This window comes from Megascapheus bottae, chromosome 31 (assembly GCF_031878675.1).
Source record: "Megascapheus bottae isolate mThoBot1 chromosome 31, mThoBot2.hap1, whole genome shotgun sequence".
Classification (NCBI taxonomy): domain Eukaryota; kingdom Metazoa; phylum Chordata; class Mammalia; order Rodentia; family Geomyidae; genus Megascapheus; species Megascapheus bottae.
This window is the reverse complement of record NC_143539.1, coordinates 6,280,982-6,403,427: the sequence shown is the minus strand read 5'-3', so window position 1 is coordinate 6,403,427 and position 122,446 is coordinate 6,280,982. Positions and strand designations below refer to the sequence as shown.

Here is a 122,446-nt window from a genome sequence, read left to right as displayed (position 1 = left end):
AGGAGCCAGTGTTGGCTCCTATGTAGACCACATGTTGGGTGTCATTTTTGCCTTTAAAAAGCCTGTGTAAACCTTGATGGACGACTCCTCCCAGCCTTGCTGCCCAGTGCCTGCAGATGAGTTCCCTGCCTGGCTTGTATCCCGCAATAAACCTTGCTTTTGAATATCAGATGCTTGTATCTCGGTGGTCTTCCTTGGTTGACCCCTCCTCTGGGCACAACACAAGCACTCTACCACTAGGCCAAACCCCCAGTCCACCTTTCCTTCCTGACTTTCTTTTTTATGCAGCCGGGTGAGGGTTCATAGGGCTTGAACTTGGCCTGGGTGCTGTCCCTGAACTCTTCAGCTCAAGGCTATCATCTCCCTACCATTCAGCCAGGCCCACTTCCCATCTTCTAGAGGTTAATTGGAGAGAAGAGTCTCAGGTCCTTTTGTGCCCAGGCTGGCTTTGAACCTTGATCCTCAGTAGCTAGGATGACAGGCGAGAGCCACCATAGCCAGCTCTGCTTTCTTAATCTCGGCTTTCTCAGGGAGAGATTCCCAATCCACATATCCTGAGGACAGGATGTAAATCTAAGAATTTCACTTCTACTCTGGAGTCCCTAAATCCATCTCTGTGAGGCTCAGCTTCAGCAATGTTGCTTTCAAAATCTCCTCCCCACCAGGTCTGAATTCAGCTTGGATTCGGGAGCCTGAGATTATGGCAGCCCCATGTCTCTTCCTAGCCGTGGGTGTGATGGTCTACGGGGGAGGGGGATGAGATTGAGCAATGAAGTGACATGATTAAATAAATAGAAACAAAGGGCTCTCCTGCTATCCCCACAAAGCAGTGAACATGCACTGTCCCACCCATCGCCACCTGTCCCCTCCCTGACTGCCATGCTGGCCTCAGGCGTGCATCTGATCCTGGCATGCCTGAGCACCATAGCTTGAAGCAGTAGTTCTAGAGGAAGCTGCCTCCTGGCCCCAGCCCTGTGCCCCTCCCCCCCAGCTTGGGAGTCACTCTTCAGATGTTCAATGTCTTGATTTCAAAATCAGACTGAGTGGTGGCACTGCTCAGTTGAGCTCATGCCTGTCATCCTAGCAGCTCAAGAGACTGAGAGCTGAGGATCTCAGTTCAAAGCCACATTGATCAGAAAAGTCCAAAAAACTCTGGAAGTGGAGCTGTGGCTCAAGTGGTAGAGCATCAGCCTGCAGCAGAAAAGCTCAGAGACAGTGCCCAGTCTGCAAGTTCAAGGCCTAGGGCCTCTGGAAAGTGTGCAAGACCCAAGTTCAAGCCCCACGTCTGACTCACAACAAGAAAATGACACTACTGATATCAAGCTTTCTCTGCCACTGTAGTAATACTTAATGATACGTCCTTTATTTTGACCTTTCTGTGTGTGTGTGTGTGTGTGTGTGTGTGTGTGTGTGTGTGTTAAATCTGGGCTTGAACCTGGGTCTGGGCCCCATCTCTGTGCTTTTATTTTGTTTTGAAAGCTGTTGTTCCACCACTTGAGCCACAGCTCACTTCTGGCTGGATGGAGATAACAGTTTTTTATGAATTTTCATGTGTGGGCTGTCTCTGAACACATGTCAGTCTTCTGAGAAGCTTGGATTACAGACTGGAGCCTCTGATGTCCAGAGACTTTTATAAATCTTTCTTTTACTACTCAGGAGGCTGAGATCTGAGAATCAAGGTTCAAAGCCAGCCTGGGCACAAAAGCACCTGAGACTTTTATCTTCATTAACCTGTATAAAACGGGAAGTGAGGCTTGGCTCAATGGTAATGGTGGTAGCCTTGAGCTGACGAGTTCAGGGACAGCGCCCAGGCCAAGTTCCAGCCATATTACGATAAAAAAAAAAACCACTCTTTCTTTTTCTTTCCTTGCTTCCTTCCTTTCATTTGTCCTTTCTTTCCTTCTTTCTCTTTCTTTCTTCTTTCTTCCTTTCTTTCTTCCTTTCTTTCTTTCTCTTTTTCTCTTTCTTTTTTGTAGCACTAATAACAGAACTCGGGGCCTTGCACTTGCCAGGCATGTGCTCTTCTACTGAGCTAAAAACCCTAACCCATAAGATCTTAATTAACATTCTGGAATCTTCACTTTCAGATTTACAAGGAATCCACCAGCCCATCCCTCTCCCCCAGCTCCTCCACTAACAAGGACCACAGGAAATAAAGTAACAACAAAAAAAAAATAAAGCCTGTCATTGGTTTCATTTTATGCAGCAATCACTATGTGGAAAATGAATTACATAATTTGTAGGCAGGGACAGGAGGGAGGATTGGAGAAAGCAAAGAAGGGGTGACATTGTCCAAAAAAAACTAGTAGGTGCATTACCTTTCTTAGGAAAAAGAACCCACTCTACAACACCTTAATAATATCAACAAAATTATATTAAAATAGAAGCAGTTCTCCTTGCCCAACCCTTCCAGTGTCTATCTGATTTTTCTTCCCTACGCTCACAGGCATTTAGGAAAGTGGTGGGGGTGATTTTTGTTTTTGTTTTTTGGTGGGTCATGTTGCTTGAACTCAGCCTGGGTGCTGTCCCTGAGCTCTTCAGCTCAAGGCTATCACCCTACCCTTGAGCAATGGTCTCATTTCCCGTCTTCTAGAGGTTAATTGGACATAAGAGTCTCAAGTCCTATTGTGCTTGGAATGGCTTTCAACCTGATCCTCAGATCTCATCCCCCTGAGTAGCTAGGATGTTAGGCATTGAGCCACCATACCAGCCTGTGTTTGTTTTTTTTTAAATCATCTTTTTAAGATTTCTACTCAGAGTTTATTCAGGGCCATTTTCTGGTATTTCATGAAGGAAGACAAGGGAGGCTGGAGAATTGGGAGTATTCGAGAAGAACATGGAATGTAGCAGGCTACCAGTTCTTATGCCTGCATCCTCTCCTCAGGAGGCTGAGATCTGAGGATCCCACTTGAAAGACAAGCTAGGCAGAAAATTCAAGAGACCGAATGTGGTGTCTGACCACCACAACGCTGGTAGTGGATTTGAAGCTCAGTTGGCTGGGGGTTGGGGAGGAAGCTCAGGCTCAGTGCCCAGTCTCTGAGTTCAAGCTTATATACACTCAAAATAAAAAAAAATAAGCAGAGCCAGGTGCCAGAGCTCACGCCTGTGCTCATAGCTACTCAGGAGACTGAGATGTAAGGGTCATGATTTCACCTCTGCCTGGGCAGAAAAGTTCTCCTCCCTCCCCAATTTATCTCCAGTGAACCACTGACAAACTGGAAGGGACGCTGTGATAGAATGCTAGCCTGGAGCACAGAGAGCTCAGATGGGGCCCAGGCCCTCAGTATATGCCCCGTCAACAAATAAGTAAATGAATAAATCAATAATACAACAAAATAAAAGGAATTTTTATCAAATTCTTTTATATTTAGTATGTATCAACTCATATATACCTCACAATAACAGCCAAAGACTCACCTGTCTCCTTGGTACCATGAAGCGCAGCGAGCAAAGTCATCTCTTCCAGGGACATGACAGTGAAGAAGGAAGATTGCAGCCAGGCTCCAGTGCTCACGCCTGTTATCCTAGCTAGAAGCTCAGAGGTATGAGTCATAGTTCACAGCCACTGAAGACAGGATAAGAGACCATGAGACTCTTATCACCAATGAGTCACCGAATAACAAATAATCCCCAAAACAACACACACACACACACACACACACACACACACACACGCACTCCTTTCTCATATCTACTCTTCATCCTTGCTCTTGACCTCAGGGAAACTGAGGGTCAAGGATGGAGGATGTGGGGGGAGATATTTGATTGTGCATACCTTCACTTGCTCGTTTTGTCCTGAGTCACTATGGCTGACACGTGTATCCCCCACGGAGAGAAAACCTTGTTGTACCTTCCAGAAACAGGATGAGAACAAACAGGAGCAATCTGTATCCTTACGTCCTTCTCCTATTCGCCTACAGCAAGCTTGTACCATGGAAGAATCTCAGCTCCTGGGAGCCCATCTCGGCTCTCAGGCTACTTCTTGATGCCTCCTTCATGAAGCCCTAAGTTCTCCAAATGACTCTTATCCAAGTAGAAGAAGAGAAAAAAAACCTAAAACGCACAGAGTAGAAAGAGGCCTAAGCCAGGGACCAGCCCAGGTGTAGCTGGTCCCACTGATAGGGAGTATAAATGTCTGGCAGGCCCCCTCCAAAACCAACAAACACCTTTTCCAACTCTGAGCTTTGTTCTCTGCACTTTATGTACTCCACAAAGGACCCAGAGCACAGAAAACTAGAATAAGAAGAAACAAACTGCAAGTGACAGGCCAGGCTAGGGATGTCTGGGTCACCCTCCTTCCACCCATCGGATGTCCTGAAGAGGGCAGCCAAACTCTGCCGTGACAACAAAGTGTGTACAGAGACTGCCGAGGTCGATGACACAATCCATTCGCACGCAAACTCACCGGTTATCGGAGGTCATGTTCAAACCTTCCCAAGAAACTTTGGTGACCTTCCCCTGATTGGACTCTTTCTCCATATGAGGTGGCAAGCTCCAGGCCAACCTGGACCTAGTTGACCCTGACAGGACAACTGTACTGAGCACAGAACCCATGGAATACAGGGAGGGCTTGGCAAGCAATGGAGGGTGGAAGGGAGTGAGTTCCAGTGCCAGCTTCCTCACACTCTCCCTGGGTCACTTCAGTGGAGATGATGGGGCAGCATCTTCATCACCACCACAACCTAAAGATCATGCAGCCAGGCACCTGTGTGCATCTCGGCAGCTCAAGACTATGGGATCTAAGACCCTGGTTCAAAACCAGCCTAGGCTGGAAAGTCAGTGAGGTTTTATCTCCAAGGAACCACCAGAAAACCAGTAGTGGAGCAGTGGCTCAGAGTGGTGGAACACCAGCCCTGAGCAAAGAACCTCAGGGATAATGCCCAGGCCCTGAATTCAAGCCCCCCAACTCAAAAAGAGTCTTCCGTGTTTGTAATCCAGGAATAAAGACAGCTACTTTCAAAATAGGCAATAGTTAGGGCCAGGAGTGTGGCCTAGTGGTAGAGTGCTTCCCTAGCATGCACTAAGCCCCAGGATTGATTCCTCGGTACCATATACATGGAAAAAGTCAGAAGTGGTGCTATGGCTCAACTGGTAGAACTCTAGCTTTGAGAAAGACCAAGGACAGTGCTCAGGCCCTAAGTTCAAGCCCCCAGGCCTGGCAGGGGGAAAAGGGCAATAGTTATACATAACCATGACAATAGAAACTATCTAATAAATCCAGTGCACTTGCCTAGGGGGTGGAAATCCAGTCAGGATTCTTTGCCAGTCGAGGCACTTGGGATTTTCTGCCACATTGGTGGCTATCATTTCCTGAGCCTGGCCTGTCCCTCGGCCCACTGTGACCGTGGAATTCTGTCTTTAGGCTGTGTAGTGTTCTGCTAAAATGGGACTCTGGGGGTCAAAGGCGGGCACTGGTGGGTGCCGACTCTGTAGCCCCCAACATGACCTTCACATCAGGGTATCCAATACAGCACAGGGCTTGAATCACAGCAGGGCCGCACATGGGCTCAAGTGATCACCCTAAATTCCTGCATGACCGTCTCCCTCCTCAGTCACAGTTCTGGATCTATCTTAGCCCAGGCCCCTCCCTCCAATCCATCACCCAAGAACTCCCCAAAACTCACCTCATTGAAACACTGTAAGCCCATAAGCCCCTATATTCCACCAGTCATTGGAATAAAACCTACACCTCTCCTGAGACCCTAAAAAAATCCACCCATATTTTCAGGGTCCTTAGTCAGAGAGACCCTCTATATGAAGTTCAAAGAGAGTGACCCTTGATGTGGAAGGGAATGGGTCCACAGTCTTGGGGCACTTTCTCCTCTAGGGCCACCAGCCCAGCTCTTTCTCCTTAATTCTGAGGTCCTCCTGTCCCTGTCCCATTGGCTTCATCTCAAACTAAGGTGGGGTTCACAGGAGGGGAGAGAGGGAAAAGAAGTCACATGCAAGGAAAACAGACAGTGATGAAATCAAGGCCAAAGGCCAGGCTTCCATCCCACAGATATAAACACAGCAAGACACCAGACTCAGCCACCACCATCTGACTGGCACCCTGGCTGCCACCATGCTGGCCTCAGGCATGCTGCTGGTGGCTGTGCTCACCTGTCTGACTGTCCTGGTGGTGATGTCTGTCTGGCAGCAGAGGAAGCTCTCGGGAAAGCTGCCTCCAGGCCCCACGCCATTGCCTTTCATTGGAAACTATCTGCAACTGAACACGGAGCAGATGTACAACTCTCTCATGAAGGTGTGTGGGATGGGGGCTGGGACAGAAGAGCCCAGGGGCAGGGCACTGACCACAGATGGGGTGAGCCTCTATTTTAAATAGGGGATTTTGTTCTCAGACATGGGGGTGGGTGGGAATCTTTAGACTTCAGTTTCTATTCAGGTACTGTATTTACACCTGTCATCGGACACTGAGTATTGGGGTTCAAAACCAGTCCAGACAGGATAGTCTGTGAGACTTATCTCCTATGAACTACCAGGAAACTGACAGTGGCAGTGTGGCTCAAAGTGGTACAGTGCTAGGTTTGAGCAAAAGACCTCAGGGTCAGTGCCCAGGTCTTGAGTTCAAGCCCTCAGAAAGGCACAAAAACAAGTCTGTTTGTTTTTCTTTTTCTGAGCAGGAAAAGACCTCATGTAGGAATAGTCCATCTGTTGACTACCAGTGTTTGGGGAGAAATCAATACACACAATAACTGGAAGCTGGTTCCTCAGACTTTCCCATCCACTCTTCCCCCAGATGCGAGATCGCTATGGCCCCGTGTTCACGGTTTACCTGGGCCATCGCCGTGTCGTGGTTCTGTGTGGCCAGGATGCTGTGAAGGAGGCACTGGTGGACCAGGCCGACGAGTTCAGTGGACGAGGCGAGCTGGCCATTGTAGACTGGCTCTTCCAAGGCTATGGTGGGTAGGATGCGCATGGTGCCTCAGTTTCCCCAGCCTTTCTCTTCTGCATGTTTCAAGCTTCTGGCTCTCCTCAGATCGTCCCAATGTCTTCCCACTCTGCCTCTTGGGTCTCTGTGGACAGAAACCCTTCATTCTTTTGCTTTTGAAAATCCACTTCAAAGTCAGCTCCCCTCTTTATGGCTCCTACCTCTCCCCTTCTCCTCCTTTCCCCCTTAACTCCATAGGCCCGCTGCCTCTGTTCCTGGAAGGATGGGGCTTTGCTGTGTCCCCTTCTCTGTGCCCAGGGACCCTGTCTCCCTTGTCTGTCTCCTTCCCCATGATCTGCACACCTTTGGCTCTGAGTCTGAGCTTTTCCCTCCCAGCTCAGCAGCCCTCCCCCCTCTCCTGCCCCTAGGGCTTTCCTGCTGTCTCCTCTGGCTCTCTGCACAATGTGGCCTCTGGGCCTCTCCTGGCTCCCCCAGTGGCCCCAGGGGTGCTCTCTGCAGGTGGAGGGTCCCTGTCCCCTGTACCCCCTATACTCTGCTGGTCACCTGGTTTGATCCTCCCTGCTCCCCAGGCGTGATCTTCAGCAATGGCGAGCGAGCCAAGCAGCTGAGGCGCTTCTCCATCACCACGCTGCGTGACTTCGGAGTGGGCAAGCGTGGCATTGAGGAGCGCATCCAGGAGGAGGCAGGCTTCCTCATCCAGGCCCTGAGGGACACGAGAGGTGAGGAGGGAGAGCAGGGGGAGGGAATGGGACGGGGAGGAAGGAGGTCCTAGGGCCCAGGCAACCTCTCCCCAAAATCTTTCCTATCACACTGGCATCTGGTCACTTGGTTTGGTCCTTTTGCTCCAAGAAAGTTCTTTCTGGATCCCCCACTGTCTCCTGCTCTCCACCATGCAGACTCAAGGCTTCACCCCTGTACACCCTCACCCTCCATTTCTGCAAACCTCCTCTCAACCCCCCTGCAGACTTCCTCCCTCCACACTTGCAGACCCCCCCACCATGAACCCCTATATTACCCTCACTCTCCATCCCTGCAGACCCCCATTCTCCACTCCTGCAGACTCCTCATTGTCCACCTCTCCAGTCTCCATCCTTCACCCCTGCAGGCACTTTTATAAACCCCTCACCCTCCACCCTGCAGGCTCCTTCATAGATCCCACCTTCTACCTGAGCAGAACCGTCTGCAATGTGATCAGCTCCATTGTGTTCGGGGACCGCTTCGACTATGAGGACCAGGAGCTCCTGTCTCTCCTGAGAATGATGACAGGCAGCTTCCAGTTCACATCCACCTCCACCGGGCAGGTAACCTCCCCACACCCCTGCTCCAAGTCTCAGCAAAATCCAGGTCATGGACCTTACTTGAAAATAGCTGGCACTGGTGGCTCACACCTGCCTTCCTAGCTGCTCAGAAGGCTGAGATCTGAGATGTGTGGTTCAAAGACAGACTAGGACAAGAAAGGCTGTGAGACTTTTTTTGCCAGTCCTGGGCTTAAGATCAGGGCCTGAGCACTGTCCTTGGATTTTTCCCAAGGCTAGAGCTGTACCACTTGAGCCTCAGCACCACTTCCGGCTTTTTCTAAGCATGTGGTAGCAAGGAATCGAACCCGGTAGACTGCTAGGCAAGCACTCTACCACTAGGCCAAACTCCCGGCCCAAGGCTGTGAGACTTTTATCTCTGGTAAACCACCAGGATATCAGAAGTGGAATTGTGGCTCAATTGGTAGAGTGCAAGCCATGAGTAAAGAAGTTTAGGGACAGTGCCAAGGCCGTGAGTTCAAGCCTCACAACTCAGAAAACTAACCTAGCATGAAGGCCAGTGACTCAATTCTGTAATCCAGCTACTCAGGAGGCTGAGATCTGAGGATGGAGGTTTGAAGCCATCCTGAGTAGGAAAGTCTGTGAGATTCTTACCTTCAATTAAGTGGAGGCCTGGATCAAGTGGTAGAGCACCTGGGAGACGCAGCACAGTCCTCACCAGGACTGGCAGGGCGCATCTGTCAGAGGTTGTAAAGTTGCTTTGCTGCCACCTCGCAGCCCAGGAGCTGAGCAGGTGGTGTTGTTGGCACTCTTCCAGCAGCTCTGTTTTCAGCCCATGGTGGAAACGCCAGGGTGACCAGGAGAACTAGGCATTGCTCACTTGCTCTAGGTGCTGGTGTAAATTTCCAAGTGTACAACATGTCGAGGCTGGTTTTGAGGGAGCCTTGGAGGCAGGAGGATGTCAGATGGCCCCGTGGCCTGTGGGAGTGCACTGACAATTGGGGCAGGGGTGTGATTTTGCTTGCTGTTCTTCTGGAGATTGAGCCCAAGGCCTTGTGCATATGAGGCAATCACCCTGTCATGTGAACCACGTCGCCATTCCTTATTGTATTGTATTTATTCATTCATTTACGTCTGTGAGGCATGATTGCCTCAACCCTGAGGCTTTTCCTGACTCCATCTGCAGAGTAGCTGGGATTCCAGGTGTGTGTTATGCCACTTGTGAATGGAGGTCTTTGCTTTCTCCCCATGACCACCCTGTCCTCAGCTCTTTGAGATGTTCTATTCCATCATGAAGCACCTGCCAGGCCCACAGCAGCAGGCTCTTAAGGAGGTGCAGGGGCTGGAGGAGTTTGTGAGAAAGAAGGTGGAGCAGAACCAGCGCACCCTGGATCCCAACTCCCCACGGGACTTCATCGACTCGTTTCTCATCCGCATGCAGCAGGTAGGTCCAGCGCCTGGCGGTGGGCGGAGATCCCCTGCCAGGCAAAGGGACCTCAGATGGGGCTGGGGGGAGAACAAGGCACTCAGAGATTTATACACTTCATCCTCAGTAATCTACAGAGGGGGTCCTACTGAGCATGGGTGTTCCTCTACACAACCTCATCCGTGGAGACCATGCTGCAGCCAACTGCACTGCATTGCCTGTGCTACCCCTGCTTTTTCCTGTTGGTTGTGGGGCTTGAACTCAGGCCCTGGGCGCTGACCCCAAGCTCTCTCTCTCAAGGCTAGTGATCTACCACGTGAGCCACAGTGCCACGTCCAGCTTTTGAGTGATCAACTGGAGAGAAGAATCTCACAGGCCCTTGTCTGCACCAGCTAGCTGAGAACCCTGAGCCTCAGATCTCAGGCATCAGAGTAGCTGGGATGACAGGTGTGAGCCCCTGGCACCTGGCTATGCTACACAGTATTTAGTGCCCATCAGTGCCTTTTGTGTTCTTGGGTGTCCTGGAGGTTGAACTTAGTACCTGTCCTTGAACTTCTTTTGTTCAAGGCTAGCACTCTACCACTGGAACTGCAGCACTACTGTTGGTCTTTGTATGTGGTATCAAGGAATCAAACCCAGGACTTTGTGCATGGTAGGCAAGCAGTCTATCATTAGGTCACACTCCCACCCCAGGTTTTTTTTGGGGGGGCGGGGAGTTGCTTGTTACCTGGAGATAAGAGACTCACAGACATTTCTCCCAAGCTAGCTTCAAGCAACCAATCCTCTGGCTCGGATTACATACATTAGCCATAGGTACCTGGCCCATCTTAGCTGTTGAATGAAGTTATTTTATATTCACCACAAGGAATCAGAGGCCAGAGAGCGTCGGTGATCTGCCTGAGCTCACACAGCATGGAAAGCTGTGCCATCTAGCTTACTCCCGTCCTGTCTTGGATGCTCATTCCTTAAGTTATCATATCAAATGAAAGTGAGTGGTCTGGAGGTCCAGTCCTAGTACTGGCACACACACACACACACACACACACACACACACACACACCCTCAGATAATCAGCAGGGGCATGGAGGCCTGGTTCATTTGGTAGAGTGCCAGCCAGTGAGTGAAAGCATCAGGTACCAGATTGAATCCCAGTCTCCAATCATATATGGAAAAAAAAACAAGCTGGGTGATGCTATGCACATGGTATTGGAAATATAAACACAACTATATAGACATAATAATTTATGACTCTATAGACATCATGTTTTATTCCATAGATTAATATGTATCTATGCCATACAAACCCACAGCCTAATTTTAATTATGTTCTAAAATCTAAGTACCAGTGATTGTATATAGAGATTCCCTTCTTGAATACTTGTTTGTTAAACCCGTCATTTAAAATATGTTATACAAATCAATGTTAATAAATTCTTTAATAAGAAAAACAGTTGGGTGCAGGAGATTCACACCTGTAATCCAAGCTACTCAGGAGGTTGAGATCTGAGGATCAAAATTCAAAGCCAGGCTGGGCAGGAAACTCCGTAAAACTTTTATCTCCAATGAATCACCACAAAACTGGTAGTAGTGCAGTGGCTCAAAGTCATAGGGTGCTAGTGTTGTGCCTAGAGGAGGTGTCACTTCAAAGAAGACCATCGAGATAGAGGCGTCTGAAATGCAAAAGCAAGGTTTATTGGGGGATACAAGCCAGGCAGGGAATTCGTCCAAAGGTACTTGGAAGCGACACTGGGAGGAGTGGTTAATCAGGGTTTACACAGTCTTTTTAAAGGGAAAAATCACAGGATTACACCCATCAGGTGGTCGTGTGAGATAAGACAGGAATTAGGGAGCTTCCCAGGCTCTTGGAAAGTGATGGAAAATTCTCACGCCAGCTGGGTCCCATTCAACTGTGGGAAACAAATGCTAGTTCCTGGAGCTTGTGGAAGGGCTGAGTAGGGTTCAGAAGTTCCTGTTTGTGCAGCCTCTGGGTTTACTGAAGGAGTTGGGTCTGGGGGTCTCTACACTAGCCTTCAGAGAAAGAGCTCAGGGAAAGTTGCCAGGCCTTGAGTTCTTGCCCGATGACTCACGAAATCAATCAATCAATCAATCAATCACCCAGACAAAGGTGAGAAGTATATTTTCACCACAGTCAGAATCATGGGCATAATTCTGAAAAGTGGACAGAGTGGTGGCAGATTGATTTTCCACCTGGACCTCACAGAAGTACATCCCCAAGAGAATGTTCCAGAAGATGCTTCAACGGCATGAGAAGTGGGGTGGACTTGAACTCACCTCTTTCCCTGCAGGAGAAGAAGAACCCCAACACAGAATTCCACACGAAGAACCTGGTGTTCACCACACTGAACCTCTTCTTTGCGGGCACGGAGACTGTCAGTACCACCTTGCGCTATGGCTTCCTGCTGCTCATGAAGCACCCGGATGTGGAGGGTAAGGCCAGGAGGGGCGGGGACAGAGACTGGCGGGGTGGGAATGGGGGCGGCAGGTCATGAGAGCTCTGCTAAGTCAGCTTCAATGTCCTCATTTGTCCCAAGAACCTGGACACTTACACAGGCTTTGCCTTAATCAACAGAGCGGGGAGAGTAGCCTGTGGACTTGGCTATTCAAGTCGTAGCTATAAAATCACTGGAATCCAGGTGCTGTGGCTCAGGCTTGTTCCCCTAGTTACTCAGGGGGCTGAGATCTGAAGATCATGGTTCAAAGCCAGCATAGGCTGCTAAGCACAGGAGACTCTCATTTCTAATAAACCACCGGAAACCTAGAAGTGGATCTGTGACTCAAAGTGGTGGAGCACTAGCCTTGAGGGAAAAGGCTCAGGGACAGAACCTAGGAGCTGAGTTCAAGCCTCATGACTGCCAATATGTACATATATTATATATATACATCTATAATATTTCTATATACATGCTCCCTGAAAGGATTGGTAAATCACTGATCTAAACCATGAAAGACCTCACTGCCTGTTTTTCACAGCAGCGCCCCTAAGACTCTTTCTCCCCTCTTTTTTTTCATCAGTCTGGGCCAGGGCGCTGTTCCTGAGCTCTTCAATTACCTACCATGTTGAGCCATAGCTCCACTCTCCATTTTCTGGTGGATAATTGGAGCTAAGAATCTCATGGACTTTCGGGCCTGGACTAGGTTTGAACTGGGAACCTCAGATCTCAGCCTCCTGAGTAGCTAGGATGATAGGCTTGAGCCACTGTTGCCTCCCTTAATACCACCAAGAGAGTGAGCCAATGGACAACAGCTGTTGTGAATGAATAATGAGTTGTACGCCTGTCGTTCATTGTGTAAGGCCTGCCCCCAGTTTTGTCTTCCTTCCTCCCTCCCTTCCTTCCTTCCTTTATGTTGTGGGGCTTGAATGCAGGGCTTCGACGCTGTCCATGAGTTCTTTTGCTCAAGGTTATTTTGAACACAGCAGCACTTCTGATTTTCTAATGGTTCACTGGAGTTAAGAGTCTCAGGGTCTTTCCAGACTGGACTGGCTTTGAACTGGGATCCCCAGTCTTGGCCTCCTGAGTAGCTAAGATGACATGGCTGAGCTACCAGTGCTCTTTTTTATTTTTTTAAATTCTCATCCCCGCTTCACAGATTTCACATACCTAAACACATTTTCGGAGTTTTGGGAGGTTTTTTTTTTGGCCAGTCCTGGGGTTTGAACTTAAGGTCTGGGCACTGTCCTTGGACAGTTTTGCTCAAGGCTAGCACTCTGTCACTTGAGCCACAGTGCCACATCTGTGTATGTGGTACTGAGGACTTCCTGCATGCTAAGTGAGCACTCTACCACTAGGCCACGCTCCCAGCCCACATTTTCTCTTCTCTCCTCATCCCCAGCCAAAGTCCAGGAAGAGATCGATCGAGTCATTGGCAGAAACCGCCAGCCCAAGTTTGAGGACCGAATGAAGATGCCCTACACAGAGGCCGTGATCCACGAGATCCAGAGATTTGGAGACATGATTCCCATGGGGCTGACCCACAGAGTCACCAAGGACACCAAGTTCCGGGAGTTCTTTCTGCCCAAGGTGCCACTAGCCAGACCCTGGGACCCCAACTGTGTTACAGTCTCTCCACTCCCTGTCTTCCTTCTTAATCAAAGACTTCCTCCCCTGCCATGCCCTTTCTTTCCTACTCAGGGACTTTTCCCTCCTGACTCCCCTACCCCAGCTCCCCGCAGAAGTCCCTGGCTCAGGAGATCCAAGCCTTCACTTGAGTCTTCTTAAACCAAGAGATGCAAATCCAGCAGTGGTGACTCAGGCCTGTCATCACAGCTACTCAGGAGACTGAGGTCTGAGGGTTGAGGTTCAAAGCCAGCACCTGCAGGAAAGTTCGTGAGACTCTGTTTATTAACTTATTTATTTTTAAAGTTCCAGGCCTGAACTCATCATTGTCTTGGAGTTTCTTTTGTTTAAGCCTAGCACTCTACCCTTGGCACCACAGCAGCACTCCCTTGAGAATTTTATCTGCAGTTAACCACACACAAAAAGGCTGGAAGCAGAGCTGTGGGCTCAAAAGAGTAGGACAGCAGCCTGGAGCAAAACAAAGCTCAGAGACAATACCTTTGCCCTAAGTACAAGCCCCAGGTCTGGGACACATACAGACACTCAGATACCACACAGAGACACACATAGACACAGACCCACAGACACACATGCACACACGTGAGACAGACAGAGAGAGAGAGAGAGAGAGAGAGAGAGAGAGAGAGAGAGAGAGAGAGGAACCCCTTATTTACCCAGACCTGCTGTTTAACAACAAAAATCTCCAGACTGCAATAGATCCTTCTAGAGGCTCCTGAACTCACAGTTGTGCATATCTTCCTTCCACGTCTCTCCTCCTGCCCCCACCCCGCATCCCCATCCACTGCCTAGGGAGCCAGAGCTATAGATCTTCAACCTCCAGCCTCTGGAAGCCTCTACCCTGTTAACATCAACCATGTGGTGTCAGAGAACACAAACTTCTACTCACCCCCAGGGACCTGAACCTCATGGTCCTGAAGCCCCTTCCTCCACCCTCACCCCACCATTCCACATCCTTCCCCCTCCCACCCCTTCCTTGGAGTTTCAACCCCTTCATCTTTCCCTCTGCTTTCTCATGATCCCATTTTTTGTCTTCTTTTAAGGGTACTGAAGTGATCCCCATGCTGGGTTCTGTGCTGAGAGACCCCAAGTTCTTCTCCAACCCCCAAGCTTTCAACCCTCACCACTTCCTGGATGACAAGGGACAGTTTAAGAAAAGTGATGCTTTTGTCCCCTTTTCCATTGGTAAGTGACCTGTGTAGGCCACCAGGCCAAAGCTCATAGCAAAGGGCACAGCTGTGGGTGCCAGCCCCCTCTGGGCCACAGCCTCATTAATACCTTTCTCCAGGTTGGTGGTTCCCCTCAGATCTACTCTGTGATCAACCACATGTACCTGCCCCTCCCCCCACAATTCCCAAGCATCCTGTATGGGAGTCTAGGAAAGACAAAAAGGATAATCAGATGTCATTCAGAGATGAGGAAAATCAAGAACAGACTGCATTAGTCAGGTTGTTTGTGGCTCACATCTGTCTATCCTAACAGCTCAGTAGTTGAGATCTGAGGTTCATGGTTCAAATCCAGCTCAGGAAGGAAAGTCTGTTAGACTCTTATCTCCAATAAACCACTAGAAAACTAGAAGTGGCCCTGTGGCTCAAAGTGGTAGAGCACTTGCCTGAAGTGAAGAAGCTCAGGACAGCACCCAGGCCCTGAGTTCATGCTCCATGACTGACCACAAAAGATAATGTAAGTGTGGTGTGGCTCAAGTGCTAGAGCTCCAGCCTTGAGGGAAAAAGCTTAAGGACAATGCCTAGACCACTCACAGACTCAGTAAAGTGAGGCTTATGGGGGATGAGAGCCTTTATGAAAAGTCTCTCAGGAAAGAATTTTACAGCCCATACCCTCCCCACCCTCCTACCCCTGTCCTTTAGAGCACTCAACTCTGGACTTGGGGTTTGTGAGTGACATGTCAGGGAGAGCAGTTTCATCCCTACCCTCCCTCCTCTCCTCTCCTCTCCTCTCCTCTCCTCTCCTCTCCTCTGCAGGCAAGCGGTTCTGTTTGGGGGAAGGCCTGGCTAGAATGGAGCTCTTTCTCTTCCTCACCACCATCATGCAGAACTTCCGTTTCAAGTCCACGCAGGCGCCTGAAGACATCGACGTGACCCCTAAACACGTGGGCTTTGCCACAATCCCACCAACCTATACTATGAGCTTCCAGCCTCACTGAGCCTGGGGGCTGTGCTGGGGAGAGGGGGAGAGGAGGCTTGGGAGGGGTGAGGGGTGGAGACACTGGGAGGGGTGAGGAGCAGGGCAAAAAATGAGGGGGACGTGTGAGGATGGATAGATCAGATGGGAAAAAGAAACAATCCAGATGGCTACCCTTGCTGAAGAAAATGGGTGTTTCCACATTGGGATTTTTTTTCTGAAAGGGTATTTTAATACTGCAAAGAGTAATAAAAACGAAGCTATTGAAGGAAGCTTGCTGGTCAAGTTCATGTCATGTGCCTGCCTGCACAGCTGGTGCAAGGAGAGCTGGGCTCAGGTGACTTTTGCAGATGACCGTCAGACTAAGGCTTAGGCAGCTGAAGTTGTTGCTGTGTGCTGCCACGCTTGCCTGTCCTCCTAGCTTCTTAGGAGGCTGAGATCTGAGGATCTCAGTTTGAAGCCAGCCCAGGCAGGAAAAGTCCATCTCCAGTGAATCAGCAAAAAGATGGTAAAAGTGTGGCTCAAGTGGTAGAGTGTGAGCCTTGAGCAAGAGAGCTGAGGGACAGTCCATACACAGGCTTTGAGTTCAAGGTCCTTGACTGGTCTAAAAAGGAGTGGGGTCGGGGGAAGAATACCAGGAAAAAGTCTGAAAGCTTAGAGAAAACGAATTAAATCACCAGAAACTGTAATACTGGAGCAGATGTTTGATGTGAGTGAGTTACCATCTCCGATATCCCACAACCTCACTTTCAGTGGCTAATAGTGCAATCAACTCACTGCCACTCTCTCCACCTGGCAGGCAAGGCACGAGGGGAAATGTCTTGTCATTTGTAAAACCTATTAGGAGGTGTAGCTCAGGTAGCAAAGCATCAGCTACTGGGTTTGAGTCTGGGTATTATTGTGTTTGTGTATGTATGCATGTGTATGCCTGCATGTGATAGTCTTTGTTTTTTTGTTTTTGTTTTTGTTTTTTGAAGTTGTATAATGATGTTTATTTGTGAGTAAATCATGTTAGGGAGGGTGGAGAGCAGGGCTGCGATCCAGGTCTGTGTGCACGGATGCAAATATATTCCATGTTGTGATACCCAGAATTAAACTCCAAAAGTGAAAACCAAGTCATTGCATATGTGGGTTGAGGAGGGCTGGGCGAGGGGGGGGGGTCCTTGGTGAGGGAGAACTCCATTCTGCCCTGGCGGCAAAGTGATGTGGCCAGCCCGGGCCTTCCTGCTGCAGGCCAGTTGGGATTCCAGTGCCCAAACTCAGCTCTACAGCCCTATCAGTTCCCCCACGTCTGAACAGGTCACCCAGCCAACAGCTTTAAACCCCAATGTGGCGTCAGAGTCACGTGGGCCCTTCGAGGAGAGTCAGACCCTGCCAATGAGCACAGCGTCTCCAGGGCTGACTCTGACCTTGAGTTACCCTTGAAAGACCAGGGTGCCTCTCAGCTGAGTTAATCAAGATCCCAGCAAGCTTCCCCTAATGGGTTGGCCCTGCTAGCTGAGCCTGTCTGCCTGCTGTGTCTGTGACCTGTTCAGGCACAGGGAAAATGTCGGCCGACCCGCTAATCGCTGCGGTCACATAAGGGTATCAGGAGTCCCGTCGGGAATCAGGCATCCATCTGCACACTTCTGGGTCTGGCTTGAGTCTTGGGGTCACCAGTGGGACCATGCATAGCACTGTGTGGGTCACGCCAGCCCACATGGCACGGGTCTACCTGGCCTAAACCCACCTCTTCACGACAGCTGGAATGCCCTGTGCCACGGGTGGGCAAGAGTGATCTCAGGATCAGGGCTTGGTCTAGGGGCCCAGGAGACCATGGAGCAGATACCATGGCTGGTTCTGCTCTCAAAGACACCCTGGGGTGAGGGCAGCCAAGTAGGCAGATGAGGAGGGGGTCACAGCGAGGGCGAGGCTGTAACCACAGCCTGCCCAAGACCAGGCGTCAGTGTGGCTGGTACAGGGGGAGCAGGCTGCAGGTGGGGAGGTCACACAGGGGTGCATTCCATGAGGAACTCAGAAGACAGGGCAGGAGAAGAGCAACAGAGACCCGCGGAGCAGGGGCGGGCTTGATGCAGGCCGGATTCAGCAGTCAGTCTTCTTCTTGCTCTTCTTCAGGAAGGAGGGCATGCGGAACTTCTTTTTTTGGATGGAGACTTGCCTGGAGACCCATCACTGCCCAGGTCCCCCCTGGCCCCTCCTCTGTGGCAGGGGTGGCTGGGGCAGCTGCCTCCTCTGCCTCCAGGGCTGTGGTGTGCTCCGCACTGGCCTGGGCAGGGGCTGGCAGGGGCACTGGTCTGGGGGGGGGCCTCCTCCTCCACTGCAGGGAAGTTGAGTGCTCCTGTCCACTGATACACCACCTGGGACTGGGGGCCTGCCCTCTTTATGTCCTGCAAGTTCTTGAATCTTGTTCCTCATCTCCTGGACCTCTTTAGGGTTAGTGTTCAATGGAAGAAACAGGTTAGGGACAGCAGAGGTGGAAGTTCTATGTCCATCCTCTTTAGTCCAATGCAACAGTCCATGCAGAGGGCAGCAGGCCCGAGCATTCGGAAGCTTTGGGACAAAGCCAGGAACAATGCGGAGAGAGGAAGAGGGTTAGCAGAGAACAGGCCAGAGCCAGGAGGGAAAACTGCTTAAGAAAACACTAGACACAAAGAGGCTTTGGAGTTTGTGGCACCCAAGTATCAGGTTTACGACTGAACTGCTTTTCCCTGCACAAAGAGTTGTCAGACACAAGCTGACTCCAAGAGCTTGCCTGGGTTTAGGTCAGTACGAGTGGGTTCTTTAGTATCTTTGCTGTGCGTGCATTCAGGTCATGCTGAAATTATGGAAGCAGCAGAGTATCTTAAGCAGTTTCAGACACAGTAGTACTGGACTTTAGCTATGCAGTGACAAGGTCTTGGCTTGGAGGGGAAGCAAGACAGTGGGGGCTCATTAGGCACGGGGGTCCCAAAGCCTCCAAAGCTGCAGCTGCCACCTTGCTCTACGAAATCTAACTATGAACAGTAAGAAGGCACAGACCAAGCAGCTGGAAATACAGCTTGGCATGCAGACACCAGACGAGAGAGACTGCAGCAAGGGTTTCACATGACTGTGTGTAATATTCGTCCACAGTGCTACCACTCTGCCCTCCCTCAGATGCTTCATCACCCTGGCCAGAGCTCAGCCACCGTGTCTTCTCTCGCTGCTGCTTCTGAAAACTGAGAGGAGAGCAAGTGCCCAAGTCGCCATCACTAGTGAAGGAGCCACCCGTGACACCAGCAGGGTTCTTGGCGTCACTGTGCTTTTTAGACTTCTCTCTCAGAGCAGGATAGCCTAGATTGTCAAGCATCCGCATGAGGGCTTCAAATTCCTGCTCCCCAGTCAGCCACCTGGGCGATGACCCAGCGTCATCCCCTTCTGGAGAGCTCAGGGGACGGGACTTGGCCCTGTACTTCTCAGGATCCAACAGGACTAAGTTTTCTGGTCCTCCGGCACTGGCCAGAGTTTGAACCTGGATGTCACAGGCGACCACAAGGTTACGGATGTAATAGAAGGCCTCCTCAGCGCTCTCCCCCACCGACACGAGCCCATGATTCCAGAGAATGAGAACCTTGCTGTTAGGCCCAAGATTTTTCTGAACCAAAACTTTTTCCTCCTCATCAAGCAGGATGCCATGATAGTCATGATAAGCCACTTCCCCAAGGGAAAATGTCTCCGGGGAGATGGGCAAAAGTCCACATTTCAGTGCAGAGACCACCCCGCCTGCCGGCGTATGAATGTGCACGATACACTTCACCTCGGGGAATGGCTGCTTAGATGGGCAGAGTGCAGAGGGAAGCCCGCCTCGTTGACGCCCAGGTTAGTACTTCCACGATCCACGATATCACCCTGAAGGTTGATCTTAATCAAGCTCCATGGGGTCACTTCACTGTAGAGAAGCCCAAAAGGCCCAATGAGGATGTGTTCCTGCTCCAAGTTCACTTTGGTTGTGATATGATTATAGATAAGCTGAGACCACCCAAAGAGATCTGCCAGCCTATAAAATGCCACCCGCTTGCACCGCAGTGTTTTCTCCCCTTTGTCACAGGCGATAGAATCAGACCCCCTGATATCATTCACCGGCATTACCAATACCAAGACAGGACTCTGCAGAATCACGGACACCCTCTTGTGCTCCATCATATTGAGGTCCTGGCGAAGGTCTGGGGTCATATTCCTCTCCCGCAAATACTCTGGATTGTTCTCATCCCCTCTGTTGAAGTACCTCTCCTTGTGAGAGGCTGTGGTTGGAGGTGGTGAGGTCACCACTGAGGCCTGAGTGTCACCATTCATTGCACAAACTTTCTAGGCAACTCCACTCTGAATCCAGGGCAGCTCTCGACTCCCTGATCCGGTCCCAGTGATGTCGCCACCTCCCGGCTCACTCCCTCACGGTTGGGCTCAGGCCCTGGCCCCAGTCTTTGGTTTTGAACTCAGAACCTGGGCACTGTTTCTGATCTTTTGTGCTCAAGGCTACTGTTCTACCACTTGACTCACAGCTTTACTTCTGGCTTTAAAAAAAAAAGCCATTTAGGGGCCGGGAGTTTGGCCTAGTGGTTAAGGTGCTTGCCTAGCATGCATGGAGACCCGGGTTCGATTCCTCGGAACCACATACATAGAAAAAAGCCGGAAGTGGTGCTGAGGCTCAAGTGGTAGAGTGCTAGCCTTGAGAAAGTCCAAGGACAGTGCTCAGGCCCTGAGCTCAAGCCCAGGACTGGCAAAAAAAAAAAAGCCATTTAATTGGTAGTTAATCCTGCTTGGTCTGGATTTAAACCTCAGTCCTTAGGGCTCAGCCTCCTAAGTAGCTAGAAATCATAGGTCTGAGCCATTAGCACCCAGCTTCTATGGTAATTTTAACTTCCATCTAATTTATTCACTAAGTTAACAAGATTTAGTAAAAGAGTGAGAGAGACAAAGACAGGCACAGAGGCAGAGTATTGTTCTTAAATAGTTCATGATCTAAAAATCACTGAGAGATGATGTCTTCAATCTTATATTTCTATGCAAGTCAAAGATAAGCAAAGCAAGGGCCCAGGCCCAGGGCAGCCAAAGGTGGACAAGCTGCTGTCCACACCACAAAGCCTCTCCCTCTCTCCCTTTCCAAAACCAACAAGTAATTTGACTATTTTGTTGTCTGTTTTGTTCTCTGAACTTTGGCTGTCCATACTGAACCCAGAAAGTTAGCAGATGCTCCTTCCCCTCCTCCTCCTCCTTCTCCTCCTCCTCCTCCTTCTCCTTCTCCTCCTCCTCCTCCTCCTCCTCCTCCTCCTCCTCCTCCTCCTCCTCCTCCTCCTCCTCCTCCTTCTTCTTCTTCTTCTTCTTCTTCTTCTTCTTCTTCGGATGATTATAACCACAGCTAGCTATAATCTTAGCATACCCGACTCTGGGTCGGTGTACAGTCTAAGCCTTTTATTTTTTCCCTGCCAGTCCTGGGACCTGAACTCAGGGGTTGAGCACTACTCTTGGACTTTCTCAAAGCTAGAGCTCTACCACTTGAGCCACAGAATCACTTCCAGCTATGTATGTGGTACTGTGGAATTAAACCCAGGTCTTCGTGCATGCTAGGCAAGCACTCCAACACTACACCAAAGTCCTAGTCCCTGCCAAAGCTTTTTTTGCTCTAGGTTAGAACTCTAGCACTTCATATAATCCTGCACTCCCAATTTTCTTGTGGTTCTTTAGAGATCAGTGTCTCCTGCCTAGAATGTCTTTGAACCACAGCTTTCAGATTTCAGACTCCTAAATTGCTTGGATTACAGGTGTGTCACTGGTTCCTTATTTTTCCTGACTTTTTTTCTTTCTCTTTTCTTTTCGTTTTTTTTCTTTTTGAGTCCTGGGCTTGAGCTTAGGGGCTGAGCTCTGTCCTTGGTCTTTCTCAAGGCTAGAGCTTTACCACTTGAGCCATCGTGCCATTTGCAGGTTTTTCTATGTATGTGGTACCAAGGAATTGAACCAGGCTCTTCATGCATCCTAGGCAAGCACTCTACCACTAGGCCAAACCCCCAGCCCACTTTTCCTTCCTGACTTTGTTTTTGCGGTGGGGGGGGGTGACGGTTCATAGGACTTGAACTTGGCCTGGGCGCTGTCCCTGAGCTCTTCAGCTCAAGGCTATCATCTCCCTACCATTCAGCCAGGGCCACTTCCCGTCTTCTAGAGGTGAATTGGAGAGAAGAGTCTCAGGTCCTTTTGTGCCCAGGCTGGCTTTGAACCTTGGTCCTCAGTAGCTAGGATGACAGGCGAGAGCCACCGTGCCCAGCTCTGCTTTCTTAATCTCGGCTTTCTCAGGGAGAGATTCCCAACCTACACATCCTGAGGACAGGATGTAAATCTAAGAATTTCACTTCTACTGTGGAGCTCCTAAATCCATCTCTGTGAGGCTCAGCTTCAGCAACGCTGCTTTGAAAATGTCCTCCCCACCAGGTCTGGATTCAGCCTGTATTCGGGAGCCTGAGAGTATGGCAGTCCATGTGTCTTCTCATTCCTGGCTGTAGGTGTCATGGTCTATGGGAGAGGGGGATGAGATTGTGCAATGAAGTGACATGATTAAATAAACAGGAACAAAGGGCTCTCCTGCTATCCCCACGAAACAGTGAACATGCACTGTCCCACCCATCGCCACCTGTCCCCTCCCTGACTGCCATGCTGGCCTCAGGCGTGCATCTGATCCTGGCATGCCTGAGCACCATAGCTTGAAGCAGTAGTTCTAGAGGAAGCTGCCTCCTGGCCCCAGCCCTGTGCCCCTCCCCCCCAGCTTGGGAGTCACTCTTCAGATGTTCAATGTCTTGATTTCAAAATCAGACTGAGTGGTGGCACTGCTCAGTTGAGCTCATGCCTGTCATCCTAGCAGCTCAAGAGACTGAGAGCTGAGGAGTTCAAAGCCACATTGATCAGAAAAGTCCAAAAAACTCTGGAAGTGGAGCTGTGGCTCAAGTGGTAGAGCATCAGCCTGCAGCAGAAAAGCTCAGAGACAGTGCCCAGTCTGCAAGTTCAAGGCCTAGGGCCTCTGGAAAGTGTGCAAGACCCAAGTTCAAGCCCCACGTCTGACTCACAACAAGAAAATGACACTACCCATATCAAGCTTGCTCCTTCCCTGAGTAATACTTAAAGATATATCCTTTATTTTGACCTTTCTCTCTCTGTGTGTGTGTGTGTGTGTGTGTGTGTGTGTGTGTGTGTGTGTGTGTGTGTGTGTGATAAATCTGGACTTGAATCCGGGTCTGGGCACCATCTCTGCGCTTTTATTTTATGTTGAAGGCTGTTGTTCTACCACTTGAGCCACAGCTCTACTTCTGGCTGGATGGAGATAAGAGTCTTTACGAATTTGCATGTGTGGGCTGGCTCTGATCAGATCTCAGTCTTCTGAGAAGCTTGGATTACAGGCTGGAGCCTCTGATGCCCAGGGTAAAGAGACTTTTATAAATCTTTCTTTTACTAACTCAGGAGGCTGAGATCTGAGAATTAAGGTTCAAAGCCAGCCTGGGCACAAAAGGACCTGAGACTTTCATCTCCAATTAACCTCTATAAATCGGGAAGTGCGGCTTAGCTCAAAGGTAGATTGGTAGCCTTGAGCTGAAGAGCTCAGGGACAGCGCCCAGGCCAAGTTCAAGCCCTTTGACCACAAATAAAAATCTTTTTCCTTCCTTGCTTCCTGGGATTTTTCTTCCTTTCTTTTGTTCTTTCTTTCTTTCTTTCTTTCTTTCTTTCTTTCGTTTTTTCTCTTCTTCTCTTTCTTTTTTGCAGCACTAATAACAGAACTCGGGGCCTTGCACTTGCCAGGCATGTGCTCTTCCACTGAGCTAAAACCCTAACCCATAAGATCTTAATTAACATTCTGGAATCTTCACTTTCAGATTTACAAGGAATCCACCAGCCCATCCCTCCATCCCCCACCCCTCCACTAACAAGGACCACAGCAAATAAAGTAACAAATAAAAATAAAGCCTGTCATTGGTTTCATTTTATGCAGCAATCACTATGTGGAAAATGAATAATTCAAGTTGTGGACAGCGACAGGAGGGAGGACCAGGGAAAGCAAAGAAGGGTGACATTGTCCAGAATGACAAATAGGCTCATTATCTTACTTAGGAAAAGGAACCCCCAGCACAATACCTTAATAATATTGACAAAATTATATTGAAATAGAAGTTCTCTTCACCCAGTCCTTCCAGTATCTACCTGCTTTTTATTCGCTACTCTCACGGGCATTTAGGAAAGTAATGGGGGTGTTTTTCTGTAGGTCATGTTGCTTGAACTCAGCCTGGGCGCTGTCCCTGAGCTCTTCACCTCAAGGATATCACCCTACCCTTGAGCCACAGCCCCACTTCCCGTCTTCTGGAAGTTAATTAGAGATAAAATTATCAGGTCCTATTGTGCCTGCACTGGCTTTGAACCTTGATCCTCAAATCTCAGCCCCCCTGAGTAGCTTGGATATTAGGCATTGAGCCACCATACCCATCTGTGGTTATTCTTTTTTAATTACCTTTTTAAGATTTCTACTCAGAGATTATTCAGGGCCATTTTCTGGTATTTCACAAAGGAAGACAAGTGAGGCTGGATGATCAGGAGTGGTCGCTAAGAACATGGAATGTAGCAGGCTACCAGTCTTATGCCTGCATCCTCTCCTCAGGAGGGTGAGATCTGAGGATCCCACTTGAAAGACAAGCTGGGAAGAAACTTCAAGATACCGAATGTGGTGTCTGACCACCACAACACTGGAAGTGGAGTTGAAGCTCATTTGGCTGGGGGTTGGGGAGGCAGCTCAGGGTAAGCACCCAGGCTCTGAGTTCAAGCTTATACACTCAAAAAAATAAGCAGTGCCAGGTGCCAGGGACTCACTCTTGTATTCCTAGCTACTCAGAAGGCTGAGATGTAAGGTTCCACGACTGCCTGGGCTGAAAAGTTCTCCTCCCTCTCCAACTTATCTCCAGAGAACCACTGACAAACCGGAAGTGACACTGTGGCTCAGAGTGGTAGAATGCTAACCTGGAGCACAGAGAGCTCAGACAGTGCCCAGGCCCTCAGAATATGCCCCGTCACCAAATAAGTAAATAAATAAACCATTAATACAACAAAATAAAAGGAATTTTTATCAAATTCTTTCATATTAAGTACATATCAACTCATACATACCTCACCAAACAGCCAAAGACTCACCTGTCTCCTTGGTACCACGAAGCTCAGCCAGCAACGTCATCTCTTCCAGGAACATGACAGCGAAGAAGGAAGATTGCAGCCAGGCTCCAGTGCTCACGCCTGTTATCCTAGCTAGAAGCTCAGAGCTGTGGGTCATAGCTCAAAGCCACTGAGATAGGATGAGACACCATGAGACTCTTATCACCAATGAATCACTGAATAACAAAATAATCCCCAAACCAACACACACACACACACACACACACACACACACGCACACACACACACACACCTTTCTCTTATCTGTTCTTCATCCTTACTCTTGACCTCAGGGAAACTGAGAGTCAAGGATGGAGGATGCGGGCCAGGAGTTTGGCCTAGTGGTTAAAGTGCTTTCCTAGCATGCATGAAGACCTGGGTTCGATTCCTCGGTACCACATATAGAAAAAAAAAGCCGGAAGTGGTGCTGAGGCTCAAGTGGTAGAGCTCTAGCCTTGAGAAAGTCCAAGGACAGTGCTCAGGCCCTGAGCTCAAGCCCAGGACTGGCAAAAAAAAAACAAACAACAACAAAAAAAAGGATGGAGGATGCGGGGAGTGGGGGGGGGTGAAATACTTGGTTGTGCATATCTTCACTTGCTCATTTTGTCCTGAGTCACTATGGCTGACCCCTGTCTCTCCCACATGGAGAGAACCTTGCTGCACGTTCCAGAAAACAGCATGAGAACAAACACAAGCAAACTGTATCCTTCAGTCCTCCTATTTGCCTACAGCAAGCCTACACCTTGGGAGAATCTCAGCTCATGGGAGCCCATCTCAGCTCTCAGGCTACTTCTTGATGCATCTTTCATGAAGCACTCAGGTCTCCAAATGACTCTTATCCAAGTAGAAGAAGAGAAAAAACAACCCAAAACCCAGAGAGGAGATAGAGGCCTAAGCCAGGGACCAGCCCAGGTGTAGCTGGTCCCGCTGATAGGGAGTATAAATGTCTGGCAGGCCCCCTCCAAAACTAACAAACACCTTTTCCATCACTGGGCTTTGTTCTCTGCCCTTTATGCACTCCACAAAGGACCCAGAGCTCAGAAAACTAGAATAAGAAGAAACAAACTTAAGTGACAGGCCCTGCTAGGGGTGTCTGTCACCCTCCTTCCACCCATCGGATGTCCTGAAACAGGCAGCCAACAACAAAGTGTGTACAGAGACTGCCGAGGTCGATGACACAATCCATTCGCACGCAAACTGACCGGTTATCGGAGGTCATGTTCAAACCTTCCCATGACACTTTGGTGACCTTCCCCTGATTGGACTCTTTCTCCACATGAGGTGGCAAGCTCAAGGCCAACCTGGGCCTAGCTGACCCTGACAGGACAACTGTACTGAGCACAGAACCCATGGAATGCAGGGAGGGCTTGCTTGGCAAGCAATAGAGGGTGGAAAGGAGTGAGTTCCAATCCTGGCTTCCTCACACTCTACCTGTGTACCTCGGCAGCTCAAGACCATGGCATCTTAGACACTGGTTCAAAACCAGCCTAGGCTGGAAAGTCAGTGAGATTCTTATCTCCAAGGAACCACCAGAAAACCAGTAGTGAAGCAGTGACTCAGAGTGGTGGAGCACTAGCCTTGAGCAAAGAACCTCAGGGATAGTGCCCAGGCCCTGAGTTCAAGCCCACAACTGACAAAAGAGTCTTTCATGTTTGTAATCCAGGCATAAACTCTGGGTTGTATGTACTTTCAAATGTATGTCTACTTTCAAATAGGCAATAGGTAGGGCCAGGAGTGTGGCCTAGTGGTAGAGTGCACTAAGACACAGGTTTGATTCCTCAGTACCACATACATGGAAAAAGTCAGAAGTGGTGCTATGGCTCAAGTGGTAGAGCTCTAGCTTTGAGAAAGACCAAGGACAGTGCTTAGTGCTTAGGCCCTAAGTACAAGCCCCTCACCTGGTGGTGGTGGGTGGAGGAGGGGTTGGGAAGGCAATAGTTATACATAACCACGACAATAGAAGCTATCTAATAAATCCGGGGCACTTGCCTAGGGGGTGGAAATCCAGTCAGGATTCTTTGCCAGTCAAGGCCCTTGGGATTTTCTGCCACATTGGTGGCTATCATTTCCTGAGCCTGGCCTGTCCCTTGGCCCACTGTGACCATGGAATTCTGTCTTTAGGCTGCATAGTGTTCCACTGAAATGTGACTCTGGGGATTAACGGGGGAGGGGCACTGGTGGGTCCCAATTCTGTTGCCCCCAACATGACCTTCACATCGGGTATCAAGTACAGCACAGGGCTTGAATCACAGCAGGGCCTCACATAGGCTCAGGTGATCACTCTAGATTCCTGCCCGGCTGTCTTCCTCCACACTCACAGTTCTGGATCTTTCTTAGCCCAGACCCCTCCAATCCATCACCCGAGAACTCCCCAAAACTCACCTCATTGAAACACTGTAAACCCATAAGCCCCTATCTTCTACAAGTCATTGGAATAAAACCCACACCTCTTCTGAGACCCTAAAAAACATCCACCCATACTTGCAGGGTCCTCTATCTGAAGCTCAAAGAAAGTTACCCTGGATGTGGAAATGTAATGGGTCCACAGTCTTGGGGCCCTTTCTCCTGCAGGACCACCAGCCCAGCTGTTTCTCCTTAATTCTGAGGTCCTCCCGTCCCTGGCCCATTGGCTACATCTCAAACTAGGGCAGGGTTCACAGGAGGGGAGAGAGGGAAAACAAGTCATGTGTAAGGAAAACGAGACAGTTATGAAATCAAGGCCAAAGACCAGGCTTCCATCCCACAGATATAAACACAGCAAGATATCAGACTCAGCCACCACCATCTGACTGGCACCCTGGCTGCCACCATGCTGGCCTCAGGCATGCTGCTGGTGGCTGTGCTCACCTGTCTGACTGTCCTGGTGGTGATGTCTGTCTGGCGGCAGAGGAAGCTCTCGGGAAAGCTGCCTCCAGGCCCCACACCATTGCCTTTCATTGGAAACTGTCTGCAACTGAACACGGAGCAGATGTACAACTCTCTCATGAAGGTGTGTGGGATGGGGGCTGGGACAGGTGAGCCCGGATCCCAGGGGCAGGGCACTGACCACAGACGGGGTGAGCCTGAAGTTTAAATAGGGGATTTTTTTTTCTTCAGGGAAGGGATCACCCCTTAGAAGCCAGTCTGTATACTTGGCTTCTTCCTGTCATCTTATCTAGTCAGGATACTCATATCTGAGGATTATGGTTCAAAGCCAGCCAGGCAACTAAATTTGTGGCTCTTATCTCCCATGAATCTCTGGAAAACTGGCTCAAAGTAGTAGAGCATTACCTTTGAGCTAAAGATCTTATTGTCAGCGCCCAGGCCCTAAGTTTGAACCCCACGATAGGTACTAGGAAGAAATGTCTTTTTTTTTTTTTAAGAAGAAAGAGGGCAAATGTGGGAATATTCAGTTAGGTGACTTAGCCAGTATTTGGGGACAAGCCAATAGACCCAGTACCCGGAAGCTGGTTCCTCAGACTTTCCCATCCACTCTTCCTCCAGATGCGAGATCGCTATGGCCCTGTGTTCACCATTTACCTGGGCTCTCGTCGCATCGTGGTGCTGTGGGGCCAGGAGGCCGTGAAGGAGGCGCTGGTGGACCAGGCTGATGAGTTCAGTGGTCGTGGCGAGCAGGCCACCTTCGACTGGCTCTTCCAAGGCTATGGTGGGTAGGATGCGCATGGTGCCTCAGTTTCCCCAGCCTTCCTCTTCTGCATGTTTCAAGCTTCTGGCTCTCCTCAGATCGTCCCAGTGTCTTCCCACTCTGCCTCCTGGTTCTCTGTGTACAGAAACCCTTCACTCCTTTTGCTTTTAGAAAATTCACTTCAAAGTCAGCTCCACTCTTTCTGCCTCTGCCCTCTCCCCTCCTCTCCCTTCCCCCCTCTCCTCTATGGGCCCGCTGCCTCTGTGCCTGGAAGGGTAGGGGTTTGCTGTATCCCCTTCTCTGCGCCCTGGGGACCTTGTCTCCCTTGTCTGTCTCTTTCCCCATGATCTGCACACTTTGGCTCTGAGTCTGAGCTTTTCCCTCCCAGCTCAGCAGCCTCCCTCTCCTGCCCCTAGGGCTTTCCTGATGTCTCCTCTTGCTCTCTGCACAATGTGGCCTCTGGGCCTCTCCTGGCTCCACCAGCGGCTCCAGGGGTGCTCTCTGCAAGTGGAGGGTCCCACTCCCCTGTAGTCCCTATACTGTACTTATCACCTGGTTTGACCCTCCCTGCTCCCCAGGCATGGTCTTCAGCAATGGCGAGCGAGCCAAGCAGCTGAGGCGCTTCTCCATCACCACGCTGCGTGACTTCGGCATGGGCAAGCGTGGCATTGAGGAGCGCATCCAGGAGGAGGCAGGATTCCTCATCCAGGCCTTGAGGGACACACAAGGTGAGTAGGGAGAGCAGGGGCAGGAAAGGGGTGGGGGAGGAGGGCAGTCCTGGGGCTCAGCCGTCCCTCCCCTCACCAATCTTTTCCGAATCATCAGAATGGCACCAGGTCACTCAGGTTGCTTTCCAAGACAGATCTTTCCTGGTTTCCTCAATGCCCCCTGCTCTATACCCCTGCATACCCTCACCCTTCAGCCCTGCAGACCCTTATCCTCCATCCCTGTTCACCACAGCCAACCCTGCCCCTTCACCCCTGCAGACCTCAACCCCCGACACCTCTGGTGACCATAACCCTTTACCCCCACTGATCCCTCACCCTTTATTTCTACAGACTCAGCACCCTGCACCCATGCAGACACCCCACCCTTCACCCCTGTAGGCACCTTTATAAACCCCTCACTCTCCACCCTGCAGGCTCCTTCATTGATCCCACTTTCACCATGAGCAGAACTGTCTCTAATGTGATCAGCTCCATTGTGTTTGGGGACCGCTTCGACTACGAGGACCAGGAGTTCCTGTCTCTCCTGAGAATGATGACAGGCAGTTTTCAGTTTACAGCCACCTCCACTGGGCAGGTAATCCATACCCAAGCCTGCTCCAAGCCTGAGCAAAATGCAGGTCATGCATATAAGTTGAAAATAGCCCACCAACATAGCTCACATCTGACCTCCTAGCTGCTTAGGAGGCTGAGACCTCAGGCTCGTGATTCAAAGCCAGCGTAGGCAGGAAAGTCCATGGGACTCTTATCTCCAAGGAACCACCAGAAAACCAGAAGTAGCAGTGTGCAGGCCCAAGTTTAACCCCCACAGCTGACAAAATAAACTTGCAGGCTAGTGACTCAAGCCAGTAATCCCAGCTACTCAGGAGGCTGAGATCTGAGGATGGAGGTTTGAAGCCATCCTGAGTAGGAAAGTCTGTGAGATTCTTACCTTCAATTAAGTGAGGCATGGATCAAGTGGTAGAGCACCTGGGGAGACGCAGCACAGTCCTCACCAGGACTGGCAGGGCGCATCTGTCAGAGGCTGTAAAGTTGCTTTGCTGCCACCTCGCAGCCCAGGAGCTGAGCAGGGGGTGGTGTCGGCACTCTTCCAGCAGGCTCTGTTTTCAGCCCGTGGTGGAAATGGTGACCAGGAGAACTAGGGATTTCTCGCTTGTTCTAGGTTCTAGGGAAACTTTCCAGGTACAAAATGGGGGGTACAATGGGGGCAGGGGTGTGATTGTGCTTTCTGTTCTCCTGGAGATTGAGCCCAAGGCCTTGTGCATATGAGGCAATCACCTGTCATGTGAGCCACGTCGCCATTCCTTATTGCATTTATTCATTCATTTACGTCTGTGAGGCAGGGTTGCCTCAACCCTGAGGCTTTTCCTGACTCCATCTGCAGAATAGCTGGGATTCCAAGTGTGTGTTATGCCGCTTGTGAATGGAGGTCTTTGCTTTCTCCCCATGACCACCCTGTCCTCAGCTCTTTGAGATGTTCTATTCCATCATGAAGCACCTGCCAGGCCCACAGCAGCAGGCTCTTAAGGAGCTGCAGGGGCTGGAGGATTTCATCACCAGGAAGGTGGAGCAGAACCAGCGCACCCTGGATCCCAACTCCCCACGGGACTTCATCGACTCGTTTCTCATCCGCATGCAGCAGGTAGGTCCAGCCACCTGAGGGTGGGCGGAGATCCACAGCCAGGCAGAGGGGCCTCAGATGGGGCTGGGGGGAGAACACGGAGCTGGGTGAATTATACACCTCATCCTCAGTCATCTACAGAGCAGATCCTACTGAGCATGGGTGCTCCTCTACACAACCTCATCCGTGGAGACCATGCTGCAGCAACTGCACTGCATTGCCTGTGCTACCCCTGCTTTTTCCTGTTGGTTGTGGGGTTTGAACTCAGGCCCTGGGCGCTGACCCCAAGCTTTTTCTCTCAAGGCTAGTGATCTACCACGTGCGTCACAGTGCCATGTCCAGCTTTTGAGTGCTCAGTTGGGGATAAGAATCTCACAGGCACTTTTCTGCCCTGGTTGGCTTCACTGAAGCTTCTGACCTCAGCCTCTGGCGTAGCAGGAATTACAGATGTTAGCCACTGGTGCCTGGCCCACCATAGCTGTTGAAACATGTCATATTGGAATCACAATGCGAAATCACAGCTGAGAGGGTGTCAAAGATCTGCCTGAGCTCTCACAGCGTGGAAGCTGTGCCATCTAGAGGTCACTCCTGGTCTGTTTTTGAGGCTGACGCTTTCAGCTACCATACCAAATGAGAGTTAGTGGTTTACAGTTCAAGACCATACAGACACACACCGCGCGCACACACACACACACACACACACACACACACACACACACAAACACACACACACACACCACAAATCAGACGGCCAGCGTGGGGGAGGCCTGGCTCAGTTGGTAAAGTGCAAGCCAATGAGTGAAAGTATCACATTCCAAGATGGAGTCCCAGTCTTGAGCCTTATACAGAAAAAAGCTGGGCACCAGTTGTTTATGCCAGTGATTCTAACTACTCAGGAGACTGAGGTCTGAGGATCACAGTTCCAAGTCGGCCTGTGCAAGCAAGTCCATGAGACTCTTATCGCCAGTGACCCACCAGAAAACTGGAAGTGGTGCTATGGTTCAAAGTGGTAGAGTGGGCCAAGAGTTTGGCCTAGTGGTAGAGTGCTTACCTGGCATGCACGAAGACTCAGGTGCGATTTCTCTGTACCACATATATAGAAAAAGCCGGAAGTGGTGCAGTGTCTCAAGTGGTAGATTTATATCCTAGAGAAAGCCCAAGGACAGTGGTCAGGCTCAGAGTTCAAGACCCAGGACTGGCAAAAGAGCTCAAGGACAGCACCCAGGCCTTGAATTCAAGGCCCAGGACCAACAAAATCAATGAATGAGTGAATGAATCAATCAGTCACATAATCACTCAATCAATCAACCAGAGGATCAGCCAGGCCAAGGTGAGAGGTGTATTCTGGGCCAGAGTCAGTATCCTTGACCAAATCCTGGAAATGGAGCAGAAAGCCTGGTAGACTGATTTTCCATTTGGACCTCACAGAGGTAGATTCCCAAGAGAATGTTCCAGAAGTTGCTTCAAAGGCATGAGAGTGGGCTGGACTTGAACACGTCTCTCTCCCTGCAGGAGAAGAAGAAGAACCCCAACACAGAATTCTTCATGAAGAATCTGGTGCACACCACACTGAACCTCTTCTTTGCGGGCACAGAGACTGTCAGCACGACCATGCGCTATAGCTTCCTGCTGCTCATGAAGCACCCGGATGTGGAGGGTAAGGCCGGGAGGGGCGGGGACAGAGACTGGAGGAGTTGGGGAGGGGGGGTAGGGCAGGTCAAGAGCTCTGCTAAGTCAGCTACAATGTCTCACTTTGTCCCAAGAACCTGGAACCTCACACAGGCTTTGCTGCAACCAAGACAGGGGAGAGAGTAGCCTGTGGACTTGGCTATTTAAGTCTTAGCTGTAAAAACATTGAGATCTGGGCGCTGCGGCTCAGGCCTGTCATCCTAGCCACTCAGGTGGCTGAGATCGGAGAATGGTGGTTCAAAGCCAGCCCAGGCAGGAAAGTCCATGAGGCTGTTATTTCCATTCAGCTACCAGAAACCAGGAATGGGTGCTGTGCCTTAAAGTGGTGCAGCACTGGCCTTGAGCAGAATTGCTAAGGACTGGACCCTGACTCTGAGTTCAGGACCCACATCATCAAAAGTGTGTGTGTGTGTGTGTGTGTGTGTGTGTGTGTGTGTGTGTGTGTATGTGTGTTTCATGTATTACTGATCCCACATCCTTTTTCTCCAAGCCACACCTCTGAGACTCTTCCCTCAATTCCAACAGGACAGTGAGGCTAATGAACGACAGCTGTTGTGAATGAATGATAAGCTGAATGCCTGCCATTCATTGTTTCAAGGCTTGCACTCAGTTGTCTTTTTTCCTTCTCTCCTCCCTCCCTCCCCCTTTTCTTCCTTCCTTCCTTCCTTCCTTCCTTCTTTCCTCTCGCTCTGTCTCTGTCTCTCTTTCTTCCTCTCTTATGGTCAGTTTTGAGTCTTGAACTCAGAGCTTTGGTGCTGTCTCTCAGCTCTTTCACTCAAGGGTAGTGCACTACCACTTTTAGCCACAGTACAACTTTGGTTTTCCTGGTAATTCACTGGAGATGAGAGTTTCAAGGCCTTTCTTGGCCCAGCTGGCTTTGAAGTCTGATCATTAGATTTCAGCCTTCTGAGTAGCTCAGATGACAGGTGAGAGCCACCAACACAAGATCCCTTTTTTTCCCTCTTTGACCCTCATCCCTGATTTGATGGTTTCAGATATCTAAACACTTTTCCCCTTTCTTTCCCTACCCCAGCCAAAATCCACGAAGAGATCGATCAAGTCATTGGCAGAAACCGCCAGCCCAAGTATGAGGACCGAGTGAAGATGCCCTACACAGAGGCCGTGACCCACGAGATCCAGAGATTTGGAGACATAATTCCCTTGGGGCTGGCCCGCAGAGTCACCAAGGACACCAAGTTTCGGGAGTTCTTTCTGCCCAAGGTGCCATTAGCCAGACCCTGGGACCCCAACTGTGTTACACACTCTCTACTCCCTGTCTTCCTTCTGCTTCTCTTTTTTTTCTTTTTGTTGGTTGTGGGACTTGAACTCTGGGCCTAGGTGCTATTCCTGAGCTCTTCAGCTCAAGGTTACCACCCTACCCCTCGAGCCACAGCACCACTTCTTGTTTTCTAGTGGTTAATTGGAGAAAAGAGTCTCACAGTCTTTAGTGCCTGGGGTGGTTCTGAACCAAGATCCTCAGATCTCAGACTCCTGGGTAACTAGGATTACAGGCGTGAGCCACTGCGCCAAAGGCATTCCAACTCTTAAACTTGAACATTTTTTTTGCTCTAAGTCCTGGGTCTTGAAATCAGAGTCTGAGCACTGTCCTTGGACTTTCTCAAGGCCTAGTGCTCTGCCATTTGAGCCACAGCACCACTTCGGGCTTTTTTCTATGTATGTGGTACTGAGGAATCGAACCCAGGTCTTCATGCATGCTAGGCAAGCACTCCACCACTAGGCCAAACTCCTGGCCCTCCTGTCTTCCATCTTTTTTTTTTTGGCCCGTCCTGGAGACTGAGGATCGAGGTTCAAAGCCAGCCCTGTTAGGAAAGTCCATGAGAGTCTCAGGGATTTTTGTTGTTGTTTCGTTTTTTAGTTCTGGGACTTGAACTCAGGGCCTTGTCACTGTCCTTGAGTTCCTTTTTCTCAAGCCGCAGGACCATGAGATTTGTATATACAGTTAACCACTGAAAACCCTGGAAGTACAGCAGTGGGCTCAAAATGTTACAGATAGCCTTGAGCAAAAACAGCTCCGAGGCCTTGCCTTGACCATGAGTCCTGTCTGGATTAGATCAGTAATACCTGAAACACACACACACACACACTCTCTCTCTCTCTCTCTCTCTCTCTCTCACACACACACACACACACACACACACACACACACACACACACACACACACACACACACGAGACAGAAACAGAGACAGAGAGAAAGAGAGAGAGGATAATCTTATTTACCCAGACCTCTTGTTTAAGAAGTGGAATCCCCAGGCTATGATAGATCCTTCTAGAGAGTCCCATATATCAAGATATCATGGCTCTGGCACATCTACCCCTTACCCCCATTTCCACCTGCCTGGGGAGACAGCAGCTATAGATCTTCAATCTCCAGCCTCAGGAAGCCTCTACCCTGTGACCATCAGCCATCTGCTGTCAGAGAACACAAACTTCTACTCACCCATAGAGACCTGAACCTCATGGTCCTGAAGCCCCTTCCTCCAACCTCACTCCTCATTCCACATCCTTCCCCCTCCCACCCTTTCCTTGGGAGTTTCAGCCCGTTCATCTTTCCATCTGCCTTTCTCACTCTCCTTTTTTCCCCCTCTTCTTTTCAGGGTACTGAAGTGTTCCCCATACTGGGTTCTGTGCTGAAAGACCCCAAGTTTTTCTCCAACCCCCAAGATTTCAACCCTCAGCACTTCCTGGATGACAAGGGACAGTTTAAGAAGAGTGATGCTTTTGTCCCCTTTTCTATCGGTAAGTGACCAGTGTTGGCCGCCAGGCCAAAGCTCATAGCAAAGGGCAAATCTGTGGGTGCCAGCCCCCTCTTACCAATATCTTTCTCTTGGATCTACTCTGTAAGTTCTCTTGGATCTACTTTTCTCTTGGATCTTTCTCTTGGAATTTCCTCTTGGATCTATTCTGAGATCAACTCCATGCAAACACCCATAATTCCCAAAAAGCCTCTATGGGAGTCTAGGAAAGAAGACAACCAAATCTCATTCAGAGATGAGGAAAATCAAGAACAGACTGAGTCAGCCAGGTTGTCTGAGGCTCACACCTGTCCATCCTAGCTACTCAGGAGGCTGAGATCTGATGATCACAGTTCGAATCCAGCCCAGGGCAGACAAGTCCACAAGACTCTTAGCTCCAGTGAACCACCAGAAACTGGCAGTGGTGCTATGGCTCAAAGTGGTAGAGTACTTGCCTGAAGTGAAGAAGCTCAGGACAGCACCCAGGCCCTGAGTTCAAGCTGCATGACTGACCAAAAAAGATATTGTAAGTGGAGCTGTGACTCAACTGCTAGAGCCCCAGCCTTGACAGGAAAAGCTAAAGGACAATTCCCAGTCCCCTCATGGACTAGGGAAACTGAGGCTGAAAGAGGATGGGAGGCGTCTTGGAAAGTCTCTCAGGCACCACTCTGTTCCTCTTCCTTAGAGAACTCAGCTGAGGATTTGTTTGGGGGTAACAATTCAGAGATTGCTGGTTTCACCTAGCCCTCCCTCCTCTCCTCTCCTTTGCAGGCAAGCGGTACTGTTTGGGGGAAGGCCTGGCTAAAATGGAGCTCTTTCTCTTCCTCACCACCATCTTGCAGAACTTCAATCTCAAGTCCACGCAGGCGCCTGAAGACATTGAAGTGTCCCCCAAATACGCGGGCTTTGCCACAATCCCACCAACCTTTACTATGAGCTTCCAGCCTCGCTGAGCCTGGGGGCTGTATTGGGGGGAGGGGGAGAGGAGGGCACGGATGGCGGTGGGGGGGGAGAGAACGTGAGGGGCTGGAGCCATTGGGAGAGGTGGGGGGAAGGACAAAGCGAGGGTGGACTGGTGGGGCTGGATAAATCAGATGGGAAGAGGAAACAGGCCAGATGGCTGACCTTGCTGAAGAAGATGGACACTTCCAACGTGGAATATCAGAAAGGGAATTTTAATGTTGCAAAGAATACTACAAATAAATCCTAAGTCATTGGTGAGTTCTGCCTTGCATGTCTGTCCTAGCTACTCAGGAGGCTGAGATCTGAGCATCATGGTTCAAAACCAGCCTGGGCTGGAAAAGAAGTCCATAACATTTATCTCCAACGAACCAGCAAGAAGCTGGTAGTGGAGGGGAGGCTCAAGTGATAGAGTGCTGGCCTTGATCAAGAGAGCTGAAGGATAATCAAGCTGAAGGATGAGTTCAAGACCTATGTCCGGCCTAAAGAAGTGGGGGAGCATTGAGTATGAGTGTAGGAAGCCATCTGAGAACCACACAGAGACGGTACAGCAGGAGAATTAGAAGGTTTCATGGTGGGGCCATCTTCCACATAGGAGAGACAGGGAATTATGTCCTCTGTTCCCTCCCAGGTGGATCCTTGTAACACTGGGCCTTGGGGTGACAGGTACTCTGCTGGGTGTGGGTACAGAGCCGCAGTGCCCACCTGTCCAGAAGGGAAGAGGGCAGGGTGGCATTCAAGTCTGAGTGGGGAACCTTCCTCTGTTCCCCAGGAAATGTAATGGGTGGGGCCTGAGGTGGGGAGAATGGCAACAGGAAGAAAGCCAACACAAATTACGAAAGCTTAGGGGAAACATTAACTAAATCACCAGAAATTTCCATACCAGGGTGGATGTTTGGTGTGAGAGTGGCATCTCTGATGGCCTGCAACCTCACTTTCAATGGCCAGTAGTGGACGACACATATGGCCACTCTCTCCACCTGGCAGGTGCAAGATCAGGGTGTGCGGGGAGGGAAATTTCTGAAGGAAATGCCTCTGGGAAGCTGGCAGAACTACCACAGGAACCAGCCACGAATCCCCTGCACCCCTCCCTGGCCTGTCAGGGTATTTCCCAGCATGGAGGAATGCTTCACCTGACTTGTTTTTAAAAATGCCTGTCCTAGGGCTTGAACTGGAGGAGCCTGCACTACTGGAAGCTTTTATTTTTCTTCAAGGCTAGTAGTTTACCACTTTCACCAGTCCTACACTTCCAGTTTTCTGGTGGCCCATTAGAGATAAGTGTCTCCTGGACTTTCCTGCCCAAGCTGCCTTTGAAACATGATCCTTAGATAGCAGCCTCCAAAATTGCTTGGATTAGTGGCCTGTGTCACTGGCCACATGCCTTTCCTGACTTGATAAATCCTGTCTGTGTCAAGGAGAGGAGTGATTCCCAGGCCACGCTCCTGTCCTCATCCCAGATACCTAAGTTTTAGTGTGGATTCCCTAAATCCATACCTTTGAGACCGGTGTTCAAGTGGGGGTTCAGCCACCAGCCACCCAGCTTTGAAAATCTCATCAGCTGTGAATTCAGCCTGGAGTTCGGGTGCCTGGAAATGTGCCAACTGCAGTGTCCTGTCTCTCCTGGCTGTGGGTTTCACCGACTCTGGGGAGGGGGAGTGAGATTGTGCCATGAAGTAGCACAATTAAGTAAACAGGAACAAAGATATCTTCTATCTCCACCAAGCATGAACATGCACTGTCTCATCCAGCAAGGTCTGTCACCCCACTGCCACCTGGCTGACCTCATGCTTGCCTCTGGTCCTGGCTGGCCTGGCTGCCTTTCTGTTGATGTCTGACTAGAAGCAGAAGTTCTGGAAGAAGCTGCCTCCTGGTCTCACTCTGCTGCCACCATAGGGAATTAGCTCCAGCTGGACATAGGACACATGTACAAGGCCCTTATGAAGGCAGGGCCTGGCGAGGGATTGCGGGGTGCCCACTGGGGATAGAATTTGCCTGTTGATAAGGTCTCCCAACATCGGGTACACCAGCGGGTTAGCCAGAGTTTGGCAGTTCTCCTAGCTTTTTCCAAGCTGGGAACAACCAGATCTTCAGATGTTTAATGTCTTGATGATCAAAGTCAGACTGAGTGGTGGCACCGCTCAGCTGAGTTGATGCCTTTCATCCTAGCAGCTCAAGAGGCTGAGAGCTGAGGATCCTGGTTCAAAGCCACATGGATCAGAAAAGTCCACAAGAGTTTTATCTCCAATGAACCACCAAAAATGCTAGAAATGGAGCTGTGGGACAAGTGATAAAGCACCAGCTTTTATCACAAAAGCTCAGGGACAGTGCCCAGTCTGCAAGTTCAAGTCCTAGGACCTCTGAGACAGTGGGCAAGACCCAAGTTCAAGCCCCAGGTCACACACACACACACACACGAAAATGACACTGCCAGCATCAAGCTTGCTCCTCCAGTGTAGTAGTACTTAATGATATGTCCTTTCTCTCTCTCTCTCTCTCCCTCTCTCTCTCTCTCTCTCTCTCTCTCTCTCTCTCTCTCTCTCTCTCTCTCTGTGTGTGTGTGTGTGTGTGTGTGTGTGTGTGTGTGTGTGTGTGTGTGTGATAAATGTGGGCTTGAATCTGGGTCTGGGCACCATCTCTGGGCTTGTGTCTTGAAGGCTGGTGCTCTACCACTTGAGCCACAGCTCCACTTCTGGCTGTATGGAGATAAGGGTCTTTATGAATTTTCATGTGCGCTGGCTCTCATCAGATCTCAGTCTTCTGAGAAGCTTGGATTACAGGCTGGAGCCTCTGATGCCCAGGGTAAAGAGACTTTTAAAAATTTATCTATTTCTTCTTTCTTTCTGCAGCACTGAGAACAGAACTGAGGGCACTTTCCAGGCATGTGCTCCTTCAGTGAGATAAATCTTCAACCCTTAAGATCTTTTCTAACATTCTGGAATCTTCAGTTGCATGTTTACAGGGATTCTCCCAAATCCCACCGTCAGTCATTGGTTTCATTTTATGTAGCAATCACTATGTAGAAAATGAATTATGTAATTTGTGGGCAGGGACAGAGGGGGGATTGGGGAAAGCAAAGAAGGGGTGACATTGTCCAAAATAACAAATAGACTCATTATCTTACTTAGGAAAAGGAACCCCCAGTACAACACCTTAACAATATCAATAAAATTATATTAAAATAGAAGCAGTTCTCCTCGCCCAACCCTTCCAGTGTCTACCTGCTTTTTCTTCCCTACTCTAGCATGCGTTTAGGAAAATGGTAGGGGTGCTTTGCTTTTTTTTAATCACTTTTTTAAGATTTCTACTCAGAGTTTATTCATGGCCATTTTTCTGGTATTTCACGAAGGAAGACAAGGGAGGCTGGATGATTGGGAGTGGTCAATAAGGACATAGAATGTAGCAGGCTACCAGTGCTTATGCCTGCATCCTCTCCTCAGGAGGCTGAGATCTGAGGATCCCACTTGAAAGACAAGCTAGGCAGAAACTTCAAGAGACCAACTGTGGTGTCTGACCACCAAAACGCTGGAAGTGGAGTTGGAGCTCAGTTGGCTGGGGTTGGGGAGGCAGCTCAGGGTCAGCACCCAGGCTCTGAGGTCAATCTTACACACTCAAAATAAAAAAAAAAAAAAATAAGCGGTGCCAGGTGCCAGGGGCTCACTCCTGTGCTCCTAATCTACTCAGGAGGCTGAGACGCAAGGGTCATGGTTCCATGAATGCCTCGACAGAAAAGTTCTCCTCCCTCCCCACTCTTTTTTTTTGCTAGTCCTGGGCTTGAGCTCAGGGCCTGAGCGCTGTCCTTAGACTTTCTCAAGGCTAGAGCTCTACCACTTGAGCCTCAGCACCACTTCTGGCTTTTTTCTGTGTATGTGGTACCAAGGAATTGAACCCGGGCCTTTGCGCATGCTAGGCAAGCACTCTACCACTAGGCCAAACTCCCGGCCCCTCATTCCCCACTCTTCTCTCCAGTGAACCACTGACAAACTGGAAGTGATGCTGTTGCTCAGAGTGGTAGAATGCTAGCCTGGAGCACAGAGAGCTCAGAGACAGCATGCAAGCCCACTAGTTCAAGCGCTACTACCAAATACATAAAATAAAATAAAAGACCTTTTATCACATGTTTTTTTTTAAATTAAACATGGGGCTGGGAGTTTGGCCTAGTGGTAGATTGCTTTGCCTAGCATGCAAGAAGACCTGGTACCACGTATACATAGATTCCTCGGTACCACATATACATAGAAAAAGCCAGAAATGGTGCTGAGGCTCATGTGGTAGAGCTCTAGCCTTGAGAAAACCCAAGGACAGTGCTCAGGCCCTGAGTTCAAGGCCCAGGACTAGCAAAACAAAATAAATATGTATCAACTCATACATACCTCATCAAAAGAGCCTAAGAATTGCTAGTCTCCTTAGCTCCACAAAGCTCAAGGAACAAAGTCGTCTCCTCCAGGAACATGACAATGGAGAAGGAAGAAGACTGTAGCCAGGCACTGGTGCTCACTCCTGTCTTCCTAGCTAAAAGCTCACATGTGTAGATCATGGCTCAAATCCAGTGAGAGCAGGAAAGTCCAGGAGACTCCACAATGAACCACCAAACCAAACAAAAAACCACCAAAATAGAAGTATAGTGTGGCTCAAGTGGCAGAGTGGTAGTTTTGAGCACAGAAGTTCAGGGACAGCACACAGGCCCCAAATTCAAATCTCACAAGCAGCATACACACACACACACACACACACACACACACACACACACACACACACACACACGCACTGGGCATTCTAAAAACCATGATTTATCCTTGCTCTTAACCTCAGGGAACCTGAGGGCCAGGGAGTGGAGGAAGATATTTTGTTGTGTTCAGCTTCATTTGAACATTTTTTCCTGAATCACTATGACTGATATTTATCCCTCCCCTGTGATTCCAGACATTGATACCTCACTTCACCGTCCAGTATAAATCAATAAGATCAAACACAGGTGACCTCTAGACTAATTCCTTCTCCCATTTGCCTACACCAAACCCCTTCTAGGAGGCTCCTCAACTCTCAACTCTCAGACCACGTCCTTCATGCGCCCTTCATGAAGCACTAAGTTCTTTTCCACATGGCTTTTTCCCTGCTCTTTCTTTCTGTTCTTTCTTTTCTTTCTTTTTTAATTTTTACATGGCTCCTTTTCAAGAAGAAAATAACAAAAGGGGAGAAGAGAGGCTCAGGCCAGGGGACAGCTCAAGAGTTGCTGGTGACCCTAATCTGGGGAATAAATGTCCCCCAAGCCTTAACTAATCCCTTTCCCCACCTCTTCCTGTACCAAAATCAACAAACACTTTTCCCATCTCTCACCTTCATTCTCTGACCTTTATTCATTCCACAAAGGACTCAGAGTCCAGCACCCTAGAATGAGAGGAAGCAAACTGCAAGAGACAGGCCTGGCAGAAAGTGCCAGCGTTACCCACCTTCCACCCATCCCATTTCCTGCAGCAGGCAGCCAAGCTGGGCTGTGCCAACAATCAATGTGTATACAGAACCTACATAGGGCCTCTGCCAGGGGCTATGACACAACCCACTTACACCCAAACTCACAAGTCATATGGAGTCATCTCTTACCTTCCCCAAGAAACTTTCGTGACCCTCCTCTGACAATCTACTGTTTTCCACAAGGAGTGGCAGGTTCAAGGTCAACCTGACATCCCTCCACCTTTGGGTCTAGCTGACCCTAACAGGACAACTATGCCAGTCTCAGGACCCATGGAATGCAAGGAGGACTGGGGCAGGCTTCCTTACACTCCACCTGGGTCACTTCAGTGGAGATGAGGCAGCATCTTCATCACCACAACAACTAAAAACAAATCCTGCAGCCAGACACCTGTGTGCACCTCTGACTTCATAGCAGCACAGGAGGCTGAGATCTGAGGATTGTGGTGCAAAACCAGCCTGGGTAGAAAAGTCCATGAGACTCTTATCTCCAGTGTACCAGAAAAAACCCAGAAGTGGGGCTACGGCTCAAGTGGTAGTGTTCTAGCCTTGAGAAAGCTCAAGGACAGTGCTCAGGCCCTGAGCTCAAGCTCCAGGACTGGCATTTTTTAAAAAAAGAAACTATGTGGCTATTAAATCCAAAGAGTACAAGAGCGAGAACTCAATAACTGCATACCCAAAGCTATGGACATGGTAATGAAAATATAAACATAACTATTTAGACATAAAAAAGAAACATAAAACAGTTCAGGAGCTGGTAGCTTATGCCTACAATCTTAGCTGCTCAAGGAGCTGAGATCTCAGGATCTAGGTCCAAAGCCAGGCTAGGCTGGTAAGTCCATGAGACTCCTATCTCCAATGATCCACCAGAAAACCAGTAGTGGAGCAATGGTTCAAAGTGGTAGAGCTCTATCCTTTGGATAAAAAGCTTCAAGGATAGCATCTGTGTCCAAAGTTCAAGCCCAACAACCGACACAAAGGTCTCTCATGTTTGTATTCCAGGCATAATCTTTGGGTTCTTTGCACCAAGACACCTACATGTAAAATCATTACCAATCATAAATAACCATGATAATACAAGCCATTTAATAAAGTGAGTGTACTTGCCAAGGGGGTTGGAAATTCAGTGGAGATTCTTTGCAAGCCCTTGGTGGCTGGTGTTTTGTGCCATGTTTGTGGTTACTATTTCCCAAGCCTGGCCTGTCCCTCTGCCCACTGTGACTCTGGAATGTTGTCTCCAGGGCTGAGTAACATTCTACTAAAATGTGGCTCTGATGGCAAGTCATGGACAGTGGTGGATCCTCTACATGACCTCAAGTACAGCACCAGGCTTGAATCACAGCAGGCCCACTCCTGGGCTGGAGTGCTTACTGTAAATTCCTGCTGGGCTTTCTTCTTCCACACTCACAGTTCTGGATCTTTCTTAGCCCACACACCTCCAATCCATCATCCCAGAGCCTCCCTAAATGTGTCCTCATGAAACACTGTAAACCCATAACCACCTATCTTCTACCAATCATTTGAATGAAATGCACACTTCTCCTGAGATCCTCAAAAAAAATCCACCCATACCTTCAGGATCCTTGGTCTGAGAGACCCTCTTTCTGAAGCTCAAAAACTACTCAAGATGTGAAAGGTAATAGATCCACAAACCTGAGGTACTTCTTTCCCCAAGTGCAGCTAAGCCAGTTTGTTTCCCATTGATTTCTGAGGTCCTCCCCTCCCCAGCTCACTGGCTGTATCTTAAACTAGGATGGGGTTCATGATAGAGAAGGGAGGGTAAGAGATTGTATGCAAGGAAAACAAAACAGCTATCCATCAAGGCCAAAAGCCAGCCTTCTATCCGCAGAGTATAAAGGCAGCAAATCTGCTCAGCTACCACCATCTGACTGGCACCCTGGCTTCCACCATGCTGGCCTCAGGCATGCTGCTGGTGGCTGTGCTGACCTATCTGACTGGTGATGTCTGTCTGGCAGCAGAGGAAGCTCTCGGGAAAGCTGCCTCCAGGCCCCACGCCATTGCCTTTCATTGGAAACATTCTGCAACTGAACATGGGGCAGATGTACAACTCTCTCATGAAGGTGTGTGCGATGGGGGCTGGGACAGAAGAGCCCAGGGGCAGGGCACTGACCACAGACTGGGTGAGCCAGAGTCTTAATATGCCCATCTGTAACCTGGGACTGTGGCTTCTGCCTGTCATCCTAGCTACTCAGGAGACTGACATCTGAACAATGTAGTCCAAAGCCTGCCCAGGCAGGAAAGTCTGTTAAGACTCTTATGTCCAATGAACCACCAGAAAACTGGAAGTGAAGCTGTGTCTCAAAGTGGTCGTGGGTTAGCCTTGAGCAAAAGAGCTCAGGGATAGTGCCCCAGCCCCCAGTTCAAGCTCCAGGACAGGCACACAAAAAAGTAAAAATACATATTTTTTTAAAAATTTTTCTGAGCCCAAAGAGACCGTATGTGGGACTAGTCAATCTGTTCATTTTGTCAGAATTTGGGGAAAACCAATGCATCCTCTAAAGTTTGCTGGAAGGGAAAGGAAACCAGTCAGATGGTTCAGGCAGAAAAGAGTTCATTGGGGTGGGGTAGAGAAAACAGGGGCCTGCACCAGGTGGAGGCAGACAAAGGGGAAGGCAAAGCAGAAAAATAGAGACAGGGGAAGGGCTTATGTTGAGCTGGATTTTATAGGGAAAGGTGGGAGGTGGGAGCACAGCGGATGGGAAAGTGATCTCAGAGTCTGGGATCCTTTGCTATCTCACAGTGGAGTAGACAATCAGGTGATTCCTGGTTTGAGCCAGAAGAGGAAGAGGGGAGGGGCTCTTCTCCCTAGCAGACCAAACATTCCAGGCTTTTGGGTGATGAGGGCCAGGAGTTTGGCCTAGCATGTACGAAGACCCGGGTTCAAGTACCACAGACATAGAAAAAAGCTGGAAATTGTGCTGTGGTTCAAATGGTAGAGCTCTAGCCTTGAAAAAGCCCAAGGACAGTGCTTAGACCCTGAATTCAAGCCCCAGGCAAAAAAAAAGTACTATAAATGGGTGATGATTCTCTTTGGCTACTTCCTCTGGCAAGGGGCATTGACCTTGGAGGGTTGAAGGTGAGGTTGTTGTCAACAAGGAGAAGGCAGCAGGCAACAACTGTTTCTTGGAGATGTGCATGGTTATGTGTCATTGGATAAAATCTGAAAAAAATCTTACAAGCCAGGGGCTGAGCAATTAAAAAAAATTATTCTAGGGCACACACATGTCAGAAGGAAGGGTGCAGGGAAGAAAATTAAAAATTGGGCCTGGCACAGTGGCTCATGTCTGTAAGCCTAGCTACTCAGAAGGCTGAGATCTGAGGATCATGGTTCAAAGCCAGCCAGGGCACTACAAAGCCCAAGAGACTTTTATCTCCAATTAATCACCAGAAAACTGGGCATGGTGCTGTAGCTAAAGGGTATGGAAGTAGCCTTGAGCAGAAGAGCTCAGGGACAATGCCCAGGCCCAGAGTTCAAGTCTCAAGATGCACAAAAAAAATTGGGTGCCTTGGCTAATTCCTATCTCCTGTGTTCCAGGCGGTCCTGGAGTTGGTGGAAAATGTCCCTAACAGGCCGGGAATTTAGCCTAGTGCTAGAGTGCTTGCCTAGCATGCAAGAGACCCCGGTTCTGTTCCTCAGTACCACATACATAGAAAAGGCCAGAAGCGGTGCTGTGGCTCAAGTGGTAGAGTGCTAGCCTTGAGAAAGCCCAAGGACAGTGCTCAGGCCAGAGTGCATGCTCCAGTACTGGCCAAAACAAATTGTCCCTAGCTACTTCTGATATCTGACAACTGGGTAGGAAAGAGCGCGGTAGACTAGTTATTGTTGATATCCATGGTGGACTAGAGCCAGATTGGAGTGGTTAAGGGCCCAGTGGGAGACAGATGGATGGGTTGCAGAGTACATATGGGACACCCAGGAAACTGCTAAGGTCTAAGACTCCGTATATCAGGAGCATAGACAAGAATGTGAAGTCCTGGCCAGCTAGAAGGTAGTCAGGTATGGATGTTCGATAGGCAAGCATCTTAATTTCCTTCTCCTGACCTCTCAGCTCTAGTTCATTTTGAGAGGGCCAGCACAAACTGGCTCCATTTAGGAGGTGACATTAGCTCCTCTCACTGCTCTCCATGGTTCCTCGTTGCCAGGACTGGCCTCATCCTGGGGGTCCAGGTGCTTGTTGCATAGATAGCCCATCCCAGCTGGCATTTATTGGGTTGGGCAACTGTTCCTTGAGCACTTCTGAATGAGGCTAGCACTCAATCACTTTTGAGTCACAGCACCACTTTCCAGTATTCGGCTGGTTAATTAGAGATCAGAGTCTCTTGCTTGAGCCATGCTTCCATCCTGGCTCTTTCAATGGTTATTTGGCAACGCTCAGAAGGATTTTTTTTTCTTGCCCAGGCTGGTGTTGGACCACAGTCTTCACCACAAAAACCCTTTTTATTTCTAATTATAGCAACAAGGAGACCAATAGGAAGAATGAGTAGAGCTGATCCGTAACTTGACAAGAATTAACCCACAAATACCTGCCAGAGTTCTGCAATGAAAAAACTCAGTGTCGCTGCCCGCGGCAACGACACGTCACTTCGGAGGCATACTGGGAATGATCACAGACTCGAATCGCTGCGAGCAGAGGTCGTTTATTTCTCTCTGTCCTCTCTCCTGTCTCCTCTCTCTTCTCTGTCTTTTTCTCTTCTCCCTCCCTCTCCTCTCTCAAACCCCACAGTATTTATATCCCTAAGCAGCCAATCACAGTAAAGGTCATCTGCAAAGCAGCAAACAAACTTGGAAGAAATCTAGCGATCCACTCTATTCACAAGCATGGAAAAAACAAATCAACGAATGCAAAGAAACTTCGTGGTCAACAAGTACTGACTCATTAGCGAGCTGCCAGGTGCCAACTTATAATCTTACTTCCTCAGGAGGCTGAAAGCAATGGTCTCCAACATCTCCCCCTTTTTTTATTTTAGAAAAGAAAAGAAAAGAAAAAAAAGGAAAAAAGGAGAAGACCTAGGATATGTGGGGCTACCATCATATCAGATCGACTGTGCCTGTCTTAGGTTAGTCTTCTTACCCGTCATGGGATCACCAAGTACTCTTTACTTGGCTCCTGTCTTGGGTTGATAGGCTAACAACTGGGACTTACCCGTCTCTGACTACCAGCTGTAGGTAGCCAGTAAGTTGCAATTCGCCATTACAAGATGGCGCCGCTTCCGCACTTTTAGCTTGTTGATCCGTTACAAGGTTCACGTGCTTCCTGCGTGATCGGAAGTCTGCCTGCCGCCATGTTGGAGCCTGCCTATGTTGTGTACGTGTCAGACTGTGATTGGCTTAGTTGTTTAAGGAAGTTAATCTGATTGGTTAAGAGAGCTTTACGAGGCCGGAAGGAGAAGAACGGAAGGGGAGGAGAACCGGAGAGAGAGGGGAATGGAGAGAGAAGCGCAGGTGAACGGCGAGAGAAGAGGAAGCTCGCTGAATAAACGTGGCTTGAGAAGAAGTTGCTGCTGTTGCGTCTTCCTTACCGGCCGAAGGGGACGCGACAACCAGCCATCCATTTAAGCAAGCCAGACCTGAGGGAAAGCACCTGTTTCCATGGCAGCAAACATCTATCATGTCAGCATTTGCTGCCAATGTTGACTTTGCATTATTTTACACAAACAGTATTACAATTATAACACATAAAAACAACCCCAAGCCAATCAATCCTACCCACTTTTGACCAAATTCCAAAACAGTCTCAAATAAACATGACCAATCACCCAAGGTTGCAATATCAATTTGTGTCCAATTATTTGTGTACGTAGAGAGGCTGTCAAGTTATCAACTTGAGTATTTTATGTTATGTCCATGTTATGTCCAAGTTCAAACTCCAGAACAGGCAGCTACACAAGAGGTGCTCATCACCTGCTCTGCAATATTCAATTGTTCTTGCAATAAATCAACTCGTTGATTAAGCATAACAATTCCAGTCCTCAGTTGGATTTTGATCAAAGATGACTGAGTCACAAAATTAGCTCTTGAGGATCCTTGACATCCAGCTCAGGAGGGTGGCCAAGGTTGTTCAGGTTTCCAGAAGCGTGGTATTCATTCCAGGAACTGTACTCGTGCTAAGTAGAAGAGCCTTCATCTAGACCGACATATTTCTGAGGAGCCTCCACCATCTGACATATAAGTCTCTCCGGCACCCAAACGGGACTGTTAGCATCCTGTGGAAAAACACAAACACTTCCTCGCCCCCACATGAGAACAGGGTCTGGTCCTTTCCAGTTTCCAGAAAAACTATCTTTCCACAATACTCAAGGTTTATTACTTCTAGAAGGATTAAAATGTCTATCTCCTGCAGAACGTCCTTCAGCATCAAGAGTTAAAAAATTTAAAGTAAAAAGAGCTATAGCAAGCCTATCCTTGGGAGTCTTCCAATTCCCCCCTTTTTTGTTTTAAAAGCAATAATTTTAATGTCTGATATGCACGCTCTACTATCCCCTGTCCTTGAGGATTGTAAGGAATACCTGTTTTATGAACAATATTTAAAGTTGCACAAAATTGAATAAAGGAAGCAGATGTATATGCCGGACCATTGTCTGTCTTTATACTTTTAGGCATCCCCATAGCTGCACATGCACGCAGCACATGAGATATGACATCCTTAACCTTTTCTCCAGCATGCGAGGAAGCAAATATGAATCCAGAAAAAGTACCAATATGCCGGGGACAGCCGGCAGCAAACCAGGGTTCGCGGATTGGGATTCCTGAAATAGGGGCAAGGACTAGGAAAAAATAGAAGAGAGACAAACAGATGGAGTTCGGGAGGACTACAGCCCAAGTCAGCAGTCCAAGAAGACTGTGAGCTCCAGACTGCCGCCTAAGACTCTGTCTTGTTTATTTTAAGTTCCAACCTTAAATACTCTTCTTAAAACTAGGAACTGCCAGAGGCTACATTCATACAAATCACATATAGGATAAATGAGAAAGGATTAACATTGCTTAAAGTCATCATGATAAGAACTGATTGACATTGCTTAAAGTCATCCTGATAAGAACTGATTGACATTGCTTAAAGTCATCCTGATAAGAGTTACTTCCTTGTGTATACAGTTGTGTAGGTCCAAGGTCAGGTCCAAGGTCATTGACCCCACAGTCGGTCCCCAACACCAATAGATACATGCACATACTGCAGAGTACCAAAGCTAGGCACATGAGTAACATCCATTTGCCAAATATGATTGGGTTGTAAACCTCTTGGATTTATACCCAGACGAGCTACTGGAAGGTGTGGGGAGCCGGAGCGGCCGCCATTACAAGATGGCGCCTGTTCCCTGCCTCGCTCCTTGTAAACAACTTCTTAGTTCTCCTTATTTGGTATGTGAGTGCGGAGCCTTTGCTCGCTCCACTGAGTCTGCGCGTATGACGTCAGAGGCCTGACCAATCCCGAGTTTTAAAATGGCCCTGGCAACAGAGCAGCCAATGGCAAAAGCCCCGTGTTCCTTGATTGTATATAAGCAGCTGCATTTCCCTGCCCCGGGCCCCTCTGCTTCAGCTCTCCCTTCAATCAAGTTGCTCTTCAATAAAGCATGATATGAGAAGGATCCTCGGGTGGTGTCCGTTCTTCCCTGCTGGTCAGGGATGCCGGGCGCCGCAGGAAGGGAGGGAGCACACTTTTGACATTGTCTAACAATCATTCAGGCTTGCTCCTTTGTAATATTAAAGCCCTGTTTAAGGGTCATACTATTAACATGGAATTGAGAATGAAAATGAGTAGCCTGTTCCATTACTGAAAAAATGAAAATAGTTTTTGTGCCAAGTCAGCTAATTGATTTCCTTTACTTAACGGGCCTGGCAATCCCATGTGAGCTCGTACATGCCCAATAAAAACAGGATCACTACGTTTCCACAAAATTTTTTGAATCTGGAAAAACATAGAAAAGGCAGTAGTTTGTGGTGAAATAGGTCCAGCAGTTTCCAGAGAAGGAAAAAGCTGAACAATATACAAGCTATCAGAAAAAGTATTTAAAGGAACATAAGGATAGCGTTGTAAGGCTACAATGATAGCCTCCAATTCTACTAATTGAGCGGACTTATGAGGGGTAACATGTGTAAATACAGTATTTTTAGTAACCACAGCAGCAGTGCCAAGAGAAGATCCATCTGTAAATACTGTCTAAGCCTTTGGGATTCTTTTTAACTATAGTGGGAAATATAACGGGATGTTCTAAACAGAATGATAATAAACTAGATTTGGGAGGATGATTATCAAAGCAGGCTTGAGTAGAACATCATATAATGGCCCATTCATTGGTATTTCCGATTAAATATTCCAATTGTTGAAATGTATAAGGGGTAATAATTTTACAAGGATGAACTCCAAAAACCTTAAGGGACGTAGTAAGGGCTTGCATAATTAATTCAGCTATCATAGATGGATAAGGCATAATTACTTTCTTTGGGGAGGTTGAAAAATGGACCCACAAAAGAGGACCCTCTTGCCAGAAAACTCCGGTAGGTGTATAAGCAGAAGAAATTACAATAAACATGAGTTCTTTAGAAAAATCAATACGATCACAATGAGCTCTTTCTATAGCTTTTTCTACAAGAAGAAAGGCTTCTCTTCCTTCTGGAGTAAGCTCCCTAGGCGACGAGGGATCAGGATCCCCTCGTAATATCTCAAATAAGGGTTTAAGTTGTCCTGTAGATAGACCCAAGGAGGGACGTAGCCAATTAATATCCCCTAAGAGATGTTGAAAATCATTTAAAGTAATCAATTTATCTTTAGCAATTTGAATTTTTTGTGGCTTAATAATTTGATATCCCAAATAAAGAATGGAAGAACCTGATTGTACCTTTTCCTCAGCTATATGAAGTCCATGACTCTTTAACATATCTGACATCAGGCCAAATATTTGTAAAAGTAAATTTAAATTGGGGTGTGCTAATAAAACATCATCCATATAATGTATTACCATCACGTCAGGATAGCTTTCTCTTAATGGCTGCATCAACATACACCTGACACATTGTGGGGCTGTTAGCCATACCCTGAGGTAGGACTTTCCATTGAAATCTTTGACAAGGACCTTCACTGTTCATAGCGGGTACTGAAAAGGCAAACCTTGGAACATCCTCAGGATGTAATGGAGTAGAAAAAAGCAATCCTTAATATCAATAGCAATAATTTGATGTCCTTTTGGAATGGCTACAGGATTAGGGAGGCCAGGTTGCGAGGGACCCATAAGTTGCATAGAATTATTAATGACCCTCAGATCATGAAAAAGTCACCATTTTCCAGATTTCTTTTTTATTACAAAAATGGGGGAATTCCAAGGAGAAGTAGAAGGCTCAATGTGGCCAGCCTGTAATTGCTCTTGTACTAACTTTTGGGCCGCTTGGAGTTTCTCCTTTGATAAGGGCCACTGAGGGACCCAAATAGGATTATTAGATTTCCAGGTTATTTTTAATGGTGATTTCACAGTGGCCCTTAATGAAAAGGATAACCAACTCCACAGCGGTCATTTTTCTTGGTTATGGGTAGAGGATGAGGATTTCCTTGAAGAAGTTTTACTAGACCTTTCCCTTCCAGGTAACCCTGCTTGCGCATCATTGTCCAGTCTCTCTTACCTGGTATATGTCCTGATTCAGGTTTTGCCATCCAGGATTCTTTGTCTTCCTTGACAGGTTCTGTAGTCAGATGTACTCCCATTTCCTGCAATACATCTCTGCCCCACAACGTGATAGGCAATGATGCTAACACATAAGGTGGAAAAGTACCTTTATGTCCCTCCCCATCCTGCCAGGATAAAACTTGAGCACTCCGATCAGGACTTTGCAAAAATCCTAGCCCCCTCAGTATGCAATCAGCCTTCTGAAGAGGCCATTGCTTAGGCCAATGTTGAGCATTAATAATGGATATGTCTGCCCCAGTATCAAGGAGACCCTCAATGGTCATTCCTTGCACAAGTAATTTGAGCAGAGGCCTTTTTGAACAATCCTGCACCCAATAAACCATTTGTTCTTTTCCAGTTGACCCGAATCCCCTGGATTCCCTATTTTGAGGCATACTCTTAAAATTTCTATGCATACTTGGAAGTAAGGTTAATTGGGCTATTCTATCTCCTGGACTGATGACTGAGATACCACGGGGAGAACTTACCATAATTTTAATTTCACCTGTATAATCACAATCTATAACCCCTGGAAGGATATGAAGGCTGGAAAGAGTAAGTGAACTACAACCAAGAAGTAAGCCTACTGAATTTGGAGGGAGAGGCCCTGACACCCCTGAAGGAATTAGTTGGACTCCCATCTCAGGTGTTAATATGAGTCGGGAGGTGGAGCAGAGGTCCAATCCTGCACTGCCTGAGGTTCCTCGGACGAGGGAGTCAATGGAAAGAAGGGGTCCTGATGAGGAATGGTCTGGATTGTACCTGGAGTATGGTGCACTGGCATTTCCATAGCCCCGTACATTTGTGGGCCCAAGGCAAAGGGCCCCGCCTTCCGTTTTTTGACCCCAGTCCATTCCCCGGGCTCCTGTCAAACTCAGTGGCAGATCTACACTCATTAGCCCAATGTTTACCTCTTCTACACTTTGGACAGATCCCTGGCACTGAGGACTTTTCTGTCTTTACCACTGAAGCTCGTTGGAGCCCTTTACTAGGACATTGATTCTTAAAATGTCCCGGTTGGCCGCAGTGAAAACAAGTTCTTTGTCTAGCTCCCCGTGCTGGGTCTAAGGGAGGCACACCCCTCATGGCTGATGCAATCACCTGTCCTGTGACCACTGCATCATTAATGTCCCTACAGACTTTTATGTAAACTGATAAATCCTTCTTCCCTTTCCATGGTCTTATGGCAGCTTGACACCATTTGTTTGCATTTTCAAATGCCAGCTGAAGTATTAATGGCATTGCAGTGTCAGCGTCGCCAAAGACGCGAGTGGCTGTTTGAATGAGTCTATCTACAAAATCTGCATAAGGCTTGTTAGGTCCCTGAAGAACCTTTGAGAGATTACCTTGTAAATCACCAGAAGCTTGTAAGGTCTTCCATGCTCTGGTAGCTGCAGTAGCAATCTGTGCATGTGTTCCTGGTTCATACTGGAGCTGTGCCTCTAACGCGGCATACTGACCCTCACCTGTGAGCATCTCAGTATTTCTTTGTGTGAAACCGGCCGCAGCATTTCTAAAGATAACTCCTGCCAGCCAGTCTTCCAAATCAAATATTGTCCTCCACTCAGCACTGCCTTACATAATTTTTTCCAGTCATCGGGAACCAAATTTAAATTTGCCAATGTGTCTAACATACTGATAGTGAAAGGCGCTTGGGGTCCATAAGCCATAACGGATTCCTTTAGCTGCTTAACGGTTTTAAAGTCTATCGGTTGGTGAAATCTTGCCTGATTTTGATCCTCAAACACTGGAAAACCCCACTCATCCCCCATTTCTAGCGCTTCCACTCTTAGCTAACTTGCTGACAGATGGGAGGAGGCCGGCTGTTGGCTCCTCCCACTGAGGCACAGGCTGCTGAACTACGGGCGGTGCCCCCCCCTGTCGTGCAATTCCTCCCCCAAGCACAGGCTTTCAAAATCACTACCACTTCCCTTTCCTGTTTACTCGATTCTCTCTCATCCATCTCTCCAAGCGTCTCTGCACCTCCTGCCACCTGTTGTCTACCTCTTTGTTTGGAGGAAAGCAAGCACTCCCGGATAAGTTGCCACATAGTAATGTAAATCCCACTGTGGTACATGAAGAAATCCTTCATCCAAAACCCAGGGACTTACCTTCGCTATCGTATCCACATGAGCCTTCACCGTGGATTCCTTTCCGACAGTACCGTTAACTTTAAGTAAATCTCCGAGGACTCTAACCATCTGGTCCTTGGAGACTTCCGAACCCATTATTCACATTTATCAACTGCACAAAAGCTTTTCTTTGACTACAACATCCGGTTTTTGGAATCTACTGAACCCTTTATTCCCGGTTCTTTACCGAACCCTTTATTGCCTCGCCCTTTCCACTCTGGCCAGAGACTTCCACGAGGTTCCTCAGTTTCCCCACCATGCCGAAGTGACCTGCGCTTCGGAGGTGGACTGGGAATGACTATTGCCTCGCCCCCCGCGAGGTTCCTCAGTTTCCCCACCGTGCCGAAATACGCTTCGGAGGTGGACTGGGAATGATTGTTGCCTCGCCCCCCCGCGAGGCTCCTCAGTACTTACCCACCGTGCTGAAAAAATGATCCCCGTCGGAGCTGTCAGTTGTCACTGCCCGTGGCAACGACACGTCACTTCGGAGGCGTACTGGGAATGATCACAGACTCGAATCGCTGCAAGCAGAGGTCGTTTATTTCTCTCTGTCCTCTCTCCTGTCTCCTCTCTCTTCTCTGTCTTTTTCTCTTCTCCCTCCCTCTCCTCTCTCAAACCCCACAGTATTTATATCCCTAAGCAGCCAATCACAGTAAAGGTCATCTGCAAAGCAGCAAACAAACTTGGAAGAAATCTAGCAATCCACTCTATTCACAAGCACGGAAAAAACAAATCAACGAATGCAAAGAAACTCCCTGGTCAACAAGTACTGACTCATTAGCGAGCTGCCAGGTGCCAACTTATAATCTTACTTCCTCAGGAGGCTGAAAACAATGGTCTCCAACACTCAATAGGTAGGAGAGTTTTAGCACAGATATAATATAGCCGTGGCTGCTTGGAAAACCTGATTTCTGGTGATGCTAGCAATGCTTAAGTTAACCAAGCCTCTTTAACCAAAGTTCACAAGAGGATCTCCTGGCCTAACGGTCCTTTCACTAGCATCACAGCCCTTTCCGGGTCAGGTTGGGTAAGAGTTGCAAATCTGTATACTACGGGAAGAATGTCAGAAAAGAGTCTTTGTGTCTGCAAATCCAAAGCAGTCTTTCGCCAGGAATCAGATGCATGTGATGGAGTTGAGCAGATATCCAGTCTACTTGTGGAAGATTTCAGGATGGTCTAGGCAGGAGGGAGGCCATCTTCCGGGTTAGAAGAGATGGACAGGAACTGGACTGGGCTGCATCTCTTGGATGGACTGCAGCATCTCCTTGTGGGTTGCCTGCAAATTTCTCCACAGACTGGCTAAAGACATGAAATCTCGTATGCTCCTGGTTGCTTTCTCTTACCATCCTGGCTTTTGCAGATATACTTTAGATGGACATAAAGAATGGCATATTGGTTTTACATCAGTGTTTAAATCACAGCTCACTTACATACGAATAAAAATTTAAGACATACTCATACCATTTTTTTTCTTTTAAATAATGTCTATAATTGCAAAAAATACTATTGAAATTGTAGACATTGTATACGTGCTAACTTACACTGAGAGCAAATTAAATCACACAGAGAGATTAATTTTTAGACACATTTGCTTGCCCCCAGATGGATGCTTCTTTGCCACTTGGGTTTAAAGCTGCATTCCTTTGAACTGGGAACATCTGGTAATTATCACAAAGTTTAGTTACAATTGTAGAGAAAAAGCAAGTAAGTCATTTTGAAACCATGATGACAATTTTTACATATTTTACCCATAGATAGACTAATACTGGTACACAAGCTTTGGGGCACACTTAGATTTTTGGAAAAAGAAAAAAAGAACATTGTTGTATATTCTCTGGAATTCCAGTGTCAAAATACATTTTTGTTTATTGTATGGCAGAACTACATGGTCAATGAGAGAAAGACAGGCAACACCAAGCCAAAAACAAGGCAAACTCAAAACCCCCAATTTTTGACAAAGAAAAGAGTATGTTTGGATATCTGTGCTAACAAAGCACATTAAGTGTTGGGGTTTTTAGTCCTTCATCCCTCCCGACCCGCAGGAGGGATAGAGAGAACACGCCCCAACTAAGACAAGGCTGAGAAAGGAAAGGGCCAGCTGGCCGCCCGCACCCAGCCCTCCCTAGCTGGAGGGAGGACAATCAGACACACCAGGGAGACTCATCAAGGCAAGAACTCATTTACTGTGGAAGTACATTTGGCTAATATAGGATGCAGGAGCCAATCAGCACAAAGGTGGGCAGGGCCAGGGGAGGATGCAACCACAGCCACACCTTCCAACAGGGCGGCAGGCACCATCTCAGCCAGGTGTGGTCCCAAGCCATTTCCCTGATGTGACGTGCCCCACATCTCCCCCTTCTTTGTTTTATTAAGCAGGTGTTTGCCTTACTCCAGAGTGTGCCTGTCTTAGGTTGTCCCCCTCTGGGAATCTTACCTGTCATTGACTACTACTCTAGCTCTTCAGGCAATTCACCTGTAGGGTTGACGGACCCAAATGGGGATTTGAAATAGGGGGGATGGCCAACGTCAGTAAAGGAAACCCTTCTGTACACCTGCACATCCTGGTAAGGGCCAGGGCCAACCTCATAGGGTTCCCAGTCTGCCATTTCATAGCACAGCATATTTGTGCCAGACTGCCATTAGCTGAACAGCTTTAACCTGATCCTAATCTCTAAGAAACTAAAGGAGCTTATTGATTACACAAGGTCTGAATGTGAATATAAAACCACTGTAACCAAGGGGCCTGCCCACAAAGGGGAGAGGTAAGGGAGCCAACCATTTAGTCCAATCCACAGATTGATGAAAGACTTGGGAGCCCTGGTTGGGTGGCTCCCATGGGCATATTTACTGCTGGGAGATCATGAAGAAACCTGTATTTGAAGCCTGTATTTGCCTGATCCTTATGATAACAAAAATGGGGAATTCTGAAGCTGTTCCTGTATTAATTTTAGTAGCTCCAATTGTTTCTCCCATCAATAGGCCACCGCCCCACCCATAGGGGTTCATGTAATACTGTAACCCCTAGAATGGGGAGCAGTTCTATGCCAATTTTTAATGCAGTCATCATAGAATGCCACAACATCCATATCTTGTCTCTCCCTAGAGATTGTAGGGCAGGTCCTCTTTAAGAACAGTGGCTGAATGGCTCTGGCCAGGGAAGGGGGCATGCTATTTGCTAAGATGCTGCTAGGCCAGCTATGCCCAGGAGCTGGGGCCTGTGGCAGTTTCTAGGAGCTGGGAACTTAAGGCCTGAGAGGAGATAGTAGCTCCTTGCGGACAGGGTATTTTAGGTGGAGTTAGGCCTTTTGTCTGACCTGAAAGATGTCCTTGTGGGGGATCAGGTCTTAGCCATCCCCTAGGGCAATCTCTTTTGAAGTGGCCTTGCTGGCCACACCCATAACAAACTCCTCTTCTAGCCCCACTGAAAGAGGTAAGGGTGATAGAAAGTGCCTAGACAAGTAAAGCCGTTTGGGCTTGTAGGACCACAACCAGCGTCTGTGACTGGTGGGCCTGAGTGCCCACATCCTTAGTGGCTACTATCCACCTCCCAATAGATCTTTCCTTCATTCCTGCACAGGCCAGTTTGTGGTCTGTGGTCATCCCTTCCCAGACCAGCATAAACTGCTCTTGGAGGGGCCCCGAGGGGAACTTTCTTTGGAGGCTCCGTTCTACTCTTTCTATAAAGGTGGCAAGGTCCTCGGTAGCCTTCCGAGTAATTATTGGAGGCTCTGAGGGGCCTTCTTCCAATTTCTTCCATGCAGCCAGTCCCAAAGCCCGCACCTGCTCTTGGTAGGGGGCAGGGATAGCAGCCTGCTGGAGGCCTGTGGAAAAGTCATCACTGGATCCTCATAGATCCCATAAGTCACAGGGACCGGGGATTAACAGCCTCGTTCCTCTCGGCCTGGGCATGGCACTCCTCGTTAAAAAAGGCACACCATTTGAGGTATAGGGGGCCAGGGAGCACAGCCTTGGTTAAACTTTTCCAGTCTTGGGTGGTGCACCGCTGGTGAGCCAGGCCTTGGAAGATGGTTTCAGCCCAGAGAGAATTAGGCCCATCCTCAGAGACTGCTTTAAGCTCTTTTAAATCTTGGGCCTCCCAGGGATACCATTGGGCAGGCCAGTCTATTGCCCCCAGGGTTAGCATTTACCAGGAAAGGCAAGCATGGTGGGGAGGAGTAAAATGGCTGCTTAACTTCCTCTTCCGGTTTAACACGAGGTGGTGAAGCAGGGAAGAGGGATAGTAAAATGTCGGAGGCCGCTCCACACCCCAATCGTCTGCCACAAATTCCGGGGCAGGAGCACTTGGTGTAGGGCTCAGGGGCCCGACCTCAGGATCAAAGGGGACCAAAAATCCCTCCTCAAGGAGAGGCTCTAAACCCTCCTCCTCCTGATCAGCGGGAGGGCCAACTCGCCCCCACCCTGAGCACTCCTCAGTAAAGGTTTCCCCAGCTGGGTCGCCCTTGGAGGCTGTCCCTAGATGTCTCCTTAACTGAGCAGGAATAAAAGCAGGCCTTGAGGGCAGACAGAGTGGGGAAGACCCCGAGGGGAGGATCCTCTCCCAAGTCAATCTTTCTCCTTCTCACCAGGTGCTCTACGCAATCCCATGCGGCCCAATTGAAAAGACTGGCCACCATTAACCACAGAGCGGCACATGTTAAGGCTTCCCAGACCTTCTCAGCCTGGGGATCCGAGATCTCCAAACCTCTGCTTTTAAATCTAGACGCTTTGAGCGCTGGGTCCTCATTCTTGGTGTGAGTTTGCCCCTAGACTCTTACCTCATAACCCACTTGGCTCGGCCCACCCACGGTTCCGCTTCTGATGAGTTCTTTTCGTGCCCCACGTTGGTTCCAGAATATCAGGGTTTTTATTCCTTCATCCCTCCCGACCTGCAGGAGGGATAGAGAGAACACGACCCCACCAAGACCAAGCCGAGAAAGGAAAGGGCCAGCTGGCCTCCCGCACCCAGCCCTCCCTCGCTGGAGGGAGGACAATCAGACGCTCCAGGGAGACTCGTCAAGGCAAGAACTCATTTATTGTCGAAGTACATTTGGCTAATATAGGATGCAGGAGCCAATCAGCACAAAGGTGGGCAGGTCCAGGAAAGGTACTCTCACTGAGGACCATTCAGCTAACATCAGCATAAAGGTGAGCAGGGCCAGGGGAGGATGCAACCACAGCCACACCTTCCAACCGGGCGGCAGGCACCATCTCAGCGAGGTGTGGTCCCAAGCCATTTCCCTGATATGACGTGCCCCACACATTAGGTGGTCAGGCCTCAGTTTCCAAGGCCTGTGAAAAGAGGCTGCAACTTGTTAGCAAGGCACATTAGAATAAATGGATGGAGTCATTAGCTGGATGGAAGGGTAAAGGTCAGATGAGGTCAAACCCTTAACTCTTCACGTAGCCATGATGGTGAGTTTCTGAACAAAATATGTGAGTAAGAAAACTTGGTGGAGATTTATTGAGTAAGTAAGCAAGCACACAAGCAGAAAAACAAGGAAGGAAGGGGCACCCTCTAACACAGTGTCAGTACTCTTGGGGGAGGGAGAGAAAGAAAGAGAGAGAAGGAGAGAAATTGAGAGGGAGGGAGAGGGAGAGAAAGAGATTGAAGTGTGAGACAAGGAAAGTTACCTACCTTGAGGAGATGGCTGGAGGCAGAGATGAAGGGCTTAGAGAGACAGAGAAAGACAGGCAAAGAAGACCTGAACATATGGAAACTCTAACCATTTACCATTATTTTAGAAGAAATTGTCCAAATCTCGCAATACTGTAGGGTCAAAAGTACCATATTTAGGTCAGTGATTGCAAGTATACAATTGGTTCTAAGGCCAAATGTCTAAGCAGCTAAGGTTTTGTTTTTTTTTTAATGTGTGATTGTCCAATTGATTTCAAACACAGAATGGCTAGCATTTCAGAGGAAGCCTAAATGGGAGGGGGTGGTCCATGGGACCAAGCCTGCATCACGCTCTCAAGGGTGCAAGCCAAAAGTTTGGGTTATTGAGACTGATTTTCTAGAGTATAAGCCATTTTTGGCTTGAGTGTTAGAATATCTAAAGAGAGAAGGAGGGGTCGGCAATTTGGCCTAGTGGTAGAGTGCTTACCTAGCATGCAGGAGGACCGAGGTTCGATTCCTTGGTACCACATACATAGGGGGAAAAAAGCCAGAAGTGGTGCTGTGGCTCAAGTGGTAGAGCTCTAGCCTTGAGAAAAACCCAAGGACAGAGCTCAGGCCCTGAGTTCAAGCCCAGGATTGGCAAAAAAAAAATAGAGAGAGAGAAGGAACCAGCTTGGGTGTGACAACAGGGAGTCTGTTGAGTACATGGGGGAGGGATTGGGAGGAGGAGTTCTGCCAGACCTAGAAGGGGGACGTTCCATAAAACGTAGAAGGTGTGGGTTTGTAGACAAAGAGGTGGAGCAGTCCATTGGATACAGGGGCGGGATTATGTAGATGTAGAGGGGGAGGAGTCACATAGGCACAGAGGGGGAGGAGTCTGCTGAGTGTTAAAAGCTTAGGAATGGCTGGTGTCTGGAACCATTTCCAGAGCCTTTTCCAGAGTGAGGCCCAGATTTCCTAGTTTAGGTGTCCCCCAAACTGGAAATGACAGGCCAAGGAGGCAGAGGGAGCCTCTGGTGTGATGCTATGTCTAGCCAGACAGAGAGCAGAGGACTGGAAGAGTAAAGAGGAGGGGAAGAGGAGGGGGGAGTCAGTCAAAGGTAGAAGGGAGGGGAAGAGTGGGGGGGAGTCAGTCAGAGGTAAGGAGAGGTAGAGAATAGGAGGGGGTCCCAGTCACTCACCACGTATAGTGAGGGGCCGGTGTCGTGGATGCGTGGCTAGCAATGGTAAAGGGGAGTCGCTCACCAGATGTAGAGAGGAGGTGAGAAACTGAGATGGGGTTCCTCCAGGTTATGGCAGTTGGGTCCCAGGAGGGATGGTCAAGGAGGTGGCTCATCCCTCAGAAAGAAAAGAGAGGAGTGGATCCAGTGACACCTGACTCTGTCCCCTCCCAGGTTTTGGCACCAGATACAAAATTCCCTGGAAAGGAAAAGAAACCCAGCAGATGGTTGAGGGACAGAAGAGCTTATTTGGGGGGAGCGGGCAGAGAGCAAACTGCTGGCCCCACACAAGATGGAGGCTGGCAGAGACAGAGGTGAAGGAAAAAGACAAAAAGGAAAAAAGGAGGAAATCTGAGTTGAGCTGGAGTATATAAGGAAAGGTGGGAGGTGGGGAGGTAGCTGATGTGGAAGTGATGTCACAGCCTAGGGAACCTCCCACTGTCTGAGGGAGGTGGTCCCAGGTCAGTCCAGACCTCAGCGGGTGAAGAAGTGACATCAGAGTCCGTGGTCCTCTGCTGGAGTCAGGTGACTAGTGGAGGAAGCAGGGTAAGGGCTGTTTTCCTGGGCAGACCTATCCCACTGCGTTACCCGGAAGCTGGTTCCTCAGACTTCCCCATCCACTCTTCCTCCACATGTGAGATCTCTACGGCTCCATGTTCACTGTTTACCTGGGCCCCTGCCACGTCGTGGTGCTGTGTGGCCAGGACGCCGTGAAGGAGGCGCTGGTGGACCAGGCCGACGAGTTCAGTGGACGTGGGAAGCAAGCCACCTTCGACTGGCTCTTCCAAGGCTATGGTGGGTAGGATGCACATGGTGCCTCAGTTTCCCCAGCCCTTCTCTTCTGCATCTTTCGAGCTTCTGGCTCTCCTCAGATCATCCCAATGTCTTCCCACTCTGCCTCCTGGTTCTCTGTGGACAGAAACCCTTCACTCCTTTTGCTTTTGAAAATCCACTTTAAAGTCAGCTCCCCTCTTTCTGCCTCTGCCCTCTCTCCTCCTCCCCTCCATGGGCTAGCTGCCTGTGCGCCTGGGCATGGGTGCTCTCTCCCCTTCTCTGTCTCTTTCCCCATGATCTGCAGATCTTTGGGGCTGAGTCTGAGGTTTTCGTTCCTAGCTCAGTAGGGCTCCCTCTTCTACCCATTGGGGTTCCCTGGCTGCTTTCTTCTTGCTGTCTGCACAACCCGGCCTCTGGACCTCCCCGTTCCCCCAACATCCCCATGGGTGTTCTGTCAGTTCCCCCCCATACTCTGAAGATGCCCTGAATCTGACTCCACTTCTCCAGGCGTGGCCCTCAGCAACGGGGAGCGCAAAAAGCAGCTGAGGTGCTTCTCCATCGCCAGGCTGAGGGACTTCGGCGTGGGCAAGCGTGGCATTGAGGAGCGCATCCAGGAGGAGGCGAGCTTCTTTGTCCAGGCGCTGCGGGACACGAGTGGTGGGTGCAGGGATGAAAGTCAATGGAGGAGAGAGGGAGAGGGCAGCCCTGGACACCTGCCACACTCCAAAGCTTCCCTGATTCTTCAGTCTGGCAACAGGTCACTCTGTTTGGGTATTTTCCAAGGGAGATTTTCCTTGACATCCCCAGTGCCCCCTGCTCTCCACCCCTGCAGATACCCACCCCTATCCCTGCAAATATCCAACTCTCCACTCCTGAAGTCCACTCACCCTTTACCCTTCATACACCCTCGCCTTCACTCCTGAAGACCCCTAACCTTCACCCCTGCAAAGCCCACTCTCCACACCCCCTAACTCTCCATCTTCCACCCCTGCAGACCCCGTGAACCCTACAGATCCCCTCCCTCCACCCCTGCACACCCTCAACATCCACCCCTGCAGACCCCCACCCTCCACCTCTATGGACCCTCGGCTTCCACCCTACTCCGCTGCAGACTTGCCACCCTCCATCTCTGCAGGCATCTCCATAAACCCCTCACTCTCCACCCTGCAGGCTCCTTCATAGTTCCCACCTTCTCCCTGAGCAAAATGGTCTGCAATGTGATCAGCTCCATTGTCTTCGGGGACCGCTTCGACTATCAGGATGAGGAGCTCCTGTCTCTCCTGAGAATGATGCTGGGAAGCTCCCAGTTCACAGCCACCCCCATGGGGCAGGTAACCTGGCCACAGTCCTGCTACGAGTGTTTGAGCAAAATCCAGCTCGAGAAAATACACTGGTGGCTCAGGCCTATTATCTTAGCTGCTCAGGAGGCTGAGATCTGGGAATGTTTTTTTTGCCAGTCCTGGGCTTGAGCTCAGAGCCTGAGCGCTGTCCTTGCACTTTCTCAAGGCTAGAGCTCTACCACTTGAGCCTCAGCACCAGTTGTGGCTTTTTTCTATGTATGTGGTACCGAGGAATCGAATCTGGGTCTTTGTGCATGCTAGGCAAGCACTTTAACCACTAGGCCAAACTCCTGGCCCCTGGGGATGGTGTTTTAAAGCCATCCCAGGATAGGAAAGACCATGAGACTCTTATCTCTGATAAAGCAACAGAAAATCAAAAGTAGTACTGTGGCTCAATTGGTAGAGTGTTAGCCATGAGCAAAAGACAGTGTCCAGGCCCTGAGTTCAAGTCCCACAGCTGACAAAAATAAACCAACCAAGAAACTTGAAAGCCAATGACTCAAGTCTGTAATCCCAGCTACTCAGGAGATTTCAGCTACTCAGGAGGCTGAGATCTGAGGATGGAGGTTTGAAGCCATCCTGAGTAGGAAAGTCTGTGAGATTCTTACCTTCAATTAAATGAGGCGTGGATCAAGTGGTAGAGCACCTGGGAGACGCAGCATAGTCCTCACCAGGACTGGCAGGGCGCATCTGTCAGAGGTTGTAAAGTTGCTTCGCTGCCACCTCGCAGCCCAGGAGCTGAGCAGGGTGTGGTGTCGGCACTCTTCCAGCAGCTCTGTTTTCAGCCCGTGGTGGAAATGGTGACCAGGAGAACTAGGGATTGCTCACTTGTTCTAGGTTCTAGGGAAACTTTCCAGGTACAAAATGGAGGGTACAATGGGGGCAGGGGTGTGATTGTGCTTTCTGTTCTCCTGGAGATTGAGCCCAAGGCCTTGTACATATGAGGCAATCACCTGTCATGTGAGCCACGTCGCCATTCCTTATTGTATTGTATTTATTCATTCATTTATGTCTGTGAGGCAGGGTTGCCTCAACCCTGAGGCTTTTCCTGACTCCATCTGCAGAGTAGCTGGGATTTAGGTGTGTAATCTGCTGCCTGGTGAATGGAGGTCTTTTCTTTGCTTTCTCCCCATGACCCCCTGTCCTCAGGTCTTTGAGATGTTCTCTTCCATCATGAAGCACCTTCCAGGCCCACAGCAGCAGGCCCTTAAGGAGCTGCAGGGGCTGGAGGACTTTGTAAGCAGGAAGGTGGAGCAGAACCAGCGCACCCTGGATCCCAACTCCCCACGGGACTTCATCAACTCGTTTCTCATCCGCATGCAGCAGGTAGGTCCAGCCACCTGGCGGTGGGCGGAGATCCACAGCCAGGCAGAGGGGCCTCAGATGGGGCTGGGTGGAGAACACAGAGCTGGGTGAGTTATACACCTCATCCTCCGTGTTGATCTCATGACTGATCATATAAATAATGCTCACAGTTGGCTGGGTGTGGCTTGGTGGCAGAGTGCTTGCCTAGCATGCACAAAGCCCTGGGTTTGATTCCTCAGTACCACATACACAGAAAAAGGCAGAAGTGGTGCTGTGGCTCAAGTGGTAGAGCTGTGGCCTTGAGAAAGTCCAAGGACAGGGCCCAGGCCCTGAGTTCAAGCCCCAGGACTGACAAAAAACAATAATCCGTAATGTGGATCACAATTAACATGTATGTTCATCTAGATAGCCTTATCCACAGAGAAGATAACAGTAACTTTACCCCATGGCCTATGTCATTCCTGGGGCTTGAACTCAGAGCCTTGGTGTTGTTCCTGAACTCCTTTGCTCAATTCCTGCTCTCTCCCACTTGAGCCACAGTACCACTTCCAGCCTTGGAGTGCTTTATTGGAGATAAGAGTTTTATGGACTTCGTTCCCAGGCCGATTTCAAACCATAATCCTCAGATCTCACCTTCCTGAGAAGCTAGGCTGACAGGCATGAGGTACCAGTGCCAGTCTATACTAGGCCTTAGTTAGAGCCGTGTGTGTGTGTGTGTGTGTGTGTGTGTGTGTGTGTGTGTGTGTGTGTGTGTGTGAGTCCTAGGACTTGACATTGGCTCCTGGGCAGTGTTCCTGAGCTTCTTTTTCTCAAGGCTATAGCTCTACCACTTGATCCATAGTCCTACTTCCGGTTTTGTTTTGTTTGTTTTTGTTCTTGTTGTTGTTGTTTTTTTCCCCTTGTTAATTGGAGGCAAGAGTTTCACAGCCCAGATTGGCTTCCAGTAGTATATCCTCAGATCTCAGTGTGCTGAGTAACTGTTATTACAGGTATAAGCCACCAGTGCCCAGCCCAGCATAAGTGTTTGTTGTCGTTGTTGCTGTTGTTATTTGTCAGTCCTTGGACTTGAACTCTGGGACTGGGAATTGTCTCTGAGCTCCTCAACTCAAGGCTACCGCCCTACCCCTTGAGCCAGAGCACCACTTCCAGTTTTCTGGTGATTAATTAGAGATGAGAATCTCATGGACTCTTTAGTGTCTGGGCTGGCTTTGAACCTCGATCCTCAGATCTCAGCCTCCTGAGTAGTTAGGATTCCATCATAACTGTAGAATGGAGTTATATTCAGATCACAATGAGGAATCATAGCTCAGAGTTTGTCGGTGATCTGCCGGAGCTCACACAAGATGGAAGCTGTGCCATCTAGCTTACTCCTGATCTGTCTAGGACATTTATTCTTTAAGCTACCACACCAAATGAGAGTGAATGGTCTAGAGTTCAAGAGCTAGCACTGGCATACACACACACACACACACACACACACACACACACACACACACACACACACACACACACAAATCAGATGGCCAGGGGGGCAGAGGCCTAGTTTAGTTGGTAGAATGCCAACAATGATCAAAAGTGTCAGGTACCAAGATTGAGTCCCAGTCTCAGCCCTTACAAGGAATAAAAAAATAAAGCTGAACACAAGTTGCTCATGCCTATAATCCTACCTACTCAGGAGGCTGAGATCTGAGGATCATGGTTTGAAGCCAACCTGGGTAGGAAAGTCTATAAGACACTTAACTCCAGTGAATCACCAGAGAACTGGAAGTAGTGGTGTGGCTTTAAGTAGTGGAGTGTTCACTTTGAGCAAAAGAGCTTGGGGACAGTGCCCAGGCTCACATTTCAAGTCCCAGAATGGACAAAATCAATCAATCACACAACTAATCAGGAGGTCAGCCAAGGAAAAGTGAGAAGTGCATTTTGGGTCAGAGTCAGAATCCTGGGCAAAATTCTGGAAACTGAACAGAGAGGTGGCAGATTGATTTTCCACCTCTGACCTCACAGAGGTAGATCCCCAAGAGAATGTTCCAGAAGATGCTTCAAGGGCATGAGAAGTGGGGTGGACTTGAACTCATCTCTTTCCCTGCAGGAGAAGAAGAACCCCAACACAGAATTCCACATGAAGAACCTGGTTCTCACCACACTGAATCTCTTCTTTGCGGGCATGGAGACTGTCAGCACCACCTTGCGCTATGGCTTCCTGCTGCTCATGAAGCACCCGGATGTGGAGGGTAAGGCTGGGAGGGGCGGGGACAGAGACTGGCGAGGGGGGGATCGTAAGAGCTCTGCTAAGTCATCTGCAATGTCCTCATTTGTCCCAAGAACCTGGACCCTCACACAGGCTTTGCCTGAATCAACAGAGCAGGGAGAGTAGCCTGTGGACTTGGCTATTCAAGTCTTAGCAAGAAAAATATAGGGAGCCAGATGCTGCTGTCTCAGGCCTGTCATCCTAGCTACTCCGAAGGCTGAGATCTGAGGATGGGGGTTCATAGCCAACCCTGGCAGGAAAGTCCAGAAAACTATTATTTCCAATGAGTTACCAGAAACCTGGAAGTGATGCTGTGCCTTAAAGTGCTGAGGCAATAGGCTTAAGTAAAAGTGCTTAGGGACAGACACCAGGCTCTGACTTGAAGCCCAACAACCCACAAAAGAAATCACACACACACACACACACACACACACACACACACACACACACACACACAGTGCTACTGAAACTGATTGGTAAATTACTGATCTAAACCACAAAGAATGTCAATGCCTTCTTCTCCAGCCCACACTCCTAAGACCCCTCCCTTAATTCAACAGGACTGTGAGCTAATTGCCAATAGCTGTTTTGAATGAATGATGAGATGCACAGTTTGCTTTCCTCCCTCCCTCCCCCCATCCCTCCCTCCCTCACCCCTACTTTCCCTCCCTCCCTCCCTCCTTCCCTCCCTCTTTCCCTTCTTCCTTCCTTCCTTCCCTCTTTCTGTCAGATGAGGGACTTGAATTCAGGGCTGTGGTGCTGTCCTCAGCTCTTTCATTCAAAGGTAGGGCTCTACCACTTTGAGCACAGCACCACTTCTAGTTTTCTGGTGGTCACCGGAGATAACCATTTCAAGAACTGTTCTACCCACACTGGCTTTGAACCCTGATCGTTAGATCTCATCCTCCTGAGTAGCTCGGGTGACAGGCATGAGCCACCAGCACAAAGGTCTTTTTTTAAATTGATTATTTATTTTTACTTTCATCCATGCTTCAAAGCTTTCAGATATCTAAATACATTTCCCCTTTCTTTCCCTACCCCAGCCAAAGTCCAGGAAGAGATCGATCGAGTCATTGGCAGAAACCACCAGCCCAAGTTTGAGGACCGAATGAAGATGCCCTACACAGAGGCCGTGATCCACGAGATCCAGAGATTTGGAGACATGATTCCCATGGGGCTGGCCCGCAGAGTCACCAAGGACACCAAGTTCCGGGGGGTTCTTTCTGCCCAAGGTGCCACTAGCCAGACCCTGGGACCCCAACTGTGTTACACTCTCTCTACTCCCTGTCTTCCTTTTTTTTCTCATATGCTTTTCTGTAATTTTATTTTTTAAATATTTTATTGTAATTAATAAAAGGGTTACATGATATTTGCCAGATAGAAGGTGCATTAATTCACATACATTGATACCCTTTCACATGTCTTGGTCCATATTACCCTCCCCCCCACCCACTACCCACCCCCCGTCTTGGTTTTCCCCCCTTCCCTATCAAATTTAAAATAAACAAATACAAATAGATTCAATATGTCAGATAACAAAGTGAGATACTGTAACAATATGAGATACCCAAGGGACAGCAAAGGAGATGAAAGATAACATGGTACATTAAGGACAACAATCGTTCGTTATATGGCTTTTGTTTAATATCCTGGAGGTCCTTTCAATTAGCTTCATACTATATGGCCTTATGTATCAAAGTTTTGCTCTATTGCAGATCTCTGCTAATAGAGCCCAAGGTTTCTATTGATTATGAAAAATGAGGGAAACCATTGAGCCTAAGTTCCTTTGAGTCTGGCTTACTTCACTTAATATGATTTTTTTCTTAGTCTTTCCATTTACTAACAAATGAGTCGATGTCATTCTTTCTGACAGCAGCATAGAATTCCATTGTGTACAAATACCACAACTTGTTGATCCACTCATCAACTGAGGGACATCTAGGTTGGTTCCATATCTTTGCTATGGTGAATAGTGCTGCAATGAACAATGTTGTGCTAGTGGATTTAGTATGCCCTAGATTCTGGATAGTTGGGTAAATGCCAAGTAGTGGAATTGCTGGGTCATAGGGGAGTTCTTTGTTTAGCCTTTTGAGGAACTGCCACACTGCTTTCCATAGTGGTTGAATGAGTTTGCACTCCCACCAACAGTGTAGTAGTGATCCCTCCTGGCCACATCCCCTCCAGCATCTGTTGCTATTAGTTTTCTTGATCCTGGCCATTCTAACTGGAGTGAGGTGGAATCTTAGAGTTGTTTTGATTTGCATTTCTTTTATGACCAGAGATGTGGAGCATTTCTTCATGTGTCTATAGGCCGTTTTTGTTTCTTCTTCGGAGAAGACTCTCTTTAAGTCTTTGGCCCATTTTTTAATGGGATGGTTGTTACTTTGGAGATTAATTTTGGAGTGATTCAATTTTTTGAGTTGTTGATATATTTTAGATATGAGGCCTTTGTCCGTTGTTTGGTTGGTGAAGATCTTCTCCCACTCTATAGGCTTCCTAATTAATTTAGTAGCTATGTCCTTTGCCATATAAAAACTCTGCAGTTTAATGCAGTCCCACTTATCCAGTCATTCTCTGATTTGTTGTGATTTTTGGTCCTTATTAAGAAAGTTTTGACCTGTGCCAAGGAGGCCTAGTGTATCTCCTATTCCTTCTTGTAAAGTTTTCAGTGTGTCAGCTTTTACCTCCAGGTCTTTGATCCATTTGGAGTTAATTCTAGTGCATGGTGACAAAGAAGGATCTAACTTTAGTTTTCTGCAGGTGCTTAACCAGTTCTGCCAGCACAACTTGTTGAAGAGGCTGTCTTTCTTCCATTCTATTTTTTTGGCTCCCTTGTCAAAGATTAGGTGGCCATAGGTCTGTGGTTTAATATCTGGGTCCTCAGTTCTATTCCATTGGTCTTCAGGCCTGTTCTTGTGCCAGTACCAAGCTGTTTTGAGAATTATAGCCCTGTAATAGAGTCTAAAGTTTGGAATTGAAATTCCTCCAGCACTGTTCTTTCTGCTAAGAAGTGTTTTTGCTATACGGGGTCTTTTATTGTTCCATATGAAATTTTGAATTGCCTCTTCTATTTCTTTAAAGAATGCCATTTGGATATTGACGGGTATTGCGTTGAATTTGTAGATAGCCCTTGGCAAGATTGTCATTTTCACAATGTTGATTCTTCCAATCCAGGAGCATGGGAGGTTTTTCCATTTCCTTAGTTCTGCTTTAATTTCCTTTTTTAGGGTTTTAAAGTTTTCATCAAAAAGGTCCTTTACATTCTTAGTTAAGCTAATTCCTAGGTACTTTATTTTCTTTGAGGCTATTGTGAAAGGAGTTGCATTCCTGATTATTGCCTCGTTCCTCTCACTGTTGGCATAAAGGAAGGCAGTTGATTTTAGAGGGTTGATTTTATAGCCTGCTACTCTTCCAAAGTTTTGAATCAGCTCAAGGAGCTTGGGAGTAGAGTCCATAGGATTCTTTAAATACAGAATCATGTCATCTGCAAAGAGGGATAGTTTTACTTCCTCTTTCCCTACTTGGATCCCCTTTATGCTTGCTTCTTGCCTTATTGCACTGGCTAGGAATTCTAGTACTATGTTAAAGAGGAGTGGAGAGAGTGGGCATCCTTGTCTCATTCCTGATTTTAGAGGGAATGGCTTTAGATTTTCACCATTAAGTGTAATACTAGCAGTGCGTTTGTCATACACAGCCTTTATTATATTGAGGAATGTTCCATGGATTCCTAGTTTCTCCAGAGATTTTAACATAAAGGGGTGTTGGATCTTGTCAAATGCCTTTTCCATGTCTGTTGAGACAATCATGTGATTTTTGTCCTTGCTCCTGTTGATGTGTTGAATTATATTAATTGATTTGCGTATGTTGAACTAGCTTTGCCTCCCTGTGATGAATCCAGTTTGATCATAGTGTATAATTTTTTTGATGAGTTGTTGTAGACGGTTGGCCAGTATTTTGTTGAGAAGTTTTGCATCGATGTTCATCAAAGAAGTAGGTCTATAGTTCTCTTTCTCTGATGAATCTCTGTCTGGTTTAGGGATGAGGGTTATACTGGCTTGATAGATTGAGCTTGGTAAAGAACCTTCATTTTCAATTTCGTTGAAGAGCTTGAGGAGTATTGGTGTGAGCTCTGCTTTGAAGACCTTATAGAATTCAGCTGTGAATCCATCTGGCCCTGGGCTTTTCTTAGGTGGAAGTTCTCTAATTGCCATTTCTATTTCAGAGCTTGAAACAGGCCTGTTGAGTTGGATTAGTTCTTCTTGGTTCAGTGTGGGTATGTTAATATTGGCTAGGAATTCATCCATTTCTTCTAGATTCTCAAATTTATTGGTGTAAAGGTTTGAGAAGTATTCCCTCATGATATTCTGGATCTTGGTAATTTCTGTCGTGATATTACCATTTTCATCTGCGATTTTGTTTATTTCGATATGCCCTCTTCTTTTTTTGGTAAGATTTGCTAAGGGTTTGTTAATTTTGTTAATTCTTTCAAAGAACCAACTCCTTGTTTTGTTGATTCTTTCTATAGTTTTTTTGGATTCCGAATCATTTAATTCTGCTTTGATTTTAATAATTTGCTTTCTTCTACTGGGATTAGGGTTGCTTTGTTGCTCTTTTTCCAGGAGCTTAAGGTGAGACATTAACTTGTTGGTTTGTGATTTTTCCAACTTGGTGTTGTAGGCACTCAGTGCTATAAATTTTCCTCTGAGTACTGCCTTTGCTGTGTCCCAAAGGAGTTGATATTTTGTGTGCTCCTTGTTGTTAAATTTCATAAACTGTTGGATTTCTGTTCTGATCTCTTCGATGACCCATTGGTGGTTCAACAATGTGTTGTTCAGTCTCTATGAGTTACAGGGTTTTCATTGGTGTTTGGTTCCAATTTGATGCCTTTGTAGTCTGAGAGCGTGCATGGAATAATTTCAGTGTTTCTGAATCTGTCCAGGTTTGTTTTATGGCCTAAGATGTGGTCTATTTTGGAAAATGTTCCATGTGATGCTGAGAAAAACGTATATTGTGTTGTTGCTGGGTGGAATGTTCTGCAAATGTCTGTTAGATCTAGTTGGTCTATATAGTTGTTCAGTTCTAAGGTTTCTCTGTTGAGTTTTTGCCTTGTTGATCTGTCCATAGGTGAGAGTGGTGTGTTAAAGTCACCAACAATCACTGTGTTTCGATCTATGTATGGTTTCAGTGTAAGTAAAGTTTGCTTGATGAAGTTCGGAGCTCCGGGACTGGGTGTGTAAATATTTAGGATCGTTATGTCTTCCTGGAGGAAAGATCCCTTTAGTAGTATGTAGTAACCTTCTTTGTCTTTTCTTACTAATTTTAGTTTGAAGTCTATTTTATCTGATATGAGGATGGCAACTCCAGCCTGTTTATGGGGGCCGTTAGCTTGATAGATTTTATTCCAGCCTCTCACTTTCAAAAGATGATTGTTTTTTTGGGTAAGATGTGTCTCTTGAAGACAGCAGAACGATGGCTCTTGCTTTTGGATCCAATTAGACAGTCTATGCCATTTAATTGGAGAGTTAAGTCCATTGATATTGAGAGTTAGGATTGAGAGATATTTATTAGTTCCTACCACTTTTAAAAGCTTTTATTAGGGCCTGTGTCTTGACAGTTCTTGTGGTCCTTAGATGGTATGCTGTTTAGGTGCCATTTCTTTCCCTATATTGTATTTATTTTGGTTTTCTATGTATAGAACATCTTTGAGAATTCTCTGTAGTGTTGGTTTTGTTGCTACATATTGTTGCAGCTTTTCCCTGGAATGGAATGTTTTTATTGTTCCCTCAGTTATGAATGAGAGCTTAGCTGGGTACAGTATTCTTGGTTGGTAGTTGTTTGACTTAAGGGCATGACATATATGCTTCCAGACACTTCTTGCTTGCCTGGTCTCTGCTGAGAAATCTGGGATTATTCTTATTGGTTTGCCTTTATAGGTTATTGATCCCTTTACCTGGCTGCCTTTAGGATCCTTTCTTTGGTCTCTATTGATCCAGTTTGGATTACAATGTGGCGGTGGGATGTTCTTTTCTGGTCAGGTCTGTTTGGGGTTCTAAAAGCTTCTTGTATCTGGATGGGCCTGCCCTTCTGGATATTTGGGACATTCTCTGAGTATATTTCCAATATCATTGACCTCTTTCTCCAGGCCCTCCTCAATACCAATTAGCCTTAAATTAGGCTTCCTAATTGTATCTTGGACCTCCTGAAGCGCTCTCTCATTTTTCCTAGATTTGGATTGACTCATTTTCTGTTCTTTCTCTATAATAACTAAATTATCTTCAGCCCCGGAAATTCTCTCCTCTGCATTGTCTAACCTGCTATCAAAGCTATCTATTTTACTTTTCATCCCCCTTGCTTCTAATTGCTCATTTTTGATGCCTTGCATCTCTTCTTTTAGATCATGTATGGATTTCTTTAGCTCCTTGATTTCCATTTGAGTGGTTAGCTCAGTAGCTTTATTTTCTTTGGACATTTGCTGGAGTTCAGTCACCTTTTTATTTGTGGATTCTATGAATTCATCCATCTTTCTTTGAAAAACCTTTATTATGGCCTCCTTTATGGCTTCTTCTTTTTCACTTATCACCTTGTTTATGGTTTCCTCTTGTTTAGCTATGGCTTCCTCCCTTATCTCTTTCTTTATATTTTCACATTTTTCATTAATGATGTTTATCAATTGCATTTGTATAGCACTTGGAAGACTCTCCTCTAGGTTTGCCAGTGACTGTTCCATTGTCTGTTTACATTGGGTGGGGGATATTGATTCTTGATTTGACATTTTTCTTGAGTTTCTTGTTCTGCCCATTTGAAAATGGGAGCAAGATTAATACTAAACAGGATTATAGTTTTTTAGATATAACCAACCTAAACCTCTGTAGCTGGCAGACACTAGATGTTCACAAGTTTTGATTGGTGTTATCCCTCTTTCTTTTTGTGCACTTATAGACCAGTCTAATACAACCACTGATAAGCGATTTATACCCAAAACAATAAGCTTCTCAATCCAATCTCTATTGTCTTTAAGTCCCTCTGAGCCTAGAGAATAATTAAACACCTAGATATACAATATCGCTCAACAGCCATCAAGTGTAGATTCATGCATTATAAGGGTTGAAAGATGAACAGAGGACCAGAGATAGAAAAATAGAATGAGAGAGGTCAGGGGAGGTACAAGAGGATTAACGTAGGAGTGTAAGAATATTGTAGTAATGAAGAAAAGGTATAGCGTAAGGATAACTGACCTAAGTTGGTAAGTAGGTAGTGTATTTGAGTACAAAGTTTGGAAAGTATTAGAATAAAACTTATGTGTTGCTGCACGACTAGCTCTCAGCCCAACCAGTGGCCTCACAGTGGGCCATGGGATGGATCTGTGAGCCTCAGTCTGAGAGCGCTGAGCAGACGTTTTCCTGTGCTGCTTCCAGGGGCGGCCCCCAGCCAAGGGTCTGGGGATTGAGAGTTTCAGGGGCTCTCAGCAGGACGAGCAGGAGACCCCTCTGTTCCCAGGGGCGGGGCCCAGCTGAGGAAGTGGGCTCCAAGGGCGGAGCCACACCTTTCTGATTCTCAGAAGGGGAGCTTGGCTGCTGGTCGGCCCTTCAGATTCCTGCTGTGTTTCCACTGCTTTTTCAGAGTCTATGACTGTAGGGGGCCCCTCCGTGCTGTCTTGCTCAGGATTCCCAGCTGGAGGATGCCCCGCTCAAGAATTGAGGGGGGGCGGATGCTGGCTCCTATTTTCCCGCACACCCTCCCGCTGTTGTAAGGCAGGGTCCCAGTGCCCTCTACTCTCCAGATCCAGTGGCCTGGGAGAGGAGCCTGGTGGGCGGGTGGGAGCTGGGGCAGCTCTGCCTCCCCTGGTGGGGTGCTGAGTCTTAGGGTCCGCCCGCCTGTCAGTCTCCAGAGGGCTGGGAATTGAGCCCGTTGGGTAGGTGGGAGTTGGGACAGCTCTGCCTCCCTTGGTGGGGTGCTGGGTCTTAGCACCGCCCACCTGCCAGTCTCCAGTCAATGGCCTGAGGGAGGGGGCTGTTGAGAGAAGGGACAGGATTCTAAATTCCTTGCCCCCCTGCTCCCGCCAGTCTTTCTCGGGCGGGGTGTTGGGGTCTGAGTTAAGTTCTATTGCTTGGCACCCGCTCCGCTTTCCCAATGTGTTTGGGGACGCGCTGTGTTACTCACGCCTCTGCGTTTGTCTGTGGGTGCTCCACGGTGGTGGGGAGTCTTTCACTACCCTCGGGTCTCCTCCGCCACCTGTGTTCCGCGTCTGGGTTCCGCTGCTTGCTGTTCTGGTTCCGCATCTGGGTTCCGCTGCTTCTGCGGCTCGCTGGCCCGGTTCTATGCTGGTTTCTGCAGCGTTCAGGGCTGCCTGGCCCGGCGCCCTCTGCTGCCGCTTTTCATGGCTTGGAGCTGGCGGGGAGGGGTGGGGGAGGGGTCCTCGTGATCCAAATTCTTTGAGAAAGTTGGATGTGAGCTTTATCTGGATTTCTTTTCCGGTTTCAGTCTTTCTCCATTGCTTTTTGAGTTTGTTGTTGTGGATTTCTTAAGATAATTGGCTTGTGGGATGCCCTGGTTCTCTCTTTTTGTGAGAGAGAGCTAGGCAGCTTCCCTATTGTCTCTGCGCCATCTTCCTTCCCCACCTGTCTTCCTTCTTAATCAAAGACTTCCTCCCCTGCCATGCCCCTTCTTTCCTACTCAGAGGCTTTTCACTCCTGACTCCCCTACCCCACCTCCCCGCAGAAGTCCCTGGTCAGGAGATCCAAGCCTTCACTTGAGTCTTCTTAAATCAAGAGATGCAAATCCAGCAGTGGTGACTCAGGCTGTCAACACGGCTACTCAGGAGTCTGAGGTCTGAGGATCGAGGTTCAAAGCCAGCCCAGGCAGGAAAGTCTATAAGGCTTTTATAGGGGGACTTGAACTCGGGGCTTGATCACTTTCCTTGGGTCCTTTTTGTTCAAGGCTAGTGTTCTAACACTTGGAGACTGAGCACCACTCCCACAGAAATGCTCCAGCCTCCACTCCCAGGATCCCACTTCCTTCCCCCTCCTACTGTCATTCGATGTGAGTTTCAACCCATTCATATGTCCATCTGCCTTTCTCACAATCCCAGTGTTACGTCTTCTTTTCAGGGTACTGAGTTGTTCCCTTTGTTGGGTTTTGTGCTGAGAGACACCAAGTTCTTCTCCAACCCCTGAGATTTCAACCCTTACCACTTCCTGGATGACAAGAGACAGTTTAAGAAGAATGATGCTTTTGTCCCCTTTTCCATTGGTAAGTGACCAGCATTGGCCACCAGGCCATGGTTCACAACAAAGGGCATAGCTATGCCAGCCCCCTCTTATGAATATCTTTCTCCAGCTTGGAAGTTCCGCTTGGATCTATTCTGAGATCAACTCCATATAAAAACCCATAATTCCCAAACAGCCTCTATGGGAGTCTAGGAAAGAAGACAACCAAATCTCATTCAGAGATGAGGAAAATCAAGAACAGACTTAGTCAGCCAGGTTGTCTGAGGCTCACACCTGTCCATCCTAGCTACTCAGGAGGCTGAGATCTGATGATCACAGTTCGAATCCAGCCCAGGGCAGACAAGTCCACAAGACTCTTAGCTCCAGTGAACCACCAGAAACTGGCAGTGGTGCTATGGCTCAAAGTGGTAGAGCACTAGCCTGAAGTGAAGAAGCTCAGGACAGCACTCAGGCCCTGAGTTCAAGCTGCATGACTGACCAAAAAAGATATTGTAAGTGGAGCTATGACTCAACTGCTAGAGCCCCAGCCTTGACGGGAAAAGCTAAAGGACAATTCCCAGCCCCCTCATGGTCTAGGGAAACTGAGGCTCAGAATAGATGGGAGGCTTCTTGGAAAGTCTCAAGAAGAATTTCATAGCCCCACCCCCTCCCTTATACAACCCAGCTGGGGATCTTGGGTTTGAGGATGACATCACAGAGATTGCTGGCTTCACCTAGCCCTCCCTCCTCTCCTCTCCTCTCCTCTGCAGGCAAGCGGTTCTGTTTCAGGGAAGGCCTAGCTAGAATGGAGCTCTTTCTCTTCCTCACCACCATCATGCAGAACTTCCGTTTCAAGTCCACACAGGCGCCTGAAGACATCGACGTGTCCCCCAAACACGTGGGCTTTGCCACAATCCCACCGACCTTTACTATGAGCTTCTAGCCTCGCTGAGTCTATAGGCTGTGCTGGGGGAGGGGAAGGGGAGGGCAGAGGAGAGGGAGGGATGGGGACACTGGGAGGGGAGGGGGAAAGGGCAAAAATGAGGGAGACAGGTGGGGCTGGATAGATCAGATGAGGAGAGGAAACAGGTCAGATGGCTGACCTTGCTGGGGAAGATGGGCGCTTCCAACATCTGATGTCAAATGTTGGGAATTTTCATATCTTGAAAAGTTATAAAAAATAAATCAGTTCAGATGTGTTGAAGGGAGCTTGTTGGTCAAGTTCATATCAAGTGCTGGACGCGTTCCGCGCACAGAAGTTGTACAAAGGGAGGGGCTCAGCCTGGCTGCGGATGAGTGCTGTGCTGAGGCGCTCAAGTTACAGAGCTGAAGTAGCTGCTGAGGGCTACTGTTGTCCTAGCTACTCAAGGCCGGGCCTGAGGGTCATGGTTCAAAGGCAGCCCAGGCAGGAAAGCCCATGAAACTCTCATCTCCAGTGACCCACCTGAGGCCAGGAGTGAAGCTGTGGCTCAAAGTGGTCAAACAAGCGCCCAGGCTCTGGGTTCAAGGTCCATGACAAACGAAGAAGAAAAGGAAGCTGCCGACCAAGGAGGAGGAAGAGGAGGAGGAAGAGGAGGAAAAGGAGGAGGAGGAAGAGGAGGAGGAGGAGGAAAGAGGAAGGAAGAGGAGGAGGGGGAAAAGGAGGAGAAGGAGGAGGAGGAAGAGGAGGAGGAAAAGGAGGAGGAGGAAGAGGAGGAGGAGGAGGAAAGAGGAAGGAAGAGGAGGAGGGGGAAAAGGAGGAGAAGGAGGAGAAGGAAGAAGAGGAAAAGAAGAAGGAAGAGGAGGAGAAGGAGGAGGAGGAGGAGAGGAGGCAGCAGAGAAGGAGGAAGAAAGTTGAAGTGGTTGCTGGGCGATGCCCTGCTCACCTGTCACCTCAGGAGGCTGAAATCTGAGATCCCAGTTCTAAGCCAGCCAAGGCAGGAAAAATCCACAAGAGTCTTATCTCCAACGAATCAGCAAAAAAAAAAACAGGTATCGGAGGTGTGGCTCAAGTAGTAGAATGCTCACCTTGAGCAAGAGAGCTGAAGGACCAGAAGGCACCCAGGCTTCGAGCTCAAGGCCGATGACTGGCCTACGGATGAGGGCGAGGGGAGCCCAGAAAAATTATGAAAGCTTAGAAACAACTAATTAAATCACCAGAAGCTTTAATACCAGAAGAGAATGTTTGGTGTGAGAGTGGCGTCTCCAATGTCCTGCAACCTCACCTTCTTTTCTTTTCTTTTTTTTTTACATTTTAATTTTTTTTTGTTGGTCATGGGACTTGAATGCTGGGCCTGGGTGCTGTCTCTGAGCTCTTCAGCTCAAGGCTACCACCCTACCCCCTGAGCCACAGCTCCACTTCCGGGTTTCTGGTGGTTAATTGGAGAGAAGAGTCTCACAGACTCTTTAGTGTCTGGGCTGGCTTTGAACCCATCAGTCTCAGATCTCAGCCACCTGAGTAGCTAGGGTTATAGGCATGAGTCACCTCACTCAGCAACTCCATCGTGTGTGTGTGTGTGTGTGTGTGTGTGTATGTGTGTATGTGAGACTCCATCCTAAAGTTTTACATTTCCACCTGTGAGACTAGTTCCTTATAGTTTGACACTTGAAGATATACCTGTATCTTATATTGTTTCAGTTTCTAAGTAACAACCATAGTAACTGGTCGTGGAAATGATCATTGTAACAGGTTATAGAAATTGTAGTGATTGCAGAAATGCCATAGTAACTGTCATATTGTCCTGATTATAATTGGTTACAGCGTTGTTTAAGCTCACTCAGGTCAACTTCCGATATTGTTTTAGTTTTGTAACTTCATGCTTGCACTTGCAGGACAGAACCATTAGTGACTTTCCTCTCCTGAGCAAATAAGGGGAGGGGTAGGCTTTCAGCTTTAAAGGGGGGGCCACAAGACCAGACTGGACACTGCATTTTTTGGGGACACCCAACCATCCGCTGTAGTCCCAGCCAATAATAAAGATTTTCTTTAGACTCTTCTCTATGTCTGCATTGTCTTCTCTGGTTGTCTTCTATTTAACATTCTGGAGGCCCAGGGAGATGCCAAAGAGTAAGAAAGTAGACCCCAGGTTGTCTCAGCAGCGAACCAGGCACCAAGGAGATGACCAAGTTGATTCCTGAGAGAGGTACCACCAGAAATGTTCCTGGGCTCCCAGGAATGACACTTCTCTCCTCCCTGCTGCTCTAGAGGTCCCCGAGGCTTCTACCTCAAATTACTTATTTGACATCCTAGAAAGTCGCTTGTTCTTACAGAGCTCCCTAGGTTAAGTTTGTGTGGAGCGCTCTCTGGAGGACATTGTGGAGAGGCAGCCATCAATCCAGTGTCCTAGGACCATGGGAAATGTTACTGGCACTTTGTAATAGACTCAAGTATTGGTCAGGATTTTCTGGCTTGAGTCCTGGGGTGTGTGTGTGTGTGTGTGTGTGTGTGTGTGTGTGTGGTGACCACCTTTTGATTGCTCTGTCACTGATTCTGTCAGTGTTGGTTTTGTTTGTGCTAGTTGGTATGAAATGGAGGAGAAGGTCAAGCTATCCCGGAACTCCTTTAAAGCACGTACTTGAATGTTTCAGAGATGATTTGATGAAAGGGAGGAGTATGGCATCCACCTCTCCTTGGGAAAACTCCAACCTCCTGTGAGCTCCAATGGCCCACATTCAATGTGGGGTGGCCCCGTGAGGGAACCTGGAAAACCAGATGCCAAGTCCTGCCCCCCCATCAGTTTCCCTACATTGACTGCTGTTTGTTTGTTTTTTACAGAACCCTCCACCTTAGTTGAAAACTGGCCTGTCACAGTATTGCCCTAGTATGGACAAAAACCACCCAATTTCTTATCATTTCTTAAAAACTACCATCTTGGGCTTGGAGGAATGGCTCCAGTGGTAGAGCATGAGCTGGTGCAGCTCCAAGCCAAATGACAGGACCGTCTGATTGCACTCTACCGTGCACACAGGCTTTGAATGGGAGCTCGCTCTTCTGCTTGGACCTCAGTCTCCTGACTCACCTTTCTCCTTTCCATGGAAAAGCCCTTCAGAGGTGAGCCTAGACAGGCCTGCATCTGGAGAGCCTCAGTGGAGGGCAGTACACAGTACAATTTCCTGAGACACCACCTGTGCCTCCTGGGACTTATTTGAGAAGCCATCTGAGACTTCCAGAGGTCCTCTGGGACATGTGGGTTAAGTACCTGTGTGTGTTACCAGCTCTATCTGTGTCCTGTATCCTCCTCCACTTACTCCTTTTTTTTCCCAGGATGTGAAAACAGTGTCCTGAAGTTCTTGTAAACAAAACCATAAAGGAAACATCTTCTCTCCCGGTGTCACAGGATCCCCTGAAGAAGACCTACTGCTGCATTCTCCCCCTTATTCTGTGCCAACAGCACCTCTGATGTTAAATCCTCCCCCATACAGTCATCTTCCTACCCCTGAGACAGGCGCCAACCCCTGGGAGACACTGTAGACGGGCCCCCTTTCTAGTGTACATTCCCTCTACAACCGTATAACTGGAAACAACAAAATCCATCCCTTTCAGGAAGAAACCCCAGGGGCTCATCTCATTATTGGAGACAGTCTTCGTCACACACCAGCCCAACTGGGGACAATTGTCAGCAACTTCTACAGGTACTTTTCAGCTGGGAAGAAAGGGAGCATGGCCGGTGTAGTGCCCTCCCCCGTGAAGGGCCCAGTCCACTTGGAACAAGTCTTTCCCCTGATTTGCCCAAGCTGGGACTACAACAGTCATCAAGATAAAGATCAGCCTGCCAATTATCACCAGACTCTGTTAGCAGGAATACAAGTACTGGCTGGGAAGCCAGATAATTTATCCAAGGTGAGTGTGATTGTACAGCTTTGCACTGAGCCCCCTGCTGCTTTTCTGCAAGGTCTCCTGGAACATTTAATCCTATAGATCCTGAGACACTATATATGGCCTTTGTTACTCAGTCAATTTCAGATATAAGTAAAAAACCTCAAGGATTAGAAGGTTTTGTGGGAAAGGTGCTCTCTGAGCTGGTATCGGTCACCCAGTGTGTGTTTGATAACAGAGATACCCTAGAAGAAAAGCAGTTTAAAATGGTGATTGGAGTTTTCGGAGCAGCACTAGAACCCCTCCACAATGGCATAACTCATTTGCAAATGGCAGAAGTAAACCTCTGGGACTAGGCCAATGTACTTATTTCAAGCAATATGGACACCGGAAAAAGGAATGTGCAAGGAGGAGAAAGATGGAAAATGACAGGTCAGGTAAGCGCATTAGCTGTGTGGAAACTGTTCATATCTCCTGAGAAGCATAAAAAGGAGCTGCAGGCTCTAAAATCCAACCTTGTTGAACTTAAAAATCATATCTGTTGCCCGGCACAGGGGCTCACGTTTGTAATCCTAGCTACTCAGGAGTCTGAGATCCGAGGATCTAGGTTCAAAGCCAGTCCGGGCACTAATGTCTGTGAGATCCTTTTTTTTTTTTGCTAGTTGTGGGGCTTGAACTCAGGGCCTGAGCACTGTCCTTGGGCTTTTCTCAAGGTTAGCACTCTGCCACTTGAGCCACTTTACCACTTCCAGCTTTTTCTATGTATATGGTACCGAGGAATCGAACCCAGGTCTTCATGCATGCTAGGCAAGCACTCTACCACTAGGCTAAAATCCCAGCCCTGTGAGATTCTTATCTCCAATTAAGCACCAGAAAACTGGACGTGGCGTTGTGGCTGAAGGGGTAGGGCGGTAGCCATAGGCTGATGAGTTCAGGGACAGTGCCCAGGCCCAGAGTTCAAGACCCACAATGGACAAAAAAAAAATCTTATCTCTGAACTTAATAAAAAAAAACATGTGGCAAAGATCAAGAAAAAAATTTACACACTCCTGTCTGACATAAATTAGAAATATCTTTGATATTTTGATATCTTTGTAAATACCAAAGATGAGATCAAAATCCTCAAAAGAGCCTGGAAAATACTCAGAATCAAATGGGAGCCAAGTCCATCAGCCTGGATGAACACAAGGCCAAGCTGGGTGCCATGGGTCAGAGGTTAAAGGAGGCTCTGGAAGCCAACGCTGCCATCCTGGCTGACTGCAAGCAAGGCCAGGAGGAGATCCTGATGCTGTGAGCAGAAATCAAGGCCCAGAAGAAGGAGCTAGACACAATACAAGAATGTATTAGGCTGAAGTACACGCTGATTATCAGCTTTGAAGAGTGTGAGCAGAAATTCAAAGCACTGAAAGAGCAGTTGCAAGGATCTCTGACTGAAATTCCTTTCTCAGACTGCTCCATCTTCATCCTCCTCTTCCTCTTCCTTTTCTGAAGAGGCACACAGCGGGGAGAAGCAGAAATATTGGTTATCTTTCTGAGGTCAGTGTGGAGGGTCAAAGTGAAGAGAACAAAACAGACAGCAAAATAGGCAAATTCCTTGTTGGTTTTTGGAAAGGGAGAGAGGGAGGGGCTTTGTGGTGTGGTCAGCAGCCTGTCCACCTTTGGCTGCCCTGGGCCTGGGTCCTTGCTTTGCTTCTCTTTTTCTTGAATAGAAAGAGCAGATTGGATAAGTCATTTCTTGGTGATTTGGGGCTCATGAATTGTTTAAGAACAATTCTCTGTCTCAGTTCCTGAGAATATTCATAATTGAGTATAATAATTGAAAGCCCCATTTGGAGACTATTGAGACCAACTAGCCTATACTTTGGCCAGACTCAACTGGCAATAGAAGATGAGCTATTTTGGCTTTAGGGAGTCGTTGAATTTAAAAAACATCTAGAGAGGGGCCAGGAGCGTGGCCTAGTGGTAGAGTGCTCGCCTAGCATGCATGAAGCTCTAGGTTCGATTCCTCAGTACTATATACATAGAAAAAGCCAGAAGTGGTTTCTGTGACTCAAATGGTAGAGTGCTAGCCTTGAAGAAAAGCCCAAAGATAGTGCTCAGGCCCTGAGTTCAAGCCCCAGGACTGGCACAAAGAAAAGAACATCTAGAAAGGGTAAAAGACACCCCAAGGGGGTATCCTGGCTTAGGAGGGACTGTTGTAAACACTAAGAGGAAGTGAAGCACTCTGGTGAGGATGTGTGCGTGTGGTCAGTGAGGGGGTAGGAGCACAGCCAGCAGTGATATGGGGGTGGAGGCCCTGAGGAATGTGGAGGACAGAGTCCCGAGGCCTTCAGGAGCCACAGTACCACTTCCAGCCTTTGAGTCAATCATTGGAGATGAGGATTTCATGTGGTCTTTTCTTCCCGAGGCTGGCTTCAAGTTATTAGCCTCAGATCTCAGCTTCCTTAGTAGCTAGGATGACAGGCGTGAGCCACCAGGGTCCAGCTTTCCTCTAGATGTGCTGCCAGTGCTGGGGCTTTAACTCAGGTCCTGGGTGCTGTTTCTGAGTTTCATGTACTCAAGGCCAGCACTCTGCCATTTAAGCCACAGCTTCACTTTCCAATCTTTCTTTTGTTTGTATTTACCTATTAATGGGAAATAAGGGTTTCACAGACTTGCCTGCCTGGCCTGGCATGTCCTCAGAGGTCAGCCTTCTGAGTAGCTGGGATTATAGACATGAGGCACCTGCGTCTGGCACAATATAGCTGTTGAATGACATTATAGAAGGAGCACAATCCCAGAACAGATGTCTGTGATTTGCCTGAGCTCACACAGCATTATGGAAAGGCTGGATGCAGCCACTGATCCAGGGTCTTAGATATGTGGGAGACGTCAGTAGCCCTTTGTAATAGATTCTTATCTTTCTATTCCAGGAAAAGAGGAGCGAAGCACTCAGGCCTGGGGCCAGCCCAAATGTGAACAGGTAGAGATCATGAAACTCAGCTACTCCTTCTCTCTTTCCAAAATCAACAATTAACTTGCCTGTTTTGTCTGTTTTGTTTTCTGTACTGACCCCAGAAGGGTAGCAGATACTGCTGTGTCTCCCCACTGCCCACCTCTTCAGAGAAGGAAGAAGAGCAGGAGCAGGAGGAGGATAAGGAGGAGCAGGAGGAGTGAGCAGAGGACGAACAGGAAGAGCGGGGAGAAGGAGGAATTTTGATTAGACATCCTTACAAACACACCTATTAAATCTATCATCTTAGCATCTCCATCCCTGATTTTATTTTCTGCTGTTTCTGTGGCTTGAGCTCAGGGACTGCGCACTGTCCAAGTTGTTTTTGCTCAAGATTGGTGCTCTACTGCTTCAGCCACAGCTCCATTTCCTATTCTTTGGTAGTTTATGGAAGATAAGAGCCTCACAGACATTCCTGACCACACCAGGCCGGCTTTGAATTGCTCAGTCTGATTTTGATCATCAAGGCATTGAACATCCAAAGATCTGGTGTTCCTGGCTTTGACTTTATTGAAGGAGGAGGGAAATACAGGGAAATGGATTAGAGACTACATTTTGGTACCATCAGGGCCATAAACCAAAGAGAACATAAAGGAACAACATAAAGATGTAGAAAAAAGTACCAGAGTTTCCCATAGGAAGAGTTCAAAGCAGGAGAGGTATACAACTTGTGTGAACTCCCAAGGGTTTTTGAAAAATCTTAAACAAGGCATTGATTCCTTTAAAACATTTTTTTCGCCTGATTAAAACATCCAGATGTGTGTTTGCAGATGACCATTCCTGACCTGAGCCCCAGGACAGAAGGAATTTGAAGTGAGAATTTGAAGAAGAGGAAGGCAAGGAGGAGGAGGAAGAGGAGGAGGATGAGGAGGAGGAGGAGGAGGAGGAGGAGGAGGAGGAGGTGGAGGAGGAGGAGGTGGAGGAGGAGGAGGAGGAGGAGGAGATGGTATTGGTTCCATGGGCCCAGTACAATGGGAAGGTTCTTTATTGGCCCAGCGGGGGGTTCTCAGCGGGGCACCAGGCAGAGCTTATAAACTGGGGGGATGTTGCCAAAGCCTGAAATCCTGTGGGTGACATCAATGTCCGCAGGTGGCACGAGTGAGCACAAGGAGAAGTTCTGAAGGATGGAGGTGAAGTAGAGGAAGAGCTCCATGCGAGCCAGGGCCTCCCCAACGCAGATCCGCTTGCCTGTGGGCACAGAAGAAGTGGGAGGGCTGGCCAAGGTCTAGGAGTTTCCTTTTTCTTTTCTTTTTGTGCCAGTCCTGGGGATTGAACTCAGGACCTGGCATTGTCCCAGAGCTTCCCACACACATACAAGGATAATATTCTACCGCGTCAAGAGACGGATGCAGTACTAGCACTCTAAAACTTCTGACTTTTTCAGTGGATCATTACAGATAGGAGTGTCAGGGATTGTTCTGCCTGGGCTGGCTTTGAACTGTGGTCCCCAGATCTCAGCCTCCTGAGTGGCCTGGATAATAGGCGTACGCCACCAATGCCCAGCTTCAGTTTATTTCATAATGGAAGGCAATCTGCTGACTCCTGGTCCAGTGGTCCAGTGGTTCTAAAGTGGAACTCTCCATCTTCCTGCCCCAGCCGCTCACATGCTGGGATTACAGGCCTGCACCACTATGCCCAGAGCTACCATTTCCTCCTCCCCCTCCCCCTCCCTGCCCCTCATCGTGGGCTCAGTGCCTCCAATTCTTCATGTAATGACTCTGTGACACAGCCCTCTGTGTCCCACGCTGACCTGGACTTGAAGAGATGGCTCTAGCCCTGACTGGGGGAAGGGAGATGAGTTTCCAAGACCATGAGAACTTACCAGAAGAGAAGGCCACAAAGGCATCGTTCTTCTTGAAGCGTCCCTGTCCGTCCAGGAAGTGCTGAGGATAAAAGTCATTTGGGTATTGGAAGTATTTGGGGTCTCTCAGGACAGAGCCAAGTAACGGGTAGACATCTGTGCCCTGGGGACAAGATGGGGGCGATTAAGAAAAAGTCCATGTCTGAGAAGGGGCATACACAACCGAGGGGAGTGCAGAGGAGGCGAAGAGGGGACCGTGAGGAACAGTCCCACCTTGGGCAGAAAGTAGCCTCGGAAATGAGTGTCCCTGACGACGGTATGGGGAACGCCCAGAGGCACAATGTCCGTCAATCTCTGGACCTCGTGGATCACCGCATCCGTGTAGGGCATTTTGATCCGGTCGTCCACCGTGGGAGTCTGGTGGGGTCCGATCACCTGGTCAACCTCTTCCTGGACCTTGGCTGAGGAATCCAGGAAGAGATTTCACAAACGAAGGCAGGAAAGAGCTAGGATTGAGACTTGGTGGTAGAATGCTTGCCTAGCATGCGTGAAGCCTTGGGTTCCATTCCCAAGCACAGAAAAGGCCAGAAGTGGAGCTGCAGCACAAATGGTAGAGCACTAGCCTTGAGCGAAAGAAACTCAGGGACAGTGTCCAGACCCTGAGTACAAGTCCCAGGAATGGGGGGAAAAAGAGGAGGAGGAGGGGGAGGAGGAGGAGGGGGAGGAGGAGGCAGAGGGAGGAATACCAGGCATTGCTGGTAGTTCATGTCCGTTATTCCATCTCCTCAGGAAGCTGAGATATGAGACTGGAAGTTGGAAGCCAGCTTGGGCAGGAAAGTCTTCCAGACTCTTTTTTTTGCCAGTCCTGGGCTTGAACTCAGGGCCTGAGCACTGTCCTTGGACTTTCTCAAGGCTAGAGCTCTACCACTTGAGTCACAGCTCCACGTCTAGCTGTTCTGCTGGTTCACTGGAGAGAAGAGTCTCACGGCCTTTCCTGCCTGGGCTGGCTTTGAACCCTGAGCCTCAGATCCCAGCCTCCTGAGTCACTAGGATGGCAGGTGTGAGCCACCAGTGCCTGGCCTCTTTTGTCCTCTCAAGATGCTGTCTTGCCTCCTTCCCACCTGTGAGAGGAGAGTGAGGGCCAGCTCAGCGCACCTTCTACCTGAGGATATTTCATTAAGAGCAGAAGTCCATAGCGCAGGGTCGAGCTCACTGTTTCTGTGCCGGCGAAGAAGAGATTGAGGGTGGTGAGCACTAGATTCTTGAGGTGGAATTCTGAGTGTGGATCCTTTTTATCCTGAGAGAGAAGGAGATCGTGAATAGGGTTACCGTCTGGGTCTCTGCGTTGCTGGGGTCCCCACCCCTCTGTGTATGTTTATATGTCTGTCCTGGGACTTGAACTCAGGGCCTGGGCTCTGTCGCTGAGCCTCTCAGTGCTCTATGCTAGTGCTCTACCATGAACATTGTGTATCATAAAGATGGAAATTCCTAGCTGGGTGCTGGGAGCTCACAGCTTTCATCCTAGCTACTCAGGAGGCTGAGATCTGAGGATCGAGGTTCAAGGCAGGAAAATCCATGAGACTCTTCTCCAATGAGCCACCCAAACAAAAGCCAGCAGTGGAGCTGTGGCTACCGTGGTAGAGCACACAGCCGCCCAGGGCTTGAGTTCAAGCCCCCAGTAAGCACACAGACATGCACACACGCACACAAACTATACTAAATGCTTCGCCTTTCCTTCCACCACATGCACGTGAGGATTTTGTGACGTGGACAGGACTTTGAGGAGAGAGCAGCACTGGGGTGGAGGAAGCAGGTACCTGGTGCATCTTGATAAGGAAGCAGTCAATGAAATCTCGAGGGTTTTGGGGGTCGAGGGTGGCTTCATTGACCTTCACTCTGGACGCGATGAAAGCCTTAAGGTCTTCTATCAAAGCATAGATGTGATTGTGTCTTCCGGGCAAATACTGCAGGACTCCCGAGTACATGTCATACAGCTGTGGACACAAGTGACAGAGATGTGTCAGCCACGGGGACGAGCTCCAGGGGACCAAACAGGTGGCCTGAACTGGAGTCAGGAGACAGTTGGGGTAGAGGATTTGGGGTGACCAAGATCCTCATATCTGAGTAGCTAGGGTGAGAAGGTGAGCCTGGAGTGCCTGCTAGGGTTAGGGACCTTTGGTGCAGAGAAGATGACTCCCTGTGCTCACCTTGGCCCAGGGCGTGCTCATCTCGATGAAAGTCTCATTAATCATCTCCAGAAGGTGCAGGAACTGCTGGTCTTTGTACTCAAAGCGTTTTCCAAAGACCACGGAACTGATGACATTGGAGACCGTGCGGCTGAGGAAGAAGGTGGGGTCGATCGGGGTGCCTGGGAGGGGAAGGGAGGAGACAAGCAGAAATCATCCATGGTGGAGGTGATGAGGAGAGGTCATGGATACAGCAGGAGGCTCGCTCTGTGGCTGGTGTGCAGGAAGCACACTGAGGCCGGGTGTCGTGGTGTGTGGGTGCAGTGCCAGCACTGGGGAGGCTGAGGAGAACTGGGAGTGCAAGGCCAGGCCAGAGGCAATGACACACCTCATCACAAACACACTGCAGAACACAGATATCAGCAGTCCATGCAGGAGAGGTTCTGGATAACCAGTCCCTAGGGGGTCTCCTTTGATTTGATTTATTTTGGGGTGGGTTTGGGGGCTGGAACTCATCCTGATGTCTGGGGCTCTATCACTCGAGCCACAGCTCCACTTGTGATTAATGAGTGATAAAGAGTCTCATGGACTTTCCTGCCTCGGATGGCTTTGAACCGATATCTTCAAGATCTCAGCCTCTTCAGTAGCTAGGATGATTGGCATGAGCTACTGGTGCCTGGCACATGCTAATTTTTCAACATGGAACCCAGCTGGTAATCTCTGTAAATCCTGGAAGGTTTCCATCTTCTCTCCTTTCAGAGATTTCTGCCAGCAAGGCCCATCTTCTTATGATTGAACTCCCCCTCCACCAACACCCCATCACCTAAAACCCTCCCACCCCCATACCTTCCGTCTTCCGTAATTCTTCTAGTAGATACCCGGCCTCTTCCTGAATCCGTTCCTCAATGCTCCGCTTTCCCATCCCAAAGTTTCGCAGGACAGTCAGGGAAAAGCGGCGAAGGACCTTCCATCGCTCTCCATTGGCCATAACCAAACCTGCCGAGATGTCAGGTCAGCCTCCCTCTGCCCCCCACCTCAGCATGGGAATGGACTAGCTAGCTCTGGACTCCACTCTGGAGGAAGCCTCCTCAAATTTCCCACCCAGTGGGGGAGGCAGAGGGACCACTAAAATTACCTCTCTTGTGGACATAACCAAATGAATGAGCTGCTGGAAATGTCATATGATGAATGGAAGGGTTTAGGATGGAAATGATGGGTGGGTTGGTGGATGGATGCATGGATGTTGGATGCATGCATGGATGGATGCATGAATGGATAATGGATAAGTTCACAGATAAATGGATGGATGGATGGATGGATGGATGGATGGATGAAAGAATAACAGATTTATGAATGATGAGGCTTATAAATAGATGGATGGATTGATAGATTAGTGAGAATATTTCTATGTTAGAATACATCATGGATGAAAAGATTCTTCTTTGTTAGAAGATATACAACTAAGTTTTTAAAAAACACAAATTAGGGGCCGGGAGTTTGGCCTAGTGGTAGAGTGCTTGCCTAGCATGCATGAAGACCCGGGTTCAATTCCTCAGTACCACATACATAGAAAAAAGCTGGAAATGGTGCTGAGGCTCAAGTGGTAGATCTCCAGCCTTGAGAAAGTCCAAGGACAGGGCTCAGGCCCTGAGCTCAAGCCCAGGACTGGCAAAAAAAAACACAAATTAGAATGCCACTCACCAAGTGTCATTGCTTGCTCTTTCTTACCCCTAGTATTTGTGCGTGTGTGTGTGTGTGTGTGTGTGTGTGTGTGTGTGTGTGTGTGTGTGTGTGTGTGTGTTTGTCCTGGGACATGAACTCAGGGCCTGGGCACTGTCCCTGAACTTCTTTTCCTCAAAGTTAGCAATCTGCCACTTGAGCCTCAGCACCCCTTCTGGTTTTTCCGTTTATGTGGTACTGAGGAAATGAACGCAGGGCTTCATGAAGGCAAGCACTCTACCACTGAGCCACATTCCAAGCCTGACCCTGACTTTTGTTTTAGCAAAATTAGCCTAATTTTGATAGCCTTCTGAAAGGACTCAAAACAAAGATTCCTGCGATCCTGCTCTTCTCACAAAACATGGAACATATCCAGTGCGCTATGACCATTTCTTTGTCTCTCCCTCCACACACACACTTTTTTTTTTGGTGGTTGTGGAATGTGCCCACTTTGGCGTAGGCAGGATGAGGGCAAGCCTCTAGATGGCTGACACAGGTCTCACTAAGTCTCCCTAACAAAGACACTCACCTTCTCCCACTCAGAGAAAGTACATGGACTGCCTGGAAGAGCTTCGAGAAGCTCTGGAGACCTCCCCCTTCTTCAGGACCCACGAGATGGGAGCCCCTGAACACCACGGGTGTACGTGAGGGTGGTGGGCCAGGCAGCATGCCGGGAGCTGTTATAGAAAGGAGACCCTGCTGGGTGCCAGTGGTCACGCCTACCATCCTGGTTACTCAGGAGGCTGAGATATGAGGACCACCATTTGAAGCTAGCCTGACAGGAAAGTGTCTATGAGACTCTTATCTCTAATTAACCCCTCAAAAACTGGAAGTGGCTCTGTGGTGCAAGTGGTAGAGAGCTAGCCTTGATCACAAAGAGGCTGAGAGACACTGCCCAAGTCCTGAGTTCGATCACCACAGCCAACCAAGCCAACCGACTTACCTATGTACGTAGTAGGTATGTTCGAACATACATGCATACATACATGCATACATGTATACATACATGCACACATGAATATGTTGAGTCTTACTGTGAGTTTTCTGCCCAGGCTGCCTTCAAACCATGACCCTAAAATCTCAGCCTCCTGAGTAGCTAGGAAGATAGGTGTGGGCCCACTGGGCTCTTGATTTATTGTACTGATTTTTGTTTTGTGCCAGTCCTGGGCTTGAGCTCAGGGCCTGAGCCCTGTCCTTGGACTTTCTCAAGGCTAGAGCTCTACCACTTGAGCCACAGCACCACTTCCGGCTTTTTTTTCTATATATATGGTACCAAGGAATCGAACCCAGGTCTTTGTGCATGCTAGGCAAGCACTTTAACCACTAGGCCAAACTCCTGGCCCTATTGTATTGATTTTTAAAAGGCATATAATATATTGGCTTTAAGTCTCAATTAGAATTGTTTTATATGATCCAAAGCCTGCTGGCATTGCACCTCTGTGTTCCTCTTTGGACTCACTGAGTGACTGCAGTGGATGATCTGGTCCCGGTGTGGTTGGGATCTTTTCCCTTGGGTGGTGGTTGGTCATGGCTGTGACTTACCATAGCCTTGGAAATTCCGCTCTATCGTTGCTATTTCTCCACGGCCACTGAAGTCATCAGCTTGATCCACCAGCGCCTCCCTCACTGCTTCGTGTCCACATAAAATAACCACTGGCCTTGGACCCAGGTACACAGTGAACACATTGCCATATTTCTCCCGGAGCTGGGAGGGAAGGAAGGCGAGGAGGAGGCAATGGATTGGAGCAGGACACCGGGACATGTCAAGGAGTTGACAGAGGGTGGAGGGGTATCACAGATAAAGTGTATCCTAAGTCTGAGAGGACTGCTGGACAGTCTCTGCTCCTGTGACCCGGGAGCAGGGAACGGGGGTGGAGAGCCACATCCAGATAGCCAAAGATGAGTCCTTGGGTCCTGGGAGCTCACGCCTGTCATCCTAGCTACTCAGGAGGCCGAGATCTGAGGATCACAATTCAAAGCCAGCCTGGGTAGGAAAGTATAGGCACCCTCCCAGAAAACCACAGGGTCACACAGTCAAGTAGAACACAGAGGAAGTTTTCTTGTCAGTTGAGAAACTGACAAGGCCAATTCTCACAGGGAAATGAGGAGCCTGCCTGTTTCTGAGGTGACTGCTTATGAACTAGGGGATGGGCTAAAACAGAAGACCTTAGTGTGGATGAACGGGCCCAGGTGGACGAGGACTCTTGGCAGCTGCCAAAGTAGCAGAAACGAGTATCTGCTGTTACCTTTTACAATTGTAACTGAGCCAATGCAGAGTTTTCTCAATACAGGAGAAGGAGGCTGGTTATTTACAGCCTACATTAAATGGGCCTAGAGATGGTACTTGCCAGGTCCTGGGAAGGAAAGGAGCTTGCCAACCTAGGGGAAAGGAGCCTATAGAGTAACAGAAAGTCTGTGAGACTCCCAGCTCCAATGAACCACCAGAAAGGCCAGAAGTATATCTCTGGCTCCCGTGGTAGAGCACCAGTCTTGAACACAAAAGCTCAGAGACAGCGCCTGCCCAGACCGTGAGTTCAAGTCCAAGGACTGGTGTGCACACATGCACACACACGCGCACACACACACACACACACACACACGACTGCATTAACTCACAAATACACACACAAACTCATATTCCCTGACATTCACATCTTACCATACAAGAAAGTAAAGGAAATAAGCATGAGAGCAGGTACTTGTAACAGGGTTTTCACAGTTACTTGTTAAATGCCTAGTTCAACACCACATAACAGAATTGGATCCCTTGTTAAACATCTGGCAGCTGGGCATGGTGGCTTACTCCTGAAATCCTAGCTACTCATGAGGATGAGATCTGAGTATTGAAGTTTAAAGGCAGCCCAGACACTAAAGTCTGTAAGACTCTTATCTCCAATTAAGCACTAGAAAATGGGAAATGGGGCTGTGTGGCTCAAGGGGTAGTGTAGGTAGTCTTCAGCTGAGGCCCAGAGTTCAAGCCTCACAACTGACAAAAAGAACAAAAAGAAGAAAAGAATAAAACATCTGATCTGCATTGCCAAAGCTTTGAGAATTATAGGAAATTCACCAGAACTATTTGACAAAGTCATTCGTTCCTCTGGCTACTGAGTTAAACATTTCAGGAACAGAAAAACACAGACCAGCTTCCAGGGATTTCACAGAAAGATAAACAATTTCAAAACATGTGTACCAAGTGTCACCATTGACCTTGCATGTGTCTTCCAGTTTCACAAATCTTGACACACAAGGTATGATACAAAATTAAATTTTTGGTTTGGGGTCCTATTATATGTACTGTGCAAGAATTAATCTGTGATGTTTCACCAGTCTTGAAGCTTGAACTCTGGGCCTGAACACACTGTCCTTAGGCTTCTCAAGGCTAGAGGTCTACCACTTGAGCCACAGCACCACTTCTGGCTTTTTCCATGCATGTGGCACTGAGATATCAAACCTGGGTCTTTCTGCATGATAGACAATCACACTACCACTAGGCCAGACTCCGGGCCCAATCTGTGATTTTTTTTCTTTTCCCTCCAAGAAATCAGGAAGAGAATTATCATGATTTTTCCTGAAAAGCAACAAACAAACATCCGCCAGTCACCAGTGCTCACACTGCAATCCTAGTAACTCAGAAAGCTGAAATCTGGAGACAGAGGTTCAAAGCCAGTCTGTGAGACTTTTATCTCCAATGACCCATTCAAAAGCCAAAAGTGACGCTTAAGTGGCTAGAGTGGTAGAGCACTGGCTCTGAATGGAAAAAGATAAGGGACAGCACCCAGACCCTGAGTTCAAGCCCCAGGACTGGCACAGAGACAAAATATAATATATTGACGCTCCTTTGAACAATTGATATTCATGGGAATCAGTGTTATTGGGGGCATGTGTAGGTACTTGTAGTGCTGTGGCGGGGGGTGGGGATGGTTCCTGTGGAAGGAGAAAGGTGAGTCAGGAGATTGAGTTCCAAGCAGAAGAGCCAGCATTCAAAGCCTGTGTGCAGCTGAGAGCAATCAGACATTGCAGCTCCAAGCCTAGTGATAGCCTGTTACAGGATCCGAGTTCCAGACAGGTATATGCAATCTGATGGTCTCCTAATAACCTTTAGAAAATAGGAACTGGGGCTTGGCTCAAGGGTAGGGTGGTAGCCTTGAGCTGAAGAGTTCAGGTACAGTGCCCTGGCCGAGTTGAAGCCACGCGACCCACAAAAAAAAGAAAGAAAAAAAGAAAGGAAAAAGAAAGTACCTGAAATTCATGTCTTCAGTGGAGCCACCCAAAAGCTAAAAGTGGAGCTGGGGCTCAAATAATACTCTGCTAGCTATAGGCAGCAAAAATAATAAGAGAGGGACAAGGCTCTGAGTTCAAGTTCCAGGACACACACACACACACACACACACACACACACACACACACACACACACACACCCCAGAAAGGTGAAAATAAAGGACATATCACTATCTACTACTATACTAGAAGATCAAGCTCCATATCGTTCATGTCATTTTCTTGTGTGAGTGCCAGTCCTCAAGTTTGAACTCAGTCCCTGGGCACTGTCCCTGAGCTTTTGTGCTGAGGGCTGGTGCTCTATCACTTGAACCACAGTTCTACCTCCCCCTTCTTTGGTGGTTCGCTGTAGGTAAGAGTCTCGTCGGCTTTTCTGCCTGGGCTGGCTTCACACTGTGATCCTCTGATCTCAGCTCCTGTGCTGCTCGGATGACAGGCCATGAGCACAGGTGAGCAGCAGTCCTACTCAGTCTCGTTTTGATCATCAAGGCATTGCACAGCCAAAAACATCAGGTGTTCCTGGCTAGGCCTCATCTACTACATAGACCAAAAGCCCGCTAAGCCTCTGGTTTACCTTACCAATATTCTAGCTCTATGTAGCCAGGTGAAATTGAGCCAAATTCTATCCCCACCATGCGTCCCCCCCCATCTCCCTGCCAGGCTGTACCTTCATAAAGGCATTGTATACATCTCTGGGGTCCAGCTGGAGGGAATTCCCTATGAGGGGCCACGGGGTGGGGCCAGGAGGAAGATTCTTCCAGAACTTCTGCTTCCAGACAGACATCAGCACGGTGATGCTCACGAAAGCCAGGATCAGAAGCAAGCCTGAGGCCAGCATGGTGGCAGTGAAGGGGACAATGGATGTGACAATGTGATCTATGCTTTCTTGGACTTTGTTCCTATTTATTCAATTGGGTCACTTCGTCGTGCAATCGCATTCTCCCTCCCTCCATAGATTAACATGCTATACAGGAAGGACAGACATCCACAGCCAGCAGATGCATGGGAACCAGAACTCCAGGATGAATTCACAGCTGGTGGAGAGATTTTTTTCAAAGCTGCCTGGCTGAGGGGCTGAGACTGGAACTCCAGATAGAAAATGGGCCTCAAAGATATGGATTCCAGGAATCCACAGAAAAAAACCTAAATCCTTAAATGTATTGCAGTGGGGACAGCATGTGTAGACTGGGAATCTCTTCAGGAGAGAGGCAGGATTTAGAAAGTCTTCACGGGCCAGGCACTAGTGGCACATATCTGTAATTCTAGCCACTTAGGAGACTGAAATCTGAGGATGTAGATGAAGTGGTAGAGACCTAGCCTACAGCAAAAAAGAAAAAAAAAGCTTGGACAGTGCACAGTCCGTAATTTCAAACCCAAGTACCAGTATAAAAAAAGAAAAAATTCCGGGCCGGAGCGTGGCCTAGTGGTAGAGTGCTCACCTAGCATGCAGGAAGCCCTGGGTTCGATTCCCAGGAACCACATGCACAGAAAATGGTGAAGTTGCACTGTGACTCAAGTAGCAGAGTGCTAGCCTTAAAAAGTGGCTAAGGAGTGGGGTACGGTGGCTCACACCTATAATCCTAGCTACTCAGAAGGCTGAGATCTGAGGATCAAGGTTCAAAGCCAGCCCAGGCCCAGGGGTAGTACGACAGTAGCCTTGAGCTGAAGAGCTCAGGGACAATGCCCAGGCCAAGTTCAAGCTCCATAACCCACAAAAAAAACTGACTAAGGACAGTGCCTAGGCCCTGAGTTCAAGTTCTAGGATTGGCAAGGAGGGAGATGCTAAGATTATAGATTATAGCTCTGGTTGTGAGGATCTCTAATTGAAGTTCTCCCTTCTCAATCCTTTCATTCTGCCACGTCTTCCTCCTTGTCCTCATCCTCCTCCCCCTCTCCTCCCTTTTCTTCTCTGATGAAGTAGCAGGGGAGAGAAGCATTAGCATGTACTATCTTTCTGGGGTCATGGGGACAGACAAAGTGCAGAGGACAAAATCGATGACAAAATAGGCAAGTTACCTATTGATTTTGGAAAGGGGGAGAGGGAGGGGCTTCGTGGTATGGTCAGCTGTCTGTCTACCTCTCCCCAGGCCTTGCTTTGCTCCTCTTTTGCTTGACTGGAAAGAGGAGATAGGAGAAGTCATTTCTCAGTGTTTCTTGGGCAATGAATTATTTAAGAACAATTCTCTCTCCTTTTCTTTTTCTCTCTTTCCTAAATCTTATTTACTTGCTGACTAAATTAGATAAATGGAAGTTTCACAAAACCCTGTTCTGTGTCATCCATGCTATATTCCATCCATCTGCCTAATGGATGGCATATTCAATATGTGAGAAAGTGTCAAGAATAATGTAAAATAGACTGTTGTTGAGGGGAGACCATTCCTCGGTGAGACCACAGAGACACAGAGTACTAGCCAAGAGAAATCTTTATCACACTGAACAGTAAGTATATCCCAAAGAGCGCAATGCTTAGTTGGGTCACATGGGCCCTTTTAAATTGGAAAACTCATCTCCCTTATTCGCTTGAGGGAGAAAAGTCACTAATGGTTTTTCCTGCAGGTTCAAGACCTGCATGAAGTTCCAGAAGCTAAACGTAAGAAGCTAAATGTAAGAAGCATACGAAGGCTAACCTGATGCAGTAAGCAATCATAAGTGGGGCAACAGGGCAGTAATCATGGCATTTCTAAAACCACTACTGTGATGATCCTTTTAACTCATTAATGTGATCATATGCTCTTCCCGTTACAGTGGTTATTGTCTAGAAACAATGGCTACATACATCTTGACGTGTCGAAAGAGAAGGAATTAGTCTCACAGATTAGGATGCAGCCTAAAAGCAGCAGGTCTCCCCTAGAGGGCAATGCAGAAATTGCCCTGTGTCATAAAGCTAAGCTCCAGTCCTCAGGAGCCCTGTAGGATCACTTGGTTCCTTCATCTGAAGAGGTGACACAGGGCGTACAGGCCAATACCTTCTTTGCAGAGACTCGATACATCGGGGCCTGAAGGCTAGCCAACAGTTCTTCAGTCATGCTCTACACTCCTCCATTTCAGAGGCAAGGAAGAGGTTATCTACCTATTGGAGTAGGCTGTTTGTTTTTGTTCTTTGGCTATTTGGGGCAAAATTCCAAAGAAATCACCACTCAAGCCTTCATCAAACAGGCTTGGAGAGTTCTTAAATCCCTGAGGCAATCTAGTCCAAGTCAACTGGCCTGTGTATGCCCCTTGGGGGTTAGTCCATACCAAGGCAATGATGGGTTGGCTTACAGGCACCAAGGGTAGGGAGAAGAAGGCATTTTTCAGATCCAGGACAGTATGCACTTGCCTTTCTGGTAGAAGGAGACGCAGGAGAGTACAAGGGTTCCGGATTGTAAGATGCAGAGCCTCAACTTTCCTGAGGTCCTGCACCATCAGTTTCTGTGGACTGCAATACCCTGCAATTCGCCTCTAGGCTCATAGGCTACTGCCTCACTCTGATGGGAGGTGCTAAGCTCAGTAACTGGACAGTAGTTGGAGGTGGGCGGGCCCTCAGGCCTGGTAAATTGTGCTCTGCCCAGAATTGGGGGCCGCCTCTGCCTCAGTGAGAGCAGATACCCTGGGTGGTGGGAAGTACTGCCAGAAGCTGAACTCAGCTATAAGCGATATTCCTCAGATAGTGGACAGGTCACCAAAAGATTAGGTGGGGCCTGACTCCTAGACCTAGGGTCAACTGAGTCTCTGATTCCCCAAAGGAAATGGCGGTCCTGGTTTTTGAAGGAAGTCCCTACCCATTAATGAATCAATATGCCACCATGCCTTGTCCTAAGTTTACAGTCTGGGCAGTTGTCCAGGTGTGGGAGGTATTCTTCCCTGTGGCTCCTTGAATGGCTTTCTTCTGGGCAGTAGTGGCCCCAGAGGTTGCTTCAGCACGAAATGGGCCATACCCACATCCATGGGGAACTCAACTAACTTGCTCATGGGTGTTATAAAACTTCTGAGCGCCAGGCACGGTGGCGAAGCAGACATGGCTGATGGCACATTTGATTTGTCTTTTCCCTCAGAACTCATTAAAAGTTATGCAGGAGTCAGAGGAGTCAAAGCTTTCAACCAAGGTAGAGGGTTCTGTAACAACAACAACAAAAAAAACAAAAAGAATTAAATTTAAAAAGAATTAAATCACCAGAAATATCAATACCAGCAAGGATGGTTGGTGTGAGAGTGACATCTCTGATGTCCTGCAACCTCACTTTCAATGGCCAGTAGTGGATGACACACTTTGCTACCTGCTCTACCTCACAGACGTGGGGCCAGAGTGCACACACACACACACACACACACACACACACACACACACACACCCGAATGGGGCTGGAACTCATGGCCTGGGCACTGTCACTGAGCATTAGTGCTCAAGGCTAGTGCTCTACCACTTGATTAGTAGCCCCGCTTCTGCCCTTTTTTGTAGTTCATTAGTGGTTAGTCTTGCCCTGAATGGATTTAAACCATGATCCTCAGATCTCAGCCTCCAGAGTAGCAGGTATTATAAGCATGTGCCACGGGCACTCATCTTGTATTTTAATTTTTCACTTCATAATGTAATAGGGCTTGTCAAATTTTCACCATCTTAGAGTTTACTCCTAGCTTCGATACGTCCATTTTGCTTTTTCCTGACTCCAGTTTAAAGGACTGGACTTTTGTGGGCACCCTCACTGTCCAGCCCTGGTGGTAAGGACTTTCTTTTGGCTGTACTCTATGTCTCCATGGTCGTCCCTGGTTGTCGTCTCTTGAACATTCTGGAGGCTCCAGTGAGATGCCAGGGGGAAAGACCCCAGACCCCATATTGTCTCAGCAGGAAACCAGGTACCAGAGAGACAGATCAAGCCAATTCCTACGATAGGTACCTCCCCCCAAAAAAATGTTCCAGGGCCCCCGGAATGGCACTTCTCCCCCCTGCTCTAGAAGTCCCTGAGGCTTCGACCTCAAGTTATTTTTAGCATCATAGATCTGGCAGATCTCTGGAGGTAAATTTGTGTGGGGCGCCCTCTGGAGGACATCATGGAGAGGCATCCATCAATCCAGTGTCCTAGGACCATGAGAGATGTCACTGGCCCTTTGGAATAGACTCAAGTATTGGTCAGGATTTTCTGGCTTGAGTCCTGGTGCGTGTGTGTGTGTGTGTGTGTGTGTGTGTGTGTGTGTGTTCCATCTGGTGTTTGCTCTGTCATTGTTTCTGTTGGTCTTGAGTGTTGATATAAAATGGGGGAGAAGTTCAAGTTGTCCCAGGATTTCTTTGAAATGTATGCTTAAACATTTCAGAGATGATTTGATTGATGAAGGGAGGAGTATGGTTTGGGAAAACTCCCAAACCCTGGGAGCTCGAATGGCCCACACTCGATGTGGGGTGGCCCTGTAAGGGAACCTGGAACACCAACCAGGTGGCTCTCACTGTCAGGCAAGCTGTGGACACTTTAACGAAAGCCCTGTGTCCCCATCAGCATTGGCATGCCCAGATGACACAAAGCCCTTTTGCCTACTCCTGGATGAGGCTGCAGGGATAATCAAAGGCTCCTAACCCAAACACTGGACTCTAGAAGTATTGGCCTACCTAGCCAAAAGGACTCAGTTGTTCCCCAGCTGGCTAGTCGGTATTCAAGGGCTAGCAGCAGCTGCTGTGCTCATAAAGAAGGCTGATAAGTTATCTCTGGGGCAAGAACTTTTGCTAATTGCCTCCCACTCAATGGAGACCCTTCTGGGGTCACTACAGAAAGATGGATGTTAAATGTGCAAGTAACGCACTGCCAGGTGTTTCTTGTGGACCAGCCCAGAGCTTCAGTCCTCAATCCAGTAAGCCTGTTGCCCAATGCTGACACAGAACCACCCCTGTACAGAGGCAAGAGACCTCATCCAGTCTGCAAGACGGGACCTGACTGACGTTCCCCTGCAGGAGGCAGATGAGGCATTGTACATGGATGGAGCAGTTTCCTTCAAGATGACCTACGGTATGCGAGGACTACAACAGTGCCTGGTGAGGATAGAATCTGGCTCAATTTCGCCTGGCTAAATTGAAGCAGAATATTGGAAGGGTAAACCAGAGGGTTAGCCAGCTTTTGGCAGATTCCATATATGAATTCAAGCTAGGAACACCAGATCGTTGGATGTTCAGTGCCCTGGTGATCAAAATCAGACTGAGCCAGGACAATGGCTCAAGTAAGTTCATCCGTCATCCTCTCAACACAGGAGGCTAAGATCAGAGAATCGCAGTTTGAAGCCAGGCCTGGCAGGAAAGTCCAGGAGACTCCTATCTCCAGTGATACCAGAAAAGCCAGAAATCAAGCTGTGGCACTGCTCATAGAGCACCAGCCGTCAGCACCAAAGCTCAGAGGCAGTGCCCAGGGACTGAGTTTAAGCCCTAGGACTGGCACCACACACAGGAAAATGACATTCACCATATGGAGCTTGATCCTGTAGTATAGGAGTAGATAATGATATGTCCTTTATTTTGACCCTTCCGCTTAGAGAGGGGGTGGGGTGGGGGGGGGGGTCCTGGTGCTTGAACCTGGTAACTTGACACTTTTAGCTTTGGTGCCTGTAGCTAGCGCTCTAGTACTTCAGCCACATTCCACTTCCAGCTTTTAAGGTGTTCATTAGGGTTAAGAATCTCAGGGGCTTTCTGGCTTCAAACTGGGACACTCCGATCTCAGTCTCCTGAGTAGCTCGGATCACTAATCTGAGGCACCCAGTGCTCAGCTAACAGGCTGTTTTTATTCTTTTCTCTTTTTGTTCTTTTATTGAGATTGAGTAATTACATACATAATCAAAGAGCTCAGGGACAACGCCTAAGCCCAGAGTTCAAGCCCCATGACCCCCCCCACACACACACAAAAAGTTATTTCCTCCCAACTGGGCAATGGGTACATTTCTTTCCTGTTACTGAGTATCAGTTGTTCCTCTTTCTCTCCCATTCCTTCCCTCACCTCACTGCTCAGCTCACTTTCATCAATGTCTAGTGCAACTGATGAGCCCAGTTGCTGCTTTTCCACCCACTTTCTGTGGTGATTCTGTGCCATCCTTCCCCCTTCCTTCCCATGTGCACGTGTTTGCACCATGTATGTGTGAGGTAGAGAGTACAGCGTCCTCTAAACAGGATAGGACAACTAAAGAAGAGTTCCTTTGATGCCTTATCTTTGGGGTTCTTTTCACTGTATGTATTATTTTATGTACATATAAAGGGATGCTTGGATATTAAAATTTGGTGTTTTCCTCCTGAGACTGTCCTCTTTTGGTCTCACTGTTTATGGGTCTCTAGAGTCCTGTTTACTCTGTCGTGTTTCGTTGCATTTTAAATCTAACGCTCTCATATCGGGGAGCTCGTGTTGTTGTCTCTCTCTGATCCTGGCTTATCTCACTTGAAATGACTTGTTCAAGTTCCATCCATTTCCCCATGAATGCCGTCGTTTTATCATTTCTGATGGCTGTGTAGAATTCCACTGTATATAACTACTGCATTTCTTTTTGGATCCACTCATCTGTAGTGGGGCATCTGAGTTGTTTCCATGTCTTGGCTATTGTGAATAGTACAGCGATGAACATGGGTGTACAGGTGTGTTCTTTTCTTTTATAAATTTTGTGTAGGATATATTAATTTTACAAGAGGGGGGACAGCTTATATGAAGAGTCCATGTCTGCATATAACGTCTTTGGATCAGGAAGTCTTCTGGGCTGGTAGTAACTGTGGTTTCAAGTCTGGGTTGGGCCAAGGCCAGGTGCTGGGCTGAGAGGCTGGGGTGGGGTCTCTGGGAAGAACGCTGGGCCCCACAGAGTGGGCGGGGCAGAGTGCTCCACCCATCTGCTTGCTTCTGTGCCCAGGGGACAAGCTTTAGAAGACCACAGGCCTGGCAGAGCTGTGGATGGCGTGGCTGGGGTTGGGTAGGATGTGGAGGCTGGCTCATGACTTCAGGAATTATTGCCTGGGAGCCTGTTGCAGACTCCCCAGGAAGCATCAAGGCTTATTTGGATAATGTATTGGGTATTGAGATGGAGTGGGGGCCCAATCTCTCTCTACAAGCCAATCATTTGAGTGTAATTTCCACCCAGCCTGAGGAGAGCATGGAGAGAAGCCACCAGGGCTGTAGTTCAAGGGGTAGAACACCAGCGCTGAGCATAGAGAGGCTCAAGGACAGCGTGCAGGCTCTGAGATCAGACCCTCGGGACCAAATAAATGAAAAGAAAAAAAGAAAGAGAAGAGAGGAAAGAAGGAAGGAAGGAAGAAAAAAAAGAAGACACAAAGAAAAAAATAAAAGAAGGAAAGAACTGTGGCAGCTCCTCATCAGATGATCGCATACAGCGGTCTAGAACTCAGATCCTGTAACAGGCTATCACTAAGCTTGGAGCTGCAATGTCTGATTGCTCTCAGCTGCACACAGGCTTTGAATGCTGGCTCTTCTGCTTGGAAATCAATCTCCTGACTCACCTTTCTCCTTCCACCAAAATCCACCCCCCCATCCTCCACACACACCTGCATTAGCCTTCTTCCTACATCCACAACTCTAAGCTCCATGGCTGTGGCCAGTCCACCCTCCCTCACTAGCTCTTATCTCTATCCACCCAGCCTCAGCCACAAGTACCTACACATGCCCCCAATAACACTGATTCACATGAATATCAGTTGTTCAAAGGATCTTTAACATACACTTATTTCGTCTGAGTGCCAATCCAGGGGATGGAACTCAGGGCCTGGGCTCTGTCCCCGAGCTTTTTCCCTCAAGGCTAGAATACTACCAATTGAACCACAGTGTCACTTTCAGATTGTGAGTGGTTCCTTGGAGATAAGAGTCTCATAGAGCCTGGAGTTTGGCCTAGTGGTAGAGTGCTTGCCTAGCATGCAGCAAGACCCAGGTTTGATTCCAGTACCACATACATAGAAAAAGCCAGAAGTGGTGTGATGGCTCAAGTGGTAGAGTGCTAGCCTTGAGGAAAGCCCAAGGTCCAAGGCCCAAGGACAGTGCCCAGGCCCTGAGTTCAAGCTCCAGGACTGGTGAGAGAGAGAGAGAGAGAAAGAGAGAGAGAGAGAGAGAGAGAGAGAGAGAGAGAGAGAGAGAGAGAGAGAGAGAGTTAGTCTCATAGAATGCCAGGAGTGTGGCTTATTGGTAGAGTGCTTGCCTAACATGCATGAAGCCCTGGGCTCGATTCCTTGGTACCACACACACACACACAGAAAAAGCCTGAAGTGTTTCTGTGGCTCACTTGAGCCAAAAGTGTCTAAGGATAGTGACCAGGCCCTCAATTAAAACCCCAGGACTGGGGGGGGGGGAGTCTCTCGGACTTTCCTTACTGGATTAGCTTTGAACCTCGATCCCCAGACCTCAGCTTTCTGAATAGCTAGGATGACAGGCATGAGCCACCATTAACCCAGCCTTTCTTCAAATGCTTTTTATTAAATAGGCATCCACTTATACACACCTTCATCAAAACAGCTAGCTTATCTCCACAAAGCTAAGAGAGCAAAGTCACCTCCTCAAGGGACATGTCAGTGAAGAAGGGAGAAGATTCCAGCCAGACAATGTGCTCACAAATGTAATCCTAGCTAGAGACTCAGATCTGTGGATCCTGGTTCCAAGCTATCCAGGGAAGGAAAACCCATGAGACTCTTATCACCAATGAACCACCAAGAAAAGCCAAAAGTGGAGCTGTGGTTCAAGTGGAGCAGTACTCGTTTTGAGCACTGGCTTTGAGTTCAGAGACAGCACTCTGGCCCCAAGTTCAGATCCTACAACCAGCACAAAATAAAAAGGAGACTTCTAAAATCCATGCTTTATCCTTGTTCCTAACCTTAGGGAAACTGAGGGTCCAGACAGGGGGTGAGGGGGGATACTTTCTTGTGTTCACCCTCCCTGGTTCATTTTGTCCTAAGTCACTATGGCTGACATGTGTCTCTCCCACGGGACTCCAGACACCGATCCCTCCTTCCACGCCCCAGAAAACAGCCTGAGAGCAAACACACGTGACTTCTGTCCGTAATTCCTTCTCCTATTCACCTACACAAAGCTCTTTGGGGAGCCCATCTCAGCTCTCAGGCCACTTCCTGATGCATCCTTCATGAAGCCCTAAGTTCTCCAAATGACTCCTATCCAACAACAATAACAACAACAATCCCAGAAAGAAGAGAGGCCAGGCAGGCCAAGGGCCAGCCCAGGTGTGGGCTGGTAACCCTGATCCGGGGTATAAATGTCTGCCAAGCCTTTGTTAATCCTTCTCCCCACCTTTTCCCCCTGCAAAATCAACAAACAGCTCTTTCATCTCTCTGGTTTGTTTTCTTCCCTTGATTCACTCCACATAGAACTCAAGAGCTCAACGCCCTAGAATGAGAAAAGCAAACTGCAAGTGCCAGGCCAGGCCTTGAAGAGTTGGCTTCAGCCATCTTCCACCCACTCAATGGCCCTGAAGCAGGTAGCCAAAATCTGCTGTGCCAACTAAGTGTGTACATACAATCTATGGGGTCATCTTCCTACCTTCCCCAAGACACTTCAGGGACCCTCCCCTGAGTCTACTCTTTTACCACATGAGGTGGCAAGCTCAAGGCCAACCTGGCATCCCTTCATCTCTGACATTAACCAGGCAACTATGCCAACTTCAGAATCCATCTAAAGCAAAGAGGGCTGGGCCAGGTAATGGAGGGTGGAATGGAGTGAGTTCCAATCCCAGCTTCCTCACTGGGTCACCTCAGTGGTGATGATGAGGCAACATCTTCATCACCACCAACAATCAAAAGACCATGCAGCCAGGCACCTATGTGTACCGCCGACTTCCTAACAAGTCAAGAGACTGGGATCTGAAGAATTTGGTTCAAAGCCAGCCTAGGCAGAGACTCTTATTGCCAGTGAACCAGACAAAAGCCAGAAGTAGAGGTTTAGCTCAAATAGTAGAAAGCCAGTCTTCGGGGTAGGGGGAGAACTAAAGGACAGTGTCAAAGGACCTGAGTTTAAACCCCAAGACCGGCACAGGGGGAAAAAAATGAAAAGCAGGTCAGGCGCTGGTGGCTCATGCCTGTAATCCTAGCTGCTCAGGAGGCTGAGATCTGAGGATCTTGGTTCAAAGCCAGTCCTGACAGAACTGTGCCCATGAACCATCAGAAGATGGAAGTAGAGCAGTGATGCAGAGAGGTAGAGTGCTAACTATGAGCAAAAGAGCATCAGAGACATCACCCAGTGCCTGAGTTCAAGCCCCACAACTGCCTCAAGAGTCTCTCAAGTTTGCAATCCAAGCATAATCTTTGGCATCTGTGAACAAGACACCTACGTGTAGACTTGGCAAATCATAAATAACCACAATACTGAAAGCCATCTAAGAAATCGAATGCATTTGCCTAGGGGGTAGGAGATTCCGTGGAGATTCCTTGCAAGTCAGTCTCCTTGGTAGATGGGATTTTCTTCCATACTTGAGGCTGTTATTCGTAAGCCTGGCCCATCCCTCTGCCCATTGTGACACTGGAATTCTGTCTTCAGGGCTGTGTAATGTTCCACTGAAATATGACTCTGGTGATCGCTCATGGGCACTGGTGGGTCCGGGCTCTGTAACCCCCACATGACCTTCAACTCGGGGTCTCAAGTACAACACAGGGTTTGAATCACAGCAGGGCCACACCTGCTCACTCTAGATTCCTGTTCCGCTGTCTTCCCACACTCACAATTCTGGGTCTGTCTTAGCCCACGCCCCTCGAATCCATCACCCCAGAACTCCCCAAAGCTCACCTCACTGAAACACTGTAAACCCATGACCCCCTATCTTCCACCAGTCATTGGAATAAAATCCACACCTCTCCTGAGACCCTAAGCAAGAAAGAACCATGGCTGGGAATGTGGCTTAGTGGTAGAGTGCTTGCCTAGCACACATGAAGCCCTGGGTTCAATTGATCAGTAGCATGTAAACAGAAAAATCTAGACATGGCACTGTGACTTAAATGATAGGGTGCTAGCCTTGAGCAAAAGAAGCTCAAAGACAGTGCCCAGGCCCTGAGTTCAAGGCCCAGGATTGGCATCCACAAAAATCCACCCATACTTTCAGGCTCGTTGATCTGAGATATCCACTATCTGAAGCTAAAAGAAAGCTACCCAAGACACGGAAGGTAATAGATCCACAGACTTAGGGCACTTCCTCAAGTGCCACCAACACAACCTGTTCCCCGTTAATCTCTGAGGTCCTCCCCTCCTTGGCTTGCTGGCTACATTTCAAATGAGGTGGGGTGCACAGTAGGAAGTGGGGAAGGAGATCACGTGCAAGGACAACGAGACAGTTATGAAATCAAGGCCAAAGACCAGATTTCCATCCCACCAACTATAAAAACAACAAGACACCAGACTCAGCCATCGCCTTCTGACTGGCACCCTGGCTGCCACCATGCTGGCCTCAGGCATGCTGCTGGTGGCTGTGCTCACCTGTCTGACTGTCCTGGTGGTGATGTCTGTCTGGCGGCAGAGGAAGCTCTCGGGAAAGCTGCCTCCAGGCCCCACGCCATTGCCTTTCATTGGAAACTATCTGCAACTGAACACGGAGCAGATGTACAACTCTCTCATGAAGGTGTGTGGGATGGGGGCTGGGACAGGTGAGCCCGGATTCGAGGGGCAGGGCACTGAGCAGAGTCTTAAATAGAGGCAGGTTTGCTTGGGTTGGAAGGAAACCTTCAGAAGCCAATTTCTAGCTCCCGTGGCTCCTGCTTATTATCCTAACTACTCAGGAGACTCATGTGAAGATGGTGGTTCAAAGCCAGCCAGGCAGGTAAGTGTGTGAGATTCTTATCTCCCATGAACCACCAGAAAACTGGAAGTGATGCGGTGTCTCAAAATGGTAGAACGCTACCCTTTCAGCAAAAGAGCTCAGGGTCAGCATCCAGGCCCTGAGTTTGAGCCCCAGAACAAGGCATCAAAAAAATAAAAATGTACGTGTGATCCTTTTACTTACTTATTTTTCTGAGCAGAAAAAGGCCACATGTGGGAATATTCAGTTAGGTGACTTGGCCAGACTTTAGGGACAAACCAATACACCCAGTACCCGGAAGCTGGTTCCTCAGACTTTCCCATCCACTCTTCCTCCAGATGCGAGATCGCTATGGCCCCGTGTTCACCGTTTACCTCGGCCCCCGCCGCGTCGTGGTGCTGTGTGGCCAGGAGGCCGTGAAGGAGGCGCTGGTGGACCAGGCCGACGAGTTCAGTGGACGTGGCGAGCAGGCCACCTTCGACTGGCTCTTCAAAGGCTATGGTGGGTTGGATGCACATGGTGCCTCAGTTTCCCCAGCCTTCCTCTTCTGCATGTTTCAAGCTTCTGGCTCTCCTCAGATCATCCCAGTGTCTTCCTGCTCTGCCTCCTGGTTCTCTGTGGACAGAAACCCTTCACTCCTTTTGCTTTTGAAAATCCGCTTGAAAGTCAGCTCCCCTCTTTCTGCCTCTGCCCTCTTCCCTCCTCCCCCTTTCCTCCTCCCCTCCATGGCCTGCTGCCTCTGTGCCTGGAAGGGTGGGAGTTTGCTGTGTCCCCTTCTCTGTGCCCAGGGGACCCTGTCTCCCTTGTCTGTCTCTTTCCCCATGATCTGCACACTTTGGCTCTGAGTCTGAGCTTTTCCCTCCCAGCTCAGCAGCCCCCCCTCTCCTGCCCCTAGGGCTTTCCTGCTGTCTCCTCTTGCTCTCTGCACAATGTGGCCTCTGGGCCTCTCCTGGCTCCCTCAGTGGCCCCAGTGGTGCTCTCTGCAGGTGGAGGGTCCCCCTCCCTGTACCCCCTATACTCTACTGGTCACCTGGTTTGACCCTCCCTGCTCCCCAGGCGTGGCTTTCAGCAATGGCGAGCGAGCCAAGCAGCTGAGGCGCTTCTCCATCACCACGCTGCGTGACTTCGGCGTGGGCAAGCGTGGCATTGAGGAGCGCATCCAGGAGGAAACAGGCTTCCTCATCCAGGCCCTGAGGGACACAAAAGGTGAGGGTGGAGAGCAGGGGGAGGGAATGGAAGGGAGAAGAAGGAGGTCCTGGAGCCCAGGCATCCACTCCCCAAAATCTTTCCTATCACACTGGCATCTGGTCACTTGGTTTGGTTCTTTTGCTCCAAGACAGATCTTTCCTGGGTCCCCCACAATCCCCTGCTCTCCACACTGCAGGCATCCACGCTTCACCCCTGTACACCCTCACCCTCCACCCTTCATACACCCTCACTGTTAGAGAAAATCAGACTTTGCCACTCGGACATCCAGGTACTGAGAACAAAGGAAATGTTTATTGCCGGCAAAGGGACAGGCAAGACCACATCTCACAAGAGCCAAGCGCCAGGCGCCGACTCTTCTGTAGAGAAGTAACCCATAGAATGGAGGCTTAGGAGGCAGAGACCCTGGTGTAGATGTGGGGACCAGAGACTCCACCACGGCCAGCTAGGCTGAATGGCTGCTGCCCAAATGGTAGTTAAGGAGTCTGCGGCTGTCCAGGCCTGAAGGTCACTCTAAGGGGACCTCATTGCCTTCTGTCGTTAAGGCTGCCCTAAAGGAGGCCATCTCAAGAGGAAGGGGTGCAGGCTCTGACCAAACGGGCCTTTGTCAGCTAGGAAAGGACCATGCTAAGCTATGAGAGAGAGGCCCAACGCTCCTCCTCCTCCCCTGCACACACCCCTCCCTCCACCCTTCAAACACTCTCATCCTCCACCCTGCAGATCCTCACCCTCTACCCCTGCAGACACCTCACCCTGCACCCTTCATACAGGCTCACTCTCCACTCCGCAGACCCAAACCCTCCACCCCTGCTCACCATCTCCCTCCACCCCTGCATGCCCCTCACCCTCCACCCCTGCAGATCTCCACCTTCCACCCCAGAAGGCCCTCACCTTCCACTGCTGTATGCACATTGATAAACCCCTCACCCTCCACCCCTGCAGGCACCTTTATAGATCCCACCTTCTACCTGAGCAGAACCGTGTCTAATGTGATCAGCTCCATTGTGTTTGGGGACCGCTTCGACTATGAGGACAAAGAGTTTCTGTCTCTCCTGCGAATGATGCTGGGAAGCTTCCAGTTCACAGCCACGTCCACCGGGCAGGTAACCATGCCTGCCCCGAGTGTCTGAGAAAAATCTAGGTCTTGAAAATAGCTGCACTCTTGGGTCAGCCCTTTCATCCCAGCTGCTCAGGAGGCTGAGATCTCAGGGTCACAGTTCAAAGCCAGCCTAGGACAGGAAAGTCCATGAGACTTTTATCTAAATGAACCACCAGAAAACTGCAAGTGGTGCTGTGGCTCAAAATGGTACAATGCTATTCCTTGAGCAAAAGATCTCAGGGATAGTGCCCAGGCCTTGAGTTCAAGCCCCACCGCTGACAAATGTAAATAAATAAACAAACCTGCAGGCCAGTGACTAAAGCCTATAATCCTAGCTGCTCAGGTGGCTGAGATCTGAGGATGGAGGTTTGAAGCCATCCTGAGTAGGAAAGTCTGTGAGATTCTTACCTTCAATTAAGTGAGGCGTGGATCAAGTGGTAGAGCACCTGGGAGACGCAGCACAGTCCTCACCAGGACTGGCAGGGCGCATCTGTCAGAGGTTGTAAAGTTGCTTTGCTGCCACCTCGCAGCCCAGGAGCTGAGCAGGTGGTGGTGTTGGCACTCTTCCAGCAGCTCTGTTTCCAGCCCATGGTGGAAATGCCAGGGCGACCAGGGGAACTGGGCATTGCTCTCTTGCTCTAGGTGCTGGTACAATTTCTAGATGTAGAAAATGGGGGGCTGGTTTTGAGGGGGCCTTGGTGTCAGGAGGATTTCAGATGGACCCCGTGGCCTGTGCAGTGCACTGACGATTGGGGCAGGGGTGTGATTTTGCTTTCTGTTCTGGAGATTGAGCCCAAGGCCTTGTGCATAGGAGGCAATCACCTGTCATGTGAGCCACGTCGCCATTCCTTATTGTATTGTATTTATTCATTCATTTATGTCTGTGCGGCAGGGTTGCCACATCCCTGAGGCTTTTCCTGACTCCATCTGCAGAGTAGCTGGGATTCCAGGTGTGTGCTCAGCCATTGAGTGAATGTCTTTTCTCTGTCTTCTCTTCTCAGCTTTATGAGATGTTCTATTCGATCATGAAGCACCTGCCAGGCCCACAGCAGCAGGCCTTTAAGGAGCTGCAGGGGCTGGAGGATTTCATCACCAGGAAGGTGGAGCAGAACCAGCGCACCCTGGATCCCAACTCCCCAAGGGACTTCATCGACTCGTTTCTCATCCGCATGCTGCAAGTATGTCCAGTCACCTGAGGGTGGGCAGATCCACTGCCAGGCAGAGGGGCCTCAGATGGGGCTGGGTGGAGAACAAGGCGCTCGGTGAATTATACACCTCATCCTCAGTCATCTACAGAGCGGATCCTACTGAGCATGGGTGTTCCTCTACACAACCTCATCCGTTGAGACGATGCTGCAGCCAACTGCACTGCATTGCCTGTGCTACCCCTGCTTTTTCCTGTTGGTTGTGGGACTTGAACTCAGGCCCTGGGTGCTGACCCCAAGCTCTCTCTCTCAAGGCTAGTGATCTACCACGTGAGCCACAGTGCCACGTCCAGCCTTTGAGTGATCAACTGGAGAGAAGAATCTCACAGGCCCTTGTCTGCACCAGCTAGCTGTGAACCCTGAGCCTCAGATCTCAGGCGTCAGAGTAGCTGGGATGACAGGTGTGAGCCCCTGGCACCTGGCTATGCTACACAGTATTTAGTGCCCATCAGTGCCTTTTGTGTCTGTTGGTGTCCTGGAGGTTGAACTAAGTACCTGTCCTTGAACTTCTTTTGTTCAAGGCTAGCACTCCACCACTTGAACTGCAGCACTACTGTTGGAATTTCCTCTGTATGTGGTACCAAGGAATCAAACCCAGGGCTTTGTGCATGGTAGGCAAGCAGTCTATCATTAAGTCACACTCCCAGCCCAGTTTTTTTGGGGGGGGCAGGGAGTTGGTTGTTACCTGGAGATAAGAGACTCCCAGACTTTTCTCCCAAGCTAGCTTCAAACAACCAATCCTCCGGCTCGGATTACATACATTAGCCATAGGTACCTGGCCCGTCTTAGCTGTTGAATAAAGTTATTTTACAATCACAACAAGGAATCAGAGGCCAGAGAGCGTTGGTGATCTGCCTGAGCTCACCCAGCATGGAAAGTTGTGCCAGCTAGCTTACTTCCGATTTGTCTTGGATGCTTATTGCTTAAGTTATCACATCAAATGAAAGTGAGTGGTCTAGCATTCAAGTCCTAGTACTGGCACACACACACACACACACACACACACACACACACACACACACACACACACACACAACTCAGATCATCAGCAGGGCGATGGAGCCCTGGCTCAGTTGGTAGAGTGCAGGCAGTAAGCGAAAGCATCAGGTACCAAGATCAAATCCCAGTCTCCAATCATATATGGGAATAAAAGTTGGGTGTAGGTGATTCACACCTGTAATCCAAGCTACTCACGAGGTTGAGATCTGAGGATCACAGTTCAAAGCCAGCCTGGGCAGGAAAGTCCATGAAACTCTTATCTCCAATGGATCACCAGAAAACTGGTAGTGGTGCTGTGGCTCAAAGTGATAGAGTGCTAGCCTTCAGAGAAAGAGCTCAGGGAAAGTTGCCAGGCCTTGAGTTCTTGCCCCATGACCCACAAAATCAATCAATCAATCAATCAATCACCCAGGCAAAGGTGAGAAGTATATTTTGGGCCAGAGTCAGAATCCTGGGCAAAATTCTAAAAACCGGACAGAGAGGTGGCAGATTGACTTTCCACCTGGACCTCACAGAAGTACATCCCCAAGAGAATGTTCCAGAAGATGCTTCAACGGCATGAGAACTGGGGTGGACTTGAACTCACCTCTTTCCCTGCAGGAGAAGAAGAACCCCAACACAGAATTCTACATGAAAAACCTGGTTCTCACCACACTGAACCTGTTCTTTGCGGGCACGGAGACTGTTAGCACCACCTTGCGCTATGGCTTCCTGCTGCTCATGAAGCACCCGGATGTGGAGGGTAAGGCCGGGAGGGGCGGGGACAGAGACTGGGGGGGCGGTGAGGAGTTGGGGGTGGGGCGGCAGGTCGTAAGAGCTCTGCTAAGTCAGCTTCAATGTCCTCATTTGTCCCAAGAACCTGGACCCTCACACAGGCTTTGCTGTCATCAACAGAGCAGGGAGAGTAGCCTGTGGACTTGGCTATTCAAGTCGTAGCTATAAAAACACTGGAATCCGGGTGCTGTGGCTCAGGCTTGTTCCCCTAGTTACTCAGGGGGCTGAGATCTGAAGATCATGGTTCAAAGCCAGCATAGGCTGCTAAGCACAGGAGACTCTCATTTCTAATAAGCCATCCCGAAAGCTGGATGTGCATCTGTGACTCAAAGTGGCAGAGCACTAGCCTTGAGTGAAAAGGCTCAGGGACAGAACCTAGGTGCTGAGTTCAAGCCTCATGACTGACAATATATACATTATATTATATATATAAACATCTGTAATATTTCTATATACATGCTACCTGGAAGGATTGATAAATCACTGATCTAAACCATAAAGAATCTCACTGCCTCTTTTTCACAGCAACGCCCCTAAGACTCTTCACCCCTTCTTCTTCTTCTTTTTTTTCTTTTTTATTTTTTGGTCCATCTGGGCCTGGGCGCTGTCCCTGAGCTCTTCAGCTACCTACCATGTTAAGCCATAGCTCCACTCTTCATTTTCTGGTGGTTAATTGGAGATAAGAATCTCATGAACTTTCGCGCCTGGGCTAGCTTTGAACGGGGAACCTCAGATCTCAGCCTCTGAAGATGACAGGCTTGAGCCACTGGCACCTGGCCTAGACTCCTCCTTTAATGCCACCAAGAGAGTGAGCCAATGGCCAACAGCTGTTGTGAATGAATGATGAGTTGTATGCCTGTCGTTCATTGTTCCAAGGCCGGCACCCAGTTTTGTCTTCCTCCCTCCCTCCCTCCCTCCCTCCCTCCCTCCCTCCCTCCCTTCTTTCCTCCCTCCCTTCCTTCCTTCCTTCCTTCCTTCCTTCCTTCCTTCCTTCCTTCCTTCCTTCCTTCCTTTATGTTGTGGGGCTTGAATGCAGGGCTTCGATGCCATCCCTGAGTTCTTTTGCTCAAGGTTATTTTGAACACAGCAGCACTTCTGATTTTTTAATGGTTCCCTGGAGTTAAGAGTCTCAGGGACTTTCCAGCCTGGACTGGCTTTGAACTGGGATCCCCAGTCCTGGCCTCCTGAGTAGCTAAGATAATAGGGGTGAGCTACCTGTACTCTTTTTTATTTTTTTTTTAAATTCTCATGCCTGCTTCTAAGATTTCTGATACCTAAACACATTTTCCGGTTTTTTTTGTTTGTTTGTTTGTTTTTTGCCAATCCTGGGGATTTAACTTAAGGTCTGGGCACTGTGCTTGGACACTTTTGCTTAAGGCCAGCACTCTGCCACTTGAGCCACAGTGCCACATCTGTGTATGTGGTACTGAGGAATCAAACCCACGGCTTCCTGCATGCTAAGTGAGCGGTATACCACTAGGCCACGCTCCCAGCCCACATTTCCTCTTCTCTCCTCATCCCCAGCCAAAGTCCAGGAAGAGATCGATCGAGTCATTGGCAGAAACCGCCAGTCCAAGTTTGAGGACCGAATGAAGATGCCCTACACAGAGGCCGTGATCCACGAGATCCAGAGATTTGGAGACATGATTCCCATGGGGCTGGCCCGCAGAGTCACCAAGGACACCAAGTTCCGGGAGTTCTTTCTGCCCAAGGTGCCACTAGCCAGACCCCGGGACCCCAACTGTGTTACACACTCTCCACTCCCTGTCTTCCTTCTTAATCAAAGACTTCCTCCCCTGCCATGCCCCTTCTTTCCTACTCAGGGACTTTTCCCTCCTGACTCCCCTTCCCCAGCTCCCCGCAGAAGTCCCTGGCTCAGGAGATCCAAGCCTTCACTTGAGTCTTCTTAAACCAAGAGATGCAAATCCAGCAGTGGTGACTCAGGCCTGTCGTCACGGCTACTCAGGAGGCTGAGGTCTGAGGACCGAGGTTCAAAGCCAGCTTAGGCAGGAAAGTCCCTAAGATTCTTTCATGTTTTCTCCTGGGATATGTCCTTGAGTCCTTTTTGTTCACGGCTATCATTCTATTGCACTTTGAGCCTCAGCACTACTGAGAGACACTTATCTGCAGTTAACCACAAAATGGCTCCAGCCTCCACTCCCAGGATTCCACGTCCTTCCTCCTCCTACCATGGGAGTTTCAGTCCATTCATATGTTCATCTGCCTTTCTCACTCTCCTTTCCCCCCCCCTTCTTTTCAGGGTACTGAGGTGTTCCCCATGCTAGGCTCTGTGCTGAGAGACCCCAAGTTCTTCTCCAAGCCCCGAGATTTCAACCCTCACCACTTCCTGGATGACAAGGGACAGTTTAAGAAGAGTGATGCTTTTGTCCCCTTTTCCATTGGTAAGTGACCAGGGTTGGCCACTAGGCCAAAGCTCACAGTAAAGGGCACAGCTGTGGGTGCCAGCCCCCTCTCCGAGCCACAGTCTTACTGATGTTTTTCTCCAGCTTGGTGGTTCCTCTTGGATCTACACTGAGATCAATTCCATGCACCCTGCTGTAATTCACAAAATCCTAGATGGGAGTCTAGGAAAGAGAAAAGGGATAATCCAATTTCATTCATAGAGGAGGAAAATCAAGAACAGACAGACTGCGTTAGTCAGGTTTTCTGAGGCTCACACCTGCCCATGCTAGATACTCAGGAGGCTGAGAGTTGAGGATCACTGTTGGACGCCAGCCCAGGCAGGAATGTCTATGAGACTCTTGGCTCCAATAAACCACCAGGAAACGAGAAATGGCTCTGTGGCTCGAAGTGGTAGAGCACTAGCCTGAAGTGAAGAAGCTCAGGACAGCACCCAGGCCCTGAGTTCACGCTCCACGACTGACCACAAAAGATACTGTAAGTGGAGCTGTGGCTCAAGTGCTAGAGCTCCAGCCTTGCAGGGAAAAAGCTAAAGGACAATTCCCAGCCCCGTCATGGACTAGGGAAACTGAAAGGGGGATGAGAACCCTTATGGAAAATCTCCCAGCAAGAATTATACAGTCCTCCCCGCCCCTGAAACCCCCACCCCAGTCTCTTAGAGAACTCAACTGTGGACTTTGGGCTTGGGGGTGACATCTCAGAGAGCTGACTTCATCCTGCCCTCCTTCCTCTCCTCTCCTCTGCAGGCAAGCGGTACTGTTTCGGGGAAGGCCTGGCTAGAATGGAGCTCTTTCTCTTCCTCACCACCATCTTGCAGAACTTCCGTTTCAAGTCCACCCAGGCTCCCCAAGATATCGACGTGTCACCTAAACACGTGGGCTTTGCTACCATCCCACCAACCTATACTATGAGCTTCCAGCCTCGCTGAGCCTGGGGGCTGTGCTTGGGGGAGGGGGAGAGGAGGGCATGGTGGGGGGGGACAGGGGGGCTTAGGTCACTGGGAGGGGTGGGAGGAAGGGCAAAAGGAGGGATAAGGGTGGGGCTGAATAGATCAGATGGGGAGAGGAAACAGGCCAGATGGCTGACCTTGCTGAAGAAGATGGGTGCTTCCAACATGAGATTTTTTTTCAGAAAGGGAATTTTAATGTTGCAAAGAGTAATAAAAGCAAATCAGTTCTTATTTATTGTAGGAAGGTTGTTGGTCAAGTTCATATCACCCATCCATGATCTCTGGGCACACAGCCCATGCAAAGGGGGCTGGGCTCGGGTGATTTTTGCAGATGACCGTCAGGCTAAGGCTTAGGCAGCTGAAGTTGGTGCTGAGTGCTTCCACACTTGCCTGTCCTAGCTACTCAGGAGGCAGAGATCTGAGGATCACAGTTCGAAGCCAGTCCAGGCAGGAAAAGTCCCTGAGCCTTATCTCCAATGAACCAGCCAAAAGCTGGTAGTGGAGGTATGGCTCAAGAATGCTAACCTTGAGCAAGAAAGCTGAAGGACAAACAGACACCCAGGTTCTGAGTTCATGACCCATGACCGGTATAAAAAAAAAGAGAACCCAGCTCTGGTGGCTCACACCTGTCATCCTAAGTCCTCAGGAGGCTGAGATCTGAGGATCACAGTTCAAAGCTAGCCGGGGCAGGCAAGTTCATGAGACGCTTATCTCCAATAAACCACCAGAACACTGAAAACGATGCTGTGACTCAAATTGGCAGAGCACTAGCCTTGAGCAAAAAGCTCAGGGACAGAGCCCTGGCCCTACATTCAAACTCCACGACTGACCAAAAAAGAAAAAAAAAGAAGAAGAAGAAGAAAGTTGAAGTGGCTGCTGCATGCCGGCACCTTAGTTCCTCAGGTGGCTGGGATCTGGGATTCCAGTTTAAAGCCAGCCAAGGCAGGACAAATCCATGAGACACTTATCCCCAATGAATCAGCCAAAAGCTGGCAGCGGAGGTGTGGCTCAAGTGGTAAAGTGCTCTCCTTGAGCAAGAAAGCTGAAGGACAAGCAAGCACCCAGGATTTGAGTTCAAGGCCCATGACTGACCTATGGGCGAAGAAGTTGAAACATTATGAAAGTTTAGAAAAAAGTTCATTAAATCACCACAAATGTCCACACCAGAGAGGAGGTTCAGTGTGTGAGTGGCATCTCTGATGTCCTACAACTTCACTTTCAATGGCCAGTAGTGGACGACACACTTGGCCACTTTCTCCACCTCGCAGGCGTGGGCCCACAGTGTGCCAGAGGGTGATTTTTGTTTGCCAGTCCTGGAGCTTGAACTCAGGGCCTGGGCACTGTCCTTGGGCTTTCTCAAGACTAGAGCTCTACCACTTGAGCCACAGCACCACTTCTGGCTTTTTCTATATATGTAGCACTACCACTAAGCCAAACTCCCAGTCCCAGGGGAATTTCTAAAGGAAATGCCCTCAGAAAAGCTGGCTGAAACTACCACAAGCACTGGCCATGACTCCCCTGCACCTCCTCCTGGCATTGGTATTGCCCAACATAGGTAGAAACCACTCAATTTCTTAGCATTTCTCAAAACTATTATCTTAGGTTTGGAGGTGTGACTCTGGTAGCAGAACATCGGTCAATGGGTGTCAGATACCAAGTCTGAGTCCCAGTGTTTGTGTGTGTGTGTGTGTGTGTGTCTGTGTGTCTGTGTGTGTGTGTCTGTGTGTGCATGTACTCTATTCCTGGGTTTTGAACTCAGGGCCTGGGCACTGCCTCTGAGCTTTTGTGCTCAAGGCTTGTGCTCTACTACTTGACTCACAGCTCCACTTTTGGCCTCGCTACTCAGGAGGCTGAGATCTGAGGATCAAGGTTAAAAGCTAGCCCGGGCACTAAAAACTGTGAGACTCTTATCTCCAATTAACCACTAGGCAATGGGAAGTGGGGCTGTGGTTCAAGTGATAGGGCAGTAGCCTTGAATTGAAGAGCTCAGGGACAGCGCCCAGGCCTAGAGTGCAAGCCCCATGGCCCACAAAAAATAAAAATAAAAATAGGCAATTAATTGGTAGTTTATCCTGCCTGGTCTGGATTTAAACCACAATCCTCAGATCTCAGACAGAGTTAGGATTATAGCCATGAGTCCCCGACAACCAACTTCCATCTCATTTTTTAAGGTTATAGTCTATTTTACACTATTCTCAACACTTCCTTAAATAAGACTGTGCCATCCTTTAGACAGATGGGTGGAATATAACATAGATGAGACAGAATAGAGTTTTATGAAACTTCCATCTATCTAATTTATCCAGCAAATTAAGAGAGAGAGAGAGCGACAGAGAGTTGTTCTTAAACAATGTATGGCCCAAGAATCCCTGCTTTCTATAATCTGCTCTATTAAAAAAGAGAGAAAGAGAGAGAGAGAAGAGCAAAACAAGGGCCCAGGCCAGGGCAGCCAAAGGAGGACAGGTAGCTGACCACGCCACAAAGCCCCTCCCTCTCTCCCTTTCCAAAACCAACAAGCAACTTGTCTATTTTGGTATCTGTTTTGTTCTCTGCACTTTGACCCCAGAAAAATAGTATACACTGCTGCTTCCTTCCCCCTCCCTGTTCAGACTAAAAGAGAAGGAGAAAAGAGGAAGGAAGAATTTCAATTAGAGATCCTTACCATCACAGCTATAATCTATAATTTTAGCATCTCCCTCTCTGGTTGTTTTTTTTTAATAGGGCTTGAATTCAGGGACTCTGCACTGCTCAAGCTTTTATTTTGGTTAAAGTTAATTCACCCCTTCTTCCATAGCTCCACTTCCTGCTCTTTGGTAGTTTTTGGAAGAAAGTGTCTCATGAGCTTTCTGCCCCAATAGGCTTTGAAATGCAATTCTCAGACCTCAGGCTCCTAAATTTCTTGGATTATAGGAGTGTGTGTCACTGGTGGCTGGCCTTTTCTGGCTTTCTAAACCCTGTCTCTCTTATGGACCGATTCTCAATTCATACATTCTGTCCTTACCCACAATAAATCTGAAGGATTTCAATTCTACTGCAGATCTTTGAAATCCTTATCTGTGAGGCCTGTTTTCCATCTGGAGTTCCAAATCCAGTCTCAGCTCTCCATCACACGGCTTTTGAAAAATCTCACCAGCAGCTCTGAATTCAGCCTGAAGCTCAGGTACCTTACCGTCTGCCAGCTGGGCATGTCCCATCCTCCCTGGGTGGGGGAGGGATGAGATTGAGTGATGAAGTGACACGGTTGAGTAAATAGGAGCAAAGGCTGCACCTTCTAGTCCCACAAAACAGAAACACACTGTCTCATCCATCACTGCCTGTCACCTCTGCTGCCACCATGCTGGCCTCCGGCATGCTTCTGATTCTGGCTGTCCTGTGTGCAGTGGTGCTGATATCTGTCTGGAACCAGAAGATCTGGAAGAATCTGCCTCCTGGCCCCATCCCGCTGCCCCTCATAGGGAATTACTTCCAGCTGGACGCAGGAGACATGTACAATGCCCTTATGAAGGTATCGCCTGGCAGAGAAGGGTAGCACCCAGGGTGGGGAGGGGGGGCTAGCATTTGTCTCAGTTTCTCCTGGCTAAATTGAGGTGGAATATTGGTCGGTAAACCAGAGGCTTAGCCAGCATTTGGCCTATTCAGGAGACAAGTCTCAGAGGAACAGATCTTTGAATGTTCGATGCCTTGAAGATCAAAATGGAACTGAGCCGGGGCAATGGCTCAAGTGTCATCCGCTCAACTCAGGAGGCTGAGAACTAGGCCGGAAAGTCTTTGAGACTCTTTTATCTCAAGTGACCCACCAAAAAAAAAGCCAGAAGTGGAGCTGTGGCTCAAGTGGCAGAGCTCTAGCCTTGAGAAAGCTCAAGGACAGTACTCAGGCCCTGAGTTCAATCCCAGGACTAGAGAGAGAGAGGCGGGGGAGGGAGGGGGGAGGGAAGAAGGGAGGATGGGGTTAATCGGGCACAGTGGTTCACCCCTGTAATCCTAGCTACTCAGGAGGCTGAGATCTGAGGAGCGCAGTTCAAAGCCAGCCCAGGCACTAAAAATCGGGAGACTCTTATCTCCAATTAACTACCAGAAAACTGGAAGTGGCACTGTGGCTCAAAGAGCAGAGTGGTAACCTTGAGCTAAAGAGTCCAGGGAAAACACCAGGGTCCAAGTCCCACAACCGGGGGGCAGGGGTGAAGATTGGGTTGAAGCCAGGTGTGGTGGCTCATGCCTGTAATCCTAGATACTCAGGAGGCTGAGATCTGAGGATGACTGTTCAAAGCCAGCCTGGGCAATACAAAGCCAAGAGACTCTCAAATTAATCACTAGAAAACAGAAAATGGGGCTGTGGCTCAAGGGTAGGATGGTAGCCTTGAGCTGAAGAGCTCAGGGACAGCACCCAGGCCAGAGTTCAAGCCCCATGTCCTCCTCCCCCCCAAAAAAAAGATTGCATTGGTGGCATGGCTCCATTGGTAGAGCACTAGCCAATGAGCAAAAATATCAGGTACCCAGTTCAAGTCTCACAAGCACACACGCACGCAGGCACAATCACACATGGACAGATGAAGGATTGCCTGGGGGTGATGTCAGAACTGACCTCTGGGTGGACAGGGGCCGTGAATCAAGGCGGTCTCCACTCTCCTCCCCTGTCCCTCAGATCGGTGAGCGCTATGGCCCCGTCTTCACCATCCACCTTGGGCTCCGACGAATAGTGGTGCTGTGTGGGTATCACGCTGTGAAGGAGGCACTGGTGGAGCAGGCAGAGGAATTCAGCGGCAGAGGCCAGCAGGCCACCTTTAACACACTCTTTGATGACTATGGTAAGGAAGGAAGCCATCACTGGGAGTGAGGCTAGCCAGGGCCTTCTGGCGGCCTCGTTTTGCCATCTTTCCCTCCCAACACAGCTCTAATGCCCCTGCTCACTGCTGGCTCTCTGTCCTTGGCTCTTCCCTGCCTCTCTCTCCACTGCCATCTCCGTCTCTCACACGAGGTTATCGTTTCTTTCTTAGAGACTCTAGGTGAGCGCTGGTAGCTCACACTTGTAATCTAAACTACTCAGGAAACTGAGATTTGAGACTCATGGCTCAAAGCCAGCCAAATCCAAGATTCGTAGCCCCAGTGAACCAGCAAAAAAAAAAGGCAGAAATGGAGCTGTGGCTCAAGTGGTAGAGTCGGAGCCTTGAGTGGATAAAGGTAAGGGATAGGACCCAGGCTGTGAGTTGGAGCCAAATCAATACAAAATAGTTTAAAACAAGTGAGGCCTAGTGAAAGAGTGCTTGCCTAGCATGCACAAAGACCCGGGTTCAATTCCTCAGTACCACAAACACAGAAAAAAACCAGAAGTGGGGTTGTGGCTCAAGTGGTAGAGTGCTAGCCTTGAGAAAGTTCAAGGACTGTGCCCAAGCCCTGGGTTCAAGCCCTGGGACTGGCAAATAATAACTTATTTGTTGGGATCTAGCTTCCCCCACCCCTCCTTTTCCCCTTTCCCTCATGTTTTTCTGTGTTGGTATGTGCAGATTTTTTCTACTTTCCCATAATTCTTTCCCATCTCTCCTCCCTTTTCACCCCCTGAGTCTCATACAAAATCATCTTGAATGTTCCTGTACCTCCATCTCCCAGAAATAATCTCTCCTCTCTCCAGGCCTTCTCTCTGTCTTTTGCCCTAATTTCTCCTTCTTGTCCAACCAGGGTGGAAAATGTCACAAACTTTGTACCCATGCCAGGTCTCCACAATCTCAGCCTCTTCCCTTCTCTCTCCCTGCACTGGAGTAGTTTTGAATGGCTCTTTCTCTGTTTCTATCTCACTTGCCTGCGTGCCTCCCTCCTTCTTCCCCCTCTCTCCCTCTCTCTCTTTGGTGTGTGTGTTTACACACTCCCGCATGCTAGCAGGTACTAGTGTTTACACTCAGGTCCTGGGCGCTGTCCCTTAGGGTTTTTGTCATTTTTGTTTTGCTCAGGGATGGTACTCTAACACTTAAGCCACGGCTCCAGTCTAACTTTTTGGCTGGTTCGTTGGAGAGAAGAGTCTCTCAGACTTTCCTGCCTGAACCGGCTTTCAATCCCAATTCTCAGATCTCAGCCTCCTGAAAAGCTAGGATGGCAGGTGGGAGCCACGGGCATCCAGCCTCTAGCTTGCCTTTCGATGGCTCTCTTCTGTTTGACTTCTTTCCACTCAGGTGCTTTTTCTGTGTGGGCCTGAGACTGGCTCTAAATTTTTTAATCTTTCCTCTTCTCTCTTTTCTTCTCCCCTCCCTTTCTCTCCCCTCCTCTCTCTTCCATCGCTCCTTCCCTTCCCTTCTGTCTTCTCTCTCTTTTCACACTCCTCCTCATCCTCCCCCCCCTCCTCCTCTATGGCCCCTGGCCTCTGACCCCCCCCTTCCCCAGGCGTGGCTCTGAGCAACGGGGAGCGTGCCAAGCAGATGCGGCGTTTTGCCATCTCCACACTGCGGGACTTTGGTGTGGGCAAGCGCGGCATCGAGGAGCGCATCCAGGAGGAGGCCGTCTTCCTCATCAAGGCTTTGCAGGACACGCGTGGTGAGCTGTGGTGGGGTTGGGGGCGGGGGTCTGACTTGTTGGGTGAAGAGGAAATAAAACACCATGACTTCAAATAGATTGGGTGTGCTGGGCCACAAGGGTGCGAGGCCTGGAACTCTGGAGCAGGGGTTTGGCAGTTCGAGGCTGCTGTGACCTCAGATGCTCAACCTGCACAGCTCACCAAAGTGACTTTTTTTTTTCCTGCGATCAGTCCTGGGGCTCCACCTCAGAGCCCGGGTGCTGTCCCCGAGCTCTTCAGCTCAAGGCTAGCGTTCTCCCACTTTGAGTCACAGCTCCACTTCTGGTTTTCTGATGGTTCACTGAAGATCAGAGTCTCATGGACTTTCCTGCCCAAGCTGGCTTTGAACTGTGATCCTCAGATCTCAGCCTCCCGAGTTAGCTAGGATGACAGGCGTGAGCCACCAACTCTCAGCGTCAAGCTAACTTTTGGCCAAGCCCCCATCTTTCCTTAACCCTGCCCCCTGACAGGTGCCTTTGTGGACCCCACTTTCTACCTGAGCCAAACCGTCTCCAACGTCATCAGCTCCGTGGTGTTCGGGGACCGATTCGACTATCAGGATGGAGAGCTACGGTCCCTGCTGAAGATGATGATGGAGATCAACGAATTTTCAGCTTCACCCATGGGCCAGGTGACTGGTGTCTAGTCTTCCTACTGCACGCCCAGCCATGCCTGGCCAGTGGCTAGCACGGGGGGTGGGGGAGGCTGGGTACAGTCCTTGAGCTCTGTAACTCTAGACTGATGCTCTACCACTTGAACCACAACGCTACTTCTGGCTTTTGGGTAATTCATTGGCAATAAGAGTCTCACAGATTTTCCTGCCCTGGGCTGGCTTTGAACCATCAGTCCTCAGATCTCAGCCCCCTGAGTAGCTGGGATGCGAAGCATGAGCCACAGCACCCGTTTTAATTGTCATTCTTTCACATTTCCTCTTCTCCCCACCCTCTAGATCTATGATATGTTCTATTCTATCATGAAGCACTTTCCAGGGCCACAGAAAAAGATCTTTAAAAGCATTCGGGGGCTGGAGGATTTCATCACCAGGAAGGTGGAGCAGAACCAGCTCACCCTGGATCCCAACTCCCCACGGAACTTCATCGACTCGTTTCTCATCCGCATGCAGGAGGTGTGTCCAGCAGGGTGGAGAACTACTAAGCCAGGAAGAAGGAAATCAGGCTGAGCAGTGTAGAGGAGAAGGGTACAATCAAATTGGGTCCCGTTACCATCATCCTCACAACATCGCTGTTATGCCAGGTGCTGAGGGCTCATGACTGTCACCCTAGCCACTTGTGAGGCTGAGATCTGCAGATTGTGGTTCAAAGCCAGCTTGGATAGGAAAGTCTGTGAGATTCTTATCTTCAGTGAATCACCAAAAAAACCAGAAGTAGAGCTGCCACTGTGGTAG

The 122,446-nt window shown here is 48.7% G+C and overlaps 5 protein-coding genes and 2 pseudogenes across 7 annotated transcripts in view; 5 read left to right on the top strand and 2 right to left on the bottom strand.

The window, feature by feature from the left end:
* Positions 1–6,016: 6,016 nt before the first annotated feature.
* Positions 6,017–16,073, top strand: LOC150043820 (cytochrome P450 2A5-like). The gene is made up of 9 exons (XM_090322917.1): positions 6,017–6,244; positions 6,740–6,902; positions 7,462–7,611; positions 8,033–8,193; positions 9,416–9,592; positions 11,881–12,022; positions 13,427–13,614; positions 14,712–14,853; positions 15,651–16,073. Exons 1-9 carry the CDS (start codon positions 6,065–6,067, stop codon positions 15,830–15,832), a joined length of 1,485 nt encoding a protein of 494 aa, XP_090179043.1. The 5' UTR covers positions 6,017–6,064; the 3' UTR covers positions 15,833–16,073.
* Positions 16,074–17,705: 1,632 nt separating this feature from the next.
* Positions 17,706–20,121, bottom strand: LOC150043819 (alpha-adducin-like; annotated as a pseudogene).
* A 7,652-nt stretch (positions 20,122–27,773) lies between these two features.
* On the top strand, positions 27,774–36,636 carry LOC150043818 (cytochrome P450 2A5-like). The gene is made up of 9 exons (XM_090322916.1): positions 27,774–27,988; positions 28,483–28,645; positions 29,203–29,352; positions 29,766–29,926; positions 30,815–30,991; positions 32,486–32,627; positions 33,693–33,880; positions 35,278–35,419; positions 36,187–36,636. The coding sequence occupies exons 1-9, from the start codon at positions 27,809–27,811 to the stop codon at positions 36,366–36,368; spliced, it is 1,485 nt and encodes a 494-aa protein (XP_090179042.1). The 5' UTR covers positions 27,774–27,808; the 3' UTR covers positions 36,369–36,636.
* Positions 36,637–43,731: 7,095 nt separating this feature from the next.
* On the top strand, positions 43,732–76,307 carry LOC150043817 (cytochrome P450 2A5-like; annotated as a pseudogene). Its single transcript, XR_016533422.1, has 10 exons — positions 43,732–43,924; positions 46,491–46,495; positions 61,122–61,277; positions 61,764–61,913; positions 62,427–62,587; positions 63,746–63,922; positions 65,991–66,132; positions 67,193–67,381; positions 75,257–75,398; positions 76,126–76,307. The product of XR_016533422.1 is annotated as a cytochrome P450 2A5-like (transcript).
* A 7,759-nt stretch (positions 76,308–84,066) lies between these two features.
* On the bottom strand, positions 84,067–93,965 carry LOC150043816 (cytochrome P450 2G1-like). Its single transcript, XM_090322807.1, has 9 exons — positions 93,795–93,965; positions 90,391–90,553; positions 87,976–88,125; positions 87,151–87,311; positions 86,761–86,937; positions 86,099–86,240; positions 85,217–85,404; positions 84,965–85,106; positions 84,067–84,330 (listed from the first exon to the last, which is right to left on the bottom strand). The coding sequence occupies exons 1-9, from the start codon at positions 93,963–93,965 to the stop codon at positions 84,149–84,151; spliced, it is 1,476 nt and encodes a 491-aa protein (XP_090178933.1). The 3' UTR covers positions 84,067–84,148.
* An 11,487-nt stretch (positions 93,966–105,452) lies between these two features.
* LOC150043815 (cytochrome P450 2A3) lies at positions 105,453–114,513 on the top strand. Its single transcript, XM_090322005.1, has 9 exons — positions 105,453–105,673; positions 106,189–106,351; positions 106,907–107,056; positions 107,999–108,159; positions 109,157–109,333; positions 110,960–111,101; positions 112,658–112,845; positions 113,394–113,535; positions 114,301–114,513. Exons 1-9 carry the CDS (start codon positions 105,494–105,496, stop codon positions 114,480–114,482), a joined length of 1,485 nt encoding a protein of 494 aa, XP_090178131.1. The 5' UTR covers positions 105,453–105,493; the 3' UTR covers positions 114,483–114,513.
* Positions 114,514–117,783: 3,270 nt separating this feature from the next.
* The window catches only part of LOC150043814 (cytochrome P450 2A5-like), a 9,923-nt gene continuing 5,260 nt past the window's right edge, over positions 117,784–122,446 (top strand). The window contains exons 1-5 of one of the 2 annotated variants that reach the window (XM_090322006.1): positions 117,784–118,008; positions 119,146–119,308; positions 120,873–121,022; positions 121,512–121,672; positions 121,991–122,167. In XM_090322006.1, coding sequence (XP_090178132.1) covers positions 117,838–118,008; positions 119,146–119,308; positions 120,873–121,022; positions 121,512–121,672; positions 121,991–122,167 — 822 coding nt within the window. In that variant the 5' untranslated portion in view covers positions 117,784–117,837. Of the gene's footprint in view, positions 118,009–119,145; positions 119,309–120,290; positions 120,378–120,872; positions 121,023–121,511; positions 121,673–121,990; positions 122,168–122,446 lie in introns of those variants that run through there. The other variant, XM_090322007.1, reaches the window with a different exon arrangement.

What these genes read in the sequence shown, in the direction of transcription:
- LOC150043815 (XM_090322005.1), top strand. Translation starts at nt 105,494, where the DNA reads ATGCTGGCCTCAGGCATGCTGCTGGTGGCTGTGCTCACCTGTCTGACT. An exon ending in GGCCCTGAGGGACACAAAAG is followed by an intron (nt 107,057 to 107,998) that starts GTGAGGGTGGAG and finishes CCACCCCTGCAG; the next exon opens with GCACCTTTATAGATCCCACC. An exon ending in GGGAGTTCTTTCTGCCCAAG is followed by an intron (nt 112,846 to 113,393) that starts GTGCCACTAGCC and finishes CCTTCTTTTCAG; the next exon opens with GGTACTGAGGTGTTCCCCAT.
- LOC150043816 (XM_090322807.1), bottom strand. Translation starts at nt 93,965, where the DNA reads ATGCTGGCCTCAGGCTTGCTTCTGATCCTGGCTTTCGTGAGCATCACC. An exon ending in AGAATTACGGAAGACGGAAG is followed by an intron (nt 87,312 to 87,975) that starts GTATGGGGGTGG and finishes TTCCCCTCCCAG; the next exon opens with GCACCCCGATCGACCCCACC. An exon ending in TCCTTATCAAGATGCACCAG is followed by an intron (nt 86,241 to 86,760) that starts GTACCTGCTTCC and finishes CTTCTCTCTCAG; the next exon opens with GATAAAAAGGATCCACACTC.
- LOC150043818 (XM_090322916.1), top strand. Translation starts at nt 27,809, where the DNA reads ATGCTGGCCTCAGGCATGCTGCTGGTGGCTGTGCTCACCTGTCTGACT. An exon ending in CTGGCTCTTCCAAGGCTATG is followed by an intron (nt 28,646 to 29,202) that starts GTGGGTAGGATG and finishes CCTGCTCCCCAG; the next exon opens with GCATGGTCTTCAGCAATGGC. An exon ending in TTTTGTCCCCTTTTCTATCG is followed by an intron (nt 35,420 to 36,186) that starts GTAAGTGACCAG and finishes TCTCCTTTGCAG; the next exon opens with GCAAGCGGTACTGTTTGGGG.
- LOC150043820 (XM_090322917.1), top strand. Translation starts at nt 6,065, where the DNA reads ATGCTGGCCTCAGGCATGCTGCTGGTGGCTGTGCTCACCTGTCTGACT. An exon ending in GGCCCTGAGGGACACGAGAG is followed by an intron (nt 7,612 to 8,032) that starts GTGAGGAGGGAG and finishes TCCACCCTGCAG; the next exon opens with GCTCCTTCATAGATCCCACC. An exon ending in TTTTGTCCCCTTTTCCATTG is followed by an intron (nt 14,854 to 15,650) that starts GTAAGTGACCTG and finishes TCTCCTCTGCAG; the next exon opens with GCAAGCGGTTCTGTTTGGGG.